Genomic DNA, 144,179 nt, shown 5'->3' on the forward strand with positions numbered 1-144,179 from the left:
TCACAAGTAAGGCCAAATTTAAATGCATATCTGGGTAAATGTGTTGCCATTGAAGGATGTAGGACATTCCACTAAACAAGCACTTTTATTTCATGTATCCAGGATGTGTGAATAATTGTTCTGACATAATAAACTCTGTCTTTCCCAAAATGTCAGCCCCAAGCTTTTTGTCAGTGTCTCTTCTTGCTTATATGTGCTGTATTTTATATTTACTGTCACCAGTTTCATTCTGACTTTCATTAGGGATACATCTCTTCTTTTTCTGTCTGGAGTCTACTGTGTATGTCCCTTACAAGCTCTAGTCTCAGCCCCTTTCTTGAGATACGCTCTTTATTCCAGAGACTGTCTCAGTGGGTATTAGACATCCAATAATCCACCACCTGAATGGTATCCAACACCATCAGCCTTCCAAATATCCAATTTATCCATCCATTTCCTCTGTACTGGCGCTGCCGCTCGTGCATCCCCAGTTCTGTGGCGAATGGCCCTCCCAAACCTATCATTCTTACAACCTCGCCACTCTCCAGTAACTCCATTATTCCAGGATCCGCTTCCAGGACTCTCCTCCCAGCAGCTGTCACTTGCACAAGTCCAAGCACTCATTCCAAACACAGAGCCTCTTGGTACAGTGTAATCCCCAAACTATCAGCCTTATCCAGAATATGCGCCAGATATCCATATCATGCTGGCCTCCCACCACTGAACTCTGTTGCGGTTTATTAAAAATCCCCTCTGCTCAAAAAGTTTTGTTATTAAACTGAATGTTGTCCAGCATTACCAGCCTGGTCTTGACAAAAAGCTGTTGCACTGGATGTTTCAATTAATGTCACCTCATACCACACAGATTTCATTTAACGATGCCTTATCGTATTTTGCATTCATCAATATGTCTCGCAATCTCATGCATTTCTCACATACATTTATATGTACAGTTTTTTTTTTTTTTTTTTTTGGTAAATGAACATATTGCTGGCTGAGTTGTCCACTTGATGTATTACATAAAAAGGGCCTGCCAAAGATATAATCAGTCTCTACAGCAGTGGGTCTATCTTTTACATCCAAGGAGCTTGATTTCCAATTTCAAGTAATACCAAATATGTCTTGTTAAACCCCAAGAGATACTGATTTGAAATGATAAACAAAAAACAGTTATTAATATTTTTTTCAGTGATGTGCATATAAAAAAGTGGCATCTTGAATTTGAATGATTCCACGCATAAGAGGCACGACATGACTCTAATCATGAGAAAACAGATGTGCAGTCATACAGTGAGAAGATATTTTTTTCCCTTCTTGGAAGCCACTTTAGGGGAAATCTAAACCTAAACTCAAGACAGTCTTTGTAAAATATTTTCAAATGTGACAGACTGTTTCTGTATCAGAAAATCAGAAATGACTATTGGATGTCACTTCCAAGTCCTGATAGAGAACTTGAGAATAACCTGAAACTGGCTTACAGACGAGTAAGCGTACATCCCAGTTGAGGCTTCTCGAAGCTGCCCTGAGGCTGTTCAATATGTAAGCTCATTAAGTTTATTAGAGTGATAAAGATGTGGGTGTTGTTCACTATAAAATCTATTAAGATATGAGGATTGAACTCTGTGCTGCTGTGGAAATGTGTATCACATGCACATGTACAGCAGCTACAAGAAGCAGGAAGTGGGGATAAATCATAGCCAGATTGTATTAGTTCCTCTTTGGAAGTTAATGCCTCAAGTAGAGAACTTTTAATTTGATTCAGTGTTTCTCCCCCCCCCTAAGATGGAAAAGTGTGAGACAGGAAATGATGTGCAGAGAAGGGAGAAGAGACATATATGAGAAATTACCCGTGTGCCAGGTAGAACTGGGACAGAGGGGCTTTAAGCTACAGAGGAAATTACAAGGTAGTGTATACTAATAGTTTGATATTGTTGACACATCTTGACGACATTAAGGAACGTAGAGTTAAAATCTTCCAGGCTTTGTTTGCAGGTTATCTTAAAATACTCAGTATGATGCAAAAGTCTTGAGTCACCACTCATTTCTTTATATAGACTTTCTTATCATTTTTAAAGTAGTCTTGAGCAACACTTTTCAAGGCTTTCAGAGCAAGTTTTTGTCTTTAAATATTGGTTATGTTATTGATTTTCAGTCCAGCCCATCTACATGACCAGTTGAGGCTTAGCTTAATACCCTGTGCAAACTATCTACAGCAGAAGAACAGTATCACGAAATAGGAAATAAGACACAGTCCAACAAAGACCTGACACAAGACCTAAGAGATGCATCTGGCCCTTTAAGTTCATTCATTTACTGTTCACTGAAACCTCATCAGAAATAGCCTCAGTGAAAGGGTGGGGTCAAGAAGCCACTGTGGCAGGGAAACAGGCAGAAAAGGCTGAGTTATGCTAACAGGTCTGGAGTAATGGAGTAATTAATCCAAATGTGACATTTATGGTAAGTAATTGTAAGTATATATGGATGAAGTCAGGAGAGAAGTAGAGCAGTGTCTGTGGCCATCTGTAAAACAAGGTGGAAGCTTTCATGGTTTAGGGCTGCAGTGTCTGATTGCCAGTGGCTTTATTTTTGAGCATAACAATGCAATAAAAGCATGCCTGGATAGTAATAACACCATGGAAAACCACCAATCATGGGTCGGTCTACCCAGAGTTCAAAACACAAAAAAGCAAAGCAGTGTGGGGTCATCTTGACAACAAACAGAGCAAAAGTAGGCCTCCAGATTTATTTCTGAAGACTAGTTGAAGAAACTGTAAGAAAGTTTGGCTAAGAGAGTTTAGGCTGCTTACCTTAAGCTTCTCAGATGAGAGGTGAAACATCTTCAAGAAACTTAAAGAAGTCCAGTCGCTTTTCTTTCTAACTCACTCGGTGTAGGTTCTCTGACTTTATATACTATGTTTACATGTTTAGAAGTTTCAATAAATTGTTACAAACATCTGTCATTTTCCAAAAAAGTTATGACGAAATGAGGGATGTCCCAAGACTTTTTAGCCAGGTCCTATCATTCACAAATCCCAACAAGGTATTGTGGAAAGTAACAAGTGATATCTCCAGTAAGATAAGTTAGACCCTGATCAAATATGTGGGTTTCTCACACCCTTACCATTTCATTGAACAGAGCATTGTGGGCATCACTGTAAAATCTAATACGCGGTCAGTACTGTTTACTTAAGATAGCTAAGTTAGGACAATTTGTTCTTTGTGAGTGGACAGTAATTAGCATATTTTTTCCAAGTCAGCAATGGTTTAGGATGGCATATATATCAGGTAAATTAATGCACTTATTTTAATTCATAGATTTTACAGTGATCTCTGTTTTTCTTTGAGAAATTGTGACTTTATACTGTGAGCACATTATAACACTGGAAAAAAATTTAGTGGAAAAACTGAATGAGAGCATCCAGGCAGATTCAAGGTCAGACGGAACAAATAATAATTAGTCAGTGGACAAATGAGCCACTTTAATGAGCTCACTAATTGTTTCCTTTCTTTAGCTCATCACCAGTGTTTCTGTCTGTCCTCGCCGTTTTCATCTTTTCTGTGTCAGTCTGTGCTGGATATTATGTTTAATTTGCAATGTGAGCTCATGCACAGCGGACATCTTTCTGTTAAAATTGCCCTCTCACAGAGAAAGTCATACTCGAGACTCCCTTTACACCACTGTACTGTAATACGTGTATTCCAGTTGATGACTTCAGATGCTGAGAAAGAGGCACTGAGAGATTTCTCTCCAGATGTTTTGACGCAGAGCGTGACTCTGGCAGAATTCCTCATCTCTTTTTGCAGGGGTGACTAAACTTCTCGATTAATCTCTCAAAGTGAGCTGTTGAACGTGAAGGACTCTGCATAGTCCTGTTTAGCATTTATCAGATCTGCCCTTTGGTGCTTAGCAAGCTAATTAGTGTGCCATTATTCACATCTCTGCCTTTTGTTTTTCCTCACTTTCACAGAAGTATGCCACAGCCCCACAGATGGAAGGAACATATGTAAACTCAGAGCAGCTGCCCTGATGGAGAAAAATAATCTGGTTTGATTTATGCAGAAAAAAATGCGTGTGGCACGGCCAACTGATCAGTTGGAGGTTCAAAAGCAGTGCACGGTATTGCTGTGCTAATGCAAGTTTAATAGGAACTTTCATTACAAGTTCTCAGACAGCATTTGAAGAATGTTGGACAAAATGTCAGAATAGACACTGAGATACTGTCAGCACTAAGAAAGGACTTTTTGTGTGAAGAGTTCTTGTGCCCAGCAGCTTTGAAATAGAAATAATTAGAATATTCATAAAGTTTGTGAAAAAGTAGGTCTTTAGATGTCCCAGATATGTCTTAAAGGTAATTTTATCAAGCAGGGAAATCTGCCATGTTCACACTTAGAACTTTATGTTAGTTGTAATTTGTGTAATTTGTGTTTATTTTTTATTTTTACTTTAGATTAGTAATGAACTTCTCTAAATCAGCTTCCCAGAAACAGAATAAAAGAACAATCCAGGAGGAAATCATAAGCAAATACAAACAATAAAATATAATGTGATTCCAACTGTAATTATTAACTTAAAATTAACCTAAGAATTTAGAAGTTAAGGCACAAAAAATATGCACTGGTTTTTTGTTTTTGTTTTTTCAGCCTTTTACATTGCTTTGGAAGTATTTCGGTCCACTTGTTTTTGCAGAATAGTTTTACATTGGAGAATAACGGGCCTGCTAAAGCATCTCAATCTGAGACCTTGTGTAGGCCAGTCAAAAACCTTTGCTTAGCTTCGTGTTTTAAGTCATTCGTAGGCAGAGATGGGCAGTAACGCGTTACTTGTAACGCGTTACTGTAATCTGATTACTTTTTTCAAGTAACGAGTAAAGTAAGGGATTACTATTGCAAAATCGGTAATTAGATTACCGTTACTTTCCCGTAGGAACGCTGCGTTACTGCGTTACTAAAACCGTGATTTTTTTTGCGAGAATGTCTCATGACAGTGACATAAGCAAGTGCGACGTTGGTGACAGCAGCTGTGTGCAGATCAACAATGGATAATATATCGAGTGCGGGAGAGAGTATGAGCGTGCAGCGTTTAAAGTGTGGAAGTACTGACCTTACTTTGAGTTTGATTCCATAAAAAGTGACAAAAACATTAGCGTCCATCGTGCGTGGGAAGAAAACTTCTTTTTACAGCGAAAAAAACCCCTAAACTTCCGAGCAAGCACCGAGTAGCTACGACGTGATGGGAAACTCACAGAGACACTCGCGCGGATTCTTCAACTGACCGCAGCACACCTGCACCAGGGTAACCCTCCGCCTACCCTGCTCCTGCTTTACAGGTGAAAATAGAGCAAAAGGACCGCTGAGTCTTTGACTTTATTTATTTTCTGCTGTGTTTTACTTGCATCTGTTTGAAAGAGTGAGTGAAAACACAAAAAATATTTTATTTTATGTGCTGGAATGTGTAGAAAATAGGTTTAAATGTTAAACTAATTTATTCAAGTCAGAGAATGTTGCATATAATTAAATGTTTTGCTTGATGCATAAAGTTAAAAGATTAAAACTGATAAAACAAGTTTTAAAAAGAGACTTTTCCATTTGATTACATTTTGTATGATGGATTATGTAGAAAAAGTAGAATTGGGCTGAAAGATCTATCACTTTATCACCTCTTCAGGTTGTAAATCGTGTTTTTAAAAAGTAACTAAGTAACTAAGTAACTAAGTAATTAATTACTTTTGAAAATAAGTAATCAGTAAAGTAACGGGATTACTTTTTTGGGGGAGTAATCAGTAATTAGTTACTGATTACTTTTTTCAAGTAACTTGACCAACACTGTTCGTAGGTGGACTTGCTGGTCCGTTTTGGATAATTGTCCTGCTCCATAACCCAACTCTGCTTGACCTTCAGGAGGCGAATCCATGTCCAAACAATCTCCTTCAGGATCTTATGGTAGAGAGCAGAATTCATGCTTCCATCAACTATGGCTGCTCGTGCAATCGTCCTTCCACTGAATATTTTCCCAGTAGTCTCTGGGATCATCAGGATGTTTTTGTGTCAAATACGAGACAAGTCTTTGTGATCTCTCTTTCTTATTGCTGAATCATGAGCCCTGACCTTAAATGAGACAAGCGAGGCCTGCAGTCCTTTAGATGTTGTTCTAGTTTCTTTTTTCCCCTCCTGGATGAGTCATCAATAGGCTCTTGGAGTAGTAGTAGGAGTAATCAGGCTAGTCAAACTAAATTCAGCTTTCCAACACATTTGATTAATCACAGTTAATACATGATTGAATACTAAATACTTTATTTTGGCTAGATAGGTTTGGATAGCTTTTTTCCCCTTAATGAATTAAATCATCATTTAAAAACTGAATTTTTACTTTTTACGTCGATTATCTTTGTTTGATATTAAAATCTACTGAAGATCTGAAACATTTGATAGTAACATAAAAAAACAAATAGCTCAATATATGCGGGCTTTACTGTGTTCAGTTAACTGTGTTTTTTAAAGTCATCGAATACAAAACTGTAAAAGGAAAAAGAGAAGAAGAAGCTAAAAGAATCAAACATAACACTGGTGCTGACAGTATATTAATGTGTTAGTGCCGACCATGTGAGTTGGCAAGTGTTTAAATGTGCATGTGATAAGGCGAACGCCATAGGAGGTCCTCCCCTAACCTTGATCTGTGCTTTTAACATCAGCATGACAAATGCATAACATCTGCACCGTTAACTAGGGGCAGGTTTTTTTCAAAGGCACATGTGTGCATGGCCGAGAGATTAAGTGAGAAGACCATTTCACGCACAGAAACACAGCACAGCGCTTGTCAGATACAGTCTGTGTAACAGAGACTCTGACTGGACGCTAAGTGGCCAGACTCAAGACACTTATCATAATATTTGGGAATAAAAGATAAAAACATTGGACCAAATTCATCTCTTTTACAATCACTTACTGTATGACAAAGTCCTCTATAATCATATGTCATGTCAGACAGCACACCTGTCTGCCATTTGTCACCCCCACTTTGGCTCTCCACTCTCATCAAGTTAATTTACTGCTGCGGCTCTGTCACGGGGACCGTAAAAGATACGCCTCATCTCAATTTTGCTCTCACCCACCTCTTTCTATTCTTCTCCTCCTCCACCTATGAGGACCTTGCAATATAGTCTTCATGCACCAATGAAAAACCTGCACCCCTCTAGCGGGCCATCCTGACACTTTAATTGGAGAGGCGTAAATCTGGCTCCATTGTCAAGGAGAGGGGTAATTATTTCCTCCTGTCTGAGCCACCAGTGATCCTCTCTTTCCTCCCCCTGTTTTACTTTTTCTTACCATCAGATGTATTCATCAGAGAACTGGCTCACACACCACCTTTTATTTTCTGTCTTTCCTGTGCTCTGATTTTTAGCAATCTGCTCAAATATTTCCATGAAACCCCTGTGCTAAAGTGGAAAATCCTTAACATCCTGCCTCATATACCTGCACTGAAGTGACATGTGACACCCAGCTAAGGGGGAAGAAAAAAAAACACCTTTTCACATGAATTTTACAAAAATCGAAACTGCATGGTATCTCTCTGCAGCTTAGTGTGGAAACAAGGTTAAATCAAAGGCTTGCTGTGAGTGGTACCTGATATTACATACTGTAGCGCTCGGGTTTAGGGCCAAGTCTTCCTGACGCCTTGAGTTGAAGCTGCAAAATCTGTACTGGAATAAATAATTACGTTGAAGCAGGTTTGGCAGGGTTTACTTACACAATATAGCTTTATAAGCTTCCCATGCTGGCCAAGCTTTCCTCACTGAGCTCATTTAAAGTAACTGTGTGTTAACAGTGATTTTTTTTCAATTTATCAGAATCGCTACACATTCAAGTTCAGGTTCAGGTTACTTTATTTGCACCCGCTGGTACATCTGGTCTGCAGTAAAATGAGTCATCCATCCTGACGTGCACTTTTTCAACACAAACACAGACAACAGACAAGCATACGCAACATAGTGAGGAATAAAAATTAATAAATAATAATGGAGAATCTGGAACAAAGCTGTTTTTAAACCTTGTTGTTCTGAACTTTGGGACTGAAAGGCTGGAAACTGGAGCTCAGTGTGAAAAGTGCGAGTGATCAAATATAATAGAGCCAGCCTACTGCTGTGACTGTCTGGTGCTCGGGGACGCTGGGCTCAGCTGTGGCCTCTTTTAACCATTTAACAAGTTGATTTAATCTGCTTTTGTTCTTTACAGATATGTATCCAAACCATGGAACCAAGGAAGAGAATAAAACAGACTCGAAATAAAATTATCAATGTGGATTTTGGAAAGTTTCCTCAAACTCAACAGACATTGGTGCCTTTTTTTATGCACAGCTGCACCGTTTGTTCAGTTCAGTTTGGAGTTAAGAGATTTCTAAATGTGAGAACATTCCCCTAACATCTTTCCATTAATGATTTAATCTTGTGTATGAGTATATTTTCTAAGAATCAGTGATCATATCTCTTGTCATATATGTTTAACTGAAGATCGTGATATTTAACACAGTAATCAATGACAGGCCGTGGCTGGTCTCATTATCCTGGAGCTGGACTAACAATAACAAGAGTCATCTGCACACTTTAGAGTGGTTCTGTTTTCATGCCTGTTGTGAATCATATTTGTGTACCGGATAAATAACAAGGGTAAGAGAAAAATATCACTTTTATACTGCTCTTTGTCTTTTCAAAGACTTTGATGGAAAAAAACAAAGTAATATTCTTTCTTTTTCATCCAAGATAGTCAGTTTGCTCAGAGGGTGGCAATGCTCTTCTGAAGCATGGCACTTATATTGGCTTATAGGTGTTCCCCTGATGTCCAGATTAGATGAAAACCCCTTAAATTTAGTAAAAACAAAGTGAAATCTTTATTGATGTTGAGATCTTTCTAAAAATCCCACAGTTTCTTTCGTTCATGGTCATAATTCTGTTCATGATCTGCAAACTCAATATGTTCCCATCACTTTCAGGCAAGTGCTAAAAGAGACCATCAATACTATTGCTATACTTATTGGGCAATGTGGGTCATATTTAACATAACAGCTGACTACACAGACATCACCTGACTTTAGTGATGTCATGCATAGTGGTGAGCATGACTGTAGTTCATATTTGAACCATCTTCAGAGAGAAAATGCTTCTTATCTGACGATTATTTGATTTGCAAAGTTTCAAGTACCCAGTAATTAAAATAGTTTGTTTCCCAGTGGAAAACAAAAAAGGCCCATAAAAGTGGAAAGGAGCAGAAAACATCTGATTTCGTTGGTATCACTGGAGGCAATCTAACTAGTGGATCACCCACAGATTAAAAGCAATGCAATCTGTTTGTGATGTGAGTGTGCCTGACCTTTTCGGGCTTCACCCTCTTACTGTGGTGAGGTAAACGTCCTCTGCCTCTCTGATGTTTTAAGCTGCGCATGTGATCTGTTTGCTGTCTAGTTAACGGAGAGAGGGAGGACGATCGTGGAAAGGAGGGGTGGGGAGGAGGAAGAGGAGGAGGAGGAGGGGGGACTTCAGTGAAGAGTGTGTAATAGGACACCCGCTCTCTCTGTCTTTTCGTTCTCCTCCCTCTCTCCTCTCCTCTCCTCTCTCCTGTGCTCTCTCAGTCAAGTCTGCTCTCTGAGCACTTAGATGGAATAGCAGCATTTTTCTTCTTTGGTGTTATTACAGGATACTAGAAACAGGCGAGAAATACGATCCTGCCTTCCGAAACTTGGACCAGCATCGGAGGAAGCTCCTGAGAGGTGAGTCACTGGCAAAGGTCTGATGTGTTCCTTTTTCTAAAGGTAGAAGGTTTACCTGCCTGTACTGCCTGTACCACACTGTACTTTTTATGCAGTGGAGTGGATCTCGCAGTGGATGCAGAGAGGAGGTGGTAGGCAGCAGGCTAACAGGTGCAGAGTCCCACCAGTGAGAATTAGTTTAAAAAAAAGCTGCAAGTAAACTCTATGACTTGGTGCTTCTCTGAGATCATGTGTGGTATTACATCAGACTTCTGTGTCATGCTTTATTTTCCACTCATGTGCTTGGTGAACAATTCCTTTTAAATACACTGTGGCTGGTTATTACGCTGCAGCCAGTAAAATGGAAAACATGACTTTATGAACATTTTTTAGTTCCTCGTTCATCTAAAAAGGCTTAAATCTTTGGTTTAAGTCTCCACCAGCATCTGTCTATAACTATATAGATTCTTTATTTAGAGCTTTAAAAAAAAGTTGTGGTCAGTCACAGGGTTTGAAATCAGAAGATTAATCTTAGTCAATGTGCTTGTGTGAAGTTTAAGAGTTGAAATATACACTTTTAGCTGTGCCTGCTGGTCATGTGTGCAGGGGAATGTGTGGCTGTAATAGAGCTGCTGACAACCGAATGACAGGGTGTGGTATGAACGCACACCGTCCTGCTAGGACAAAACTTCTTTATCATTGTGATTTTAATTTTTCCTGTATTGATCAAAATGCCACATTGATTCCAACCGGGAGGACTCGTCCCCACTCGTCTCACAGCTGATTTGGGTTCATGTGTTTAAAGCATTAATAGGAGCAGATGGGAGCGATAATCCATGCAGTTTTCCACTTTCATCAATATTAGTTTTTGAGCCTCCAAAATGGCAAAATGGAAAATTCATTAGGCTGCCAGCCAAGCAATGAGCACAATAAACACAATAATCGTTACACCTCACTGGAAATGTAACTATTCGCTCACTTCACTGACCTGCTTTGTGAGAAGACATTTAATTGGTGTTACAGAGATTTCCTGGCACACTGACGCCCTGGAATTTCTCGTCCGAAGAGCTCAGAGAAATTAATTGCAGAATTTATTATTTTTGTTCATGGCAACAAATAGGAAAACATCCTTTACTGTGAAACCCTTTCGTCGAGGGGAGCGTTACAGTGCTCCTTGAGTGTGAGGGAGAGTGAGCTCATTCATGTATTTAGTGTGGCATAGCAAAGTGTCGGAACACAACCGCTTGGGGATATCACAGTATGCACATGAGACTCCCTTGAGGATGAGTTTAGCAGCTGTGAGACCAACATTTCTATACCAGAGCCTCTCCGTGGGGAGATCACCAACTCTCTGAAGGGAGCAGGGAGTGGTAGGTGTGGAAGCTTGGCAGCTCAAAAGGTCAGTCCACCTAAAAATATGGGGAAATGTAGTTCTCACTTAAAAAATTAGGGTTGTCTCTAAATTTTATTTTCAAGGATCTTGCTTTCTAAAATATCAACTGTAGTATGCTTTTTTTATGAAAGATGGCACATGGACAAGGTTTGGTACAAAATGTTTTTGCACCATTTTTGCACCATCTGTATACTTATAAACATTCAAGTCATACCTAAAGGAAAACTTACCTAAAGCTGGAACGCTGTGAAAAATATTCAAGTTTGATATTTGACCTGATGAAGTCTAGAAGCTATAAATGAAAAAGACAGCATGCTGCAAAGTCTTGAGTCTTTAGACTTAAGTAATTTTACCAATGTTCTGCTTTTAGCACAAACTTAACTGTTTCATTTTATACTCGATATTCTAAGACTTGGAGGATTTGCAAAAACTGCTGTAATTGTATTATGACGAAGGTGGAAATCTCACTGTGCAATATTCCAGAATTGCAGCACATCGGACTTTATGTACAAACTGACCAGTTTTTTCAGGGACCAGATCTTTTGGGGACGGAAGCCAGAGCAGGGCAAGTTGTGTGAATGCCTGAGCTTGAAGGGGAGGGTGTGCGTGCATGTGTGAGGCTGTGTGGATGATGCAGCAGGAGAAGGGCTGCAGTTACAGCAGCTGGGGCCGTCTGGTAATGCCCCGTGCTGGTTTATTTCTCTCAAGTGCAGCCAAAGACATCTCATCCCCCAGCAGTCCTCCATATGTTATCCTTATGCACCTGAACACCAGAATTCCACTTAAGCTGTATATCAGTCATGCTGCACTCCACCTCACACGCATATTTTAACCTATTTGTACACCACACCCCCAAACTGAAATTTTCATAGCGAACTTGCAGCTTTCTTATCTCTTGGCCATCAATTTTTTATTGCACATCCATAAGGCATGACATCAGAGATTTAGTCTGTGAAATTTTTATTTTGTTTTTGCATGTGAAAGGGTCATTTTTGTTTTATGTCTAGTGCGATGTGGTTTTGCACAGCACAGGTGGTGGAGCGGCCAAATGAGTGGTTAAAAACAGCCCGGCCGTTCTCCAGCAGCGGAGTGTTTCATTGCAGGAGTTAGCGCCTCACAGGCAGTACAGTACCTGCCTCTATCAATAATTGAGCTGCTCTTGTCCCGTTATGGAAAAGGAATGAGAAGAGGCTGTGGCGAGAGTTTCTCCAGCAGCTCTTTTGTGCAGATTTCACTCATCCATATTTAAGAGCCGTACATTTGCGAGGATAAAGCAATGATGGGATTTAACTGACATGTTGTTGTTTTTTATCTCTTTCTTTACTCAGTGTTGTTTGTTCAGTGCTTCTCTCTGTAACTCAGCATTTCTAGATCAGTGAAACTGATGCATTAGCTGTTGAAACTAGCAGTGTGCTGTATGCTGTAGGGTGTTGTCATCATTTAAAAAAAAAAATCACATTTCAAATCTTGATCCCACTGGGTGGTACCAATTAACCAGTCTTCATATGTCATATATAGTCACTGTAATTGGGCTGCATTAAGCTGAAGATTAAGAGCCATTAAATTGACTACATTCAATTTAATGGCTTCACTGGTTGTCACAAAGTTTGATGCTGCACTGCTATGTAACCTATACATCAAATCAGTTCCATTTTGAAATTTACTGCTTGAAATAAGCCATCAACTAACTCTCTGTTGTGCATAAACCCATAATGCATACCGAATCTCAGATAGATAAAGCTATAAATCATTTCAAGGCCTCAGCTACTTGTATGTTTGCTGGTTAATGAGCCAAATGTCTCTGTCAGGAATTAATGAATGCCAAACCAGAGCTAAAACAAGACTATTAGATTTGTAATCTCTTGTAAACCTCCAGCAACATTTTGGTAACATTGCTAAACTCCCATTCACCAAAATCATACAAATAATCATGCAACACATTCATAAGTGCTTTCTAACATTCACAAACACACTTGTACTCCAATTAATGCATCAGGGGCAACTTAAGGTTCAGTATCTTGTCCAAGAATACTTCAGCACACCGACTGGAGGAATCAGTGATCAAGCCACTGACCAACTAGCTTTACCACTGGAGCAACAGTCATCCACAGCTACTGTATTGATGAACATGTCCACCAGTGGTTTCAGTCAATTTCTTAAGTAGTACTAACTTTCTAGTAACCTTCTAGCAACAATTTTTCCATGTGTTGCAAAAAAGCCAAATGATTTACATTTTCTATGGATAGCTATTAAGAATTTTCCTGGTCCTTGCATGGTGGTTTCCACTTCCACAAAGTTTGCCGAAAGTGCACATAGTTTTGTAAATCTTTATTGCATATGACCTTGTGGATAACTTGCTAACCTTTAACTTGCTACATCAAAGGTTAATTGCAATGTTCTTCAGAAGCCTCCCCCCAGTTACCACAATGAAAAGTGTTTTATTCCTAATGATTATATGTGAATATGCACTATGATTGACCTGGTAAATCCTACTTAAAATAGTATGTGAAGAAAATGCTAACTCTATATTGAACCAGGACATCATTTGAGACATATCTTAGGTATTTTTGTGGTACATAAGCCATTTTTGTTACAATACCTGTGGTGGCACATGAATGTCGTTAACCTGAAGAAGTATGAGGAAACGTGTTCTCAGAATTCACTATTTTCTCTCCAAAACCTCTCTCCAGCAGCAGTGGTGACTGGCTTTGGTTCCTGAGTGGTGCAGTTATGGGCAGGCCGGAGGGGTTGGCCAGGCCACCTCTGGTGTCAGCCATGGCGTTTTCCTTCCTGGCTCTCTCTTTCCTCTGCACCGGGGTCTCCAGCCTCCCGCAGCCTCTGCCAAGAGTCTTCCTTTCCTTTGAAGGTAAGAAAAAAATACTCATCAACTTAATTGTAATGATTATCTTCTGGTGTGATGAAGCTAAACTGATGCTAAGTCTGTACATTATAACAGAGTGGAATAGGACTCACCTGGGATCTTTAGCAACTATGCTAGAGGATTTATTTAGTTGTTTATTCTTGTTTGATGGATCAGAGTTTGAAACCTTTTCTTCTATATAATCCAATATGCCCCAGGCCTTAAATTTCCATCTGTGGACAGTCCTTGTCTATCCATTGTCTTCCTGTGTGTCTACCAAAGGGAGGAGGTGGCACCGCCTGTCAGAGCTACCCTGTATCTGTTCCTAGTTAAACTTTAATCATACCACTCTGTGCTGTGGGCATGTGGGCATTGTTGCTGCCTCTGGTTTTGATTCTCCTGTTTTATTCATTTATTTCTCTGGACACAGATTATTTTGGGGATTCTTGAATTCTCTTTTGGTTGGATGGGGAGGTTTGATTTTTGTGCATGTGTCTGTCTGCATGTTTGCGTGTATCCATGGAAGGGATAGTGGATCACTCATACCCCTGAGCTAGTGGTGCCGTAACCTTTTTGCAATAGAGGGATAGTGTGCAGGAGCCGAAGGATACGTTTGATCACCTTTCAGTACCTCTCGATGTGGATTAGGCAGCACAGAGCAGCTGAGGCTGTCCATCAGCAAGGTTTCTGCACTCAGATAGTGACTGCAGCCTCGCAGTGTAAGTCTAAAGCAGGTGTAGTTTTATTTTGTTCCCTTTTTCTAGATTTTTCCCAGTTTTGGCCCAGAAACACACTCTTCAAAGTTCAATTTCCTCCTCTTTCATTCTCATTTCTTCTTCTCTATTTCTTTCCCTTTTATGGTTTCATGTTTTTTCCTTTTGCTTATTGCTTCATTCCAAATAAATGAACCAGTCTGTGGTCCAGATCCAGACTGTCTCTGCTCTGCAACCTCTGAGTTGTTAAATGTGACTGCCATCTTTAAGAAAAAAAAGCCCAAACTAATGACAGCAAAAAAGCTGACATCGCTATCGTTCGTATCTTTGGTCACATTATTTATTCAACTCTTTTCTCGTTATTGTTTCCAAACAGCCACCTAAAAAGGTCTTAGGTGGCCATGCTGAAAATCAGTCTGCCTTGAATGATTGAGTCTCTTTCTACGTGTGGATTAGATTAGATTTGTTTTGCTTAGTGAAAGAGTTTTTCACTACAGGGAGGACCATAAATGGAGAGTTTCAAGCACGCTATCTGAAGCACATTAATTCCTAAACCAGCTCAGGACTTGATCTTTGATGAGTGCTTATCTGTATAATATTCACATGTGATGCAATTGGACACCTGTGTTCATGGCCTAATCGAGTCCTGAAGGGTCATTAAAGCTGGGCTCACATAGCATTTTTTTTTACCATTTTTCTGTGGGTGCTCCTCTAATATGCTGCCATATTTTGTCTGTAACAGCTTCCAAGCTATGTTTTCCCCTGCTATAACTGCCTTATATCCTTGTGTTACCTAGTTCCAAGCAAAAAAACTCTTTTTGCTTTTGCCATCCTTGCTCTGTAGTATTTTCTATTAGCAAGCAACCATCTGTTTCCTGCTTACACTGGCACAAGTATGCCCTGTGTGTCATTTATGTTAGCGTAAATGAACCAGAGTAGATCAGTCGCAGTCTCCCAACAATATGTGAAAAAGCTGTGCTAAAAAGTGTCCAGTGTCCTACTTTTACCTTTAGTCTCTGTGTATCGCTGCTCTTTACAAATATGCCTGGAATTGGGGGACATTCTCTGCAGTACTCAAGTGCTTGAGCAGTTGTGACACTGACTTTACAAAGAGCAGCCCTGTCTGAGACAATGCACTTAATATAGGTTCACTGGGAGTGCAGAGGACCAAGGTGTTTGCCAGTAATACATTAAAAATAAGATTTTGATCCAAAGAATAACAACATGGAAGGTTTTGGTCAAAAGCAGTCATCTCAGAGTGTCAGTAAGAGTAAGTCAAGTAACAGTAACCAGCTGTGTTTTTGACTCAGAAAGCATTTTGAACTCTTGGTTGCTGGAAGAAAGTTTGGCATGGCTGAACACCAGATGCAAGGAGGGTCTTACAGAGAGCAAGGTGGAGGCTCATTTTTTACAAAAACACGGGGGAGGAACAAGTCAGGCAGTATGTGCTCAGTCCAAAGCAGCCAGAAAGATAAATGAAGAGTCATGGAAGATGTATAGGAGACTGGTGTCCCAGCGGGGAGGACAGCACAGGTGTTTTGGCACCTGCTGGGTGTTTAAAAGGTCAGTCATTCAGTCTGGATTCTTCTGCTCCCAGATGTGAGGACCAGTTAATTACTGTGAGCTGGAGCAAACTAAACAAAAAAAATAAACCAGTGGCTAAACTGCACATAGATCATTTCACAACACTTGAATATCCCTTTCCCTTTTCCTCCTCGTGTCACTGCTGAAATCCAATCCGGGGGTAAGGCAGGTTTGTGGGACTCCCGGTGTAGCCTCACGTCCTGCAGAGAAGTTGCTGTCTCCAACATTCCTCTCTCCCGCTCTCCTTTTGCTCTTGCACTCTTCAAGCGAATGCAGCCAGACGGCAATTAAAAACGCATAATAAACAGTGAAAAATGCAGCTAACCCAAATAATAAACTCTCAAGTGGTGCTTTTCTATTCCGTGCCGCGGATAATAAACAGAGGCCTCCTTTGCTTATAGCAAAACTATTTAGGGATACCAAGTGTGATAAAAGATAATTGCTATACTCCCCTTCAGTTGCTTTAAGTATCTATTGTTCTCTCAACATTTATTTTGGCCTGCTTTATGCTATGTTTGATGCATGTGCTGTTTCAGAATCAGGCTGAAATGCTGAGAGACTACAGATTTCGAGGAGAAACTTACTTGCTCTCAGACAAAGAAATCCTCCAACTTTCAGATCAATGTCTGCAGTGTTGTTACTATAGATTTGGTCTCATCGGAACAAAGTTAAAATTGATTTTCGTTTCCAATCCATGACATTAAGTTCTAAGACCTTTTCAAGAAGCCAAGCCTCAGTGCCTTGAGGCCGCAGCTGCAGTAATGCTTGATACTGAGAGGTAAAAGTGCCCTTTCAACAAGCCACAAAGTTAAATATGCACCTTCACCACATTAACCCTGGACAGTGAGAAGTGAAAACTGCGTAGTTTATATAAAGTGCTTTTCTACTCTACCAGAGCGCTCAAACAACCTATTCTCAACCTTTTTTCAATCAAGCACTTTTTTATGCTTAAGTGCTTTCTGTCTAACATTCAGATACATTCATTAAAGAGCAATTTGGAATTGGAGTTAGTACCTTGTCCAAGGATATTAGGCACGAAGCCAGTGATCTACCTCCTGAGGTACTCCCACCCTATAATTAAAATCCATTCATTTACTAAAACTGAATGCTGAGCAAGATCAAACTTTAGCCATATCTTTAAGCTTTAATACATTTTTAATGCCCCATACATAAAGTGAGCATCGTGATCATTCAGCAGCACAGACACCAGACATGGTTTTATGGAGGAAATTGCCTATAAAGCTACAGAGATGTTCTGTACCAGCCTAAAACATGTTAATTTCTGCTGTAAATCTGGGCTCGTTAGCATGGATGTCTACTGGGAACGACACACTTTTGGAGTCAGCCTCAAGTGGCCGCAAGAGCAACTGTTTTTGTCCGCTTCAATTTTTCAACCCCTGAGGCTGCTGCGTGGTTGAGCCAAACCAAATCAACATAGGTTTGCTGTGGGTATCTCACAAAATACTACTACTACACTAAAATACTCCTGTGATTCAAAACGTGGTTTAAATATTGGGTGGTGCACTGTAAATAGGTTTCTGCATACTTGTGGGAGACATTATTATGCTGTATAAACTTTGAAACTGTAAGATGTGTTATTTAAAATAAGCTACTATTCAGTAATGTGCCACTTACTTGTTCTGCTACTGTATCAAAGGTTGGCCTAACTGGTGCCAAATGTCTTTCCGGCTCATTTATCTCCCTGGTAGGCAGATGGGGCAGCGGTCTGTGTTTACGATCGGGATCATTTACCCTCATCAACAGTCTCCCGCTGTTCTGGAAAACTTCCATATTCAATACAGTATTAACTTACAAGTCTATACGTTTGGAATGTCAAGCCATGAAGCAATGTTTATTTGAAAGTGAATGGGCCATATGCTTTTGTGTTAAATGTAGATTTTGGTGCACACATGTTTGAGAGCCTGGCTGAGACCAAGGGCAGATTGATTAAAATGATGTCTGCAGTTAAATCGCACTGGTATGAGCCACACGTGCCACGGCCTGAACCAGAACCAGGCACAGAGATCAGGAAGCAGGCGTCGACGTGCGGATACGCTCCCTTTCATGAGTCATTTCTGCATCCCCTCACCCCCCATTTGTTCATACAGATATAGTGCTGTTCATGCTGTCTGTTGAGGATGTTTACATGGTGTGAGTGAGCGTGTGCATGTCAGTAAACCTAACAGAGTGAGTGAGTGTGTGCTAATGTTAAGTGCCTGATTGTGCATTCTTTGACTTGATTGCATTTAAGTAGCAAACTTTTCAATGAGTCATTGTTAAAGCTATGTGCTTTTCCAGCTTTCTGAACCGCATGCAGCTATAAGACACAGTCTCCAAGCCTTTTAGCTATACCTCAAAACCAAGGCTTTTTCTTGCTTGACCCAGATGATATTACTGTACATTAACCTCTCATGTGATGTTTTAAATATGAACTTTTTTCGCCTGAGATTTAACCACTCTTGATAAACCTTTTATAAGATTTTTACCTGTTAAGTGAGCATCATGATCATTCAGCAGCACAGACACCAGACACGGACTGAATAATGGCGTGCATTTTCTCTTGGGGTCAACAAAAGATCAAAGGGTCAAAGGGCAACGCTGACAAGTAGCCAGAAGCAGAACAGGATGTATTTGACTGCGACATCGCGCCAACATGCCTCCGCTTTCCTGCCTCTGCTTCACATTTCACCTGCACGTTAGCGTCTTCATTTTTTGAGGAGTAAACATAATGAAGAAAAATCAGTGATGCTCTGTTGTTGCGAGGAATTCATGACAGGCCAAAGCATGAGCCTGTCAGCACACAGAGAGGTACGGTACAAATAGCTATAGGTCAGTGGTGCATATATGAATACCAGCATATGTGTGGCATATTTCTTAAGGGTGTATGTATGCATTCTCACACAAACCCACACGCGTGTCATTAGATCTCTATGAAATTGCCTGAGTGACATTTTCTTCAGGGGTATTCGGGAATGTGGTGAGCTCCAGCTTGAGGCTGACAGCCCGTGAGATGTTTGACAGCTCCTCTGTCAGCTGGCCTTTCTCTGCCTTCCTCCGCCTGTTTTTAGCCGTTTCCAAGTCTGACCTTGCACACCCTGTTGAATGTTTTATTATTGCCCCTCTGGAACATGTTGAAAGGTAATCAATGGCCATCAATACGAACAAAGACAGAGTCTCTTTAGGGAGAGCCAAGGTCTATGAAAAATTCTTTAGTCAAAGATTGGCATTAACACAAAGCAGTAATCCGATTTTATGAAAGGATTATGCTTGTTTGCTTCCATCACTTGTTCAGGTATGTAGTATAGTGTAAGCTCGCCTTATTGAATTGGACAATGGCTACATTCATATGCTGAAATAAGGTTTAAGATGCATTATTTTTACTTTACTGGAAACCCCTAAACAGTCATTTTTTTAAGTCAGCACAACAGAACCAACCCAGTTGCTTCATTCCCTCAATGATTTCTTCTGATAAGTGTTTATGCATCAAAACAAATCATTTAGTACTCATCCGGTTCTAAAATTATTTAAATGCACACAAATTTAAATGAGCAACAGCACAGGACATATTGCAGCATGTCATTATATATTTCACAAAAATTAAGCCAACATACAGAAGCAGGGTTTGCGAGCATTTGTTTATGCACATCTTTCTTAACATCCTGCCACAGCATTTCAATCAGACTGAGTTCTGGACTGACTGGGCCATTGCTACACGATTTTCTTTTTTGGCCATTCTGTTGTATATTGGAGATTATGTACCAGAATTTCAGGAGCAGGACCACGCCTCCAAACACGGTCCTACCGGCTGGAGCCATCGCCCGGGAGCCATCGCCAGTCCCCTTCGAGGCCTTCCCCAAACCACACCTCAATTCATGTCAAAGCATTCACTTTTACCTACTAAAACGCTGTCAAACCTAAAATGAGGACGTGGGCCCAGCTAGTGAATTTGCTGTTGTGCTTAGGTTCAATGTCCTGTTGCATGACCTGGTTTTGACTCAGTTTTAGCTGTTGGACTTATCACCTCACATTTGGCTCTAGAATACTTTGGTATTCTAACAAGCCCAAATAATTACTCCTTCACCACCGTACTTGATGGCTGGTCTGAGATGTTTGCTGCTGATCCTGTGTTTACTTTTTGCCTTATGTGATTCTGTCTATTCTTGCCAAATATCTCCTTTTTGGACTCATCTGTTAAAGTACGTTGTTCCAGAAATCTTGTGGTTTGTTCAGATACAGCTTTGCAAACCTAAGATGTGCTGCTATGTTATTTTTAGACAGAAGATGCTTTCACTTGGCAACCGTTCCAAAAAGATCATCATTGTTCAGTCATCTTCTAATTGTACTTTCATGAACGTTAACTTTTAACATACTAACTGTTGAGTCTGAGATGTAGCTCTTGGGTTTCTTGCAGTTTCTCTGAGCATTATACAAACTCAGGTTAGGATGACCTCAGTGGGACTTCCTCTTCTCGGAAGACTGTAAACCATTTTGAATGTTTTCTACTTGTGAAGAATGATTGGCTGCAAACTGCTTAGAGATGGACTAGTAAACTTTTCTACCTGGACAGGCATAAGCAATTGCTTCTGCGGATCTTCTTCTTCCTTGGTTGTATTTAAATTATTTTAGAACTTGCTAAGGACCAGATGACTTTTTATGCCCTGGTGTATAATATAATTTCAATCTTGAATGTGGCTGAAGATGGTTTTCCTATATGCCTTGTAAAAACAACAGCTCTAAAAATCCTCTGACCCATATCTCCTGCAGGCCTCCCCTCCCTCTGAGACTCTCTACAAGATCCTTCCTGACAGTAAAAGCTCAGAGATTTACTGTCCACTAGAAGTAACTAGGGACTCCTGATGTGGGCAGGTGAGAGGTCACAGGCTAAAAGTCATGGCGACTGCATGAGTTGATTCTGTGTGAAGGATCGACTGTTGGTGACATCTGAGGACGCTGCATAAATGCTAATTGAGGCACTGGGATTGCAAGCTAGCTGGCTTGCAGGGCGGATGATGGACAGTTTATCAGCTCAAGTTTCGTCTCTTCGAAATACTAGCTGTCACCTTAACAGGTCAACCACGCACCAGCAGTTGACATCACTCTACACAAACACACGCAGAAAGCCAAGGGAGAAAAATACGCTGCGATCTCGCATGTCATGTTTAGATATGGTGTCTGCTTTTGGACGCCAGCGTGAGAGAAGGCATATATTTCAACTCACGCACTCTGTTCAGCCATGTGATTCACATTAAAAATGTCTGGATGTAGATAACTGATGACAGACAACAATCAGGAAATTAATGACACACAGCAGATATAATTCCAATAGGGCTTTTGTCCATGACCAGCAGTTGCAGTACAGTAAGGCTGAGAGTGCTGTTCACATGCTGAGTGCAGCTTTCCTGGGAATTTGGAGTATGTCAGTTACACAGACAATCGGACGACTCTGTCAGCCAGCACACGATGTCCTGGGTGGTCTTCTTGTACTAGATCGACACTTTAACTTCCCTTCTGCCATATGTATATGCCACCAGCCATTACTGTATATCAGCGGGTAAATCCCCAAGGAAAATGGATGGCTGAATGTTCCAGCACCAGCCATTTTTTATTTCTAAACAGGCTTGGCAGTTGCCGGGATAAAGTCTTTTGCAGACCCAGTATGTGTGAGTTGGTCAGCACAGTGTTAGGTGAGTGCAGCCATCCAGAAGTGAGCCCAAGAGCTCTTTGCATTGTTCCGACTAAGAGCAATGGCATTTGGCACCAGGTTTGAAGTCAGGCCTCTATGATGAAACCCACTCCTTCTTCTTGTGAGGAGAGATGAATGAAAAGGGGGCGGTATAAGCCCCTGCTTCAATATTTATCAAGATGAGTGATTGGGGTCCTCCCACCAGCTACCCCTGACAACCACAGAACGGGTTCTGCTTTAACTAAATGGAAAGCAAGCCTCATTAGCATGGAGTTAATATATTCATACTGGCCTTTCAGGTAAAAAGCCAATTGATGAGGGCTGATTTGCATAAGAGAAACTAAGGTTGGTTTGTAATTGGCCCACCATTCAACCCGTTCAACCTTGAAGTGTGTTTAATTAGGTGGATGGATGTTTTGGCTCATGTTCAGACATTAGCATTAATCAAAAAATTCAACTCTCTAAACACCTAGTCAGTTTGATTAAAGCTGATCTACAAAGACTAAGCTAACATCCTGACAGAATAATCCGATATTGTTCTCCCATGCTGATTTTACCACCTTGTCGTGTGAACATAAAAGTACCTGCCGATGGATTTTTACGACGTAACTCCCTTATCTGATGACTCAAACAAGTTACAGCCTTCCTTTTAAAATGAATCGTGACACCACGCTGTTTCTATTTCCTATCAAACTGGATGAAGATCCCTAAGGCTGCATGAAGCGACACCAGCTGAGTGAGTTGGCACCAGCTCCTAAAATCTGAAACCAGGCGGTCCAACATTACAAATGCCTCTCTCATAAACATCTCACATATTTTCCAGCCACTGTGAAGTTCTAATTTTTATGATGCCACATTACAACAGACCACTTCTTGTATTATTATCCGCAACCAGAACCATGGAAGCATTGTTTTCTTCTGGAGTCACTGCTTTAAAACTCGCATATCTGATATCTCACGCACTTTTGGGGGGCAATTGTATCGGAAAGTCTTGTGGATTTAAAACCTGAGAGAAGATTCATGGTGGGTGTTACATTTCCTCTCCTGGATATGTAATGACAACAGAAGAAAAAAAATGAATTGTGCAGCACAACTTCCTCTTCTGGGTTTTGATTGCTGCTATACAACCAACAGGGACACAATGGCAGGTCACTTCATTTTACACACACTTTCTTTCTATTTCTTCTACGTTTTTCACCAGTCACAGAAAAAGGGATGTTCATTTCGTTACCCTGTGGGATACCTATCTTGGTTATTGCACTGGACCCTGTGCCCATGAACAATCACAGCTTAGAAGAGGCTGAATTAACTGCCACACTGATCACAGCTTGTAGTTGTTTCAGATATCCTTCAAAGAAAAGGGGTGGGGGAGTCTTCTGGCAAGAAACAAAGTTCTCCTTTTTTTTTTTTGAACCTCCAAAAATATGAGCCATATTCTTTATGGAGTTTCAAAATAAAATGGAGACCTTTGTTTTAGTCCACTAACTCTCTAAAGGTGATGCAAAATCAAATTCTCTTTTAAACAGATAAAGTTAAGCAGTAAAATTAAGTTAATGTAGGTTTTTTTTCTTTTAATTGTAATGCATTAAACCTCATCTATCAATACATGAAGAGTATTTTCTGCTTATATGATGACCAGGAAGTAATCTGTTGTTTAATATTGGAGGACTACTGGGGTTTCTCAACTGAACAAAAGCCTTTTGTTGGGTCTTCTTCTGCTAGGCCACTTCATGAAAAAAAGAGATGTCACAGAGATAGTCTCAGCTTTCCCGGCACTAGTTTTCCTTTTCCGCTAACCCCACTGTCCATCCGACCGATCAGGATGAATTCTATTAAAATTGGTCTTCCATCTAGGCCATAGGGCACTATGAGTCAAAGCTCAAAGTCATAGCCAGGACACAGGGGGCTGGTGTTACATCCATGGGGAAGTGCATAACCCACCTGCCTACATACATAATAGAAAACCCACCAGCTGTCAGTATTTCCAGACCCAGTTCCTCTGTCTTTGTTTGCTGGTGTCATCATTGCAGATTAAGAGGAAAAGAAAAAAAACAAGAACAAAAAAAAAGATAAAGCCATTTCATCATCCCCATTAATTCAGCTTTTTTTAATTTCTTATCATTAAAAGCGTGGTTCACGCCCTTAGCCCTTTTCAAGAAATATTTAAAAATGCAGCTCCCCAATCCTTCCAATGTATTCTGTCTTTCGTGCATAAACCAGTTAGAAAATGTAAACCTTGAACCTCCAACAAGTGTCTCGGTCATGCTTCAGTAACTGTGTAAACAACCAGTCTTGACACTCTTGCCTCTCAGCATTTGTGTGATCTCAACAATTAAGAACGCCCATAAAACCACAACAAAAGAACCACATGTGATCCAGGGGATTTCGTCATCTTGGACATAGAAAACAATGCAGTTGTCCTCCAACTTCTGTTTTCTGTTTTGATTAAAACAAGAAGAGTCGTGTTGTCAAAAAAAAAAAAAGAACTTGATATAATGCCTCAGTGGACTGAAGGGGTCCTTGGGAGGTCTACGGATGCCTCGTACACAGGTTATGAGCTGGTGCTAATTCTGTAAACACTGGGTCCCAATGAATGTACTAAATGACTCTGGAAATCCTTGACTGTTCAGAGCAGCCCTCTCTCCCTGACAGAGCAGGTGCACCATCTGGCAATTTGAACTTTAAATGCTGGTCCACAACGCTGCAGCACTGCAGGCGTGACTCGTGTGTTTATATGAGATTGAAAGCAGAGCACAGAGAAGATACTGGATCCAAAGGTATGCAGGCTCCAGAGGGTTTCAGTTTGTCTCTAGCTGAATAGGCCGGATCCATGTGACACACCCCTGCTGCGTCCCGTCTCAGCACCAGGCTTAACTGGTCTTCCACCTTCACGAGAGAACATGAAAGTCTCCCGTTTCCCCCCACTGACAAAACACTACAAAGTTCACCATAATATTAAACAGTTGTTTTACCGAGACCCCGCCCGTCCGAACAATTCGTTCTCTTTGTGGAATGTTCTGGAAAGGTTCTGTCAGAAAGAACAGGAGTTCTTCATCTTATTAGTGTCAGTGAGACTGAAGCAGTGTCAAAAATTGGTCAAACCTGGTTTTCACAGGAGACATTAATAAATAATTTTCGATTAGATGGGGAAGGCACTCAAAAAATCAACTGGAAAATATGAGAACTAGATGAGGTCCGGTTAGGTTTTCAGTTAATTTGCCTTTATTTTACGAATAATCTTTGTTTTGATGTCAATTGTATCAAGATTTGTAACATTTCAAATTGTTAAGTTAAAGATATTCTCCAGACTTTATAAAAAAAAAATACACTATTAAATCTTTCAATGTAAACTCCGACTGTTCAGCAGTATTAGAAATTTTTAACTTCTGATTTTTTTTAAAGAAAAAGTGTGGGATACAGTTAAATGTTCCCAAAATCCTAGTAAGCATAGACTAGTTTGTTATTGGTGGTTTTGTTAAATAAGACCATATTTGTACATGTTGGCTAACATTAGCTTACTTAAGCAAAAATGTGAATGCTGATATAAATGGTGGCATGGTGGTGCAGTAGTTAGGATTCTTGTTTTTATACCATGGAGTTTGTGGGTTTGAACCTCCTGGTGGGTTGTGGATTCTGTGTGTGTGTTTGCTGCCATGTTTTCTCTGTGCTTCCATGTAGTCCGGCTAGCTCCCACGGTCCAAAGACATGGTTAGGTTTATTGTGGAGTCTAAATTGGTAAATTGGTAGTCTAACACATTTGTTAGCATACCAGACATGCCACACATAAGAAAATTACCTTTTGTCCTGAATAAATCAGCTTCTATAGCAGTTAAATCTTGTCTTTGTTAGTTATGGCTAGTTTAAATATAATAACCCTGGATTGTCCAAACTTCATATACTTGTCTTTCTTCTTCTCCTCGCCACCTCTACTCTTTTTAAAGGCCACAACTAACATAACTGATCCTTTAGTTTCCACCCACTGAGGTTTAACTCAACCACTGAGATTATTCTTGCCTGGATAGGCTATAATGTATGACTGTAAAACCTAAACCCCTACTTAGTCCCTCCATTGTGAAGAGCTGCATGTTTTAAATACAGCTGCCACTTTTATGCTCCACAAAACTAAGATCTTGAAGAATATTTAGGTCTTTCTAGAATATCATCCAAGAAACTATTTCAGGAGATTAATATAATGTTGTTGTTTTGTTTTTGTTTTTAAATAATCTGGAATCCTGCCTGTTTTTAATTAGCTGTTAATTAGTCTTTCACCCTTGGTGGCTTGCACTGTGCCAGAGCAGAGCGTGTAACATCATTAGCCTTTTCAGCATTAGAAGAATATTACCTCCGCACAGAGCTCGCTCTGTGATGCTATCTACGATGCTATCCTTATGGTTGCTTTGAAGCGTGATCCTAAAAGTTTTTCTTTCATTAAACACAAATCTTCTTGACAGGACACCTTCCCTCCTAATTTGGTTTCTCATAAGTCAGGTAAAAACACTGTCGTGTTCATGTGCCTGTTCTTCATTAGGCACCAGACGATGCTCTCACTCGGATGATACAATGTTTAAAAATACCCAGCTCTCCCACTTCAAGACATTAACCATGTAAGGCAATTTACCTAAACATAGTTGGAATAGAGAGCGAAGAGTCGTGGGAAACTCGCCTGTGACTGAAGTGGTTAACTCGTCTTTATTTAAAGTTAAATACTCCAGGCTTTTTTACGTGGCCAACGCACCAAACAACAGCCTGGGATGAGAGCGAGGGGTGCCACAGAACAGCCACTCTCCTTTGAGATGAAAGGCTCCAGCCTCAAAAGCATATGTCACACAATAATGAAAATGTGACTTTAGCCGAAGGCAATGGAGCAAAGTATAGACAACCTGTTTGTTGATTAGAGGAGGGAATGCAAAGAGAGCTCAGAAAGGGTCAATAGAAGGAAGGAAATGGAGGGTGTAGATCTACAGTGCCCCCCACTCCCACCCCCATACCCCCTGCTCTCAGTGAAGATTGAAAAAGTGATAAATATGCATGAGTTTGGCTTCGACAGTGAAGGCCTTTGATGGTATGGTTGAGAATTCTTTATCTCTGGAGCAAATAGGCTGAAAATAACTGTCTGAGAAGGTTTACTTTGTGCGCATCTGAACAATGTTCACTTTTAATGAGTAGAAAAGAGTCTGTAGGAAGACTTTTCCATACTCTATGCATTTAAACATACCCGCATGCGGCATCTGCCTTGAACATGTGCACTGTGCTCACAGCTTTCCTTTAACTGTGTTGATTAAAGTTAAGTTAAAAATCATAGATCTTTACTGATACATTATAGTGAGATTCATTTCAGTGGTCATTTGTTCTCCAGTCCTCGATGTTCAGACTAGGGGGGGAAAGTGATTTCAAGTTTGCACCATTTTATGAGCCATAAAATCTAAAACTGTTTTAGAGGAGTGAAAGTGCCAAGTTGTGACCACAGAGTGTACATAAAAGATAGACATAGAGCTACCCTGGTTCTCTGTAGTACTAATGGCCTTCTCCATTTTAAGTGACAGTTGATGATCCAGCAAACTGGGATTGAACTTGTAAACAGTAGATTTACAGCGAAACCAAGCAAAGACTGCATACAAAAAATAGGAGCCAATATGGAAATGTCCAACAGGAGGCAATTCATTTAATTGCAAAAACATTCCTCTTGTACAATGATGATTCTACTCCTCATGGGATTTATGACCTCAATAAACACTTTCATGATGACTTCATTCATTCATTCTATTACTTTATTCAAGTTGTTTAATACAGCATCCAGCCAATTAGAGAAAGCCTTATTTTGGCTGGTGATTCACAAATCCCTAATATTAAAGCTTGCCATATCCTGGATTTGTCAATCAGATCCAGTGCTTGGTTATTATTATTGGTTTCAAAACCCAATGTGCCAAATTGCTAAACTATGGGTTTCAGAATCGGTGTACATAAACCTCAGGGGTAGGCAACTCCAGGCCTCAAGTGCCGCTGTCCTGCAGGTTTTAGATCTCACCCTGGGTCAACACACCTGAATCAAATGATAAGTTTATTACTAGGCCTCTGGAGAACTTCAAGACAGGTTGAGGAGGTAATTTAGCCATTTAAATCAGCTGTGTTCAAGGACATCTAAAACCTGCAGGACACCGGCACTCGAGGCCTGCAGTTGCCTACCCCTGACATAAACCAACAGGTGGCATTATGGTGGCTCTGTCTACTTTGTATATGTCGTCTGTGGTTGAGGAAGTTAAGGGTTTTGTTTTTTTTATTCTGATATTATGTAAAGTGAAATCATTGTAGTGACCTTTAAAAGGAGCTGCTACTCCAGATGTCAAAGGCTGTCTGTGGGGAAGGCAGCGTGTGAAAGCAGGGCTCAGGGAAAAAGGAATAAACTCTGAAAACAGCTTTAATGCTGTTAACATCATAAGGGTTAACTTGCAAGAGTACAAAAAGTTCAAAGCATCTGCAGAGCAGGAAATCTGGATCTAGCAGGAAATAAGGATCTCAGGAACAGAAGCTAAGAACCGAGGACATGGAATAACAACACTAGAAGGAACTTGTATGAAGCATCAGGAAGAGATGTAAAAGAAATAACTGTGGATAGAAAGCTAAATTCCAACAATGCAGAATCCTAATCAAACCAAAAATACATAAAAAAGAAGCCAAAAACTCAAAACCCAAAGCACGACAACTGTGGTATCCCTGAGCTTAGCTTCAACCTCAGGCAGGACTGCTGAAGTAACGTCTTTATTTACACCCAACCACACGGACGTTTGACATTGCTCAACACTTTTAGAGCACATACAGTTCATAAAATTAACAAATGACTAATCCTTAGTAATGCACAGGCCTGGTGTTCCCTCAGCATGGTTGGTATGTGTGGCAGCCCAAGTCCTAGCAGCCAGCATTCGACTGGATAGATTAGCACAGCACAACAACTCAGCTCATACTGGCCCTGCTCCTTAAACACTCCTTTCCCCAGCTCCCCCTTTGCAGCTGTACAAAACCGCACACTGCTCCCACATACCCTTTCAATGAATATGAACCTCTCCCCCTCTAAGTTAAATCAGTTGATATAGTCACAAAACAGCATTTGAGACTTCTAAATCCAAAGATCTGAGTGATTTCAGACGTCGGGTTTTGCTTCTTCGGCCTCAAGTCTGTTTGGGTCTCCACTGTAAACGTCTGGCATGTGATCTTATCTAGGCGTTACCTTGCGTGGACTTTACTGCAGCCCTCTCTATATCAAGAATTGCCCCTACTGCACATGTTTCTAATACAAAGAAGAGAGATTATGAATGTTAATGTTAAGCAGTTTGATGCTTCTAGCAACCTTCTGTGCTACTTAGAAGTGCATTTGAAGCAAATATTTTTGCAGCAGCTGTGGTTATCTTTTATAAGGTGTGTTTAAGAAACTGATTCCAAATGTTAAAAAGTTTTCTTTTTGGATCCTTGAGGCGCCGGTGTGGACACAAGAGATCAGTGTGGGCTTGTATGTATCTGTCTCTCTCTGTGTTTAATTTAGTAGAATTGGGAAAAGCTTCTCCTATGACAGTGTTTAAACAAGCTTATTTGTATGTTATACTTAGTCAGCTTTCTCTGTGTGCCTTTTAGACCTGCAGGCCTCTGAGTCATTTGAACATTATAGTATATCAGACAAAGCCATGGACTACAGGCTGCTGCAGATGGATGAGGACCAGGACAGGATGTATGTGGGCTGCAAGGACCATGTTCTCTCCATGGACATCAACAACATCACCCATGGCACACTTAAGGTCAGCAGATGCTTATTGTTGCAGTTAAACAGAAACGCTTTATGCCATTGCAGCGTTGGTATCATGGTGCGCTATTTTTTTTTCTCACAGGCACAAAGAAGAAAACATGAATGTTATGTAAAAACACTGTGTAAGAGACAACACAACACCACTGCTGAGGATATTATTGTAATGTGTGTGCAAATTACCATGCATTTGCTATCCTCCGTACACTTTAAGGGTTTTTCAAAATAGCCATAAAAACGCTCATGCTCACTTATAACTAATTCCGCATGCAGCGAAGGAATCATCTTCTGTGTAATTGACAGGCATGAAGTGCATAAACAGATGGGAAAGCATTTAGGTTCCCCCAGAGAGTGCTGCACCGCATCCATTTTTGTCAAGTAAATTGCTTGATATATTCATTGAGAGCGACCTTTAAGCACCTCTCCCGGGTTTGAAAACACACATTTCCACAGATGATAGCAAGCTGTAATCACTGACACCGAGACTTGTGTGGAAACTAAAAAATGTCCGAGCATTCATTGTACTCATTTTGCACAGTGTTTTTTTGCCCATGTACTTAGGATATAATGAAACCTCATGAGCATATTGATGTTACGCCTCTTTCAATCTGTTAGTCGCTAATTTAACTGATGTGCCTTTTTTTTTTTCTAACCATCAGCTGTTTTGGCCTGCTTCAACAACCAAAATAGAAGAATGCCAAATGGCAGGCAAGGACCCTACAGTAAGGAGATTAAACCTCTTTGATTTCTTGATTTATTTTAGACTCCCACTACTGTAATAACACATTACAGCATAGATTGCATGTTGTTCATTTACATGTTTTTAGCATTCAGCTAAATACAAAGACTCTATATAAAAGATAGTTTTGGTCACCATAACATCACCCTGTGTTTTGAAGCTTTGAGTTTAGTGTTGTGCGTATCACCGTGTTGGGTTTTTTGGCACCAGCAGTGACCAAATTTTAACAACAATACGAAGCGTTAATTTATCAGTTAGCAACATTAAGTTTGGTTAGCAAGATGTAGCTATACAGGGAGTGCAGAATTATTAGGCAAGTTGTATTTTTGAGGAATAATTTCATTATTGAACAACAACCGTGTTCTCAATGAACCCAAAAAACTCATTAATGTCAAAGCTGAATGTTTTTGGAAGTAGTTTTTAGTTTTAGCTATTTTAGGGGGATATCTGTGTGTGCAGGTGACTATTACTGTGCATAATTATTAGGCAACTTAACAAAAAACAAATACAGTGGGGCAAAACAGTATTTAGTCAGCCACCGATTGTGCAAGTTCCCCCACTTAAAATGATGACAGAGGTCAGTAATTTGCACCAGAGGTACACTTCAACTGTGAGAGACAGAATGTGAAAAAAAAAAATCCATGAATCCACATGGTAGGATTTGTAAAGAATTTATTCGTAAATCAGGGTGGAAAATAAGTATTTGGTCAATAACAAAAATACAACTCAATACTTTGTAACATAACCTTTGTTGGCAATAACAGAGGTCAAACGTTTACTATAGGTCTTTACCAGGTTTGCACACACAGTAGCTGGTATTTTGGCCCATTCCTCCATGCAGATCTTCTCGAGAGCAGTGATGTTTTGGGGCTGTCGCCGAGCAACACGGACTTTCAACTCCCGCAACAGATTTTCTATGGGGTTGAGGTCTGGAGACTGGCTAGGCCACTCCAGGACTTTCAAATGCTTCTTACGGAGCCACTCCTTTGTTGCCCGGGCGGTGTGTTTTGGATCATTGTCATGTTGGAAGACCCAGCCTCGTTTCATCTTCAAAGTTCTCACTGATGGAAGGAGGTTTTGGCTCAAAATCTCACGATACATGGCCCCATTCATTCTGTCCTTAACACGGATCAGTCGTCCTGTCCCCTTGGCAGAAAAACAGCCCCATAGCATGATGTTTCCACCCCCATGCTTCACAGTAGGTATGGTGTTCTTGGGATGCAACTCAGTATTCTTCTTCCTCCAAACACGACGAGTTGAGTTTATACCAAAAAGTTCTACTTTGGTTTCATCTGACCACATGACATTCTCCCAATCCTCTGCTGTATCATCCATGTGCTCTCTGGCAAACTTCAGACGGGCCTGGACATGCACTGGCTTCAGCAGCGGAACACGTCTGGCACTGCGGGATTTGATTCCCTGCCGTTGTAGTGTGTTACTGATGGTGACCTTTGTTACTTTGGTCCCAGCTCTCTGCAGGTCATTCACCAGGTCCCCCCGTGTGGTTCTGGGATCTTTGCTCACCGTTCTCATGATCATTTTGACCCCACGGGATGAGATCTTGCGTGGAGCCCCAGATCGAGGGAGATTATCAGTGGTCTTGTATGTCTTCCATTTTCTGATGATTGCTCCCACAGTTGATTTTTTCACACCAAGCTGCTTGCCTATTGTAGATTCACTCTTCCCAGTCTGGTGCAGGTCTACAATACTTTTCCTGGTGTCCTTCGAAAGCTCTTTGGTCTTGGCCATGGCGGAGTTTGGAGTCTGACTGTTTGAGGCTGTGGACAGGTGTCTTTTATACAGATGATGAGTTCAAACAGGTGCCATTCATACAGGTAACGAGTGGGGGACAGAAAAGCTTCTTACAGAAGATGTTGCAGGTCTGTGAGAGCCAGAGATTTTCCTTGTTTGAGGTGACCAAATACTTATTTTCCACCCTAATTTACGTATAAATTCTTTACAAATCCTACCATGTGAATTCATGGATTTTTTTTTTTCACATTCTGTCTCTCACAGTTGAAGTGTACCTCTGGTGCAAATTACTGACCTCTGTCATCATTTTAAGTGGGGGAACTTGCACAATCGGCGGCTGACTAAATACTTTTTTGCCCCACTGTATATACCCATTTCAATTATTTATTTTTACCAGTGAAACCAATATAACATCTCCACATTCACAAATATACATTTCTGACATTCAAAAACAAAACAACAACAAATCAGCGACCAATATAGCCACCTTTCTTTGCAAGGACACTCAAAAGCCTGCCATCCATGGATTCTGTCAGTGTTTTGATCTGTTCACCATCAACATTGCGTGCAGCAGCAACCACAGCCTCCCAGACACTGTTCAGAGAGGTGTACTGTTTTCCCTCCTTGTAAATCTCACATTTGATGATGGACCACAGGTTCTCAATGGGGTTCAGATCAGGTGAACAAGGAGGCCATGTCATTAGTTTTTCTTCTTTTATACCCTTTCTTGCCAGCCACGCTGTGGAGTACTTGGACGCGTGTGATGGAGCATTGTCCTGCATGAAAATCATGTTTTTCTTGAAGGATGCAGACTTCTTCCTGTACCACTGCTTGAAGAAGGTGTCTTCCAGAAACTGGCAGTAGGACTGGGAGTTGAGCTTGACTCCATCCTCAACCCGAAAAGGCCCCACAAGCTCATCTTTGATGATACCAGCCCAAACCAGTACTCCACCTCCACCTTGCTGGCGTCTGAGTCGGACTGGAGCTCTCTGCCCTTTACCAATCCAGCCACGGGCCCATCCATCTGGCCCATCAAGAGTCACTCTCATTTCATCAGTCCATAAAACCTTAGAAAAATCAGTCTTGAGACATTTCTTGGCCCAGTCTTGACGTTTCAGCTTGTGTGTCTTGTTCAGTGGTGGTCGTCTTTCAGCCTTTCTTACCTTGGCCATGTCTCTGAGTATTGCACACCTTGTGCTTTTGGGCACTCCAGTGATGTTGCAGCTCTGAAATATGGCCAAACTGGTGGCAAGTGGCATCTTGGCAGCTGCACGCTTGACTTTTCTCAGTTCATGGGCAGTTATTTTGCGCCTTGGTTTTTCCACACGCTTCTTGCGACCCTGTTGACTATTTTGAATGAAACGCTTGATTGTTCGATGATCACGCTTCAGAAGCTTTGCAATTTTGAGACTGCTGCATCCCTCTGCAAGATATCTCACTATTTTTGACTTTTCTGAGCCTGTCAAGTCCTTCTTTTGACCCATTTTGCCAAAGGAAAGGACGTTGCCTAATAATTATGCACACCTGATATAGGGTGTTGATGTCATTAGACCACACCCCTTCTCATTACAGAGATGCACATCACCTAATATGCTTAATTGGTAGTAGGCTTTCGAGCCTATACAGCTTGGAGTAAGACAACATGCATGAAGAGGATGATGTGGACAAAATACTCATTTGCCTAATAATTCTGCACTCCCTGTAGATCAAAGATGGGTCACACACATCACTGATCTGTTAATCAGTCTGACAGTATGTAAATGAAATTAACGTTACAGCACACCATATTATTTGCCATATTAAGAACCAACACTACAAAAACATTTAAGTGAAATTGGTGACCTACAAGAAGCCTAACATTGCTAGCAGACAGCTAGTTAGTACAAGGTAGCCACACCGCTAATAATTCATAACTAAATCCCCAATGCTAACTAAAAAAGGTAGCGTATTTAGAAGTTATTTAGCTTCTTTAGCACCCTTTAGCTCAAATTTAGTTATATCACTATCTAGCTAAACAATAAATGTAATATTTAGTTTTGTTTATCACAATCCCATAACGGTCATTTTTAAACATTTTTGGATCATTCAGCATTAAATCTGTCACTGTCCCACAATAAGAACAGTTAAAGTATGATTAGAAAAACATACTTTTTACCTTGTAATCGGAAGGTTGCCGGTTCGAGCCCCGGCTTGGACAGTCTCGGTCGTTGTGTCCTTGGGCAAGACACTTCACCCGTTGCCTACTGGTGGTGGTCAGAGGGCCCGGTGGCGCCAGTGTCCGGCAGCCTCGCCTCTGTCAGTGCGCCCCAGGGCGGCTGTGGCTACAATGTAGCTTGCCATCACCAGTGTGTGAATGTGTGTGTGAATGGGTGGATGACTGGATGTGTAAAGCGCTTTGGGGTCCTTAGGGACTAGTAAAGCGCTATATAAATACAGGCCATTTACCATTTACCATTTACTTTTGCTAATATTTTTCATTGAAAGCTTTATTTCTTTATTTGTCAAATTGAATGTAAATGCACAAATAAAGTGTTACGTAAGGCCGAAAATGGCCTCCGTACAAGAAAGTGGTAGCTCTAATATTGACCAGTAACGAACCACCACACGCACACTGTAATGGGTTACACAAGATTTATTTGTTCTTTCTCCGGGTAAAACTACTGGCTGAAGACACAACTCTGGCCAGGAATCCAAGGCCCAAGGCCACCGCGGTCAGGGTTGTTAGCCTGGTTACAAACAGGGGAAAGGTGGTCACTTGGAAGAACAAGCAGCAAAAACGTATCAATCCTGCAGCTTCCTCAAAAAGGCTTGCCACCCACCTTTTCAGGCCTGACTTCGTTCGAGGCTGGGTCTCCACATCACATCCTGGGAGCTGGAACTTCCCCAAAACTGGTCCAGTTTCCTTGTCAGGGGCACAGAGAGTCTCCAGTCCAGTGTTTGTTTTCCTGCCTTCCAGCACATCCACTCACATCCCAATAAGAATGAGTCCTCCCTCCAACATCCTCAGTTTATTTTAAAAGCAAAACCAGGCCAGGTTAAAAATCTTTTCCATTAAAATGTGCACACTTCATCCTGGATCTTCGAGGCTTCCCTGCTTCACCAGTGTCCTACTAAAAAAACAACGACAACCCCTACTTCCTGTTTCCTCTCCCCTTTATAGAGAAGGGCTCCAATCCTCCCCAATCAGCTGCTCCCTGTATTCAACTCCAAATAGCTGGCAGCTGGACTAGAGTAGAATCTCCACTCCCACATGGGTGTGGCCCACACCTCACATCAAACACAAAAAAACCACCAAAGCATGCAATTAATACAAAACAAAATCTAAAGAAATGCCAACCCAAAAGCTTAGTGGGGGATTCTCTCCATCCTTTTCCACCATGCTATACTCTGTAACAAAAGAAAGAAGAAAGTTGTTTCCCTTTGACAAGAATTAAGGCAAAAAAAAAGCTCCTTATTATTATATTTGGTGGACAAGAATCAATCTAGACCTCCCGAACCCCCCGTTGTCCTATTACCGCTTTGAAAAAAAAGGGGTTTTTTCTTGTTTTGTTTTTTCACTACCTGCTGTACAATTTCCTTGGTTTCCTTTGCAGCACTTCTACGTATTTTCTTTGTCTGAGTTATGATAATTACAGGACAAAATACAGATAATGAGCTATCCTATTTAACAAAGTTGGGCCCAAAGAGTCAACATGACAGGGTTTCTTTGATTTACTACAGTGTCATTAAAACTGGGACAAATTACTCTTCTTTTTCTTAAGACGTGTTGTTAAACTCCTTCACACTAAAAGAACATGAAGAATTTTATAGGTTACTGAGCAATAGTTTTGCTGGCACAGGCTACTTAAGACCAGACTGAGCTGTATGCGGCCCACAACCTAAAATGAGTTTGACACCCCTAATCTTGACTAAAGGTTTAGTCAGCTGTTCCAAGATCCGCTCCTCCAAGTGGGTCTGCAGCGGAAGTTGCCTCCTGGGATTTCCCTCTCGCATCTGTGAGTTTGCGTCAGATCCAACTGTATTTCTATCAAGCAGCAGATGTCTGCAGGGTCACCGCCTGGCCTGGAGTCCTTGTGGCATCGTCACAGTTAGTCAGTGCAAGATCGAGGTGTGGAGGCGATTGAAATGCCACGGATCAGTGTAAAAATAAAAAATAAAAAAAAACAGACTCAAAGCTTACTGACGCAGATATTTCATAAGCCACCCTGGTTCTGAGAAGCACTTGTTAGCTACAACAAGGTTTAATGAAGACATACAGCGAGAGTCAATTTATTCCTCCTCCGCATCTGTTTTCCTCTAATTGGGTTGTTCTGAAACAAGTGCACGCACAGTTGTCTATATATACAGCAGGGCTGAGGACATGCGAATGGAAAGAGAAAAACTAACTTTTTACACAAAAGAAAGGCCTAATTTTTAATGTAACTAAAAAAAGAGTCAATCTGCTGCCAGTCCTCCATGGTTTCACACATTCTCCACCATCTCTGCATCATCTGACAGGCCCTGGGCTAACAGAGCCAGGGTTTTATTCAACATGCTGTTGCAGATACAGAAAAAAAAGCTGTTTCCAGTCATGGAGTGATTTGTGCTGCGCTGACTCATAGCAAGCCTGCTGCAGACAGGCTACCACAAATATTTGGGTGAGCCATCTCTGTGTGGAGCCACTTGATGGCCTCTTCTCCCTTCTGTCATGCCTTTTCTTATTGAATCCCTGCGAGTTTTCCTTTAAAGATTTTACTTTCTGTTTCCATCTTACCATTTTTCCTTGGTCACTTTTTCCAACTCCTTTAACATCTCTCCCTTTCTTTTCTTCTTACACCACACTGCAGTTTTTTTTTTCTCTCGTACACAGTCTCCCCTCTCACAAGCTTTTTTTCTTCTTTTATCAGAGCCCTTGTACATATGTTATTGTTATAAATATAAGGTTTCCCTTCTACAGTACGATCTGTGGTCACGCATGTAACATCATGGGGGATATTAAGTCTGTTTGCTGCTTTGTCAAATGTATCAACTTTAAAAGAAGGCTGTATTTATGTCAGGAAACATAAAATCAAACATGATAGCTCATATATATTTGAGTTTGAAAGGCCTCAGAAGGATTTGATGAGACAGACAGAGAGTTAGATTTAAAAAAAAAAACAACAACAAAAAAAACAGTGCGAAACATGATAGATGTGGGTGCGTGTCAGTAAAAACGTTTTGTTACTTTGCATTGATCGCTCTCAGTGGAGCCTTGTGCAGTGACCATGCGTCGCAGCAGCTGTCATTCCAGCAGCCTTGGCCAAGTTCCTGACAGCTCCCTAGACATGTGTTCTTCTCCCCACTTCTTTCTCCTCACTTCTCCACTCATTTTCTGCAAACTCGGGCTTAATTAGCCACAAAGTCCAGCACACCTACAGCTGTGGGGTTTGGAAAGTGGAAGCAGAGATGAAGAGATGAAGTGAGAGTAGTAGTCAGTCTTACCTAGATATGTCACATATACCGCTGACACGTTTTTTCCACTGCCCTTAATACCAGACCTGTGAGCTCCGGGATCCTTTTATTGTGCAGCATGTGATTTTATAACCGTCACAACAACAGTGAGATAAGTTTGAATTACTCCCGCATATGGGAAAGAAATACTTCCAGAGCGACAAATAGGTTCTTTATTTGTGTGTCTCCTTGGCTATATAACACGAATTAGGTCTCTCCTCAGTGGCTGGTCTGGTCCAATCTGTGGGATTAAAGAAAAAAGGCAGCAGTGATTATCTTTGTTATTGCTGTAATAACTGTAAAGATTAAATATAACTTCAAATATGAATACCTGTGGGACTAAGTGCACCATGGCTATAAATGAAAATCAGTTAAAACATTCAACTTTTGTTATGGCACAACCAATCCTGAGCCAGTGCTGTAGGACCTAAAAACTGCAGTTCCTGTCACGGCCACTTGAGGCTGCCTTTGATTAAAGATAGTACCGTATTAAAATCTCTTTAGTCTACATACCTTTCCTCTGTTTATTGATATAATTAATATTAAAATTAAGTAAAGAACAGTCTAAAGCATGAATGTCAAACTTATTTTACATCAGGGACCACATACAGCACACTTTGATCTCAAGTTTATCTCCACATTAAAATCACTGTGATTTCTTAATATAAGGAAAAGTGTGATTTCAACAGCACATCTCAGTTTTTGTACATGATAAAGAAATAATGCTCTATTTAATGAAATAAATTAGTCAGCATGGCTCTTTGGGCTTAAATTGGAAGAAAAATGTTTTGAAGTTACAGAAAAAGTTTTGATAGCTCATTTCGCAGACTGCCCTGTAATTATAAAACAACATTTTTGTTAAATATTTTTCTGTTTGTTCTTTATTTCACTGTGGACGCATTGTAAAGGCAGTAGGCAGAATTAAAGTCTTTGCTAGGCTAATTTTGGCCCTCAGGCCACATGTTTGACACCACTGGTCTAAAGAGTCAGTTCAGTTGTTTCATTTAGTTTAGTTTATTTGAGGTCTCTCTAAGTAGAGTCATAAAGTCAGTTAGTTCACATTAGCTTACATTTAATACCAGAAAGCCCCTTCTTACTGGATCAGCAAAGGATACAGATGCTAAATCCCTGATTTCATTAAATTAAGCAAGAGCTTATGAATTCAAAATTGAATTTTTTAGAGAAAAAGTGTCTCATTTGTTCTCTTAAATCTACATCACTTACATTAGCATGTGCCTCTCATTGTTTATCCTTATTTTCTAGCACGGCTGTGGGAACTTCATCCGGGTGGTGCAGCCTTATAACAGAACTCATCTGTTCATGTGTGGCAGTGGAGCGTATAGTCCCGTCTGTGTGTATGTCAACAGGGGCCGCAGACCAGAGGTGGGTATAAATGAAGGAAGCACTTCATTAGAAAAGCAAACTCATGAAGGAATAAATGTTTTGGGGGAGCACCGAGTAGGTGATCATTGCAACTGGCACTGTAACAGCTGTTACAGATTAAAATTCTCATTGTGCAGAGTGATTATACACAGACATGATCTCAAGAGTGGAAAAATAAAATAAAGTCTAGCACTCTCGTACATCTGTAAATATATTGTAAATGACTGGGTTGTAATGGTGCACAAGTGAGGCTAAGGACACTTTGTAAAGTTTATGGAAGTTTTGGTTTCTCTGTTATTTCCAAAACAAGCTTGTGTCAACTATGTTGAGCAAATATCATTAAAATGATGTAATTTATTTAGCTCCTGAAAACTTTAGTCGACTGTTAATACAATGCGCGATGAGTGAAATTAGTGTGAGTACTAGCACACAGAGAAAATAAGCGAATCTTATTCACTGTGTGACAGTAATCATAAAAAATGCCTCAAGAGGTCTGTTTACCCCTTTTTTGCAACAAATCAAATTATGTACAATTATTTAGAGGTTTGAACCCAACATGACATGTTTTTGATTGATTGCTATAATAACATGAAAATTGAATTTTCCTTGTATTACTGACTGTTGGAATGAGAACAGCAAAATTCAGAATCGCTAAGTGCGGAAAATACATTAAGCTGATGTCAATTGGTGCATGAGAAAAAATGGCTATAATCATACCACAACATTGTTTTCGCAGATCTCCTAGGAGTTGGATGTGTCAACATATGGTTAAAAAAAAACATACATCTCGTAACTTTTTTTGAGCACAGTTTTCATGTAGCCTTTGGAGATCCCTAAAAAAGACATCCACCTTGGTCCCTAATGGACATAAATGTCCATTCCCCAAAAAGTGCAATAAAAATATTATATATTAATATTTTTTTCCACTTTAAATTGGTCAGTCTTTTAAAACTACTTCTCCCTGAAATATTCATATAAAGTTTTAATTATATTTTCGTTGTTTTAACCCTTTAAATCCCAGTTTTACTTCATGAGCGCCCTGTTTTTTTAGCCCCCAAAAACAAAAAAAACTCAATATTTAAAAAAAATAACATTTGAAGTAATATTTGATTGTTATTATAATTAGGCCTTTAGATGGACTAAAGATTGGCACCAAGAGTCATTTCGATCGCCTTTTATTTTTTTTCCAGGAGCGCATTTCATAAAATGCACACTATCGACCACGCCCAAAAAGTGCAATAAAAATATTAAATATTAATTTTTTTTCACTTTAAATTGGTCAGTCTTTTAAAACTACTTCTCCCTGAAATATTCATGTCAAGTTTTAATTACATTTCGCGGATTTTAACCCTTTATATCCCGGTTTCGTCACATGAGCGCACTGCTTTTTTTGCCCCAAAAACATAAAACATAAAACATAAAATATTTTCCAAAAAAAACATTTGAAGTAATATTTTATTGTTATTATAATTAGGCCTTTAGATGGACAAAAGATTGGCACGAACATTAATTTCGATCCGGTTTTAATTTTTTTTCCAGAAGCCAAAAATGTCCCCAGGCGGCGCTGCTGCTCCTGCTCCCCCGGGGAGGAGTGCCTCTGCCGCGGGTGTGTTTCGCGCAGCGCCGGAGCATATGGTTCGGTTCCCGTGTCTGCAGCACACACTTCCGCTACCACGTGAAAACAAATACGTCATTTCCTGTTGATTAAAAAAAAAAAAAAAAATCAAACGAACCTAAGGGTAGAAAATGGTCCGGAACGAGCAGCGGGCCAAGCTGCTGCTGTACGCGGGAAATTAGTCTGCCTTTTCCGGGTATCTGTCTCGAGCAGGCCGCTGGAGAACATACACAAACATGTGTATGTTCCAGCAGGCGTCACATGTGGAGCAAGGGCGCCACCCGGTGGACAAATAAAAAAATTACAACTCTAAGGCCTGTAGTCCAAAACGAAACCTAAGCTAGAAACCTGACGATCGATTTGACCGTAATTTTTCTGGCGTGAAAAATAGCGTTTATAATGGGTTTCAATGTGGACATTTTTGTCCAAAGGGACTAATGTGGATGGATTGCTGTAACTTAGCCATTTTAGGCTGATTTAATGAATTGACACCACAATTAAAAAAAAATAAGTAAAAAAAACATTCTTTGACAAATTTGGCTATATTCCACTCAACACAGTGAAGATGGTTTAAAACTAAAAATGAAAAAGACAATAAATGTCCTTAGGAACCTCCAAGGGGTAGTCAATTTGATGCCACATGAGAGCAGAGATGCTAAGGCTGAGAGAGAGAAAATTGAGGTCTAGTGTCAAGGATGGATGGCTGTATTCTGAGCTCTAATCTCCAGCCACACAGCCCTGAAAGTAAGAGCGGGGAAGCCCTCCAGGAGAAAAGTGCTCACCGAGCGAGCAGCGTTCAGCCACAGACCGTCAGCTGCTGCCAAACACTAATAAGCAGAGCGAGAGAGCTGCAAACCAGGCTCCTTCCTCACCGCGGGGCCTTTTGTCATTTGGGGTTTTTGTTTGACAGGCAGACTGCTATGTTTGCAACTTCTGAACTCAAACATGTCAGTGTCTCAAAGAAAGTGATCTGTTAAGTGTAACAAGCTGTTGTAGTGGGAAGCTGACAGTGAGCTCTCATCATGGACCTTTGCTCTAGGTTGTGAACGTGCTGCAGCCTGTTGAATGGATCTAACGAGATTTTTTTGCACGTGTTAGTGTTTTTCGGCCTTAGTTTTTCAAGTACTCCTAAAACACATAGTGAATTACATACTGCGATAAATGTCAGTCTTAGTCGGGGAAATAATCTTTTATTTAGTCTTTAAATCTTTATATGGTGTCGTAAGTCTGCTTTTTCACGAGTGCACATAGCATATTTTGAGGTATAAGCATTTTTTATTTGTTGAAAAAAAAATTACTTTATAGATCTCCTTCTAATAAAAGGAAAAAAACAATCTGAACTTAATATCAAATAATCTGTGGATGATGAACTGCACGTTTATCCCTTCATCTCTGTGCAAATTTTTTGGAACAACGCTGCTTAACAAAGGTCAATGAGCCAAATGAATTACAAATAAATAAGACATTTTTTCAGATGAGAGGGGCTTTAAAATTAATAAGATGGCTATTTTTTGCAGTGTAGAGGTTAATGACAGGACCTGCCAGATGGAGTCTATCCACTTCCAGAACCTCTTGGCGAACAGGCATATTTTCCTGGAATAACAGTGCTTAGCTGACGTCATCCCCATTCAAGGAAGCTGCACCATCGCCATGGGCATGATCTAAATAAGATGGGACAGGAAGTGCTATAATTTACCTAGGTTGCTGCGGTGCTTGGACTGTCCAGTCTGCCGCAAGGAGGCTGTTGAAACTTGGCAGCATTTCCGCCTGAGAAGAGGAGTTGGCTGTCCAACAAATAAGCAGGGAAATTCCTCCTCTTCTCCTCCCAAACGGAATGTTCTTTTACTATCCCACATGGAGCAGTTAAGGTAGACCAGGGCAGGACAGCCTCTGTGTCTCCTTAAAGGAGGCTCTGAGCAGGGCTACTCTGTGGGACGCAAAATACACTGTTGCACTCAAATATTCAGTTTTATAGCGGTAGAGAGCACAAGACAGAAGAACGTATCATATAAAACTGTCTCCAAAATGTCTGACTTCCTCTTTTTCTCTGTGGCAGGAACAAGTATTTCACATTGACTCCAGGACAGAGTCAGGAAAAGGGAGGTGCTCCTTCAATCCACAAGTGAATACAGTCTCTGTCATGCTCAGTAGGTGCCTCAATCGCTATCTACTATTTTCTTGTTTTTTTATAAAACCCCTGAAAACAACATTATTTTTCACCACAAAATTACATTTCCTTTGTTTTGGAGTGAACTTTTTGAAGCAAAAACAAGAGTATGCATAAGCCACTAGATTTAAAAGATGGCCACTCTGACCTTTTGCCTGGGAAATCTTTTTCTATACCTTTGTTGTGACGTGACGACCAAAGACAGGCTCATTTCGTATGCAGCCGTATGACTATGGTTTACACCCTAAGTTATAATCTGCATTGTTATTTATTTGGCTGTAAATGAAGTTCAAGAGTCCTTGATAAACATTTTACTTAGGCAATAAATCAAATGAGCCTTGAACAAATGAACAAATAGAAGTTATACGATGGAAGGTACTTTGAAACTGGCGTCACTTTTTCAAACTGGAGGCTAGCTCATAGAGGCTAGCAAGTATTGAACAAATAATATCAACAATAGATAATTAGTCTCCAAAAGCTAATCAAGATTAGCTCATTTGTCTCCAAAGGTTGATTCTGTTCATCTGGACGTAGCGTTTTAAGTGGGGGAAATATTTTGATCAGTAGTTGTTGATCAATGGTCATGAGAATTTGCATAATTATGATGAAGAAACTGACCTCCCAGCCCATTGTTACTTCAGTGGTGCTAGTTTCAGTCATTATCCAAATGTACTGTTTATAAGCTTGGTGTGCATACCCAACCTTTCTTTAAAGTTTGTATATACATGGCTATGTGCCATGTCACTTGCACACTGCTAAAGTTAGCAGCGTGTCTTCTGACCTCAAACGTCAGTTTGCCATGGGCAGTGTTGGGGACGTTACTCAAATAAAGTAATGTATTTCACATTACTCATCATTTTTCTTTCAAAGTAATTCGGCTGGAGGAATTAATTGTTACACTACTTGTTACATTACTTTTTTGTTATTTCATAAAATGACCCAAAATGTATTATACATAATTACCAGTTAACCAATTGGGCTACACTCAAACACACCAAAACAAATGACTGCCCTAAAGAGGACACGCAGTTTCTTTAGTTTTTTCCTATAAAACAAAGCGGCCATCAAAAGCAAGATGAAAACCAGCCCAAAGAGACTTTAAAATGAACACCACAGTGATTCTACTTTAGAAACATGAACAGGCAAAAACAGATTGTTACCTGTTAAAGACGTGATGCGCCTGTATGAGGATGCTCTCTGTGCAGGTGCTTTCAAAGAGCTGATATAATGTGGTTGTTTATATCCAGAATGCAGTTTGCACAATATGAAATGCAATAAAAATAAAATTTTCCTTTTATGAAAAATGGGTTTACGAATTCAAACAAACATTGTAGCCTACACCTTCTCACTAGAAAAGTGAAGTGAATTAAAATTGTAGTTTAATTTTAATACACAAGAAATCCCCAGGTTAATACTTCAGTCAAGTCAGGCTAAACCCATCCCTTTCTCCACTTCTCCTTCCTTTGATCTCTGATTGGCCAAGGGGTGTTTGGTTGCTGTTGACATGTCTAAAGGCGAAACACTCCACCCTCAGCTCTGCTTTCTGACACCTGAGTATTGCCATGTCAGCAGCAGCTTTGCCAGCCAGTGAGCGATGTCAGAGATCACCGGGAGGGAGCCAGAGGGAAGGGTGCAGAATAATCCAAAGCCAGGGTCAAAGGCAGTGCTGTGAAAGCAGTGATGCAGCACGCGGAGCCCCTAAAGATCTGAGGCAGTGTCTGGGCTCAATAAAAAGCTGTGTTTCATTTCCAAATCCTCATGTTTTGGACCCTGTGTCGCTGTCTGAGTACTGTCAACACTCACCCCTTAGCTAGCTGGCTTGGATACGGGCCACATACCCTTAATCCTCCCCTAACTTGCCCCACATCCTCCAAAACATATGGTCCGAAACTGATAGACGATTAAGTGAGAGAAAAGGAATGCTAAAAAGCATGAAGCAGCTGTGAGGAACATGCTTATTAACAGCAGGACACACGCAGAGTGTAAGTGCCGTTAGTGCTATAGGCGTTTGGGTTTGAGTTCATTCTCAAAAAATAATAATGGTATAAATATATTACTAAAGCATCTGAATGTACCAAAGTCATGCAAGGCTCTATGTGTATTGTGGTAATGTTTTCAGGATTGTTGTGTGGGAATGTTGTTGATTGGGCTTGTGTGCATTCTTCTAGATCAGGAGCTGTTCTCAGGCATGTACATTGACTTCATGGGGACAGATGCTGCCATCTTCAGGAGCCTAACCAAGAGAAATGCAGTGCGGACAGATCAGCACAACTCTAAGTGGCTTAGTGGTGAGCACATGTCAGAGCTTCTATGTAAAGTATGAATTCACACAAATAAGATCTAGAAGGCCTCTTACCTTTTTCACTGTTTCACTCAGAGCCCATTTTCATCGACGCCCACCTCATACCAGATGGAACAGACCCCAATGACTCCAAATTGTATTTTTTCTTCCGCGAGAGGCTAACAGATAACAGTGGAAATACTAAGAATATCCACACCATGGTGGCCAGAGTGTGTCCGGTAAGTCCCTTTTGCTTTCGCCAAAATAAACCAGCACAGTTTCTTTTGTGTTTTTGCGTTGCTATGTGCGGCTTTTGTCGGCAGAATGATATTGGCGGACAGCGCAGCCTGGTCAATAAATGGACCACCTTTCTTAAAGCCAGGATGGTTTGTTCAGTTGTGGAGGAGGATGGCACGGAAACCCATTTTGATGAACTTGGTGAGTTAAACAGAAGAACATACTTGCAGCAATGCACCCTGTTATTATCAATGTATTACTTTTGACACATCATTTTCATGCTCGGGGTCTTCATGGTCTGCGGACCAAGTTTAAACAAATTTTACTGTTTGAAAAATATAATGCCGAGAACCAAAGAGATTGCTAATTTCCAAAAGCTTGCTATTTATGTTCCAAGGTTTCAAACAGATTGCTTTCTCCATAAACAATCCCGGGAACGTCCCATGTTTGGTCTGGATAAGAATTTCAGCCGTTTGTCCAGTTTCAAAACAATTGTTCTGTTGCTTTTGGTTACCTGGTATTCAACTATAAGCACATCCAGTACTTTCTTCGCCTTAGCCTCAAATTTCAAACATCAGCATGTAGCATTTGAGACCCAGACTCCATCTGTCAACATGTACATTTATCAGGCATTCATCTCTCTTTGGCCTTTTTATCTGTAGGATGATGTGAAATGAGATTTGGGGAATTTGCTGAAGGTATTAAACTGGAAGGTGTGTGCTTTTCTCTTTGTGTGTTTTCCCTTATAGAAAGTGTGTTTTTGCTGGAAACGGATCTGCCCAAGGGCCTGTTGGTGTTTGGCGTGTTCACTTCCACAAGGTAAGGCCGATGAAGCCAACTGTAACATTCCTGTAGGCCTCGGAGGTATGGTAATCATTCAGGGGATATCAGCAGATGGGGATGTGCTTGTCAAAGGGCCACTTACATATAAATATCATGTGTCACGTGGCAGAACAGCTTATTCAGATGATGAACTATCAATTACAGTGTCCTGGTGGTTTGGCCATATGGTATTCCTTGATTTTCTTTCCTCAAGATCCTCTGCAGCATTGTGCCATGTTGCAGACCAAGTGCGAGGGATACATTTATAGCACATGTGAATGTTAGAATTCATATGACATGATGTTGTTGGATGTCTTCCATAAGCATACTCTGTAGGATTGTTGAGTGCACAAAGAATTTAGTTACTGCATTTTTTAAATAGCTGAAACCCAGCCATGGTTTTTAGCAACTAGATAAACACACATTATAAAAAAAATCTGAGAAAAATATTGGAAGACAATAGCCTGATATCACAGAGTATTTTTATAATATCAGAAATTTAAGAAATAACAACATAAAAATCTTTAGATACTTATTTAATTTTTGAAATCCTGGAAATAATTTTTTTCATTTCATTTCATAGCCACAGTATGGTATATATGTCTAGCATTTCAGCATTCAGGGTAGCACAGTGGTGCACTATTGCCTCACAGCAAGAAGATCTTGAGTTCATTTGTCCAATGTGGAGGTTATATGTATGTTTTACACTGTCAGCACCTCTGTGACCTTAAAATAGATGAGCAGAAGAGGATGGATGGACGGACGGATGGATGGATTAAAAAAGCATTAAAATTCATTTAATTATACAAAGTTAAAGACAGTTTCAGATATGTACAAGGAGTTTAGTAGTGAAAGATCATTAGGTTTGTGTTTAAGTTGTTAAAATGGGCCCAAAAAGAACTAAAAAAAGAACAAAAAGAAATCAAATACACTGCAGGAAGGAAGAAAGTTGACCAACAAAAGTCAATGAAGGCAAAAACTGTGAAAATAAATTATAGAAACCAAAACAGTGAACACATACATGGCCCAGGGGACCTCAGTAAGTGAAAAAGAGGAAAAGACATGGATGACATAATAGGAAAGAAAATACTAAAAAACACAAAGAAAGAGGATTAAGGAAAAAATCCATGAGCTTCTGTGGTAACTGAAAAAAATGTTCTCAACAAACTGATTACTGAAACTGCTCTCCTCCAGCAGAAAGCACAGCCAGCAGGGCAACAAGGCAAATTTGGAAGTTTGAAAAAGTGATCACTCGATACTTCTGGTCAGATCTTTAATTGGGTCTGTTTGTTTAACCAAGTGTGACACTCTCACAACCCTCGATCCACTTGTTACCTCAGGATTGTAGAGCCTGCAGTAGTGTCTCCTGGCTCAAAAAAAAAACAGCCAAACTAAACACTGAGGTCCTCGAGGTCTCTGAGCTCTGTGTTATTCCTGCTTTCTTCCTCCCTCTCTCCACTTTGCACAATACGCTTCTGTTCGCCTTTTCAACAAAGCCTCTTTTATGTGTTAAGCAGTGTGGTTTTAAATGGCTGAGCCAAACCACATCAGACCATCGAGGAGGAAATAGGTGAGCTGTTGTCAGCGGAGCGTGACAGCAAGTTCACCCAGGCTCAACTCAGAAAAGGAGACCTTAATAAACAACCTCAGAATATTTCATCTGGGTGGGTCTTGAGATGGTGAATACTGGTTCCTGTTGCAGTGTCTCACCCAGGTTGTGCATGTCGTTTCAGCTCCGTGTTTAAAGGCTCAGCAGTGTGCGTGTACAACATGGCGGACATTCTCACAGTCTTCAACGGGCCCTTCGCTCATAGAGAAGGGCCCAACTTTCAGTGGATTGCATTCCAGGGGCGCATCCCCTACCCAAGGCCTGGAACTGTAAGTTACATTTAGGCTAGACAGTCATTTTTTATTGCTTTTTCATGATATGATAAGATAACCGATAATTACTAACATATGAGCGTATGATCATATTGTTTTATATTCTAAATAACATTTCCAAACAATTTAAAGCCATTAAACAATAAGTAAGGTATTTTCTCTGCAGCAGGACTTGCAATACTATTTTCTGTTTATTTAAATTTTCATTAATTGATAAAAAGAAAAAGAACTTGTGGAAATGAATGAATGAGATTTTGTTTTTGCACTGTTCAAACCCGCCCTATGTTTCTGCAGTGTCCTGGTGGAGCCTTCACACCTGACATTCAGACAACAAAGGAGTTCCCAGATGATGTGGTGACCTTTGTCCGCAACCATCCTGTAATGTTTAACGCCATCTATCCGGTGGGGAGGAGACCCCTGGTGGTTCGTACGAATGCTGATTATAAATACACGGCAGTGGCTGTGGACCAGGTCATGGCCGCTGACGGCAACTACCAGGTGCTCTTCCTTGGCACAGGTACGCGTTCTGCAGTTCAGATACAGAAACACTTTAAATATGGTTTTTGTACACATGTGACAAAAACAATATGACTGCATTCTACAGGCCTCAGCTTTCTGGTATTAGTTCTGGTATTTAAAAAATACCTTAGGCAGGTGTCTCATGCAGAATATTTCCGATAGATGTAATTTTGTGTTGAAATACGATAGAATAGTCCTTTATTGTCATTGTTCGTGCAACAAAGAACAAATATTTCGTAGCTCTTCAGCTGTTTTGACAGCAAAAGACAAAAAGAGACTATACTATAAAGATAACAGAGCTAAAGGTCAACAGAGCTTTAGGGAGCGAAGAGGGGCTTACTGGTTACTGCCAATGGGGAGAAACTGGTTTTTTTTTTTATCTGTTAGTTTTGGACCTGATTGAGCTTAATCTTTTCCTCAGAGGCTGATGTCTGGGGTGGGTGTGGTCCATTATAATACAACTAGCTTTCTTTTACAGTCAGCTGTTGTAAACACAACCAAAGGAAGGTCTTATTTATATTAGACGATAATACACTCTGCTGCCCTCACCACTTGTTTCAGATCTTTCCTGTTTCCTGCTGTGCAACAGCAGGTCAGAAGGTTCTCTACTGCTGACCAGTAGAGGGTCAGCTCAGCAGGTGATGAGGGAGGTGAGTGTGCTTTAACTTCCTTAAGAAGTTAAGCCCCTCTCTGGCTTTTTCCACCTGATGAGAAGATGCACGAGGTCCAAGTGAGGTCAACAAAGCCCTGGTAGTAGAGGCATAATAGTCCAGGTATTACAGGATGGGTGTTTTGCCTCTTAAAGAGCAGTGGGATGCATTTTTCTTTGTTTCTTCACACAAAAAAATATAAAAACGAACCAGCCAGACTACCAGCATCTCAATATTTTAATTTTACTAGCTCATTTAAATATATTTAATTGAAGTGAGATCAATGTTTGCGGTGCAAAGACGCTGTGTATAAAATAAATACAAACTGGATTCCATATAAGACCTACATCGTGGCATCAGCACATTCAAATATAGCCATCGTCTTTTCCGAAGACTGTGGCACCACCATATTCCTGTTCTAGGAAGGTGAGCTTTAAGTGCTACTATAAATTCATTTACAATGACATGCAGTACACAGAGGCTGATAGTGACATTTTCTTTCTGAACAGGTTATTGCTTGGAAACTCAATGACACAGCTGGTTATCAGATACACAGATAAGCTGGAGTACTTGTGTTGTTGCCACTCAGCTCAAACAGGTCAACATGGCGCTGCATGCAGTATAAATCAGTGCACAGATAGATCAGAGCAAAAGATAAAGTCCATTAAAAGTAGATTTTTTTCCATTACATAAGGAAGGAGGATCTATAATGGATTGCCACTTTTTTAGAAAGTCGCTACCTCCTGAGTATAAGGTTAAATGAGGGACACCATTGTAAAACATCACTTAAATGTCAAGTCATTGAAAATGCTAGAATGGCTTGCACTTGCAGAAATAATTTTTATGAACAAATTATGCTATAAAAAAAAGGCCTGACAGAAAAAAATGTAATGCTAAAAGTTGCATGTGATCATTGAGATAAAGCAGAGTAACATGTGATTATTTTCTCATCAGCCTAAATGTATGATCAACACTTTTCTCATTTTCAACCCATTGACCCACGTGATAACAGTATTATCATGGTGGTGCTACCGTTTTATGGCGCTGCGTGAGTACAAAAGGCTGAGGAAGTGGTGGGCTGATATTTACAGACAACAACATGAATGCCATAAGCAGATATACCAAAATACTGGCTGACAAGATGACACCCAGTCTCCAGAAACCTGTCATGTATCACAAATATTCCAATGATCCAAACCTCACTGACAAAGTAAAAAAAGTGAAAAATGCCAGACCCATTAAATCGTTACATCTATGCTGTCGGTGCATCATAAGTGCAAAACCTTCTGAAACCCTACACTGCAGCCTATACCATAATCTAACACTAATATGTGAAACATAAAGTTTGGTAACAATATCAGTCACTTACATTAGCTGCATAGGCTCTACATAGTTTTGCTGCAGAAGTATAACTTAAGCATTCGAAGTGATGCAGTTCCAAAAAGGTTCTACAGTTCTGATTTAGTTGACATGCAATATTGTGCAACAGCTTGCTGTGTAGTGAATATTTGTCGAATATATGCCAGTGTGTTTCTGTGCTTAAAAACACCAGATTTAGATAATAGAAAAATGTGTGTTTGTTAGCAGAAGTGCGTGTGCATTCATGCTTGTAATTGTCCACGTGTGAACATTGGCATTCAGCAAACTGCTCTGGGAGTCTCTCGCCCAGCTGCCGGTGTTTATCGAGCAGCCTCTCCTTTCTGTTCCTCCTGCCTTGATTTTTGAAGAGTAGCCAGTGCCGCGTACCCATATCTGCTCCTGAAATGGCGCTTTGTCTCAAGGATGGGGGAGACGGTCTTATCAGGCATTTCCAGGAGCTGTTACTGTACCCCCCTCCTCCTCCTCCTCCTCCCTGCTCTGCTGCTCAAATTCCCAGGCCAAAAGAGCCATACTGATGAGGATAGAGCTGCATTTTGCCCTTTTTGTGGTCGTTGACCTGCCTTAAGAGCTTCCATTCCCACTCCTGTCACAGCTGATTTTGTTTTTGGAAACTGGTCATGGCTATCATGCCTAATTCAAAAGCAAACATGGGCAAAGACAAACAGACTGCTGGTGGAGCTGGTGGGGTTTTTTCCACCAGCAGTCGTGTTCTGCTTTTACTGATGCCTCACAACTCTAGAGGTTCATTGCTGCGTAGCCGTATCTGTTTCACACGGTAGTTAAATGCATGTGTGTGGTTGGAACTCATGAGACGTGTGCTTTTTTGCCCTTCAGACAAAGGTACAATACAGAAGGTGATTGTGCTACCCAGCAACCATTCCCTGCATGACGATCTGATCCTGGAGGAGCTGGAAGTGTTTAAGGTCTGCTCTGTATTTCTTCCTTCTCTCTTTTTTTTTCTCTTTCACTTTAATCCCCTTTCTCCCCTTAAATCAAAGGCAGGGACTGGGAGGAGGATGTGTTTGGCCACTACACAAAGACCAAGGGCAGACAGACAAAAGGCAGGGTGGCATTTGCGAGATGGATGTTCTGTAGTGCAGAGCAGTGTAGAGTGATGAGAAACATGCTAGCATACTCCAAGTCTGGAAGTCACCCTCAAGTGAACCTTTGCATATGTTGCTTTATCTTAGGTGATAGACCTGTGATCAGAAGAAAAAGTCTCCTTTGATCTTTCTACCAAATGGTGCCACACATAGACTTCAATCTAAAGAGATTTGTCTCTTTAGAAGACATAATTTATTTCTCAGGCTACTAAAGACATCTGTCCAGAGTTATTCTAGACCAGGGGTAGGCAACTCCGGGCCTCGAGTGCCAGTGTCCTGCAGGTTTTTAGATGTGTCCTTGATCCAACACAGCTGATTCAGATGGCTAAATTACCTCAACACCTCCTCAACATAACTTGAAATTCTCCAGAGGCCTGCTAATGAACTAATCATTTGATTCAGGTGTGTTGACCCAGGGTGATATCTAAAACCTGCAGGACCCCGGCACTCGAGGCCTGGAGTTGCCTACCCCTGTTCTAGACTGATTTGTGCTTTTTTGCACCAGCATTGCAGTCCTTGTGATTATGTTTGCTTTGCAAGCTCTTTTTCAAGATCAAGAGGTGTCTTGAAGTCTATAAAGTTAATATCATAAATATCAACATCTGTAAAGTAAATATCAGGTTATTAGGTCTTATGAAGGGATGAATCCCAATTTTCGTTTTTTTTGGTTCACCCCATCATAAATATGTAGGGAAGACGTCAGGCAAGAGGTACAACAGTTAGTCTACTGCCATTGGCAAATGAGGGTGGAGGCTCTTTCATGACTGATTGTTGGCTTCTTATCTTATCATAATTGATGGAAATATAAATGCAGAGAGTATGCATTAATAATACCATCTGGGAAGCAGATGGCAACAGCTTTATCTTCCAGCATGAACACAATCACAAACATACTGCCATTACAGCAAAAGGATACCTGGATAGAAAAACATACAATAGAAAACTATCAGTCATGGACTGGCCTCCCCAAAGCCCTGACTTCCTTCAGCATTATTGAAGCAGTGTGGGATCATCATAACACAGAATAGAAACAAAAGCAGCCAACATCCAACGAAGAGCTTTGAGGTTCCTTCAAGACGCCTGGAGAACTATTCCTGTAGAACACTCTATAGGCAATAGCTTCATAGGGCCTGATTTATTTTGGACTGTATTTCATGAAACAAGAACTCTGAGAGCGCCCATTCTTTGCTATATAATTACCATAAAGTCTGGTATTTGTTTTCTCATCTAAGTGTTGTGAATTAAAATGTATATTTTCCAGAAAGTTCTACGTTTATTTCATCAACACACAAACTCTGAACTTTGTTTTTGTCTTTGCTGTTTTTCAGAATAAGGCTCCTGTTACAAACTTAAGAATATCCTCTAAAAAAGTAAGCATTCTGAATATGTTATGTATGCATCTGCTTATCTTAAGTGCACTTATATTGTTTAAAAACATTCACTGTCCAAGGCCACTACGTAATGCATTCAACAGTAATCTCCTGTGCGTGATAAGCCTCCCAAAGGCACGGAAATAATAAGCCGTTTTTTTTTTTTTTTCTTGCGCCCTGCCTCATTTTCCTGTCAGCCGGCCACTTATTAAGACAAACAGGGCTGCTGACATTTGAACTGTTTATTTTGCAGCAACAGCTGTACGCCAGCTCGGAGTTCGGGGTCTCGCAGGTCTCCCTGCACCGTTGTCAGGCTTACGGCTCAGCTTGCGCTGACTGCTGCCTCGCCAGAGACCCCTACTGTGCCTGGGATGGACTGAGCTGCTCCCGCTTCTACCCCACTGGCAAAAGGTAGACAAACATTTCCAGTTTGAGGGTTTATAGCTACAGTTTCCTGCTAGTATTAAATTTAATTGTACCCAGTGAGGATTGCTTTCTTGTATTGCATGAAAAAACATTCTGCAAGCCCCCAAACAAATTATTCAGTGGTAATAAGCACTGATAGGTGTTGACAGGAAACCCATTCATGGAGGCAAAACTTTCACGAGTCTTAAATAAACATTAGCGACTTTTACATTTTTCAATATTAAACACTATTTTTGTTCACTTTGATTATACTTAACATTTTGCAATTTGCAGGATTATTACAGTGAGGTTTACAGTAGCCAGTGAAGTTACAGCAAATATCAAACCAATCGACTTTCCAAAGCATGGGAAGCAACTGATGTGCTATACGTTAAACTGGAATAGAACGTTTTGCTCAAAACTTGTGAAGGCCAAAAGATCACATGACTGCAATCCTTCAGTGCACACTTCTGTGTTAGCCAGATTCCACTTTTGTAGTTTCCCTTCCGGCGCCTAGACATAACACAGACGAGGAGGTATGAGCGACACCTCGCCTCTGCTCCGGTGTCTCTCTGGTTCCTTTAAGGACCAGCTGCCTGTCTCCTGACAGTTCAGTCAGACGCAGGCCAAATTTAGTTTGGTCGTAGAACAAAAGGCGCGTCTCTGTTTTTCCGCAGAGAATGTCTCTGAAATGTGTCAGCTGTTTACTTGCTTTTTTCCTCAAGCTGTTATATATGAGTGTTCTACACCGAGTGGAAGAACATGGTCAGATTTTCCTCATATTGTTTTGGCAGCGACTGCTTCTTCCACCATTTCAATATGACAGACGGACGGTTGTTATGATTGTGTATTTTATTTTGTAAGCCATCGACCAAGTTTTTTTCCCTCCTTCTTTCAGGAGAAGCAGAAGGCAGGATATTATGCATGGAAATCCACTCACTCAGTGTAGAGGATTCAATTTAAAAGGTAATTAAAGCTCCGGAAATATCCTTTTAAAGGTAACAATGGCTCAAGGCATCCTGATTAATGTGAAAGATTCAAAACAGAGCTAAAAGAGGTTTAGTTATTAGACTAATATTTGTATAGGTGGCCAGAAACATGACTCTTCATGAATGCTAATGCTGTTTTGATAAACTGGATTTGTAAGTTTTCTTCCCTAATGTAAGTTCATTTGAGGTTTACACACAGCCTGTGCCTGCACATATTTCTGTGTGTGTTCTGCTAGCATTTAGGCCTATTTTTGAGTTCGTACTCCAGACTTCATTCTTCATGAATATATATCCAGTCCACTAGCAGGTGCGGTTTAATGAGAGGAGAGAATCGGCTCCCCAGAGTGTTCAATTTCCATGAACAGTTTACTTTACTAAATTAACACGAGCGTGGGGAACCAGCCATATGGCCATTACCGCTAATTAGTCGCAACCCTGTCATACACCCGACTGAGTGATGAACCGTTTAGATAGGAGAAAAATGACACAGTTAATAAGTGAATTGGTTTGATACGTCAAAGTGTATATTGTTAGTGGAAAATGAAGTCTGGGGTGGGGTTCGGTTGTGCCGCAGGTGTCAGACTAAGCTTTGAGTCAACATCTCGCTCTCACTGTTGAGGCTTGAGACAGATTTGAGTCCATCTGTGCTCTTTGTGTCTGTCAGCAAATGACGTATGAATTGCCTTTCTTGACCCTGTGCATGTGTCTGCCTGTGTCTGCGTGTGTGTCTTTGTGTCTGTTAGCCTACAGGAACGCAGTGGAGATGACACAGTACGGCGTAAAAAACAACACCACTTTTCTGGAGTGTCTTCCCAAGTCTCCTCAGGCGTCTATTCGCTGGCTGATTCAGCGAGACAATGACAGAAGAAAAGAGGTCTGTTTGACATTTAAAGCACTTTAATGCATTCATAATTCCATTAACATTGACCTCCAAGAGGTCAATGTTACGGCCCACTTTAGCTGCAGAATTTAACAAGATAAACCCTTCACGATGCAAGCGATTTGATTAGATGTCCTGTTGTCAGCCCGTAGGGGGTTGCTCCAGTGTTTGGTTAAATATTACAGCAAAGATTAAACATGTCGTAACAATCCAGTGAGCTCATATGAGTTATCAGGATGTGCACTGCCTGAGGAATGACACTCTTAATGCTTATTGGCAGGGGAGTATCGTAATAAGTGTTGATACAGATCAAACATGATATGGGCCTTTACTAATGGCTCGACACACTCAATGCTCAGTGGGGAAACATTTTGCAAATGTTTGACGGCACTTAAATAGAGGGAGCATTTTAAAAGGCAGCGAAAGTTTAAACAAAGCTGGGCATGATGAAAACACATCTTTTATGCATTTAGCTCTCACCTCTGTCGAGCAGGGTTGCATGGGGGAGGGGGGGGGGATCTTAAAATAAATCACTTCAGTTTTATGATGTGTAATCACTGGAGCCTTTTCCAAATTGAGGCCAGACTGATTTGGAAGTAGTATGCTGTATGCAGTGGTAAGCTGTAAGGACGAGTCTCATGAAGCTTCAAGCGCTTCAAGCACATATATCTAAAATACCTGTCATTGCAGTGACTCCCTGGCAACCTCTAGTCCCTAGGGAAAAATGTGTGTTCCCTAATTGGTTGGCAAGTGGTTGGTGTAGGTTGCTGCCTGTCACTTGGTGAAATCGATTGCAAGGAGAGCACTGCCCCCAAAACTCCCTTATTAGTGCATTGATCGCACAGATTGCCACAGTGGCTTGTAGTTTGCATGGAAGGCCTTGTCTGCAAACACTTGCTAACTAACCTCTGAGTTATAGTTAAACTTCTAACAGTGCGAACCACATCTGAATCAGAGAATTTCCGCCTTCAAATTAAAGGTTGTTCCTTACTGCTGTAACAACACCTTTTTAAATGTAGCAGCTTTTGCTATGAAGACAAATAGTCTTTGTTTCCACTTTAAGTCACACTCTTCACAGTTTTGTTACTGCTTAGCAAGTAGTTGGCAGGGGTTTACAGACAAGTAAGAAGCATTCTATATAAAGTACAGGCAATGACATCAATATCCTGGTGACCAAAGCATTTGCAATGAAGTTTAAGTCTTTAACTTTAACTTTCAGGTGGCCAAACCAACACTTAAACTTCCCACAGCTCTTAGGTTTAAATTAACATTTCAGGCGTACTTTTAGTCATTATTGACTATAATTTTGAGCAGTAAACACATATAAAATTTGGGGTACTTCAATTTTTTTTAGAAAAAAAATATACATTCACAGTTTGCTGTCTTCCGATCTTCTAATCAGTAATCATGAATAACTGAGACTTGAATGTCCTAGTCAAGTCTCGCCACTCGCCATCCCTCTTGATAGCACCAAGATATTTATTACAGGCATTTATTTAGCCAGTGGATAAAAGCACATGCATAAATGAATAAACATGTTTCCTAATTTGACTTTTGAGGGTGTGACAAGTCATACAACGGTCATCCTTGCCATTGCACAATTTTCTGACAGGCTTCTTATCAGGATTTCTTAAGAGTCTCTCTCCTATAATGTCTCCAGTCATGCAATAAATCTGTGCCCTACGTTATTGAGTGACAAATTAAAGTAAAAAATAACCATACTAGAGGAATAAACAACGGTCTTACAAGCAATAGTCCCTTTATTAATGTTAAAAATGTTAGTCTTCTCATAGGTGTTCATTAGCTGATTGCAAAGAGTCCTTATCCTGGCGGTGCACCATAATTTTGCTGTACATTCTTGAATAACGACAATAAAGAATCTTATCTTATTAATCATTAAGTGATCCCTTAAATCTGCATTTTTTAGCCAGGATTTTTGTTGCATATTTTTGCAGGTTAAGCTGAGTGACCGCGTCCTCTCCACCGAGCACGGCCTCCTCATCCGCTCTGTGCAGCTGTCCGACCAGGGTCTTTACTACTGCCTGACCTCCGAGAATGGCTTTAAACGCACTGTCGCCAAAATCCGTTTGCATGTGCTGAGTGAAGCCATGGTGAGCATGCTGACAGACAAGCAGCAGTCGCCTTGGGCATGGACCAGCTCTTTGCACCCCAAGGTCCTTTTGGCAGCCTTCAGTCCCGCAGAGAACCTGGCAGTGCAACAATACTGCAAAGAGAGAAAGGAGCTCAAGAACCTCCAACAGAGGCAGCAGCAGCAGCCATCGGAGCCGCCCGGACCTCTCAGAGGGGATTTGGCCAAACTGAAACCATTGCTGGACCGGAGGAAGAGCCGCAATAGACGCAATCACCCAGAGGACTGACAGAAGGAGCTTGCAGCTGCAAAAACAGACATGCACAACTTCCTATAGTCCCCACAAAACAGTTACAGATCCCCATATTCCAACTTTCATCTCAACCTCAGAGCTCCGTAGTTGATAGACATTAGAGGGAGAAGCATGGGGAAATGTTATATAGCAATATGTCCTTTTTTTTGCATGAGGTACTGTGACCAGAAGGCTGTGACATGAGCCATTCTTTTTTTTTCACAGTCACAACACAAATCAAAGCAGCCCTATTATGACTGCCACTAAGAATCTGTTGTCTCTGCTGACATTGCTAACCATAATACATGTCAGGTCGCCGCTATATTTTAAAGCGGGAGTAGAATTTGAACTAGTTGGACAACAGCTCACAGTCAATTTGTGCTTCTTGAAAGAAGAGGAAAGTCATTTAAAAAGCTCGTGTTAAATGGAGCTGTTTGAAAAGGGACAAACAATAGGCAGATGCATGTTTATTAGATGCTACTCCTTTTTGAATATTTTATTTTTTAACTAACCAAACGATTAAATTATGGGACACTCTACAGGACTTTGAGAATATATGTAGTTAGCATACTGTTTACAAAAACAATGGTCATGCTAAGAGCCCACGGCAATAAAAAGTGTGGTGTTGAAGGGACGAAAGTTAAAACTCTATTAGTTCAAAGGCCAAGCTTTACGTCCAGTGCTGATGCTACCCAAATGGCAATTCTTGTTGCATACATGTCGTCTATATTTATTCCTACTACTCAGATGTACATGTGCTGTATGAATATGTGCCTCATGTTTAATCTGCATATTGTATCATAATTCTCTCATTTCCAACACAGACGCATGTTCATAGAAGGTGTCTTAAATCCTCGCCTCGGTTAGATTTTAGCAACCAAGCTAGCAGATACGCACATTTTAATTAGTGTAAAACTACGCAGCTGCTGAAACACGACAGTATCCGTTATTGGATCCACATTTTCTGAGCTATCTCCAGCAACTTGGACATACTTTTAATTCAGAAGTAGTAATTGTCAGTGAGGTAGTCTGTGATTTAGAGCCTTCAACATATGTGAAAAGCCAATTTTTTCCTCCTAAGCATAGTTAATGTAGATAGCGATTATTTGTTGCTTGTGTACAGAGCTTTTTGTTGTTGTTTCTCTGTTTGTTTGGATGTTTCATTCTTTTAATTTAATGTCGTGCCAGGTATTGTGTTTTAAATGTGTATATAATTTCAACATATTTCGCCAACTAACTGCGACTGTCTGCAAATTGTAGAGGCATACAGTATTATTTTGATTTTGAGAAAAAGACTTTCTAGCGTTCTCTCGTACAGATCTCTCCAGCATCATGTCAACAGTGTAATTTTAGTCCTATGAAAAATATGTATTTCTATTTATTAATGTCATGGTAGCCTGAATAAATTTGTTCAGATCACTCCCAGTTTTACCAACAAATCTTAGTGTTTACTGTACAACCACAGCACAAGACAAACTTCTAATGGTCCTGTACATTTTTAATACTACAGTACTGTACAAAAGTTGGCAACGGGTCTGAATTTTACATTTTTGGTTCAAAGTGTATCAGTATGTACAGAAAAAGGTACAACAATGAGTGTGAGCAGCCATCCATTAAACATGGTGGAGGCTCTGTCATTGTTTGGGGGTCTGGATTTCAGCTTGTGGTACTGGAGGTCTTGTGAAAATTAATGGAATTATGAATGCATTAAAGTGCCATCACATTTTGATTCACTATGCAATAGTATACCTGGATAGAAAAACACAATAAAATGCCAACAGTCATGGATTAGCAAGAAAACTTTCAAGTAGGACTCCATGCTTTCTTTTTCAAAAGTTTCCACTCCTGTACCAGTTTGAAGGCTTTGTCTGAGTGGACAAAATTGCTCGCCTGAGGATTTAGTAGGGAGATTGAAATTAAATTTTTGTTGAGCCTCTGGTGTGTAACCCTGTGGACTCCACTGAAAACTGCAATTTAGTCTCTGGGTAGTAGCTGGATACCAAATATCATCACCAGTATTCACTGATGCTTATTTCAAAGATTTGGACAGCCTGACACAGACGTTAAGTTTCACTTTCAATTTAAAGTTCACGGTGAAATCACATGAAACACTCATGCAAGTGGATATAAGAGTAGATCCAAGAGTGATGTAAGCGTAGCAAAAGCACTAACAGCACTGTACTTCACAAACAGACAACATTAAAAGTTGCCAAATATTTAGATCATACCTGGACATGGAAACTTAAGAGGATTCAGACTTTCAAACAGGCCTTGTACACCAAATCTCAAATATAAGTGCAAAGAGACTTGCCTTTTTTTAATCTCAATAAAACGCTTTACAGTATAAGATAAGATAAGATAAGATAAGATAGAACTTTATTAATCCCTCAGGTGGGTTCCTCTGGGAAATTCGACTTCCAAAAAAAGCACAGCAACGACCGAAGTTACAGTTACAGAACTGTTATATATATATATACACACACACACACACACACATATATAAATACAGAGACAAATATAAATAAAATATACAAAGGGGATAAATAGAATAAATAGGAATAAAAAATAAAAATACAAGTGAATTGCACATTTCAAGTATTGAGTCTATTGCACTGTTGACTATTTACAAAAAGTATTGCACAAGGTATTGTACAGTGAGGTGCAGAGGCACTGCAGCTTAGTTGTTCCCCCCTCCTTTGTCCTCCTGTTTCCCCTCCCTCTCCCCTCCAGAGAGGAGTTAAACAGTCTGATGGCGTGTGGGACAAAGGAGTTTTTAAGTCTGTTAGTTCTTGTCTTGGGGAGAAGCAACCTGTCACTGAACAGACTCTTCTGATTGTTTATGGCCGTGTGCAGAGGATGTCTGGCATTGTCCATAATGTCCATCAGTTTCTTTAGTGTCCTTTTCTCTGCCACTGTCACCAGAGTGTCCAGCTTCATGCCGACCACAGAGCTAGCCCTCCTGATCAGTTTCTCCAGCCTGGATGAGTCCCTCTTTGCTGTGCTGCTCCCCCAGCACACCACAGCATAGAAAAGTACTCCAGCAACCACTGACTGGTAAAACATCCTCAGGAGCTTCCTGCAGATGTTAAAAGACCTCAGCCTCCTGAGGAAGTACAGTCGGCTTTGGGCTTTTTTATACAGGTGCTCTGTGTTGCATGACCAGTCCAGTTTATTGTCCACCCACAGCCCGAGGTACTTGTACTTGTTGACCACCTCCACCTCCTCCCCCTCTATCTGAACTGGCAGTGGACCTGCTCTAGACCTCCCGAAGTCCACAACCAGTTCCTTAGTCTTTGAGGTGTTGAGTTGCAGGTGGTTTGTGTGACTCCATGCGACAAAGTTCCTCACCAGACTTCTGTACTCCTCTTCCTGATCATCCCAGATACACCCCATGATGGCTGTGTCGTCTGCAAACTTCTGAATGTGGCATAATTCAGAGTTGTAGCAGAAGTCAGAGGTATACAGGGTGAAGAGAAGAGGGGACAGCACAGTTCCCTGTGGTGCTCCTGTGCTGCTGACCACTGTGTCAGACGTGATGTCCTTCAGCCTGACGTACTGTGGTCTGTCGGTGAGGTAGTCGGAGATCCAAGCCACCAGGCAGGGGTCCACCTCCATCCTGTTCAGTTTTTCCTGAAGCATACAGGGCCGGATGGTATTAAAGGCACTGGAAAAGTCAAGAAACAGGATCCTGACCGTGCCTTTTCCCCCATCCAGGTGTGAGTGGGCTCTGTGTAGGAGGTACAGGATGGCATCCTCCACTCCGACACCCACCTTGTATGCAAACTGTAGTGGGTCCTGGGCATGTTGTACCTGTGGTCGGAGGAGGTTGAGGAAGAGCCGCTCTAGAGTCTTCATAAGATGTGACGTCAGTGCCACCGGTCGGAAGTCATTCAGCTCATTGGGCCGGTTCTTTTTGGGGACCGGGACGATGCAGGATGTCTTCCATAGGGCGGGCACTCTCCCCAGTCGCAGACTGAGGTTGAAGACTCGTTGTAGCGGCTCCCCAAGTTCAGCAGCACGCGCCTTAAGCATCCTAGGACACACCTTGTCTGGGCCTGCTGCCTTTCTGGGGCGAAGCTTCCTCAGTTGCCTCCTGACCTGATCCACTGTGACACTGGGAGATGTTTGGGAGGAGGGGAGGGGGGGAGATGTCTTGCTGCTGAGAGAGGGATTGGAGGAGGGGGGTGTCATGGTGTCAGGAAGGGGGGGAAGCGAGGGAGGTAGGAGAGTGGGGAGAGGACTCTGTAGTGAAGGTGAGGGTGAGGGTGGGGGGGTTGTGGGCTGGTCAAACCTGTTGAAGAAGTTGTTGAGTTCGTTTGCCTTCTCCACAGTCCCCCCCACTGTGCTTTTCTTGGTGTTGTGGCCTGTGATGGTTTTCACACCATTCCAGACCTCCCTCATATTGTTCCTCTCCAACTTCTGCTCCACCTTCCTCCTGTAGGTGTCCTTTGCTTCCCTCAGGCAGCGTTTCACCTCCCGCTGTGCTGCTTTCATCTCCTCCTTCACTTTGCTCCTGAAAGCCGCCTTCTTCATGTTGAGGACAGCTTTGACTTCCTGTGTTACCCACGGTTTGTTATTAGGATAACACCGTACCGTCTTAGCAGGGGCGACTGTGTCCACACAAAAGTTGAGGTAGTCTGTAAGACAGTGTGTCGCCCCCTCTATGTCCTCACCATGTGGGCTCAGGAGCACATCCCAGTCTGTGGTGTCATAGCAGTCTCTCAGTATAAGTGACAAGCAAGATTCGTGTGGAACAGCAGACTCAAAGACACCCATAGGACCCTGCAGAGGGTCATTTAAAACTACTAAAGAGTGGCAGAAATACTGTTTTCCTACCAAGCAATCACAAGTTCCATTCACAACCAGAGTATAGTGATCCCACCAGCTTTATTTTATCACTCTGTCTGATTTATAGGCCACTCAAGGTAAAGCAAGTGATGCAGAGATTTGTTTTAGCCATGGGGGCCATGCAAGCTGTATCCTGACCAAAAGGGATATACGGCAGATCTGCTTTCATATCCTGGTAATTATAAAGAACAATGCAGGAATAGGGTATTGGATAACAGTCTCTCTTTTCCAGTATTTATTTATTTTAAATACACTAGTTCAGCAAAGCATACATTCACATAATATTTAAATTCATGTACATTTCTTTCATATGATGGCAAACTATTCCATGTCTCTCTTCTCAGAGGTCTGATGCATTACCTGACAGTTAAGAGTAGTTTCCATGTGCTCTCCCTCTAGAAATCCCTGATACAGTTAATATTACAGTGTTTGCAATTAAAATTATACTTGGCAAATGAGTTCTTTACAGCTTTACAAAATCACAGTATCCCTCCCAGTTATCACAGGAGGTATAATAATTCAAAATAACGCAAAAATTTCCAAAAAAGTGCGAGTCTATATCAAAACGTTTGATGTAGCAGCTTCAATGCACTGTGCTCATACAACAAACAGTAAAATGAATGATTCATTCATCCAAGGTTTGCTTTGCTTTTCCTCCTCACACAGAAGAAGGCAATTAAACACACACAAAAGATGATCACACCTGCAATCAGCAAGACTTGCTGTACTATCTCCAACATATCAATGCGGGAGAGAAGTTCCCTCTTAAACATGTCAGCAGTTTTATCATCCAGCGTTGCCGTCTGGTTACACAAAGGACACAGAATATGAAAAAACGATTTATTAAAAAAAAAAGTGAACAAACAGGCTTCGCACATAATTTTTTACTTTTACGTACCTCATTCATCCAAGCAAGAGGTAATAACGTGTGATCTTTCACTTTGTTAAGCACCCTGCAGGACAAAGAGTTAATTAATTCATATTCACTGCTCTTAAAATGTATTTCTTCAGCTAGTTTTAAAGATTAGGAAATTTGCTTAGTCACTTTCTTATATAAATATAAGAATATAAATAGCTCTTTCATGTAATTTCTCTAAAGCTACCATTAGCCATAGTTAGCTTATGGCAAGAGATGCATTGAGACAGATAAAAAGCACCTAAATAACTATATTCAATTATCGCTTGGTTGAAACAGTAGTAAAATGCCTCTAACTGTCTAAAAACATTTAATTTTGCTATTTTTGTAACACCATAAGTCAAATTAACTCCAAGATGGTTAATGCTATGTATTAGCAAACTGATGTTGTTAGCTACGGCACGTGTAAAGACAATAGCCGATAGTTTTCTAAATTATTCACATTCCAGTGCAAGACAAGCTATCCAAATGCTTGAGCTTAACTTAAATAATAGCCTAACACTTGCCAGGATCCCACAGTTATCCCATTTTTCCTTAGCCCAAGTCATTTTCTCCTGATTCAGTAGCTCTATTTTTATTTATTTTTTTGTTTAGTTAGACTGCTTAGTCCTGGGTTCTTTACACTGTTGGTAACTCAAGCCACCACACTGTAGCCTTTTGGACATTTTTCATAATTCTTTAACTGGCATACAAGATTGCAAAAAGGCACCTTCATACTGAAAAAAGTCATGTAAGAGTTACAAATTGCTTTGGAAGGGCATAATTGTGTTCTGTCTGTCTGCATCCTTCCACGGAATATTTGTTGAATCTACACAAACAGCAAATTTTCACCTCTTAATTCCTTTAAAAAGGTGAACGATAACTTACGTAATGTCTTTTGCTGGTCCATACATCATATTGACTTGAATTCTCTTGGCAAAATTAAGGGTAAAACCAGTAATCTAGTGGAAATATACAATAAATAAAAGTTAGCATCTACAAACTCCTGTTGTTCCTAAAATGTAAAAAAACATCAAATAAAATAGCATTGGTTCATACAGGTTCCACATCCAGGAAAGTTTTATGGTGCTCTTCATCTGGGTGTAGGCCCAACACAACCTCCCGTAGATATTCACTGCCTTGAAGGAAGTGGGGCAAAGAGATGAAGATTGGTCTACCTGTTAAGATGACAAACAGAGAATTAAAAGCTGCTGGGCAGACTGATAAATCCTTATAACTTTAGGATGCATGAATTTCCAATTGAATCATGATATGCTGTATGCTGACTGACCGTCTGAACAGGAACTCATGTCCAGTGCTCCAGCCAAGGTGCAGTTTTTGGTGGTTTCATAATTTCTGCAGAAACATTTATTGTCTGGGTTGTCCACAGGAGAGGCTAGAGTGGATGGTAGGAGGCTGTAGCGGTAGACCTCAATACCTTTAAGATTCATAGTTGCCTCATAGCTAGCTGACACAGACCTGAAGACAAACAGATAAGAAGTCAATTCAGGTTCATCTTTGGCTCCACATAGCAACTTTATTCACACAGGAGTATATAACAAAGTTCTGACCCCTAGTGGTTACTGATAGGATAAAGTCCAAAGGTTACAGTAAAGCTCCAACACTTGCCTTTCCAGGAAATACCAAGAGATCTTGATATCAGGCACGATCAAATTAAATTTTACCTACAAATGAAATTATTTATCACCTGCAGATGTCTGATGAGAAGAAATAGAGGGGTACATCCTTATCCACAAACGGAGCAAAGGAAGAACCATCTAAGGAAAAAAATCAGGGAAAAATCAGTTCATAAGGGTAATTCATCTGCATCAGGAGCTGTAGAAATACGTTACATGTACATGAACACATGTTACTTTATCCTACGTACCTGTCCCGTTGATCATGTCACAATATGTATCATTCCAAAAGCTTAATTTCCTGTGGGACAAGATTGAATTTGTCAGAAACACTGACAATTGACAATTGGATTTAACAACAAAAATAAATAAATGGTTGTAGTTAAAATGTAACATGTAATTATCCATTAAACTAATTTTGATCAAAGTTACAGACTTCAAATGCGGTATTTTTAGTCATAATTGTACTCACGTCTCTCCTCGCCATCTGTCAATTACAGACACTTTTGAAATGTCATCCTTTCCAGTGAAGACATTGTAGGGGCCATCAGTGGTACCATTATACTGTGGAAAACATATTTCATTCAAATTTGTTAAATAATTGATTTTTATGCTGCATTTGGCATTTGGTACAAGTGTTTACTTACAGGTGAAAATAGGCCGATGGTGTCTTTCAATATTGGGTCATGGTAACCCCACAACAGCTCCTTAACTGTACGGTGTTGGAATAGGGAAGAATTTGTGCTATTTATGACCATGTCTAGCAAGATATGTGATGCTGGAGGAAGCAATGAATAGGCCCCCTGAAAGAAAATCCAAAACACAAACCCTTACATTTGGAAAATGCTATCATCAATGAAGGTATCACACAAAAAAAAGCAATATGGTTCCATATGTATTATGTACATATATTAAATGTGCAAACAAGAGCAGCTGTTGTCTCAGGATATAAGGCAGAAAATAATCCTCTTTTATGAGAGTGATTCTTCTTAATTACTTGCAAGCACTACAAGCAAACTCACACTCATTGTTAAAGCTTTATCAAAGTTTTGAGAGAACACTCATAAACTGCTCATAAAGAAAAATTGCCATTGACTTGCCACTTGTCTGTATGTTCCACCCTCAAACACAGTAAGAGATGTGTGTGTGTGTGTGTGTGTGTGTGTGTGTGTGTGTGTGTGTGTGTGTGTGTGTGTGTGTGTGTGTGTGTGTGTGTGTGTGTGTGTGTAAGTATAAAGGTGAATATCAAACTGAGTTTAGACAATAAATTAAGATGAGCTTAAGCAGCATTATAAAGTAAAGTGGATCAAAAATCTCCCAACACAGCGTGACAGACTGATAAAGTCATACAGAGAACAATTAGTTAAAGATAGTGATGATAAAGGTGATACTAGATAACACTGAGGTGTCTATAATTTTTCATAAAAGAGAATTCTTGAGAACTTTTTTTTTTACGCCTCTATAAAAGGAAGTACCACTAAAGCTATTCTAAGCATTTCAAAACCTTTTCTTAGAGTGTGAGTGAATATGCAAACATGTTGTATATTTTGCAAACTTCCAGGGCAACGTGGCAATTAAGCCGCCTATTCATTTAAAGCGTTAAAGTTGTCAGAGTAAGTTGTTGGAGCTGTCAGAGATATTAGCTTCCCATATTAGCTTTTTTGGCTATACCATATACTATCTGCTGGTAAACATCTTACTAACCAACCCAAGTATATTGGGTTATATATGTATAATGTTAAAATTAAGATTAGTGTAGATTTGCTATTTTAGTGCAGCTAAATGCATTTCAAATTCAGGTCAACTTCTTTGCTAATCAAAGCCCCATTCATCTAGCAAGTAATATTCTATTTTTCATCCATTCTCTTCCATTTATCCAAGAGGCAAGGAACACCTTAGAGAGGTTGCCAACCTATCACGGGGCTAACAGAGAGACAACAACCACCATGCTAACCACTACACCACCATGCTGCCCTCAATATTCAGTTACCAATTTGTGCACTTGTTCCAGACAGACCTGGAGGTCAGCACCCTGTTCCAGCAGGTGTGTTTAATGAACTCTCAGTCTAACCCTTAACTCTGAGTTGATTAACTCTGATTTAGGAAACTCAGCTTTTTGGGTTCCAGAATAGCTAGTTAGTTAATTTCAGCACAGTCTGAACAGTCTCTATTTTTGTCCTGTGGACTGAAGAAAGTAAATGTGGATCTGTACAGCAGGGGGAAAAGAGGAATTGTAACTTTCAGCATCATCAACTCAGTCATTTCTAACCCAACTTAAATTTCCCCTAAGAGATTAAAGGCTTAAATCCTGTCAAATTTTACCTTCCAGTTTTAAATGTAATGAATAGGCCATATGAAACCACCCATTGTGAGGGAAAAATGTGTATTCCCTGACTGGTTGGCAGATGGTTGCTAGCGGTTGCTGGCATTTGCTGTGAAACTAAAGATCTCGTCAAACAGGCCTACAGATCGATCAGTGATCCCGTAGTAACAGCTGTTCTCTAGATCCCCTTTTCCATTAGTACCTACTCTGATCACTCGCCACAGTTTTCAGAGTTTTCAATTTGATCATAGTACCTGGGATAAGGTACTAAAATGAGTACAGGTGATTTCTAGAGGTTGGTGAGAGTCGTACACATGAAATTGATCCCAAATATCTATACGGTACTGGACCAAAAATCACCCAGAAACTGGTTTGGTCCTAGGAAAAGTGAAGGTGAATGGGTGCAGTGGTCACCTGTAATTTTCATGGAAGACACTGACTTGGCTGCAAACATTCCCAAACTACTCAGAATGACACAAAGAACCACCAGTCAGGAAATATACATTTTTCCCCAGCGATTCAAGGTTTCCAGAGGCGGTCGCTGACAATCTATGTAACTGAAGCCTTTCTTAACTACTAATTTCATTTTTCATACATCTGTCGTACATTTTAAAATGTTGCTCAGCATTACTTATTGACTATATGTGTTAACATTTTCAACTTAAAATGCTAACAGACCATGTGTAGCCTAGACTCAATAACTCCCTTTAAACTACAGTGTGTCCCGTTTTATTATTTTAAAGTTATTAGTATATTGCAGGGATTATTAGAGTAATGTACAGTAAATGTTTCAGTCTAGTGTATAGCTGATGTGCTGTCCATAAAGTCACTGTGGTAACAAAACCCTGTCTAAATATAACAAGTAACCACCTAACATCTAACTTATTATGTTCACAGCAGACCAGAGTTTAAGATCTCACTCTGGAATAGAAAGCTCAGGATTTCCATTATGTCAACGTTAACAAGCTCAGAGTTTGCAATAAATCCGCTTCCTTGAACAGGCCCCAGGTTCCTCAGTGGTATCACAAAAAAAAATTTAAATAAATTAATTAATTAGTTCATGAAATAGAAACAGAAAATACACAATTTCTGCAATACATTGATGAGCCCTTTCTTTTATCCTTGCTTTCATTTGTGATTTAAATGAACCATCCTGGAAGGTAGAGTGTAACCCTTCTTTCGTTATAAACAAAATGATACGGAGGGTCATAAGACAAAAAAGGTTTGGAATCTAAAATTAATGTTTGAAAAGCAAGCCAGCACAGCTTGCCTTGGCATGTGCTCGTACTGGCATTAGAAAAGAAAAAAAGAGGGTACAGAAACTGTTAAAAGCAGAGCTGACACAAGTTGGGAATCACTATGCACAGCCCCTGACACTTACGGCCACTGCCAGGTTGAGTGAGGTGACTGTGTCTTCCTCTGGTCCCACTGACATGGATGGTTCGAAGATGGCACCCAAGGGCAGCACGAAGGAGGCAGTATTATTGGGGTTGAATGTGACGTTCGCTTTGGGAAGATATCTTGTCCTTAATGAGGAGAGGGTCATGAATGCATGTGGTGTGCCATGAGATAAATGTGATAAAGGACTAAAACAATATCACTATACCGAATGACTTTGAAATTAAAATGATATGCAGGAGGAAAACAAATCCAACTTACTTATATGTGTACGGTCCTTTTTCCTGTACCTCTGGAAATGCACCTTCCTGCACGACCTGCTGTGGGTTTTTCACGTCAAAGAACCAGAACTGCCTGTAAATTGCGATCTCTGAAGCTGCCCAGTTGTCATAAGCTGTCGTTCCAGGCTCAATGACAGCTTCCTAAAACCCCACAGACACACACACACACACAATCTATTTTTAACATGCCTCAAGACTGCCAGCAGGCCAGCAGCTCCCCTGATACATGAAAAAGGAGGATGCTCTGTTATTTTAAAAGATCGTTCAGATTTAGACCGTCTCTACAATGTCTAAAAAGAAATCACACATGCTTTTGACAGACGAAAACAAGACGGCACGCCTGGCTTTCTGCACGGCTTCTTGTTTAGTGCTTGGAGCAGCTTTCCACAACATACGCCTCTTCCCTCTCATTTCACCTGATTCACCTTGATCTCCACATACACACACACATACACACACTCACACTCTCTATCACTCCCTATCCTGATTCCAAGGGTGAAACATGAGCACCATACCTTCTTGACTGTCCTCTCAATGATCATGTCCCCCACTGGGATAAGGATGCCTCCCAGGATGGCTATCACCGCCCCAAACACAGATCCGGCTAAAAGCCCGCACTTAATGCTAAAGCAGCCCATGGTGGTGTGTGTTGCCTTCCTTCCAACCGTACGTCCGTCTGGCTGCCTGGCTGCTTGTTCTCCTTCTGTCTCTGTGTTTGTGGTGTGTGCTAGTATGTGCAGCTTGCCCGTGTATCAGGAACAGCAGCAGCAGCACAGGCAGGCGGTACTATCAGAGGAGTTGACAGAACAGCAAAGGCCAGGTAAAGGCACACACATATCTTGCAGGTGCCAGATAAATTAAGTTATATAATGACAAGACAGGATTATGGTTCAGCTGATAGGAGTTTTAACCTGGTATGAGTAAGCACTTTCTGGCAAGGTGATAACAGTTTGGCTGAGGAGAAAGGTTGAAACAGGACATGGGGTGCGAGTATAACGTGAGCAGGTTGTTATTGTACATGATTTTGTTAGATTTTAGTTTATTCTTATTGCAAATTTTATAATAAAACCACTGACAAAGATGTATAAGAGTATATAATAGCAGTCCTTTCTTATTCTGATCCATATTTTATCCATATGTATATCTAGTCATCTCTAGCCTTTTTTACTACTTCTACTCATTTACAGTCCTGGGGAAGACCACACAAGCTCAAAAAGAAGAAACACATAAATCATTAAGAATATTCCCATTATCACAGTGCATTTATAATGCCTTATCTGTATTTGTGTCTGTGTGGCTGGAAATGAATTGCACGTTATCTCGCAAAGATATTTCCCCCCATGCTTATCATGAGTCTATGTTGAAATTATTTTTTATTGTCATTATTTGTTTGGAGCTTGCTCAGCAGCAATATAATATTGATTACAATCATACAAGGATGGAAAAATCATTTAAAGGTTGTTGTTATCTTTTGTGTTTCTTTAATTACATAGTCTGGCATGGTGAACAGCACTAAAATCGTTCACACTTGTTTTAGTTAATAGATTAATAGATGGGTCTTTCTGGCTATACAGGACTACGTGCTAAAAAAGACTGCATGCCTGGTGTGCCATTTCAATATTATAAGCGGTGAGAAAGAAAATTAGCGTGGATTTGTTTTGAAATTCATTCCTTATAGGCCTTATTCAGAATCACTGAATACTACACTTCCCATAATGCAACTGCCTTTAGACCCTCCCTGGGAAGCACACAGATTCTAAAAATGCTTTCTGCTATGAAGGTGACGCTTCAAGCCGAAACCATAACAGCCCCTATGACATCACCCTGACATGATGAGGTGTAATTTTGTCCGATTACAGAAAGCTCTTCCAGTGTAACAATAGTCATTAAAGTACTGCTTTCTAAAGGGGGTATTTTACCCAATCTGACAAGCAAATTACTCCTTAGGTGTAAATCTATTGGAGTGCCTCTTTTAAACGTTCTGAATTCGTGCAGCTTGGTGCTGTGCAAAAAAATATCCACTCAGGATTTCCACCACATGCACTCTGAAGTTACGTGTTATTGCCACTAGAGGGCAGCACCACCTTTGCCTCGTTACTCGCCGCACGTTCAGCACAGTGGGCCTGCTTACACAATAATTCCATTACATATCTTTGCCAAAGGCCAGTCTCTGTCTGCTTAAACAAATACAGTTGTCAAACAGGATGAATCTCACCTGACTGACTTCATTGTTTATTGCAAGTGTGACTCCAGGATTTCACTTTGCATGGGCACACACTACACCTACAGGCTTTTTCTTTTCTTTACTTTAATGTCTTTAGTTATTTCTAATTTGAAACATGTAATTTTAATCATAAAATGTCTAAAACTAGGGGAAGAAAAAACTTACTAGCAAACTGTTTGGATGCACACAAAATTGGTCTGTATTTCTTAAAAATGTACACCTTTATAAGGGCTTTATTGATTTAAAAGCCATGTAGTGCTCCCACGGGGGTTTGAGTCTTGTGAAGAGCAGCACAACAAAACAGTAAGCAATGTTTAAAAAGAAGGGCATTAAATATATTCCGTAAGATTGGCTTACTTCATCTCTCTGAAGAGTCTAGGATGTTTTTCTGTCACCTTCTTCAATTAAACAGAAGCGACTTTCAAAACAGAATGTAACTTTTCTAGCACTATGGTACTGCTGTTAAATATGTTAAATATTAATTCTGTTCTAGCTCCTTGACTTATGTTTGGTCACCTTACACCTACAAGCAAATTTGTTTGTTTGTTTGTTTTTTTAATCTGGAACAGTCAAACATTTTAAAAGTCCATCCATTTATCCATCATCTTCTTCAGGGCAGTTCAGGACTGGGTGTGTCTGTTGGGACGGGTTCCCTAGTCTCATAAGGTGACATGAGGTGGGGTACACCGGTGTTAATTAACAATGCTTTTTTTTCATTTGGCTGGTTAGACACACATTACATTGACTTGTTGCACCATCCCGTGGTACAAACTGGTAATGCTTTACAGTAAATGTGTTCAAAGTTGTACTTTCTTCATATTTTGATGATAATTTCAAGTAGTTTTGGAACATTTTCAGCTATTTTAAGCACAGAAAGTTACAGGATTTGTTAAACGAAGAGAAAAAAAATAGATACAGTGCTTATGGCTGCAAGTAAAACCCGGGAAAGTATTTTATAACTTCTTCTTTTTTAAAAACTGAGGTATATATCTTCACTATGTCTAGTCATCATGTTTTCGAAGAATATGAATGCACCACAGCCATACAGTATTTTATAGGTTACTTTTTTTTTTTAAGTCTTTTTCTTTCAAATTCTCCCTTTAGGGGTCACAAAAGTGGATCATCTGCCTCCATCTCACCCTATCCCCAGCACCCCCTCTGTCACACCAGTCTTCTGTCCTCTTTCATTACATCCATATAACTTTGTTTTCTTGTATAAAATTATATCAGCTTTTAGTAGTACTAGTGGTAGTACTGCTTAGGGTGTACAACCTAAAATCTACTAGCAAACTGTATGCAGGAGATGAGCTGCATAACCAATCTCCACATTAAACAGGACTAAAATAGAAAGGTCAGTGTTGTATATTTGCATGTACTCGTAAAAAGTCACATTTGTAAATAAAAGTTGTACAGAAAGGCAACGAAATGACGTTTGCTCCGCAGGAATGTGTGCACAAAAGTGCATTGCTTACTTTGAATGCTCAGACTTTGTCTGCCAGGCTAAATTATTTAAGCCACAAACAATGGTTGTGACCGGCTGTGAATGGGTGGGGGATGGGACTGCTATGGTAAGAGGTGTAGTTCCCATGGGAGCAATACATGCTTGTTATGTAGCCTAACCAGTTGCAATAAGTCTAAGCAGATGTGGTGAAATATTGAACTAAAGTGAAACACTGCATAGTACTGTAAACATGTCATGGTTATTTAAAAAAATTTATATTTTTCACATATGGTGAAATAAAAATGTTGTATACTGTTAATCAAAATAATAGTTTTAAGTTAGAAAAAAAATAAAATTATTTGGGCAAGCAGTTGTAAGCTATGGGTGTGCTATGGGAATGCTTTTCAATTGATCACATTTCCAGTTGACGGTGATTGCCTTCAAAATAAAAGTTTCATACGAATCGCTTGACATTTATTCTTGCTAAAAGAAAATAATAATGAAATGATTAAAAGAAAGAAAATCTTGTAAAAATATATAATGATTGATTTTCGATGCACGGAATATGTAAAAGTATAGCATAAAGCTTATTTTAAGGGATTTTGTATGCAGTTTAAAGGTGTTTCTTTTATTGTGGAAAATTAAGCCGGAAGTATTGATTCCGTTGCTGCTTTCGGAACACAGTACAGCGCGCACCACCCGCAACTGCACACACAGTACTAAGCGCTGCAACGAATGGAGGCGAACGGGTGGGAGAGACATCAGCAAGGAATTGTTTCGCTGTCGAAATAGCTTTCCCTCGGATTTCAACCTGAGGACATTTCAGTCGGGTGAAGAAAAACTGAGTTGTTGCTGTTTGTTTTTTTTTAAGAAAAGTCGAATCGCTTTCCCTTTCCCCCTGAAGAGCTCGATTGCCAGTCATTTAAAAAAAGGGCGTGTGTACGGGGTGAAGGCAGCATTAACCAATTAATGTGGGTATATATGATATTTTAGACATTCTTTGACACCAGCTGGGTCTAAAGGACACAGTCGAGGATGGGATGCACACTGAGTACCGAGGACAAGGCTGCGGTGGAGCGCAGTAAAATGATCGACAGAAATCTGCGGGACGACGGGGAGAAGGCAGCCAGGGAGGTCAAGCTTCTGCTGCTCGGTAAGGAAGATTGGGGTGGAGGGGGGCGGTGAACGAACTTCGCTGTGTGTTCGCCCGCAGAACTGCTAGTTCAAAGGATACGGTTGGGAACACACCCTGCTGTGAAACCCACGTTAACCACCCTGGTTAATGGTCAGTGTTGGGGTTGTGTTAGATTACATTAGTTGTGAAGTGTTGCTGAGTTTCCGCATCGCTAGCTTACACCCCTCCTCCTTGCTAGCTACAGTTAAGCGTCCAATCTTCTCACTTGTAACACAACCTGTCCTTTTAAAAGGAAAAACGACACCAGTGTGGCCGAAATACCAGTGATATGTCATTTTGCGTTTATTTGGCTTTTTAAGGGGTTAGTTTTGTAGTTTGGTTACACATGCATGGCAGATTTTTCTTTCTTTGTTTTGCCAGCTGTTGGCGTTAATTCTTTCAGCCCGTCTCCGTGGAGAATTTATTGACTAAATCCTTTCAACAATGGCACATTTCCTCTCGTCTGGTCCGGTTCAGTGCAGTGAAAATAGGCCTTTGGCTCATTAGGGGCCCAGGCCTGAGTCAGAGTGACTGAAAACTGTTTTTTTTTTTTTTTGTTTTTGTTTTTGTTTTTTACTTAATTCGTTTCAGGACGTTATAGGTTAAATTCCTATTGTTTCCTATTTTATAACACTGTTTCCTTGTTCTCATCTGAAGACGTAAGCAGGCGTGTTGCAAGCAATAGGCACACAGCTTGTGCAACAAATGCAGAAAATTACAGTAATCAAGAGGCCAGAATAAAGGCTGATTCAGTTAGGAGAAGCCACATAAACATTAGCAGAACTCATTTAAACAAAGCTGTAACCGATCAACTTACAACCGAAGTTGTATGAAGTTAGATGCTGATGTAGATATAGTGGCCTCATGCCACTTCTTTGCAGTGATCATTTTTGATTGATCTTCATTTGTGTACCCGAATCCACCTAGTATATGCTGTTGCTGTGTTAAATTGCCACTGACCTCAGAGATGTAATTTAAATGGCACAGCACACCCACTGATAACTATTACACTTCATAATTATGATTTGTTGCGTTTATTTCATGTGTTTTGTCATTTCCTAGCTCCATCTGACAACCCTGCGTGTACCATTATGTGAACGGTTTCCATTTAGTAGCTAGACGTGTGTGTAGATTAAAAGTGTTGCTGAGATGTGGGGAAGCACTGTTTTGCTTGTAAACAAAGACCACAGGTGAAAAACTTTTCCATCAACCCTTTTTAGGTGGCTCACTTTGGGAAGTGTTGACATGCACACATGTGGTATGTGGGTTAGCAGGACACAAAGTCTGAGGGAAATGCCAGTAGCAGGCAAATACCTAACAGAAGGCACACACAATTCAGAAGCAGATTTTCTACCATTACTTTTAATTTTTGAATGAAGATAACTGTGTGTGTGTGTGTGTGTGTGTGTGTGTGTGTGTGTGTGTGTGTGTGTGTGTGTGTGTGTGTGTGTGTGTGTAAAACTTGATGGGACACAATTGGCTTTTACTAGGGTATGGTTTTGTTTGTACAAGTAGGTGCATATTTTCCCATTACAGATCAGTTGCATTCCTTCGGTGTTTGGAGGCCAGATGGGGCTTGCTGAGTAAAAGCAAGCAAGTAAGGTCAAGTTTCTGCTATGTCGCTGTAGGGAAGAATATTAGTTTTAGTTTAGTTTTTTTTTTTTTTTTTTTTTAAACATGTATCATACACAAAAACATGTGGCACTACTTTTGCACTTCTCAGTTTCTGATAGAATAGGTCGCGTGGCGCCACTCGTGGCTGCTTTGGCTCCATCGCCTGTCATCTGTGTTTGATCCATTCAGTGTGGTAGCCAGGTAACCCGCTCGGCCTCTTCAGGTTCCTGCCTGAAGTGACACACACACACACACAGAGTTTGAGATGCCAGGAGAAAAGAAAAAGAGGACCTGTAAGACGAGAACAGTGCTAATGACGAGAGCATTAAAAATGAAAAAAGCTGCGGTGCGGTGAAGCACGGGGACCCGAGTCGGGCTTTTGAATTGTTTACTTTGCAGAAAAACAGTCACTGAGTAGACTTGAGGCTGGTGATTTGCAAGCCACTCATGAGTATACTTTTCTCTAAACACACCCTGTCAACAGTGTATTCAGGGATGCTGTTGTATACCTCTGGATGCACTCAAAGAACATTAAATCTTTTGTGCAGCTTGTGGTGGTGACCTCAACCCGGTGTCGAGATATTTGTATACAACAGGTGGCCACAGTTTGGCCACAATTTGGTGTGATGACCACCTGGTTTTCAAGCGCTGTCCTAAATGTTAATTACAGGCTCATGGTCTCTCCCTGTCAGCAGCAAAGAATAATTGCCTTGACGTAAAAAAGCAAAACTCAATTTGCATGAAAAAAATGATTTGAATCTTTGTAGGGCGTCAAGTCCAAACCAGCTGGCAGGCTCAGGTGTCTCTCGCAGAGTGAGGAAATGTGGTCTTTTCTGCGAAACATATTTTTCATTTAGCTCTAGTCTTAATATGGCTCTCATTTTATTTCCATCATCTCCAGGACCCAATTATCCTACTATTCATATCTACATGCTAAAATAGATTACAATCTCCTCAGCCTAATTACTCGTTCTATAGCTGTCGCGCAACTGTGGGAAGATTTTATTAATAAACCTCGGGCTTTTTCTGACTCGTGTCATCGGTCTCTCTTTCATTTTTTCCCCCCGTATTTTTGTTCTTTTACTAATTATAAAACCAGTTTTGCAAGATGGCTTGAAGATGGCCCCCATCTCACAGTAAACAGAGATGACAAAGTAGTTAAATAACTCTTTTATTGCTGTAAGCACATTAGACATCGAATGGGTCAGTCTGTGCCAGCGTGCGTGTGGTAAGCAATCTTTTAGTTGTCGATTTTTCTTTTTTGGCAGATCGATCTCTGTGATTTAGCGTGGTCGTTTCCCGCGGCGGGTAGCACCTCTCCGAGGCTCCTGGAATCCTTCACAAGTGACTCATACTTAAATCCCCGAAAGGGGGAGAAGGAGGGGAGGGGGGCGGAAAAGAGGAATTGGATAGTGAGTGAGAGGAACATTAAATCATAAAGAGAAAATGACTATAGGAGACTGGGAGAATGTAAAAGAGGAAGAAGCATGCGTGCAGCTGAATAAGAGTGGAAAACTAAAAGAGGGAAGGGTTCCGTGGTGTTGGGCTCCTGCTGCTAATGTGGCATCACTAATGTGTTTAGCACATTGTGCCAAACTTCATAAGCTCTCCTTGAGCCCCTGAACTGCTTAAACCCCATGACCCACACAAATTTATCTTCATGCCATCGATCCGAGCCCAAAGCCAGCACGAATGAAGAGAATTTTTACTAACTGCAATTTTGGTTTGCATGTATCGCATTACTCATTCTCCACAACATTTATCAGCAACATATGGTTAATCTATAAATGAGACAGCCCGGCCACGGCAGCCGTTTTAATCACATTCTTCTAAAATATCCTCCCCATCTCCCTACTTGAGGAAAGGACCAACTAGGGTCCAGGAGGGAAGATGTGTTTGCGGTCAGTAGATAGAAACGGCTCTGTTCTCAGTGGAAGAAGTAGAGAGGGGGGGAAGAAAACCACAATTTTCACTGCAAGGGTTTGCTCGAATTTTCCTAAAATAGTTTGAACCACTAGAAACAGAAACCAGCTGCTCCAGTGGTTCTGACTCTAGCTGTTTTAGGGTGGGTGTATCAAAGCTGTGGGCGTGTAACATGACTCTGCATGAAGAGCGATAGGTCAGGCCCGTGGTTCTAAAGTAACCCTTAAAGGTCTGTGTGTGTGAGTGAAGGAGAGAGCGAGTCGGTTCGACTTTCTCTCTATGTTCCTCAAATAGTGAGACTTTGACGAAAGCCACACCCTGATTATGTCGCTGTTGAGACACCAGGGTCAATTCACTTGTATAAACACGTGGCTTATGTTTCATAGATGTCTTTTTTAAACTTTCTTTGGTGTAATAATAAAGAAAGTTCTTCTCGTGATTTGCACTGAATTTAAGCAACAGTTCGCTCAAGAGTCACTGATAATTTGTCGTCTTGAATATGAAGGAATCCCTCTAAAAGGGTACCGAAATATGGTCATTCTTAATCCCGAATGATCAGTAATTGCTGATTTTAATTAACTGATTCTTCTCAGCTCTGAACTATTTCATGCTTAGTGCAACCTTTCTGTAGGAAAGTACTCCCAGCGACATTGTCAAAATGGGTCTTGGGCAGGCCGAGGGGTGCAACTGTGCCAGCTCACCAGCAAGCCATGCTCAGGCAACAGCGGTTGCACCGTCTGTGCGCAAGTCCTGCAGGGCTTCACACAGCCGAGTGTTTTGGCCTCGGAGCACGGGGAGCTGCCACTGCACCGTCAACCCCCTCAGGGGCGCTCCAGCACCCGAGTGGTGACACGTAATTAAAATAATGTGTCCTCAGGTGAATTTCGTCCAATTATACTGAAGGTGAAGTGCCAGTGCTCTGCCAGCATGCAGCTGTTACTGAAGGAAAGTTCGCAGGAATGCAGTCACAAGCTGTGTATACTGCAGTAAGTGTGTGTGTGTGTGTATATATGTGTATATATATGTATATATATGTATATGTGTATATACAGGCAGGCTGGACAAGAAGTGGCACTAAAAAATGCAATATGTCCCTTTTTTCTTCTTCTTCTGCTTCTTCTTCTTCGTCGTTTTGTTTTTGCAATCACAAAGAAAGTGGAACTAGATTAAGTGGGTGATTTATTATGCAAGAGCACACCATGTTGTCCCTGCTGACTCCATCACGAGGTAAAAGATAGTGGTAGATTTCATGATATGATTCCACTTCCTCTTATTCTGTTTCTAGGGCTGACAGAGAGGAGCTGTGGGTGTTTACTTGGGGGAATGGCCACGCTTTAGTGGTTAGGAACACCTTCCCTACTGGCAGAGGAGTGTTACGTCAACAAGAAGTGGCCAATTGCTTCACTATATATATGTAATATGAGGACATTGATTGTGCATTAGCAGTTCTGATGTAGTTTATGGTAATACCCATTAGAGCACGCAAGTCTAATGAATGTGGTTTGTAAAGATATCGCATATGGGCTTTTATCAGTGAAAGAGAAATATCAGTAAAAGGGCGCACCCACTGGACTGGTGTGGTAGAGGAAAGGGAGCAGAAGGATGTGTTATAGGTAGTGGACTTGCAGTCAAAACCCACATGTGACCCACACAGAGCCACATGGTCTCTTCAGGTGACTGTGGCTCAGAAATAACGAGAGGAGTCATCATGACACTGTGAGGTTTTCGAGATCCACAAAAGCCATGCCGACGGTTGCATTCTCTTCATGAGCACCCGCTACTCCACCACTAGTATTGTCTCATCAATCAAGGAAACTGACGTCAATCTGATTAGTGGTCAGCGCCTAGTGTCTTGCCATCCTGAAAAGGCACCTCACTGCTGCTGTCAATAATTCCTTATCATTAGTTATGCGCCCACGGCCTTCATACCAAGTGAACAAAATGCTGATAGAAATCCCAGGCGAGCATTCAGCTTACAGAGCAACAGATTCAGTCCCATTTTTGGGGATTTAAGAATCAGGGTATTAGAGGCTGTAACTGCCCGGAGCTGAGAGAGAATCTTTAACCTAAACGCTAAAGTCATGCACAGACCTCAAAGCGCACTCATACAATCACAGTGTAGTTTAGGAGTTGTCCTTTGGTTGACGTGATCGTGTATCAGATTGCGTTTTCACGGTTTCCCGTCATGCTGTTTGGTCGCACTGAATCCTCGTGTAAAGGCATAGACTTTCGTGGGCTGGTTAATATAAGGGTTGGTTTCAGATATATTCAAGTAAAGTCCACTTTTGTATTTATTTATTTATGTTTGTCTTTTCCAGGTGCTGGCGAATCAGGGAAAAGCACAATTGTCAAGCAGATGAAGTGAGTACATTTCTCTCCTGTACTGAACGAGCAAAATGAACTCCATTCTCGCTTCTATTTTTTCTTCTTCCACTGGCTTCTCTGATGAGATGCACAACTGACACCACACTAGATTACACACTGGAAGAGTATTCATTTTCCTCAGCTAAACAGTGTCAAACACCCATCATAGTCTCTATGGGTGGTAATACGCCCTGCAAGTTGCAGTACAAACAGGTGTCATGCATAATGGTCATGGAAACAACACAGCAGCATACATCAGTGCGTGCGTGCGTGCGAATGTCCTGCATATGAAATGCATTTTTGATAAATGTTTATGGCTGCATCGTCAATCACCAGCCATCCACATCTCAGAAGCACAATATATTTGTACAGTTTTTTTGGGTTTTTTGTTTGTTTGTTTTTGTTTTTTTTTACAGCACCTGTCCTACTGTAATATTACTTTATTTGTTATTGACAAGCAAGAGATCATCATTCAGTCCCCAGACAGATTTAAACAGTGATTTAAGGAAAGTGTTTACATTATGTTTAGTGTAGTGTTAATAGAGCTGAATTGTGTGTTTGTAGCTGGTCTAAAGAAATTCAGTTAAAAGACAAAATGAATAATTACATCATCTTATCATCATCTGATAAGTAAAGCTGGAACAGTTCAAATAACTGGCTGAAGGCTCTTTAGTCATTTGATTAGTTAAATTAAAGCCTTCTAGGAGCAAGTCTTGCCACTGAAGCATTCTTTGTAATGCAACCAGGCAGTTATTTTGAAGCCAGCGTCAGTTTCAGTCAGTCCCAATGTGATCGGCGTCTCTGTCTCCCCCGACCTGCACTCTTTAACAAAGATCATGCTAACGATACAGTCAGAATATAATATCTAAACTATAATGAGTAGATGTGACCACCATCACGCAGTTAAGGATGTTATGAACCTTTTCTGTGCTTAGACGTCAATGCTGTAATACCATTGGTTTGTATTTTTCATGGTTCAGCAACCACCATTCTTCTCTGGGTTTTGTTCGAGGTTCAGCTCCAATTTGTGAGGGTTTGGTGGGTTAATCTGCAAAACCAAAAAAATGCTTTAGGAAATGACGATTATCATTTTTAACGATTTTCTATTATTTTATAGACAAAATGATGATAATAATAAAATGATATTTAAGAAAATAAAAGGCAGATTAATCTTTCTGCTTGTGGCTTACATCTGCACTGCCATGTTTTTAAGCACTTCAAAAACAGACCAAAACACTGGAGCCACATGATTCCAGTGGGTGACGTGTTTCAGTGAAAATGGGCACTTTAAGTTAACCACCATTAAAAGAGCTCCCATCTTCAGGAGCAAAAGATGGACTCAGGGCTGAAAGCCAGCGATGGTGTAAGGAAGATGGAATTTGCCGAAAGACTGACTGATGCATTGTTGGTTTGGGGCTTTTAGGTGGCTTTGCAGACTGCCAGAAGTATGGCATAAAGCCTTTCCTTCTGAGCAGCAAAACCAAAGCTCTATTCAGAATTTTTGTGCGAAATAAACTGAAAGAACTTCAAGATATTATTTTTACGTAGCATGAATTCAGCTGATGCTTTTGTCTAGTAACCAACACTGAGTGCAACTATAAGAGGGTGAATAAAAGCTTCTTTTCCCTGGATAATAATTCCTGCAGCCAGAAATGAGGAGCAAAGAGTTCAGGGCCACTGTGGCCAGGCAGTATTTGTGCAGATGGGGATTTTTTTTTTTTTAAGCGATACTAAATTTGAGCTAAAGAGGAAGAAGGATTTCTAAAAATGATTAAAAAAAATTGTACATCATTCAGCAGGAAGAATTGGTTAGGCCCACTGCTAACCAGTACCCCCCCCCCCCCCCCCCCCCTTCTCTACAGGATCATCCATGAGGCAGGCTACTCAGAAGAGGAATGCAAGCAGTACAAGGCTGTGGTCTACAGCAACACTATCCAGTCCATAATCGCCATCATCAGAGCCATGGGGCGCCTCAAGATCGACTTCGGTGACCCAGCAAGAGCTGTGAGTAGAGAGAAGATTGTAATTTGGTCTGTTTAGAGTAGAAACCCAAAGTAAATTTGTGGTGTTGGGGAAACAAGCAGGTAGTTACATTAAGTGATCACTGTCAATAGGAACAATAGTCTGCTTACACGCCCTTCAACATAACATTATAAAAATAGTAGGGTCATTTATTTGGGTCTTTTAATTTGTAGCTTTCCCTGCGATGTATTTAAAATGTGACTGGTGTTTTAGCTTGATAGCTCATGTGAATCACAATGGTGGTGTAATGACTGAGATGGCTGATTTATGATATTGACACCACCCCGACTCCTCTCTCAGGATGATGCACGGCAACTGTTTGTGCTGGCGGGCTCAGCAGAGGAAGGCTTCATGACAGCTGAGCTGGCCGGTGTCATCAAGCGACTCTGGAAGGACGGAGGTGTTCAAGCCTGCTTCAGCCGCTCCCGCGAATATCAGCTCAACGACTCGGCAGCATAGTGAGTCACGCAGTCCAACACATAAGCAACCACGTTAATAATCGCCGGGTTCACCACAGCCGTGAGTCATCGGCAGAAAAGACGGGCGATGACAAAGTCTTTCACGTCCGATGACCAGGAGCCCAAAATGAGCGCGTTTCCACTGTAAACACAGAAGCCAGACACACGCTGCCCCAACCTTCAACCATACTCAGAGAGCTACTTGTATGGCTGATGTGTCTGGACTTTTAATCTGTCAATATTTACTTTCCTCTACCGTGCCTGAAGAGCGATGGCTGCAAAGACTATTTAATCTTTGACCTTCTCCTTCAGCACAGGAACATTTAGCACATGCTTAAAGATTTTAAAAACTCAGTAAAAAAAAAAAAGAAATTTCTGTAGCTGAACATGTCTTTACTAGTTGGAACCTAGCATATATTGCCCCTGGCACTTCAACAAATTCTATCACAAGGCAGCTTTTTTTTTTTTTCCTTTTATTATTTTTCAGGGTTGGAAAGCCATCTACCTTGTTTTGCTTCTATAGAGCAAACATCAGCAGTTATATTGCAGCAGTTGTCCATTTTCTAATTAGTTCCGCTTATCCTGCTGTCCAGGGGCTTTTCTGAATTATTTTTTTTTCACTCCACATAATATCCTGCAGGACAAACAGCAGGCTTGTCTGCATGAAATTGAGATTACTTTGCTTCTGCTAACAACTACAGGTTACTAATCCCCCCTCCTTCCTTTTAAATTATCACCAGTAACCTTGAGGTATCAACTTAAAACGTAATGCATCCAAAGTGTGTTTAGTTTGTCTAATATACTTAACGGTATTGCATATTTTAAAAGATTAAAAATATTTCTACTCTGTTTGCAAAATGTTCTATCTTCATACATGTGTTGCAGCACTACAGTCGGCAGAGAATGTTGTTTTTGTTTGCACTGATGTCCAAGAATTTTGTCGAGAAAGCAAAAACCTACTCGAAGTGATAAAGAATAAATAGAATTCCACCCTTCTATTTTCAGTACACAGCTATTCCCATACAAGGTAATGAGAGTCTATCCCAGCAGGTACTTTATTTGACAAAATGTGGGACAGCACCCTGGACAGATGGCTGGTTTATTACAGGGCTAATGCACAGAGACAATCGCACTCACACGTAGGGAGTTTCCAATTCAGCTGCAAGTTGTTAGGACTGTAGGAGGGATCAAAGCACATAGAAGGGAACCCCGCAACCAGCGAAAACAATGTACACTCCCCACTAATAAAGAGCAGGACTTAGATTAAAACCAAGGTCCTGTTTGCTGTGAGGCAACAGCTCTAACCACAAAACCACTGTTAAATTTAGACACAATGGCAAATGCTCTATACTGTCACTAGCTTCCTCTTTTTTTGTTGTTGTTGTTTTGTCTCTACTGAAAAACTGAATTCAAATGTGTAAAACAGGGCTGTATTGAAATGTGTACATAAAATGACTAGTTTTACGACCAGAATATAGAATCTAACCTGGTTTTCACCTCCCTGCACTGGGAGCAGAGACAGGTGACCTTGATCCATTTTCTCCAACCCTCCCCTCCTCATGTCCTTTTCTTTATGTCCTTCTCTCAGCTACTTGAACGATTTGGACAGGATATCCCAGGCCACCTACATCCCAACTCAGCAGGATGTCCTGAGGACCCGAGTGAAAACCACGGGCATTGTTGAGACGCACTTCACATTTAAGGACCTGCACTTCAAGTGAGAATTTTGTTGTAACAACTGGCTCAGAGTGTTTTACAAGATGTCTTAATTAGTTTTCCTTCCTGTTACTGACTCATTCACTCCAAAAGAAATTCCCTTTATGCATTCACAGCTGTAAGTTGTGACACAGTCTGCGAAGGTGTTGCGCACATCAGCGATGACTCAGTTGTCACCCTCTTTTAATGTACACAGACAGGAAGTGAGCGCAGGAGGTTTGGTGATGTCATGATACCAGGAATGTTTTTAGCCAATTCAGCGTCACATCGCTGTAATTAGCTCCATAAAAGCACACTTCACTTACCAAAGCCAAAGTAGATATTGCTTTATGTAATGCGGGAGTTTACAGGTTTTCTCAAGAACAAAGTATTTATTTAGTTTAGGTACTCATCTGGTTGAATTTGCTTCCAATTTAATCTGAACACCAAGTATGGTTTAATTTCCTTTCAAAAGCCCGCCTCCTGTTCCATCTTTAAAACTAAAGTATTTCCAGATGGGACTTGTGCAGTTTTATACACCAGTAGGAGCTATTACAGAAGCTAAATGAGGCCTTGAATGGTTCCCTTGATATTTCTTATTGCACTACAGCTGTGTGTTTTTGTACATCGGTGCACAAAGGTGTCTCACGTAATGTATGCTCAGATTGATTTTCTTAAAAATGTGGAAAAAACTGTAGATATAAAGTGATATCTGTGATGAGCCTTAATTGAAAATCATAGTCCTGTTCACGAATTGAAGTACCTACATTGCCCTCTCAAGTAAAACCAGAAAAGTGCTTTTCTGATAGCCTGTATATGAAAGATGGAAGTAGCCACCATCACATCTGGCTCAAGCTTGGCATTTTGGCTTTAGCTGTCTTTTTGTTTTTTTATTTTTGTTTTGTTTTGTCAGCCAGATGTTACCATAAGGGTATGTCTGTGGAGTTAAATAACACTAGTCTCATGAAGCTAGCTTAGTTAGCAAGTTGAATGTGTAATTCACTGTAATATTGCATGAAAAGGAAACTAGTACGAGTTGCCTGGCTTGGTTATTCTCAATCTCTCTTTGTGTTTATACTTGTTGTATGCCTCAGTGTTTTCTGTAGTAATGTTTTTAAAGTTCATCTTTCATTTATAACCACAAAGTCATTTGTTTTCTGTACTTTTATCACTACTCGCCATAGTAGTCTTTTTTTTTTTTGTAAACCTCTGGATTTCACAAGCACTATCTCTAATGTAAGCTGTCATGCTGAGGAACATGCTCACACGATCCCACTCCTGTCTTCAACCCAGAATGTTTGATGTAGGAGGTCAGCGGTCTGAGAGGAAGAAGTGGATCCACTGCTTTGAGGGTGTGACGGCCATCATCTTCTGCGTGGCTCTCAGTGATTATGACTTGGTGCTGGCTGAGGATGAAGAGATGGTGAGTGGTTCAGCTGTGTGACTCATGGAACATGACATAATAGCAGGCACTCTATGTTCACACACAGCAGGAACTTTGTCTTTGCGTATTATAATCACAATGGTCATAGAAGTAGAAGCGAAGGATCGGTTCCACTCGTGACATCTTCGTGGATCACTGAGCGAAGCACAAAGACCCATCGTCACTTTCCTTTTTCTCCTCAGAACCGAATGCACGAGAGCATGAAGCTGTTTGACAGCATCTGCAACAACAAGTGGTTCACAGACACCTCCATTATCCTCTTCCTCAATAAGAAGGACCTGTTTGAAGAGAAAATCAAGAAGAGCCCTCTTACCATCTGCTACCCAGAATACGCTGGTGAGTCTGGCAGTAAAAAGCCTTTTTCATCGATTCACATTGTGCTCAGGATACCCTCAGTTGGTGTTGTTATAAAACAAAGTCTTACGGCAGATTTTAAAACTGTTTACTTTCCTGCTAAATACAAAGTTATAGCTAAGAGATAATCTGCCCACCACTCGATCTTTGAATCTCAGTAATCAGTCTTAACCCAAATGTTGTTTTTGTGTAGCATCTATGTGCCAGACTACTTGTTGGCCACCACCAGTAACCTTCTCAAATTATTGCTTCAACCCAGCATGTTCGTCTACATAAACCTGCCGAATTTTCTTTTCAATCTCTGCTTTTTATACACAATAATTCAAATGCATCCTAATTAGTGGATTATCAAAGCATTATAGCCATTAGGGATGTCCTGATCATGATGTAGGGCCATACCAGCATTTGGCATAACAATTTAGCCATTTATTTCTTCTTCTTTTTTTCATACAAAGGAAGCACACTTAGCAGGATAAAGCCCAGCCATGCTATTCATTTCCTAGCGCCGTACAAAAATTACGCTTTCCCTGTCCCTTCCTTACATGGTAACTTCCCGGGCTACTTCACTTCCACCTCCTCGTCTTTCTCAGGCTCCAACACGTACGAGGAAGCAGCTGCCTACATCCAGTGTCAGTTTGAGGACCTGAACAAGAGGAAGGACACAAAGGAGATTTACACCCACTTCACCTGCGCCACAGATACCAAGAACGTGCAGTTTGTCTTTGACGCTGTTACTGACGTCATTATCAAGAACAACCTGAAAGACTGTGGACTCTTCTGAAGATGACAACCTTTTTTTATTATTATTATTGGTAAGTAAGCCCTCACATGTGGCGCACACGTGTGTCATGGATGAGGGCACATATAAGGAATACAACTGCTTATGTGCTCACCAGGATGGAGTGGGAGTTGAGTAAACCACTGGAGCCTTATTTGAATATCTACATCTTTCCATGATGATTAAAAACTTACTTTTATATATGTGTGTGTGTGTGTGTGTGTGTGTGTGTGTGTGTGTGTGTGTGTGTGTGTGTGTGTGTGTGTTTTTGTTTCCAGAATATAAGTATTCAAAGCATAAAGAAGGAAAATAATCCATCATTTAATCAATGATGTGTGCAAATTTGTGCCGTCTTATTTTCAAAGGCTTGAATTCATTTTCTGCTTAATTTAGATGCATGTGAAACGATAGCGGCAAGGTCGAGGTCTGCAAAGCCTCTCCTTAAACCACCACCCCTCCTCCATCTACTCGTCTTTCATGTTTCTTTATTTCTCCCCTTGTGTCCTCAGGCAGTGGAGCCAGCTTATTGTGCATCTTTAGTGGGGAAGATGAGAAGAATGGGGAAAATCAGTCACGGACCAGTGCTGTACTATATGCCACTTTTAACAGCTTTATTTATGTTTTTCGTCTTGGAACCTTTGGAACTAGCGTTACATTTGTGTAGGATGTTTGTATCATTGTAAAGGCGTCACTGCAAAATTCTTTTCATCTTTTTTGTTTTTCTGTTTTTGAGAAAGATCTTTTTTTTTTTTTTTTGCTGTTCCTTCTGCCACTGTCTCTGGAAAATGAAACTTCACTGTTGATGGAAATGCTTCTTTTCTCCCTTCCCCGCAACCAAAAGGGAAGAAAAGGGGTGCAACCTTTGAGTCCAGTTTGTTGGTACTTGTGCCTTCGCATGCCTTTTACTGCGGTCGTAGTACAAATGCTTGTTCTTTTGCCTGCTGAATTGTTCTAGTCATTAAGAGGTAAACTGTTTTCATATGTTAGTGTCTCTGCTATCTTCTGTGTGCACACCACTGAGCTTTCAGGAGGATTTACCTCTAGTTTATAAGGTACATGGGTCTCCATTGTGACCAACATGTAGCCTCCACGGTCCCCTAATTCCCACCCACCCTGACAATGGAAGGCCTCGTCAGCCAATCACACAGTACAATACTGCGATCTATATTGTTACATTTACCCCACAAATATGGGGTCCTGGTTTTTAAACTATCTGTAAAATATCCATTCTTCCCAAACATTCAAAAAATGGTTAGCTGAGGCACTGAGCTTATAATATGCTTAAGTGTTTTAAGTACTAAGACCAGAGTAGGCACATTTTACTGTATATTTTAATGTATTTTTTTGGGGGGGGGGCTATGGAGAATTTGGTGTTGAGAAGAGAAACTAAATCTCAGAATAGATTATGAAGGTGAGGATGAGGTCTGAAATGTTTTAAAATTCAGGCGCTGTTCTTGGATCCTGGCTAATGATGATTTTTGAGAGTAGAGACACTGCTTGAGGATCCTGGAAACTGTGATGGTCAAGGAAGCCTGGTCTGTTATCATAGATCAGCAATACTTTGGCAAGAGAGTGATGTAAAATGTCATCCTGGATCTGTTCATATAAAGAAACTGCCACAACTGTCAGTGTATGTATGTTCTCCGTGGAAGGAGAATCTTTGTAGACTCATCTCCCTTATTTTGCTAATAAAAACCATTTACAAACAATGTGGCTGCTGTATCGTATATAATGACTTTCTTTGACATCTGGGGGCTTCTTTTTTTTTTCCCTGATGACTAAAGTTTACAGGGTTACTAAAATGATTTAAAAACATCTTTTTTTCTAGTCTACCAAAGGTTACATACATTCATGGGCACGAACGTCATGGTAAGTTGGGGCTTTTTACATGATCAAACAGCATACATCTTTAATTACTGTAAAAAAAACAATCAAATGTATACATATAGGCTCAAATTTAGTCCCTTAGCAATTTGCAACTCAACCACACACTTGGCCGGATGTTGACCACTCTTGGCAGAATTGGTGGAGTTAATTTAAATTGATTTGTTTCTTGCCACAGAGCTTTCTTTCAGTAGGGTTGTTGGGTCTTCAGGAAGGTCATTTCAGATGCTTCCCATTCCAGAAAGAGTTTGGATCTGTTTGGGATGATACTACCACCACCATGCTTGACAGGTGGTACTTGGGTTTGAAAGCCTCAGGTTTACTCCTGAAGGCATTTGGCTTGACCCATATGTGCAGCGGCAAATTTCATTGAAGCTTTAGGGTGTCTGTTTTGGAACAGGGACTTTTTCCTTAGTCAGCAAACTCAGTCCATAAAGATCGAAAACTTTATTGTGGACAGTGATGTATTCCTGGTGTTCCAGGAATGAATTGCAGGTTTGAACCTTGGTGGTTCCTGGGTTACTCCTGAACATCCTAATTTCTTCTAATCTTAGGGGAACCATTTGGGTTTTATTTCAGACCTTGGCAAAGTGGTCTGGAATAAAAGTGGTCTGTAGCCAAATAACTCGTATTATTGTGCAGTTGTTGGAAATGATCATCTTGGAACTTGCTGTTTAGAAATGGCTTTAAGACAGTGGTCCCCAACCCCCGGGCCTCGGACCAGTACCGGTCCATGAGTCGTTTGGTACCGGGCCACGAGAGTTGAGGCTCAGGTGTGAAATGTATGGTTTTTATCGGTTTTCAGCGTTATTTTGTTATCGTTTTTATCTTTAACTCTGTTTTCCTGGGTCTTTTCACGTGTGTTATGAATAAATCTTCTTTTTTTCGGTACCGGTACTAGTTTTATTTTGTTGTATTTTTCCGCGACACCTTAAAGGCCGGTCCGTGAAAATATTGTTGGGCATAAACTGGTCCGTGGCGCAAAAAAGATTGCTTTAAGAGACCTTCCACCATGTGGGAAGAACCTGACGTTTCTTGAACTTTCTTGTTTGTATTGATCAGTTGTCATACAAACCCTGTTTATACTGAAAAAGAGAATCCACCAGTTGTAGTCAATTATGATCATTTATGAGAAAATTATAGGCCTTTGTCTTGTGAAGTTATATAACACTGTAGAACCACCAGCACCACTTACTAGAAGATAAAGAGTTCAAAGAAATTGTTTCAAAAAATAAATACCAAAACAGTCATGCCCACGATCACTGTATGCAATCTTCTGACCCCAACCTTAGACATCACACTCAAGGACAAAAACCTAAAATGATTTTTTTGTGTTTTCTGACCAGATAAACCTTATATGTAAAAGTGCTTTTATTCATAATGTATCTAAATTGCAGCAACTCCTTGCTTAGATGATTTTCTCAGTATTTGCTCAGGCATTCATTCTTGGTATTTCACTATTTCTGTAGTCTGACTGGCAGTTGGAATTTTTATGAATGGTAAGCTCGGGACACAAACTATGTGCACATATATATTCTGTGCTTTCCTTATAATGCCTGATACAAACAGCCTCCGTCTAGCACATTTGTTTTGCTCTTTGGCATTGAATGCTGCGCTACTGCAGTAGAATCTAAAGGTAAGGCTTCTTTGAATAAAAATTGATCATGCCCAGATGTTACTACGTGAAACAGGTTGGCGTGTATTTGCTATTATATACATGGTCACTTTGATCTCATTTGCCTATTGACTTTGGTGTTGACTGGAATGTAAAGCAGCTGTAGGACTGTCTCGACACATTCGTGGCTGTATGCAATTTTCTCTTGCCTAATTTGTATCTAATTTACATTATGGCTTTTTTTTTAGCCACCATGGCAGGCTGTGAAGCATAGACTGTGTATTAAACATGAAGGTAGCTTCTAGGTCTAAAATGTGAGGCCTTAAACCGTCAAAGTTCTTTGGAATGACTCTTCTGAATACAAACATAAGTATGGCTACTTATGTATTTATGATCTGAATGGCTGAATTACATGACTGACAAGTCTCTACTGTGTTAGCAGGAAGTGATCTTGGTTTCCCAGTCAGATCCAGCTCTTTGTCAAGACATTTAAAAGACAAAGATGGCACTGACCAAAACTTGAGGCTTTAAATTTATAGTCAGCAAACCACAGTGGCTATGGTAGATTTGACTGTGAAACCGTTCACTAGCTAAGGACTTCAGTAGTTAGTCAATGACCATACCCTGGATAATGCTTGTTTCTAAGTATAATTTAAGATGACTGTAATTTACAAAATTGCCTTAATGTTCTGTTAAATGTGACCCCTTGGCTTTCAGGTTAGGAAGGTTTGCTGATATAGAAGGAGGTAGTAACCTGGCACCCTGATTTCCTAATCCCATAATATACACCACTCATCTCCTTTTGAAGAATTATCAACTAAAGAAGAAGCCAGAGGGCCTCTAAGCAGAAAACTTAACGGCAGCAGACTTAACATAACTTGAGTTATGTCCAATAGCTACTGTGTTTTTTTTTTTGTTTGTTTGTTGTCCAGTCGCCTTGACTTGTACATGCTGCCTCTGTCTCTATCGCTAGCAATGGGTTTCATGAATTGCTGCTGTCAATTGCACTCTTTTGGAGTGGCATGAGGCAGATGGGGCCACAGCCTGGTGACTCAGGCAGGAGGAAATAGGCCACATGGATGTCCAAAGTTGCCAGCATTTATGGAACGTCCATCTTTGTCTTTTCCGATGTTGCTGCAGGGCTCGGATCATATTCAACGATCCTCAGCATGGCCAAGGGCAAAGGGAGGTGAACCGTGTGTGCTGGGGTTTTATAAGGGACCACAGTGGTCTTTCTTAATCTCTCCATGAGAGAAAATATCTAAGGGCGGGGCACTTATGCAACAGAACTGACTCATCAGCTGCTAAAGATTAAAGATAAATGATTCTAGGCTGGTAGGCCATGTTTAAAAACTATGTCCTACAGGTTATATGCTTTTAGTTAGCCCCAAGTGTTTCTAAATAGTACTCAAAATAGGTATTGGTATTAGCATTAAGTTTATTGTAGTTTTGATTATGTCATAGTTTTATGTTCGTCACATGAATGTGTCTTAAGCTAGCTTAGCTTACTGGATAGAGCAAGTGACCCATATGTTTAATGCAAAGGACCAGGTTCAAATCCTGCCCCACTTTGTCATCCCATAATCTTTTGTCCTGTTTTCACTCTATTGTCATTTTGCAATGAAGGCTAAAAAAAATGCATCTTTAATAAAACAAAATAAAATGAACTAAGAACCTATCACTGTTACAAACAACATGCTAATGGCCATAAGGCTGTAGCAGCAGACCTACAGTAAAACCTAATGAACTGAGCAATGAGGTGTGTCAGTGCTACAGTAATGAATCCAGTATATGTAAGATGTGCAAGTTGAACAGTCTGGCTTCGCAAGAGTTTTTAAAAAACAGTGCAGTGCTTCAAACATCCCTTTGCTTCTCTTGAAGTAAGGGATTCCCTTTTCAAATATGCATTTTAAGAGATCTGGGTGCCCCAAATATTTTTGCATGTGTGGTTTGTTTGCACACTGATAAACACTGCTGATTTGCGTGCGTGCTGTCTCGCTCTTTAGCTGCAGTGTGGCATCCCGATGTTTAAACTTCTATTGGAAGTTGGCAGAAAGGTGGAACAAATCTGAGAGAGATAAATGAGACAAAACAGTGTGAGGCTAGGCTTTGTGTTTGTGGTAGGGTGGCTCCCATGGGTGCTGCCAGTTGGAGGAGTTAGAGTGTGTTTACGTGGGTGCGGGTGCATATGCTGTATTTATAGCACCTTTCAAAGATGAGACGGTGAAGAAGCCAGAGTGAACAAGGGGGCAGCCATGATGAAGCAAAAAGAAAGCAACACTGTTGAGTTTTTTTTCGCAGCAATAAACAGAGGGTGGGGAATGTTTGAAGTGTGTGTGAGGGAGAGGAGGGGGGTGTAAATAGACTGAACAATAGAGGCATTATTTCAGAGTTGTTCCACTGCTGTCTGCTCTCCTCCCGGTCACTTTGTCTGGGGGTAGGAGTTGGCAACAAAGATAAGACAAGCTTATCTGCTCTGCAGCCATGTCATGGACAGTGTGTAATGCCAAACTGGACACACACTCAGTCTCAGTCTGGACACATTCTTTTACACACTGGAGTTTCCACAATACAGCAGATGTCTCGCTTGTTTGTGGTCGAGTCTTTTATCGCATAACTCTTTATCTTTCAAGCGATTTCTATTTTCTGCTGCTTTAGCCTTGTGCTCTTAAGTGACCTCTCAGTAGCAGAGAATAGGCCCACCCGTTTACAGTGGGCTGGTTGGGGATTTATAAGGTGAGTTCACTAAAATTAACATATTTTCCTACGCAAGCTTGGATAGTTGAAAAAACAAAAACAAGATACATTACAACTGGGACCAGTGTTACCTTCACCTTCCACATCCTCTGGAGTTCTTCTCGATACAGTGGGTAAAATAAACATTGAACATGTCACCAGTTTTCAAAGTAAATACAGTGGCTTGCAAAAGTATTCGGCCCCCTTGAACTTTTCCACATTTTGTCACATTACAGCCACAAACATGAATCAATTTTATTGGAATTCCACGTGAAAGACCAGTACAAAGTGGTGTACACGTGAGAAGTGGAACCAAAATCATACATGATTTTGGTTCCACTTCTCCAAGTGGGGTGTGCGTAATTATTCAGCCCCCTGAGTCAATACTTTGTAGAACCACCTTTTGCTGCAATTACAGCTGCCAGTCTTTTAGGGTATGTCTCTACCAGCTTTGCACATCTAGAGACTGAAATTCTTGCCCATTCTTCTTTGCAAAACAGCTCCAGCTCAGTCAGATGGGCAGCGTTTGTGAACAGCAGTTTTCAGATCTTGCCACAGATTCTCGATTGGATTTAGATCTGGACTTTGACTGGGCCATTCTAACACATGGATATGTTTTGTTTTAAACCATTCCATTGTTGCCCTGGCTTTATGTTTAGGGTCGTTGTCCTGCTGGAAGGTGAACCTCCGCCCCAGTCTCAAGTCTTTTGCAGACTCCAAGAGGTTTTCTTCCAAGACTGCCCTGTATTTGGCTCCATCCATCTTCCCATCAACTCTGACCAGCTTCCTTGTCACTGTTGAAGAGAAGCACCCCCAGAGCATGATGCTGCCACCACCATATTTGACAGTGGGGATGGTGTGTTCAGAGTGATGTGCAGTGTTGGTTTTCTGCCACACATAGCATTTTGCATTTTGGCCAAAAAGTTCCATTTTGGTCTCATCTGACCAGAGCACCTTCTTCCACATGTTTGCTGTGTCCCCCACATGGCTTGTGGCAAACTGCAAACGGGACTTCTTATGATTTTCTATTAACAATGGCTTTCTTCTTGCCGCTCTTCCATAAAGGCCAACTTTGTGCAGTGCACGACTAATAGTTGTCCTATGGACAGATTCCCCCACCTGAGCTGTAGATCTCTGCAGCTCGTCCAGAGTCACCATGGGCCTCTTGGCTGCATTTCTGATCAGCGCTCTCCTTGTTGAGCCTGTGAGTTTAGGTGGACGGCCTTGTCTTGGTAGGTTTACAGTTGTGCCATACTCCTTCCATTTCTGAATGATTGCTTGAACAGTGCTCTGTGTGATGTTCAAGGCTTGGGAAATCTTTTTGTAGCCTAAGCCTGCTTTAAATTTCTCAATAACTTTATCCCTGACCTGTCTGGTGTCTAAATCCAATCGCGAATCTGTGGTAAGATCTGACAACTGCTGTTCACAAACACCGTCCATCTAATCTGACTGAGCTGGAGCTGTTTTGCAAAGAAGAATGGGCAAGGATTTCAGTCTCTAGATGTGCAAAGCTGGTAGAGACAGACCCTAAAAGACTGGCAGCTGTAATTGCAACAAAAGGTAGTTCTACAAAGTATTGACTCAGGGGGCTAAATAATTACGCACACCCCACTTTTCAGTTATTTATTTGTAAAAAATGTTTGGAATCATGTATGATTTTGGTTCCACTTCTAACGTGTACACCACTTTGTACTGGTCTTTCACGTGGAATTCCAATAAAATTGATTCATGTTTGTGGCTGTAATGTGACAAAATGTGGAAAAGTTCAAGGGGGCCGAATACTTTTGCAAGCCACTGTATATTTCTAAAGGCAATGGCATGAAATTCTCACCAGACGTTAGTAGCAACCCATCCAATCCTCACATGCAAAGAAATCAAACCATAGATGTCTATTAATAAAGTTATGTGTGCTAAAGAGAAAATGACACGGGGAAAAAGTATTGAACACTTGAGGAAAGAATGTCAGCACACTGGCTGAAACCTGGTTCAGTCCCAACTGATAGCCTATAAAAAGGTGTCTCATTACCAAGGTGTCACATGTGAAATATCTCATGATAGGTAAATCCAGTACTCACTCTCAAGACCATCACAGCTTTATTGTTGCAAAAAATACTGATGGCATTTTTTACAGAAGAATTTCTAAACTACTAAAGAGTCTAGTTAGCAGTGTTGGGGCACTAATCTGGAAGTGGAAAGAAAATAATTTTCCCGTTAACCAGCCACAAGCAAGGGCTCCCTGCAAGATCTGTTCATCTAAATTAAAGAATGTTTAAGGCCATCCATGCCTTAACATCCTCCAAACAATCTAGTAAAACCTTCAGAGAACTCAGATTAACATTTCAGTGGCAGGTAAATCTGTGAGTTGTCTGCATAACAATGAAATGAGATGCCATTAAAAAAAAACAAAAAAAAAACAGTAAGTAGTGCACTCAACCATGCAATGCTTGACTCCATTGCTAAAGAAAAACCACGTTCAAGCATGTTTAAAGTTTGCTGAACAACATTTAGACAAGCCCGTGAAATAGGGAGGATATAGTTTGGTCAAATTAGATCAAAACTAAACTCTTTGGATGCCATAATGCACACTACGTTTGGAGGTCAAAAGGCACTGCATATCACACCATACCAAAAGTTAAGTTTGGAGGTGTGAACATCATGGTGTTGGGCTGTTTTTCAGCATAATTCACATAATTGAAGGAAGTACGAATGGAAAAATGTACCAATACATTCTTGATAAAAATCAGCTGACGTTTACCAGGATCATGAAGATGAAGTGAGGGCGGATGTTTAAGCAAGACAATGATTTCAAACAAACAGTCAAGGAAACTCTCAGTTGGTTTCTGAGAAAGAAAAGAAATCTGCTAGAATGGCCCAGGCAATCACCTGATCTGAATCCAACAAAAATGTATGAAAAGATCTAAAACTCAGAGTTCATAGAAGGGACCCACTGAACCTTTAAGACTTGAAGAATGGGCCAAAATCACACCAGAGCAAGTTTCTCCATACACGAGGCACCTTAAAGCTTTCATCACCAACAAAGGCTTTTGTATTGTGTTAGATGTATTTGGTATATCAGTAACCGTATTCAATATTTTTTTTCCTATGCCATTTCTCTTTATTATACAAACCATCATTTATGGACATCTATGGCCTTTGCATATGTGGTTTGGGTGGATCGTTACCTACATTTAGTGAGAATTTAATTAAACTGCCCGTTTAGAAATATATTTACATGTTCAATACTTATTTTACCCACTGTATTATCACATCCCAGACATGAGAGTATTTCAAATACAATAACACATATACTAACTGGACACTTTACTGGGTGCACCTTGTACTCAGTTAACCGCCCCCACCCTATCACATTTAAACCGGCCTTAAATCTTCATTCAACAAGGTGCTGTAAACATCATCACAATGATCCTACAGATTCATCACCTGCATATCTATGATACAAATCTGCTGTTCCAACATCCCAAAGGTGCTCTACTATGTTGAGTTCTGGTAACTGTGGAGGGCATTTCAGCATAGTGAACTCACTGTCATTTTCAAGAAACCAGGTAGAAAGCGCTTGAGCTTTGTGACATAGAGAGTTAACCTGCTACAAGCAGGGCAAACTACGGTAATGCCAAAAGTGTGCCAAGAAATCAACCCCCTCAACATTACACTACCACCACCAGTCTGGCCAGTTAATACAAGGCAGGGTGAATCCATGATTTTATGTTGTTTACACTAAATTCTGACTTCAGGACTCATCAGATCAGGCAACATTAAGTCACCTTCATTCCTGATGCTCAGTTTATTCTCAGGCATGTCTACACGCGTAAAAGCAAATGTTTTTGTTTGTTTGTTTGTTTATTTGTGCTGATTTTACCTGATTAGATATTTGACTTAACAAGCAATTGAGTAGTCGTCCCTAATAAAATGATCATGATGCTATGCACTATTTAAAAACATGCATAAGCATACATAAATCCAAAAAACAATTACAATGGAATAATTTAAACAGGTAATCACATAAACTGGAATTCGGGATCAGCAGAGGCTGGCTTCGAAGTAATTAAGTTAACAACGTAGTAAAATGCCCAACTTTACAGCAAAATGCATATCCTGTTACAAGCTGGTAAAACTTTATTAAGAAAGCAGACTAATACAGTTAGAACAGTAACGGTGCCACATTCTGTTTGCTGCAATGATTTTTGCCCTTCCCAAACATCCAAATTCACGCACAAGCTTAGATGTAAAATGTAAGTAAATCCAAAATTCATTTTTTTATGTTTTGCCGTTTCCTATAAGTTCAATAAAACAATGAGTGAATGATTATATTCGATGTCATTAATCTGAGATAGTCTAAATTCAGGTCTTTGATATAAATGTGCAGCCCGGTCTGACTTCTATTTGAAGTTGCATATAGCTAACATAACAGTGCAGGCATTTTGAAAAGCATGAGCAGTTATCATCATTAACCCAATTAGTTTTTCTTGTCCATTTGTTTGACTGTGTGTCACAGGGTGCGTGACAGATTGGTTGGTTGTGCGTGTGTGGGTTGGCGAGTGGGTGGGTGAAGGGCCGTATGAGTTTGGGGTGTGTGTGTGTGTGTGTGTGTGTGTGTGTGTGTGTGTGTGTGTGTGTGTGTGTGTGTGTGTGTGTGTGTGTGTGTGTATTTGTGTGCATGCTCCAGCTGGATGCCTGCTGTCTGTGCTTCTGCTCGTCACCTGATATTCGCTAGCTGTGTTCATTCAGTTTGCAGATTCCAGCTTTCATCTCCGCACACAAACACACGCGCAAGCATGCACACACTTGTGATGTCATTGATTCACAGCGCCATGGCAACAGTGAGCGAGGAAGCGAGAGAGGAGAGAGGAGAAAAACAGAGAGATATTCCTTCATATGAGGGGGTGAAGATGTTATAAATAGCTCCTGATGTTTCTACGTGGCTGGCGACGGGGGTGGGAGGGTCTCGGGCAACGAGGGGGACCGGGGGAAGGGGGGGTTTCAACTGGAACATTGTGTCACTGTCAAGTGGCAATTTCAGAGCCCTCAGAGTGACGACAGTCATACGTGGCCTTTAAGAGAAACTTTTTGTCAGAAATGGGCCTGTTATCTCAGGGCTTTATCGGTGTGGTAGGTAGACCAGAAAGCGCTGTGAGCTTTATGGGCTAAAACTAGCTTACAGGTCTTATGGATACCATTGTTCACTCATTTAATGTAATAACCTCTTTATTGTTCTCATATATTCCCTTTTCTGCAGCCATGTGGTTACTTTTAATTACCTCCAACTCTCCCATCCCTGGTTTCTGTATGCACCCATCATTAATTTCAATAATGGATCACTCAGTCTTGAACAAGAATATGATTGGTACATCCAGCTCAACTTCAGAGCAGACTTGTAAACCATATAAAACCATCAGATTTGACTGATAAAACTACTTCAGATATGAAGTAGTTTTACATATAAAACTACTTCAGAGTTTTATATGTTTATAAAACATATAAACATATAAAACTCTGAAGTAGAAAAGAAGCGGCCATGTAAACATGATGAAACCTTTGCAGCTCAGACAGTGATGTCCTAGCCTAAGTAAGCAAATCCTCTTCATCTAACATTTGTTTTCTATCAACATAACTAAATATCACCATGCAAATCTGCTGTATAGAGGTGGCTGTAGTGCCAAGCAAAAATAGCTTTGCTTTGTATTTACCTAAAGGGCTTTTTATAACAGTACTAAAGGAGGAGATCCACCATAAAGTTAGTAAACTGGTCCAGTAAATGCCCCATGTTCCGCAAAGTCTCTAAAGCCCGCATATGAACGTGAGCCAGCTGGTACCAAACCAAGAAAGCTACACGTGAAACTAGTCTTTAGAAGTGCCTTCCCATTTACCTGTGCTTGGCGTGTCCTGTAAGAGTGACTCCATAATGCAGTGGTTTACATATTTGCCCAACAAGCCAAAGGTCTACAGTTCAACCCTGGGAGGAGACACAGAAAGAGCGTCGAGAGATATCTGCTGTGGCGCCGCCTTGTGAATAAGTAAAAAGCTGAAAAGCTTCCAAAATGGTGCACCAGAGTACTAACAGAGAGTAGAAATAGATCATGTTTCTCCCATACTCCTTGGTGTCATTCACTGACTTCCTGTAAGATCAAGAGCTGAATTTAAAATGCTTCTCCAAACACATAAAATCGTGAATGATCAGACGCCACCAAACCTTAAAGATCTGATAGTACCCTGTTGATGCTTAGAGTGCAGGGTTACTTTTTGTTCCCAGAATTTTTCTTTTATATGAAACCAGCTCTCTTTTTTTTCTTGGTAGGCGGAAACCTTCACAGCTTTTAAGATTATGCTGTACACTTTCTTTGATATCTCTTAGTTATGCTGCTGTAGAGTGTCTGTCACTAACTTTGTATTTTCTCTATCCAGTAGTTTGTGCTATGTCATGTTTGTTGGTTTTGTCTTCTTCTTCTTTTCCTCTCTTCTCTTTCCCCTCACCACAAATTACTGTGGCAGATGGCCACTCTCTCTTAGCATATATATCCTAGAGGTTTCTTTCAGTTAAAAGGGGACTTCCCCGCCCCTCTGTCACTACATGCTCGCCTTTATGGGATTCAACATGTTACATTTACAAAATTAGCTTCATGACTTTAATCATCCAAGGTCAAGAGTATCAAATTCTTGCCTAATTTTGATTTTACATTTATATTTCACAAAATCACACAAAAACTGTCGATCCTGGCTCATTTGACCCAGCGTTTTGAGTTTTAATATATTTTTGTGCTGTCAGCGTTAATCTCGTTAAAATGACGTTAACGCTGGATGGCGCTAACGCATTAACAAGCTAAACGAGCTAACCACGCTGTGCAGCCCCAGTGTAACAGAGTCATAAATCACATTGTTATAATTACACAAAATGTGTTCTAAACCCCCAAACTGCTCCTTTTATACCTGACTTTTAGGACCTCCAAGCCTGTAGTTGTGTTCATTATCAGTTAGAGCCCCTCCTCATTCTTTTCTTCTTCTTCTTTGGTGCAATACTATAAATACAGTGTACCCCTTTTGCCTCTCCCCTTTTTCTACAATTCCCCTGTGGGAGAGGTGGGTGTCATTTCTTTCCAACACCTTAAAAACACACATAATTCATATTTAGCCACCCTGATGTTTATGATTGCGATGTTAGTTCAGTTATTGTCATTATTAAGCCTGTTTTTGTAAGATGTGATAAGTGTGTAGTATGTGTGTATCATAAATGTGTTTTAGGCGCCATAAATGCTAGCATGAATATATACTCCTTGCTAGCTTGGGAGCTGTGGTGGGTTGAGCTAACCCTCTTCCCCACTGTTTGTATTTGGTCTAGGAGCTGGAGTGGGCAAATTATTTACTTGGAGGTCTTATCTGAGTTCATTTCTATTCTTGCCTATGTTGCTCTGTTATAGTTCGTTGTTTATTAGATTCCTCTTGCGTCTTCACCCCTGTGTTTAAGTCTCCCTTGACCTTCATGTGTTTCACGTCTGCGTGTCTTACGTTGTCAAGCTCGTGTTGTCATGTCTGCGTCTCATGATGTTTCCTGTTTTATTTTGAAGAGGCCTGGTGTCCCATGTTCATTGTGTTTAGTTTCACTTCCCCTGTGGCATCATTATGTTCATTCTAATCAGCTGTTTCCACTTCCCCTCATCACCTCCTGTGATTACAGTTAAAACCTCATTCCGTTGTGAGGTTCTCTGGTGAGTTCTCGTCATGTTTCCAGGTTTTTCCATGTTCAGGGTTTATCACATTCGAGGTTTTATTCGTTGTCTATTGTGTTTAGCATTTAGTTTTTCCTAGTTTAGTTCATAGTTGGTTTCACCTCAGTGTGCATCTTCCTTTTGTTTTGTACCTTTTCCCAGCCACAAATAAACAGTTCACCTTTTGTTAAGTTATAGTTTCGTTCCAAGTGTCTGCATTTTGGGTCCTCTTCCTCCCTCCACGCAGTCTGCCAGTGCAAATCATGACAAAAACCATCCAGTCGGAGTAGGAAAGTTTGTATTAGTTTAGTTTTTTAATGTGAAACCTCAAACATGTTTTAAAAAATAATTTCCAAAGGCTGAAATGCAAATATAAACTGTAAAATCCAAAAAGGTACGTTGAAACTTTGCAAAACAACAATAGTTATATACAACTATTTACAACTATTTACATTAACGTAGAGGAAATGTCTCAGGTGTTTTTGTACTCTATTCAGGATGTATCACAACTACTGTTGTCTAACTGGAGAAATACGGCACTGAACATGACAGCAATATTGAAGAAAAAGCATTAAAGCAGTATTAATTTACTTGGTCTTTCAACACAATTTGAAATCTACACTTTCGGCACAAGTTGAAACAGAGACTTCACGATGCTGCAGTCTGCTGCTACGTCATCTTAAATTGGTCACGGTGCATTTCCTGACAGCGGGTGGGAGCGATTGGGCTCATAAACTCACCAGGAGAGTATTTAGCATAAGAAGGTCCAGGGGGCTGTTTTCCTGGTGGCCATTAGAAAGGATGCAGTTTTAACACATTTAAACCTGAAGCTGTGTATATGTTTTATATGTAGTCATGGGTCAAAAAGATTGAGGACTGCTTAGAAAATGGCTGTGATCATACTTTTCTGAAAGCTTGTTGAGTTTCAGAGCAGTGCTACTTTGTTTTCAGTCTCAGTGGCCTGAACAATAGTCCAGTAAGCAGCCCTGCATCTATGGATGAGGATGTTTGGGATTAAACAGTGCGTTTCCTCCCTCTTAACATTCCTGCATGCCCACTGCTGAGGAACATTACAGCCCCAGTGCCAATCACATGAGCTTTTCAGCCAAAACTGTGGACGACGTGTTCCAACAAAATTAATAAATAAATAAGAAATGACAATAGCATTACACAGAAAGTTTCCAGACTCAAATTCCAGTATCACATTGCCAGTCCTAAAATAACTTGTTACAGCTTTAATGCTGAGGACTTATCAGGCTCAGTGATAATGTGTGATAATGTTTCAAGCAGTGTAAATACAAACACTGGCACGGTGATGTTCTTGCACTTACTTTACTGCAAGCTGCAGTAGCATGACTGGTAATGTTTTCACCTTTTGAGTTTGCCTGTCAGTGTTTTCGAGTGTGTTTGTCATGGGAAAATGTGCCTTGAAGGCAGTTACACCTTTGGTGGTTGAAGCATCACAAGCCTGTTGGCCACGACTCAGTCAGCTTTCTCATTGTAACATTAAGCTTCTAAATCTGTTGAAATGTAGGCTGATTCTCAAAAGGCACCAGGCCAGAACTGACTCTACACAGGCACCGTGTTAGAGAAACCATGTAGTCATGTGGCGGGAAATATAGCAAGTGCAGTCTGATGAAGTTTTCCTACAGCCCGTCTTCCTCTTCATAGACTTTTTAATGAACTCGCATGAGTTACTTTTAGCTGGCATCTACTTTCCATGATCGAGAACTCACTGGTGTTGCAGCTGGCGTGATTCTGTCACGTGATTGTCTAGTTAATTATTTTTGTCAAATAGATGATGACAAGGACAAGGGGTAGCAATATTCAGATTTCCTAGATTTATGATTCATTTCTAGGTAATAAAAAAGTTCATGTACTCTTGTCATACTGCCGGGCAATCTGGTTTCTGCTAATTGGACCTCCTCCCCTGCTAACTTAGACTGCATGTGGGAAGGAGCTCCTCCTGTGAGTAAATCACACCTTATTGGTAAGATCATGCCATGCACTTATTTTTTTTGGCTGCTTTTGTCAAATAAAACAAAGTTGCATTCATTAGTATGGCCTTCTATAGTGGAACGGAAGAGGTTTTTTCAGTTTCATCCTCTCAAAAGCACAAATGCCTCTACATATGGTTAATATGCTAATGGGCTGCTTTCGGCCAAATGTATGTTTTCATCTGTATTCATCAGCTGATGTAAAGACAGGTAGTTGTTAATGGAGCAGGGAGTGGGGTTTACTACGTTTGAAGCAGAACTCATCTATATTTAATCCTGTAAATGATCATTTAGAGGCACTTTCAGAGGAATCCGATGCCTAATTCCAAAGAGAAACTTTCACAGAGACAAAGCACATAATCAATCTGAGACGTAATTATCAGCCACTCTCCATCTGTGTTCTTTTTAAGCCATGTCTCCTTCCGCATGTTCCATGCTATAAAGCTGGCTTTAATTATTTATCATTTTCTGTTTGTACACCCGCACGTCCACACGCCCAACACCCCACCCTCGTGTTTGTATCCGGAAATTGCGGTCAGGGTGGTTAAGGTGAAGCAGGCTGTGATCTAATGGGGAGAAAGGGAGGAGAAGGAGCCGACTATCAGCAGTAAAGAGTCAGAGTGGATGCATCTACTTAATGGCTTTTTGTGGTCCTGCTGTAATATTATCCAATTTAACCAGTCATCCAATCAGATCCTGGAATTTTTTTTCTTAGCTTTTCCAGTGCAGTTTTTCTCCTTTATACAATACTTTCATTCTACAACTTGGAAAAACATAAAATGTCTTTCTCTTCATACAAATAATCTTTTTCTACATCGTTCTGACGTAGATCCTGCCCTTTTTCATTAAATTCAACTGAAACGTGATTGATTCAAAGGCATTTTATTAAAAATCTGCGTTACATTTTTTTAATGACAAACCTTTCCTACACTGAGCACCAACCTCCTGAGCATCTTTACTCATAGCACCCTCTAGAGATTTTTCAACACCACTGCAACTGTGTGTAAACTAATAGGTCACAGCGTGGTTTAGAGTTAAAGCGAATTTCCTGAGCTGTAATATCATGACTGCGCTCGTATTACAGAGGCGTTTGGCTCCTATTGGATTAGACCGTTGTCACTTCCTACATTTCCACTTGCTTGAAGACGCAGCTGATGTTGCCACATCTCTGTGCTGACACTGCTCTGACTGAAGCTTCCCACATGAGTCAGTCTCCACCTACAACTCACTGATAATTACATCTATGACTAAGCAGTGCGTGTTGCCACATCTGTCTGATGCAGAAAATAATATATGATGTACATGACAGTATTTTAATACAGGCTAATGTCTGTACTGTTCTAAAAATGTAATGTTCTGGACAACAACATTTTATTAGACATTTCTATAACAAATTCAAAGACAGTCCAAACTGAAAATTTAGTCGATTTAGTTACATTTCATTGTATATGCTTAAAACGGAGTTGTTCTTTATTTTGTTATCACTTTTCCGTGTCACATGGCAAGCTTATCTTCATCATGGCAATATTTGTTTTTCCCTAACAAAAGGCATGTAGTGTTGAGACCCTCGCAGTTTTCCCCAAAACAGAGCTACCTCAGTTTGTATCCATTTGAGATCAGATTTCAAATTTGTACAATGAGTGTTTATTCAGTAATTCAAAACTATTCCTGGGGCAATAATCCATTACTAAATTGCCAATTATGGCCACATAAATACCAAAATAAATGAAGTTAATGGTGTGCAACTTTATATTTTCACTGAATAGACACTAGCTACGTAGTGTCTATTTGATTGTTTGACTAATTTAGGATTCAAAGTAAGACATGTCAGCAAAAACCATCGAAACACATTTTTACAGTAAATCAAAAACTAAAAGGTAAAAATTCTGGGATAATAAAGAGCGACGAAGGCTGCTACATGGATCACATTTGCATCTTGTACGAGACACAAACCTTTTAAAGATAAAAGGCTTGAGGACATCAACAAGCTCTTTAAGAGCAAGGGACTACTCACTAGGAGACACTCTTTTAATAAACCCCTCCCGCTTTCAGCGGCTTTGAAACGGGCACCAGCTGTGTTTACTCCACTTTTACACAACCAGCAGCTAGATTGGTCAGGTTTAGGGCAAAAGAAAAACTTTCTCCACCTGATTACAAAGAGACATCAGCACACACAGTTACATAACCTTTATTTATATTAGCAACCCTCTTGGGAGAAGTATGTTGAGGAAAGAGAGTGCTTCTTTGTGTGAAAATGAAAGGAATCTGCCAGAATACCCAGCAAACATTTGGAAATTGAGTAACAGCTGGCTGAGCGTTCATTCAGTGCTGGTTGAAAACTGTGAAATTTCTGTGATGTCATCCCGTCGTCACTTAAATGTTGTCTGGATGTTTTATGTTGTTTGGGAATTTATAGCAAGAGGTTGCATTACTATGTTCCTCTGATTTAAAATGTTCTGGTATAATTTACAAATCTGTTGCCCTATCAGTGATGGGCAGGTCATGTTGTCCCAGATGCTGTAAAACAGACCCGATCCACGATACTACCACCACCATGTTTCACACCTGAAATAAGAATCTGATGCTAAAATAAAGCATTTTTCCAAATCTCTCATTCTACCCGAAGCAAAAGTTCTATTTTGGTCTCATCTGTCCACAAACTATTGTTCCAACAGCTTCTGGCTTCTCCAAATGATCTTTAGCAAATTGCTGACAGACGGGGGAGTTCTCTTTTGAAAATGAAGTGAATGTCGCCTTGCAATTGTGCCAAGAATACCATTGTTTAGTGTTTACCCGATCACTGGCTCATGGGCGTTAATTGCTAAGAATTGTTCCTAGGCTCTTACACATCTCATTCCTCAAGAGATTTTCATTGGTTGACTGTTCTTGAATTTCCTTGATTTGTAAACAGTCTGACTAACTGTTCATAAGATGATTGCAAACTAATTTTCCCGAGGTCATCCAGAAATTCCATTGTGTAAAATGTGAATAAGAGAATGCAACAATTGGCATAAACCTATGCTTGAGCAGAGATCCATCAATCTGCAAAAAAAAAACTGCATCTACAAACTGTAGGGAAAAAATCCAAATAGAGTTCCTCAACTTTAAATTGGGAAGACTTTCAACAGTATAATGTGAAGAAATCTCTATGAGCAAGAGACAAGGCTGACAATCAATATTAGGTGCATGTAGTGTTCAGGCCCTCAGGCTGCACTGCACTAAAAAAAAAACATGATTGCATCATAGAAATCACTGCAAGCGGTCATGAACACAGTAAACCATGCCATCCACAAATACAAGTTAAAGCTCTACGATGCATAAAAAGAAGCCACGTGTGACCCTGAGACACTGTTGTCTTGTATGAATTGTATGAACTATTTTCATCTAGTTCTAGAAAATCTCAAAGTGAACGAAAACGTTTTCACATGGCAATAACTGTTCTTATTAGACTGCTTTTTAAATCCATATGTCTCCTGGACGCATAAGCTCCACGTGTGCAGTAGATCAACATGAGATGTATTATTCTTTTCCTAGAGTCTGACTGCCTTCATGATCTGTAGCACATGTGTTTAAAATGAATTAGGACAGCAGTGTGCCGCTTCACACAGCATCTCTTCTGTTGTTCAGTTTGTTTTGTTTTTTTTACCTTTTTCACCTTCATTTCACATTTTTTAACCATTTACTTTGCTGTTTCTCTTCTGCTATTTTTGAAAATTGTTCTATAAATAAGCGCTATTGTTATCGTAGAGGTGAAAACACTGGCGGTTTGAGAGTTTTCAGACGTCGGCCTAATCATGTGTTGTTGTGAACTGCTGATGGCTATTTAAAGAACTCCTGCTCCGGCGTAACCCGGCTCTCTGTCTGATGACGATAAAGGCTCCATGTTGCTGTGGAAACAGCTCATCAACCAAGGCCACGTGTGGTTGGCATCCATCAGACGATGCATCTTTGCGTCAAGCCCACAAACATAATTTAATCATTGCAACAAAGAAAAAAAACACATACCCGGGCCAGTCAGGCTTCTCCGTGTTTTTCAGCAGAGAGAGGCAGAGAAAATGAACAGATGTCTCCTGCAACCACTACATTGTTTGTGATGTTCCACCATTCGGCTCCTGTTTGTTAGGCGACCCCCACTGAGCTGACTGTTTGGATAAAGTTTAATGGAGGATTCCCTGTGTCTAAAACAAGCAGTTTCACTCCTGCCCTACAGTGTGATGCAATGAAAAGCAGTGTTATCCGATTATGGCAGATCGGTAAGTCGGCGTTCAGAAATCAATATGTCACCCGTGCCTCTCATCTCAGTATGCAGCAGGGTGTCCCCTACTGTGTCTTACTCCTCTGAGAAGGGAAATGGATTTGTGTGAGAGACAGTGAAGCGACTGATTGAATAAATGAAAGTGTAAAATAGGGTTTGTCCTCAACTTCCTGCAGTCCGTCTCCCTTCCTGTCGGTGTGAAGCACGAGCCATCAGTGTGTGGCATGGGGTGTGTTTGCTCCATTCCACCCTAAACTCCCCACTGATGTGATCGTGCCTCAAAACAATACCCTGTTGTTTGCCCACACAGGGGGTCGTGCCTGCCGTTGCACATCATTCCAAACTGATAGGCCAGAAAGTCACTGGAAGTCTCATCACGAGAATGCCCACAGGCAGCTGCTGGGAAAAGGAGTGGTGTTGGCGACGGTAAGGGGGCGGTTATTACTCATTTTAATGTGCTAGCCACATCTGAGAGAATATGAATTAAATGATCCTGTGTTATTTTCTGACACACTCCAGTAATTAGAGGAGTAAAAGTGGATTCAGCTGTAGACTGCTCAGGGAGATATGGCTGTGAAATTTATCTTCAATACATTGCCTGTTAGGTCGATCATTGCCGCCGCTTCTGTGCGAGGACAGGGATCAATAGCAGAAACTAAGGCATGGATGACTGGCAGAGGTGAAGAGAAGCTTTTGAATCGATAGGACAGTCACTCAGCTTCAAACCATCCCTGCTGTGTGACTGACAAATTCAGTGTACACTGTAGTGTGTGTACTTGCACTTCTGTTGATACAGCAAATGTTGACTCATAACAGTCTTTTTCCACTGAGAGGCTCAAAGGCATCTCAAAGGGAGTTATCACAGAGTTACTCAGATGTGGTCCACCTACCCATATTTTCTGACATTAGATTAGTGGATTCACTCCTGCAGTCATCACATCGCTGAGGGTAAAACCACATGTCTTTAACTTGAGTTCATGTACGTGTATCCTGTATTTTTATTCCTCATCAGCAGATTAGAATACATGTCAACTTTTTAACTGGCCTTTCCCACCAGCAGATGGCAGCATGACCACTTCACTGCACCCAACACTCAGAGGTATTTTTCTGCCGTGCTAACAGTCACCTTAAATGTCCTCTTATTGAGGCGTTGGAGTTTTATTATTATTTATTTATTTATCTGGTTAAAAAGAAAAAAAGGTGTTGCTTCTAATATATTAGACGTTAGTGTTGCTGTTGCCCATGCCCAAACTTTCACACACAGCAAATGTGACTTTATCTTTATCACACCTTTCAAAACACGAGTCGCAAACTGCTTTACAAGCAGAGAAAACGACACATTTATAAGGCTTTATCACAATCGAAAGCAAAGAAGAACTCAAGTAGTCCTGCAAGTAGACATTTTTATGTTAGTGACATAATTGTATTCTCATGTGGGAAGTGCTCTGATTCTTTGTGTTATCATGAATTCTTTGCCATACCGTTGCGTATCTGCAGTGTTTTAAAATAGTTTCCTATTTATCTCTGACTTTCTTGTCACTACAAGCCTGTCAGCATCCAGCTTGTAGTCACCCTGGGTAGTTTAAATGAACCGGCCCTTTAAATAGCCCAGAAAAGGAGATAGTAGTGTTTATTTCAGAGGAAATGACTCTCCTCTTGTAATATTTAGTGAGGGCACAGTAATGAGACCATAATCACTCCTGCAAATACTGACTTTGAATTTAAAGGGGTGGGAACCTAAAAACGACTATTGCTGGCAAGTAGTGATGGCCCGCTTGAAGCTGACGCTCCGGAGCGTGTGTCGAAAAAAAACAACACACTGGTTCAGAAGCACTGTGTCGAGGCTTGCTTCGTTTGGCAAAAGTCACGTGACCAGTGACGTCCGAAGCTTCATTACGCACGTAACTGCTTCGGTACCTGATTCAAACGGATATAAGGAAGTGAATCATCCACGGGATTCGTGGAGTGTGTTGATGGTGACAGATAGCGACGAGGTGATCATTCCACTGACAGATATGGAGCCAGCGAGGAAGAGAGGACGTTCTGGCGTGTGGGAATATTTTGAGTTGATTTTGCTCAGTTCATTTTATCTGCCGAAGTGAAAAACTTAAAATGTCCAAAATCATGTTTTCATAATGGAAATATCATTACAGCATATGACTTTAGGAACACTTCCATGTGAATTAAAGCTAATGAAGACTACAAAAATGTATTTGACACTATACGTACATTACATTGCTACACAGTTTAGAAAATCATTTTGTTTATTGTTTTTAGGTGATAGTCTGCAGGACCCAGGGATACCTGCATATCTACCAGCTTGCAGTGTAGTTCCTGCACTCCACAGCCTCTTCTGTTCCATGCAAGTGGATTTTCTCCAGGGCAGGAGAAACTATTTCTAAGAAAAGAAACAGACTCAGCCAGCGCACAGTAACACTAATCCTCTTTTTAAATGTAAATAACAAAAGGGCTACCTTACATTGATCATGTTTTTACTTTGCAAGTTCTTGATTAGGGGTGGGTTTTGATTATCGCTTTTCTGATTACAATCCATGCTAAATTGAATAAAGTGATATTGATTCATTAAAATCCCGTGTCGATTTGTAAATTAACGTTATTATGCCTGAAACGCCAGCATCTCAGGTTAAACCTCACAACATGTCGTCAAACACCAAACAGCTAAAACAGTAACTGGGAGCAGGTTTACGGATTCTGCATACAAACGTAAACACAGAGCGCGGACCCGACGCGTCAGAATCAGATTTTGGTGTGTCGGCGCGTCCGCGCTGTGTTTGCCTCTTTTTTTTCGCTGGCTTCTGCAGCTGCAGGTTTCATAACTCTCTGTTTACATCTCTAATTAAGTCTCACATGTGTCAGCTTTCTTTTAATAGATACGAAATTATGGATATATACTGATACATGACCAGAATTGTAATATTTCTGACTGAGGCAAAACTTTCCAGATTCCAATCAAATTGAATCGGATCCTGTATCGAATCAAAATGATTCTACAAATCAGTGACGATGCAGCCGTACTCAGCTCCCTAAGCATTTTCCCTTTCCAGTTCACAATCAATCCCACCCCTAGGTCAAAAATATGTATAGGACAATTGGCCTAATCTAATATTTTGTATGAACCTGTCCAGCTGTCCAGTGATTAAACGACAAGTAGATGGAGGCAGGACTTCACAGCAGGGGCATACTCCATAATGTGCTGTGCATTATCATATGTATATTATATATATTGCTCACTTATTGTATTTACCAACATCAAGGAGTTATGAGCAAAGAAAGGCCACCATAGTGCATGTTTAAATAGGGAAAGTTTATTGATCAAAATGTATTACGCAAATACGCATTACATTTTTTTCAGCCCCCCAATCGAGAAAACAAAACCAATTACATGTTCAAAGCAACGGAACGGTGGCCCAATATCAGAGAGAACTCCACTCTTGAGTGAGCACTGATAATTGAGCAGTCCGTTTTATTTTGCAGATTCAAGCTGCTCTTCAAAATTTTCACCACCAGATGTCACCGGAGAGGACTGTGTTGAAAAGCTTCGAGTAATGAACCGTTTTTCAATACAAGCTTCAGTGCTTCGGAAAGCTTCATTTGGCCATCACTACTGGCAAGTAATATAGTTTTGACCTGATCACATCACACCTGTGATGTAACTTCAGTAACGAACAATCAAGAGAACCATCGTGTAACAAGTGATTTCACTGCAAAACCTGGCTGTCTGATGTGGCCTTGACAGATCCTGTTTGTGTCACAACTAATTGGTAGCTTTGAATAAGTTACAGCTGTTGTGCCAAATACGAACACCATAAGCAACTTGTTACCTGTATTTTTTTTAAAGTACTGAAGATATTAAATGTGTTATGAGTCATTCTCAGTGGCAGGTGGCTTGCACTGTATAATAAGCTACCCCATGGTTTTACTGGAGATTTTTTTTAATTTGTACAATACAATGCAAGAGATTAGAAGACTGATTGGAACAGTGCACTGCCAATATTGTTTGCAGCTTGAAGAATAATAAGTAGATATGCATTTCCTTGAAGCACAATTTTATATGTCCTGGCCAGTAACAGCAAATTGCACTAAACTGACTGTCAGCCAGGCACCTCCTTACTGCACCCACACCCCATCCCACTGTTTTATCTACTGTTATGGGATTCTTTCCAAAAAAAGAAGAGGATATCTATCTATCTATCGATCGATACTGTTAGGGTGCCTGGGTCGTTGACCCGGAGTTTTGATTTTTGATTTTGCCATTATTTGTTTCTAGTCTTTTGGTTTCTTTGTTAATGTTCTGCTCTCTGGTTTCTGTCTGTGTTCTTTAGTTGCTCTGTCTCCCCTGTCTGCTTTATCCCCTTGTTAAGTCCGCGTCTCTGTGCCTTTTGTTTCCTGTTTTACTTTGAAGTCCATGTCTCAGGTTATTGTATCAGGTTTTGCTTCCTTTGTCTCGTCAGCCCTGATTTGCCCCAGCTGTGTTTCCCTCCTGTTTCCCGTTCCCTGATTGCTGCTGACGGCTCTGGTGAGTCCGGTCATCCACCACCTGCGGCTTCCACGCCCTCGACTGGTCCTGCCCCGCGGCCGGCCTCCGGACCTCCTTCGCCTGCAGCGCCGCGGTTGCTTTTCACACTGTCGGCCTCCTGAGCTGAAATGTTTTGGACTGTTGTGCAGTCATCCTCCGGGCCGGCACCCTGAATTTTTTTAATTTTTTTTTGGAACTGTTTTCCTGGCCGCCTCCGCCTTTTGTTTCCTGTTTTACTTTGAAGTCCATGTCCTGGTGACCAGTGATGGACATTAGACCAACTGTAAAAATTGGTCTTTGTCCCTCCTTCAAGGCCAACTGGGTCCACTGGAGACTGTTGACTGACGCTCAACCGGGCGTGGTGACACTTTCTCTCAGCTGAACACAGGATACACACACACACACACACACGCGCGCGCACACGCACGAAGCACGTACACTGATACGCCCTCACTATCACCCTCCCTACCCCGGATCCAACGCCTCCTCACATGCTTACCTCCCATCCGATGTGGACACCGGATCAGCTGGAGGCGCAATCGAAGATTGCAGCGGTCCCAGATCAGCTGTACACACTGGAATACTCTCCCATGTTGCTTGTCTGTGTTTTATTGTGTTGATATTGTGTTGCATTCCTGTATTATCCTTTGTGTTACACATTTCGATGTTGTTGTTTTTTCCCCTTGCTACCTAGCCTGACCTGTCTCCCCAGTGTGATGTTTGTGTATTGTATGTACGGTCGGCGAGGTCTGTCATCTCGGTTTGTGGGCAACTGCAACTGACAAATAAAGGCTATCTCATCATCTCTCATCATCATCATGTCTCAGTTTACTGTATCATGTTTTGCTTCCTTTGTCTCGTCAGCCCTGATTTGCCCCAGCTGTTTCCCTCCTGTTTCCCATTCCCTGATTGCTCCCTCTGTGTATTTAAGCCCTGTGTTTTTGTTTGTCTATGTTGCGATCTCCATCATGCTGTGTAGCTCTTCCTGCATCTCCCTGTGTGTGTGTGTGTTTTGTTAGATTTTGCCCAGTTTAGTGTTACGACCCGGCTCAAAAGCCGCAACATAAAAAAGGAGACAAATACCAGAGTGTAGGTGAAAAGAGGTTTTATCTTAAAATGGACTATCAGGTTGGCTAAAATGGCTGGTGATACCAAGGCAAAGACTAGTGAGCTCCCTGGGAAGCTTGCCTCAGGTATGCTTTTATCCACACCTGATTAGGTGTGGCCAATTAGCACCAGCTGAACACACTGAGCAGATTAGAGGCTGCAGAGGGACGTAACATTAGGTTTTGTATGGTTTTTCTGTTCAGTAATAAACCTGTTTTTGAGTTTTGTCTCCGGAGTCTGCACTGTGGGACCTCCATACCTGCACACAGCCTACACATGACAAATACTGCAGTACGCGTGCAAAGTATAGTGTTCGTTTATGTGACCACTTATGAAGGGTCGTTCCTTTTCTCAAAAATAAAATGAGTTGGAAATTGTGCTGATGATGGCTCTTTGACCAAAACATTATCTTATACAGCGGTTTTTCACAGTGCTGTTAAAAAGTATTTACTCCGTTCCTCCTCCTTTTTTTTCTTTTTTTTTTTTTTATTTACATATTTTTCACTCTTCTGTGCAGAATAGTTTTAATTCAGCAACAATGGAGGGTTTTTCGAGCATTGAACGCTTCTTTAAGGTCTTGTCAAAGCATCTCAGTGGGATCTAAGTCCAGACTTCATTTTTCTTGCTTTATCATTTTTCAGGTGGAGAGCAGAATTCATGGCTCCATCAATTACAGCAAGTTGTGCTGAAGCGCCAAAGCAGCTCCAGACCATCACAGACCAGGTCCTCTTGGAGTAATTTAGGTTCTCTGGCCACTCCTGGGAAGGTTCACCACTGTCCCAAGCTTTCTCCATTTGTGGATAATGGCTCTCACTTCGCTGGAGTCCTAAAGTCTCAGAAACGGCTTTATAATGCTTTCCATGACTCTGTTAACATCTGCTGTTGAGTTTCTTTAGATTGCAGCATGATAAGTTGCTTCTTTTAGCCTACTTCACTTTGTCAGACAGGTTCTATTTTGTGATTTCATTATTCAGCAGGTCTGGCAGTAGTCAAACCTGGATGTGTCTATTGAAACAGAAATCAGCTTTCCAATAAATTACTTTTTCCACACAGGGTCAGGTAGGTTTGAAAAGCTGTTTTCCCTTAAGAAATGGAAGAGTCATTTAACATCTGGGGTTACTACTACAAGGGTTATCTTTGTTAATATTAGAATTTAAGCAACAACCTAATAAATTAGGAAGGTGGTAATTGCTTTTTCACAGCACTGTATATTTGAGCTTTTTGACCCTGTGCATCATGATTTATGCCATCTACAATCACGGTAAAGCAGTCTGTCGATTAAAGTGTTGATGTCATCATCAGGATGAAACATCAGACATGTAACATATTGCTTTGGCAGGATCCCAACACGAGCATGGCATTGCGTGAGTATCATCATATTGTCGTTGGTAATGTCACAACCAAAGACAAAAAGCTGATGAATTAATTTTTTCTCCATCCCTCTGAGGTCACATCTCAAGGGAAAAAGGGAGTTTAAAGTCTTTGTCTGGCCAACAGCGTGTGTTGATTTGGCTGCCAGCCTGCTTGTCGACTATGTTTTTCATGCTTCAGCGGAGCGTGAGAGGAACACGCATTCTCCTCATTGGAGGAGCTCACTCACAAACTCGCCCTCTATCTCCCACACAGACATCTAGACACACACACAGAAGTCGGCGCTGCCCTGTCAAATTCACACCGCTGCGCAGTGAGACCACTGATTCTTATACTCCACACACACTTTGTTGCTTGGGCAGTGCTTGATTTTTATAATCCACCCCAGGCTGTAATGACTTCGTGATAAGCAGGACTAACTTGTGTAAGCAGTATGGATTGCCCTGTGGAAGCAATTTAGACACCGCAGTGCCTCAATGCCCCATCCCTGCCAACTAATGTGGTGGATGCCAGTTTGAGTGCCAAGACTGAATGATTGGCAATGAATAATCACCTTTGCCTGCAGGTAGTATCATCTAAAATTATCTCAATAAGTGTCCCACTGAAGACTGCTGAGGTCTTTTTAAACTCTGAGAAATGGTATCCTGGGCAGGAGCACAGAAAAGTTAAAGAAGCAGGTGACAGGTGATGTTCTGTAACAGTTCAAAGTTACTTATCACTATTTAATATCCAATCCAGGCTGCAAAACCACTTCTTGTGGCTATTGTTGGTACTCAGTGGCAACAGTTTATTAAAACACTTGTTAACTTGGTGAGAAGTTGTGTGTTTGTAGATAGTTGGGCTGCTTGACAACCCTTAAATGTTGAGTTGCTTCAATTTGCATCAGAATTTGTCGTGTTCAAATCTGATCACACAGACATGATGCATGATTTTTTTTTTCATTCAGTTATGCTTAAATTTCATCTTGTTCATCTCCAATATCAATTGCGAGCCCTGCTTATAAGTAATTCACAATGCACTCTTTAATCCATGAACAAAAAGGGATAATTCCATGTTATTTTAATCTTTTGCTTTTTGCAAACATGCAACGGGTAAAAGATTCAGTGAGTTCACTGATAAACAGCAAAAACATAAAGGATGGCAGATGGATCCTCTACGGCCTTCCCGTTGTGGGATTCTGAAACACTTCCGGCGTTCCTGCTATTTTGATTGCTTGCTGGAAATCCTGCTGGGACTGACCACTGGGACTACTGCACCTGCACTGCTCTCTGGGTCAAATACAATTTGATATTGGAAATGAGGACAAAATATCAGGGAGCCAAATCTGGCGAGCAGGGCAGGCAGTGAGTGATGAATGTACTGGTGTGGATGAAGAAAACTGAGTTTACCATGAGCTGTGTACCTCTGCACAGTGGGATCCACCACAAGGCAGTTTGTTTCCAGTGAGAATTGAGGCCCTGGTGCTGGTGGACAAATTCATGTTTATTTGGTTGGTGGCCAGAGACACAACTCTTTTCACAAGTTACGATTCTCAGAATATTGATTTGATATGTTTTATGCAGCAGCCGATGTTTGGTGTTTGCACAAAATTGAATAGGTAAAATTGCAGGTTACAGTGGAACCACATGCCCAGTGGTTCCTTATGTGATTGAATGTAAATCAGATGGTTTTTACTCTTCAGTGTCACAAATCTGTTTCATCACACCTCATCCAACTAATCTAAAGCAATTCCAAAACTGAGAGTGTTTTTATTAGATAAGTAAAAAGAAAGAGACTAGGGATCATCTAGGGATTGCACTAAACCTGAAGCGTATTTCTTTACCTTATGCACCCTACACCAGCACCAGCCTGTCACAGAAGCTATTAGAAGAACAGCTTCTGTGATTTTCCAGAGGAAGAATGAGTTCACTGTGAACTATGGTCACCATCAGCAAGACTGATGGGTAATCAGCAATCGGCTCCATGCCAGGACAAAGATTCTTCTTTCTTTTTTTTAAGTGAACAATATAGAAGAAGGAATCAATAAGTTAGTCGTGCTTGTCATCAAAGTTAGTAACAAAATGAGGAAGAAAGGTGATTTAAGGGAGTTTGGATGTGATATGGTTGCTGGTGCCAGACGGGCTGGTCTGAGTATTTCATTTCAGCTGCTGATCTATTGGAATCTTGCCACACAACCATCTGTGGGGTTTTGGTACCAACAAACTACCGGAGTATTACTGACCATATCCATCTATTTATGACCAACGGTCCACGTTTCTTGAACCTGATAATGATTTCACCATACATAAATGGCCTCCACAGTCACCACATCTCAATCCAACACTGCACCCTTGGGATGTGGTGGATTTGCATCACAGATGTGCAGCTGACAAATCAGCAGCAACTGTGTGATGATTTCATGTCAACATGGACTAAAAGCTCTAAGGAATGTTTCAACACTTTCTTCAATACCATGAAGAAGTAAGGCTGTTCTGAAGGCAAAAGAGGGATCCAATCAACTAGTATCAAGGTATATCTGATAGGATGGATGGATTTTTTATTTAATACTGTCAGTGCACATTAAGCGACACACTGTTCTATAAGCTTGATTCCAGATAGTTAGTCTGCTCTTTGCTTTGTATGATGTCAGAAAGAGTGGATTGAAGTGGTTTTAACAGCTCCACATGTAAAACTATGTCTGCAAAACAAACACAAAACGACTACTGCTCTGATGTCGACCCAGCTGCGTTGCATGTCAGTGTATAACCTGATCATTATGACCTCACCGGAGTTTTCCATCTTCCAGAGTGAGTCACACTTTTAATGTCCTCTCTTCTGCGAGCTAAATCCCAAATCAGTCTGAAAACAGATTTCCCAATACACGACAAAGTGAGCTTTTATTTAAATTTGACTGCATTGGCAGCAATATTTATTCAAGTTAATGAAAGAAGAAAATTGTGCCTGGAGCGTCTGGCAGGAATACAAGGACTTATGTCAACTCAGTCATCGCTATGTGTAAAATGACTCCGATTCAACAAAGAGATGAGCAGTAGGTGGGAAGTGAAAGGTGTGGGGGTGCAATCCCAATCACCATGGAACATCAAACAGTGTCACAAGACCGGGGAAAACAAGACTAGCCCGGAGCAATAATTCTCCCATTACAGCCTTTTATGACAAACTCTATGATAATGACAAAAATTTAATTTGAAGTGATCTTCAGGTCTGTCCTTCAACTTACAGCCAGAGGCCCGAAACTTACAGAGAGAACTTAGATCCTGAAGTGACTTTAGTAGATGGAGGGAATCTTCCACTTTGCCCTTTGAGAATCATTTTAAACTTCAAAACATTATCTCATGCATATTTAAAGAAGCCCATTCGTGCTTAATCTCACCGTTAAACTGCTTTCTAAGATGTTCTCATATCTCCAGTTAATTAAGAATTCCAGTTCTCTAACTTCAATTTCTTGCCAGTTTTATTAACTTTGGCACTTCCAACAAGGTGACGATTATTTAAAATATAGTGAAGATTTTGAGTTTTACATGATCGCAAGCCTGTAGTAGAACCTCTGTGACTGTGGTTTAGGTTTTTCCCAGTTAAATTCTCATATTCCCAAATTGTTTTGCTTTTTTTTGTGGAAAGACAATGAAGCAGAAACTGTGTAGTTAAAGAAAGCACATTTCCCATGAAAGCCAGCACAGTGGTATGAAAGCTGAAATGTAGTGTAGCAGCCCACAGAGGCTGCCAGTCCTCTCCCTAATGGTCTAGTTTTGTCAAGTTAATTATAATGTGGAGGCAGAAGTGCTGTTAAGATGGAAGCTCACGTGGAGACACCAGACGCTACCAAACAACTTTTATCAAACAACTTTCTCCCAAATGCTCGGCTTTTAGCTTTGATCTTTATCTCCAAGACCATTAGTGTCTAAAATTCAAAAGCTTTTCTTAGTGCATTTATCATATTTGTCTTAATTAAAGCTTTCCCTGTTAGGCACAGATTTAGGTTTTTGTTGTTGTTTTTTTATATTCTCAGAATATTCAACTTCAGTTGCAGCATCCAAGTGAACAGTAATGGACCTTTTTCAAAGCATCTTAGCTTGCCAGGGCTGGTAAATCAAAGGCACAATCAATCAGAGTAATGATGGCACAGTTCCATTATGTGTCCCAATAAGCAATGCCACAGAGCCAACTGGAACGAAGCCATTGTTAACACGTGCTTTTCCTGCTTTGACAAACGTCTACTGTGGCAACAGCTTGTACGGTCATTCTTCCTCTTAAAGAAATTCAATTATTTTGGTGTTTGGTATTATATGTTCTCCATATTCACCTCCAAAATGATCATAACCTGCATAATCCTGTATTCTGAAGCTTGGATGAAGACATTCAGAAAATGGTCTTACTCATTTATTTGATATGGACCTAAGTCTGGGGGTCATAGTCCCATAGACTTCAATAGGACCAAAAGTCTGGTGGCTTTTTACTTTCTTGTTAAATTTAGCATTCTTCAGCCTTTTTTCTTTGTTTCCTTTCCTTAAGAATGGCTTTTTGACAGCCACCCTTCCACTGAGACCAGTTCTGATAAAGCTTCAGTGAACAGTAGATGGATCAACTTAAGATGGATCTCTCTGGTCATGTCTCAGGTCTTTGATCGATTTTTTTTTTCTGTTTTTAAGGACCTACCTTTCAGATACTGTTCACCTGCTTCAGAATTTTTTTTAGGCCTGACACTTATTCTTTATTCTTTCCACTTGTCCAGTTTCCTAAAAAAAATAAAAATGGTCACAAAGCACACTAAGCCAAGATATGCCAAGTTTTTGGCAAATAGCTCTTTGAGATTTGCTTTGCTGGAGCAAAAATACCATGTTATGTCTCTCAAACTGTGTCAGAACTTTATATTTTTCATTGAGTCAACTCATGAAATGGGAAATGTGTTTTTAAGATAGGCTGCTAGTATCAAAGTGCTTAAACATATAGTTTGGTTCTTTGTTATGTGTAGACAGAACACTGGTCCATACCTTGAGTTTGGTGGTGGTGGTGGTGGGGGTGGTGGGGTGGGGTGGGGGGGGGGGGGGGGGGGGGGGGTCTGCAAATGACTAAAATAACAGCCAGTGTCCGAATGAAAAGTTTGAAAGGCCTTTAGAAAGAACTGATGTTCAAGACTACTTGAATCTGGCTCCTTGTATAAAGAAGTGAAGGGTAGCTCAAGACTTATTTGGAGTTGTGTTTCTAGCTGAGTCACTTCGTCCATGTTTCACTTGTACTGGTGTGTAGTCGTCTCCTTGGTTTAGTCATTGAAACCAAGGTTGACAAAAGTGAGAGTTAACCAAAACAGTTTTCATAAAATTAAAACAGTGAGCTGAGAGATGATTCAGTGTTAAATAAAACTGACAGCAACTCTAGCACTGATTGATGATTTTCTGTTAGTTGAGCAGCTCTCTTAACGTTCAACATCAGTCATCCAGGCTGCTCATATAAAATTATTGAGCTTCAAATACCAGTGAGGTGCTGATGTAAAGCCACTTCTTAACATCCACACACGTACTTGTATAGTGTAAAGCTTCCTTTCTTTCCGTAGTTTCTTCAAAAACTATGAATCATGTGCTATTTTTTGCTTTTTTATTCTGAGCTATTTCTATTTTATTGCAGGTTTGTGTTTTCGGGAAGAAGCTGACTTCATGGTTTCTACATTGCAACCTAACCGAGTATCTGCAGGGCATCAGAACGCCACATCCTAGAGGCCACAGCTGTTTGACTGTTATGAACACTTGAGGTAGACGATAAATGCATCAATAGGTAATTAATTAGCAAGCTCCCGCGTTATCGGCCCACACAGAGACCGGAAACACTGACAGTCAAGGGGAAAGAAATCTGTCATCGTCTCCTCTCCTTATGCTTCAGGGAGAATCATAATGCTCTGCGTGCACACAGACAGAGGACAGTCGCGTGCATGTTTGTGCATGTGTGTACACAAACCCAGTCATTCTGCTGTTCTTTTGTGATAGCCATATTGCATCTCCACTTCACCCTTCTCTGTACTTTCACTTAGAGTTCCCTCTGAAGATCAAACTTCATCAGAAACGCTGAACCAAGGTTTTGCCCCTTCTCTCTGTGCATATTATTCATTCACCTCCTACATCGTTCCCTCGCTCACCTGGAGACCGCTGGAAGCACTGTGAGAATCATGTTCTTTGATTTCTCCAGTGCCTTCAACACTATTCTTCCCTCGGTTCTGAAGGACAAGCTGGAGAACTCAGGAGTGGACCATCACCTCACTACCTGGATTTTGGACTACCTCACCGACCGACCACAGTATGTGAGGACTCAGGGCTGTGTGTCGGACAGGGTCGTCTGCAGTACGGGGGCCCCACAGGGAACGGTTCTGGCTCCGTTCCTCTTCACCATCTACACTGCAGACTTCTCCCACAATTCCACCCAGTGCTTCCTGCAGAAGTTCTCTGATGACTCTGCAATAGTCGGCCTCATCACTGATGGGGACGACAAGGAGTACAGAGGACTGACTCAAGACTTTGTGGACTGGTGCCAGCTGAACTACCTCCAGATCAACGCCAGTAAAACCAAGGAGCTGGTGGTAGACTTCCGCAGGCACAAGCATTCTCCACTGCAACCACTGAACATCCAGGGTATGGACATTGAGGCTGTGGACAGCTACAGGTACCTTGGTGTTCATCTGAACAACAGACTGGACTGGACTCATAACTCAGACGCCCTCTACAGGAAAGGGCAGAGCAGGCTGTACCTGCTGCGGAGACTCAGGTCGTTTGGGGTGGAGGGCCCACTCCTGAAGACCTTCTATGACTCTGTGGTGGCTTCTGCTATCTTTTATGGCGTGGTCTGCTGGGGCGGCAGCATCTCTGCTGGGGACAGGAAGAGACTGAACAGGGTGATCCGAAGGGCCAGCTCTGTTCTAGGATGCCCTCTGGACCCAGTGGAGGTGGTGAGTGACAGGAGAATGGCGGCTAAGCTGTCATCCCTGTTGGACAACGTCTCCCACCCCATGCAGCAGACTGTGACAGCACTGAGCAGCTCCTTCAGTGGGAGACTGCGGCACCCACGGTGTGGGACGGAGAGATTTCGCAGGTCTTTCCTCCCCACTGCTGTCAGACTCCACAACAAAGACTTTAACTGAACAAACACACACATCCACACATGTGCAATAACACTAAGTGCAATAATCTTTTCTGGCATCGTTGTATTTTTACTCAGTTGTATATAGCATTCGTATTCTATTTTTATCTTATTGTATATTTTTATTCTATTTTATTCTACTGTATATAGTATATTATTTTATTCTATTCTGTACAGCTGTGTACTGTATTTATTCTTATTGTATTCTAATTTTTGCGTCATAACTTTTGCACTGTCCACTTCCTGCTGTGACAAAACAAATTTCCCACGTGTGGGACTAATAAAGGTTATCTTATCTTATCTTATCTTATATTACAAACAAAACCTTGATCTTTTGTGAACCCTCTGGACAACCTATTCAATTGTGAAGTGTTGGGAAGATGTGACCTTCTTTTTTTTGTTATTTTATCTCCTCAGTATTGAGGGAAAGGAGCAGAAAAACGGGAGCAATCATTCATATGCAGTTTCACATTATTTCATGACTCATCTTTTATGCACGCTACGCTCATGTAGCTGCATCACTCTCTATATTTTCGAAAAGAGCGAGATGGCACTCAGAAAATATTGGAAAGTTGTTGCTCATTTGTTTTGGCATTCTGCAGAAGACTGAAGTGGAAACTAGCGGTGGCACCCGGGCTGTGAGCAGGCGTCTCCTGACATGTCCATGTAGAATCAGCAGTGTGGTTGACCTCTTGCAGGCCAGTGATGGGGTTTGCAGAATCCTTATGATTTCCAAATGCAGTGCTGGATTTCTTGCCAAGCCTTTTACAGCAGTGGATTAACTGAAGCTACAGACATGAGGAGCTACCAGAAATTCCACAGGTAAAAACGGGTGGATGCATGCAATATACTGTATATTCATTCACACTGTTGTGTGTTAATGCTGATCAAATATAAGATCAAAAATATGTCATGTCTTAAACACAAGTGTTCCCATACGTACACAGCGGGCAAGTACTAAGCTATTCTAAATGTAGGTATGTCTAAATATATTAACACCAAATAAAATAGAATACAAGGAAGACTCACATTTACAAATTCCTATAAATAATTTAGTGATACTCTATGTAAGTGCATATATCAGTAGCACTTTTTTTCTGTGGTCCCCCAGCTCATTGCAAGAGACGTTAGTCAGCTGATTGGGCTTTCCTCAGTTTTTTGCCACCACAACCAGGCAACCTGCTAATGTCATGTATTATAAAAAGAACAAAATGAATTCATAGTACAAGCTAGGATGGCAGACAGTCCCTTTCTGCATCCTCAGCCAACTTCTGCAAACTCTCAATGTAAAATGATTTTCCAATAATGTAACCTAACAAATAATTTTATTTATATAGCACCAAATCACAACAACAGTTGCCTTAACCTCCTTGAACCTGGCATCCACATATGTGGACATCACATTTTGGGTTATTTAGACCAAAATACTCAATTTTGCTCTACAAGGGCCTGATACCCACTTACGAGGACATTATACTGCTACTGTTCTATCACATTTTTAAACGAATATCCTCATACGTGGCTCTTATTTTTCTTAAAAACAAATATAATGTTCATCGGGCCCCAATATGCCCAAATATCAAAGAGAAATTAAAAATGCATGCCGTGGAAGAGTTCGGGTCTTAGGAGGTTAAGGTGGGTCATATTCTAAGGTAAAGACCCTACAAAAATGCAAATAGAACAGAGAAAACCCCAACAATTAAATGACCCCCCCATGAGCAAGCACTTTGGTGACGGTGGGAAGGAAAATCTCAAGAATGGGGCGCAGGGGGGCTGCTGTCTGCCGCCATCAGTCGGGGGTGATTGCAGGAAAGCAGGGCAAAGACATGCTGTGGAAGAGAGACAGAGATTAATAATAACAAATGGATGCAGAGCGGTGTATAAACACATACAATAGTGAGTGATAAAAGTGACTGAAGACGAAGCACTAAGTGCATCATGGGAATGCCCCAACAGCCTAGAAGTATTGCAGTATTACTAAGGGAGGATTCAGGGTCACCTGATCTAACCCTAACTATATGCTTTAACAAAACAGAAAGTTTTAAGCCTAACCTTAAAAGTAAACAGGGTGTCTGTCTCCCGAATTCACCTCATATTCTACTATTTTTAAATACTCTAGGAACCACAAGTAAGCCCACAGTCTGAGAGCCAAGTGCTCTAATAGGGTGATACGGTGTTATGCGGATAAAATGGAGACTGATTGTTCAAGATATTGTATGTGAGGAGCAGGATTTTCAAATTTGATTCTGGATTTAACAGGGAGCCAATGAAGAGAAGTCAGTATAGAAGAAATATGCTCTCTCTTTCTAGTACCTGTCAGTACTCTACAGCACTTTGGATCACCTGAAGGCTTTTCAGAAAGTTTTTAGGATATCTTGATCATAACTTATTGCCTTCGTCCACCCTAGAAGTAATAAGTGCATAAAATAGTTTTTCAGGGTAATGCCATCCAGAGTAAGCATCTGGCTAGAAACCCCATTTCTGCGATTTTCAGGGCCGAGTACAATAACCTCAGTTTTATCTGAATTTAGAAGCAGAAAGGCCATCCAGGTCTTAATGTCTTTAAGACATTCCTGCAGTGTAACTAATTGGTGTGTGTTATCTGGCTTCATGAATACCGTAAATGAAGTTGGGTGTCATCTGCATAGCAGTGAAAATGTATGCTATGCCTTCTAATGATACTGCCTAAGGCAAGCATGTATATATATATGTAAACACAATTGAGTCCTAGCACTGAACCCTGAGGAACGTGCATCCTCTAATCGCTGTAATAAAATGTTATGATCAGCAGGAACAAATGTTGGACTGAGGTCTAGCAGGACAAGTACAGAGATGTTTCCACTGTCAGAGGCCATAAGATGATCATTTTTAACCTTGACAAAAGCCGTTTCTAGGCTGTGATGAGCTCTAAAACATGACTGAAATTCTTCAAATAAACTATTCCCATCTTGGTGTTTAAAGAGTTTAAAGACCATAAAGAGCGTTTCACCTCTCATTCGAGAAGCTTCTTCAGTTCTCTGAAGAAGTTTTGAAATGAAACTTACATGGAGTAAGATGGACGGCATCGTGTCAGTCAACTTTGCCTGTCTTGTCTTGGCTGATGCTACCTCTTTTCCTTTTTATAATGTCCACAGATGTCCTAGGACTAAGGAACTTGGAAAGAAAAGTGTCTGGACTTCTTACTTTCTGAGTCGCCTGTTCCAGCCTACCTGTGCCACCACCCTCACACCTCACCATGGAAGAACCGCCCAAGGAAACAGGGAAGGCGAGCTGGTACACCCGTCAGAGTCAGGGCTTATCTTCTTGCTTCTCGTGGAACTACAGGACCAGCAGAGTACACCCCTTGATGGATCCTGCCTGTTGTCCCTAGAGCTCCTACGACATTTGATCTGCTGGTCCCAAAACTCTACTTCCCTAAGTGGCCTCAGACCCGTGGATGTGGCGTGGATTACAGTAACCTTCACACGTTTACCCAAGCTGGTACCTCAGACATTAAGATCTCCACCTAGCTTTTTTGAGCTAGTTCCTCCGGATTTTCTCTGTGAATTGGCAATAGTACCCAGGCAGCCTCAGGAACTGCCTCACCTCCTTTTTGGTCTTGGGACATGGGTAGGATGCAATGGCGGCCGTCTTCTTCGCTCTTGGACGCACCTGCCCCCCTCCCAAGTGGTACCCCAAATACTCTTACTTGTACCTCAGTTAAACCTCGCGCTGCTGCTGAGCAGTTTTCAGCAGTTTTTAACCAGAACTGTAAAATCCCTGAGTTTTTATGCAGCCAGACCGACACAACCTGAGCTGGCAGATGTGAGTGCCGTCGAGCTCAGCGGAAAAGTGGAAAAAGTTAAAACTACAAGTGTCACTCCATATGCTAAAGGACTGTTGGCGTCAATATAAAAAAAAATGTAAAAGATGCCAAAAGAAAAAAACTTATTTGACATTATTCTATCAAACTGTCACAACCCGCATGTTTGGAAATGAAATATAAATAAACTTGACCTTGACCTTTTATTTAGAGCACAGAAATGTTCCTTTGTGGTTTTTCCTGGCAGTCAGCTTTGCAGCGTACTCCACACTCATCCCAAGTCCCCAGCGTCACTAAAAGGAAGGAGACCTCGTTAACACAATCATCTCCACCTGCCCCATTAGCCTTCCTGGCATAGCCCCTTGAACCCAGTGCAACACCCTTCCACACATTTCCACAGCCTGACTGAGGCTGCTGTCACATCCGGACGAACCGATCTCCCTGTGGTCTGAGCAGAGGGTGAATGAGCAACCCATGATGTAATAGCGTAGTGAATCAACCACCCGTGGGATCGCCAGACACGCCTTCTCCATGGTACTGTACCGCGTTTCTCAGTCGGTCAGCTTGTGGCTGATGTACTCTCAGGCGCTCGACCGCTCTTACCTGCTAGGACAAACAGCAGCACTCTCTTTGAGTCATCCTTCTGCAGAATCAAAGGGAGGGAAAAGTTAGGTCTGTGTAATATCGGCTCCCTATAGAGAGCTTTTTTTACCTGCACAAACATCACCTGGCACCGCTCCATCCACTGGATCAGATCTGAGGCACCCTTTCAAGCTTTTAATAAATAATTATCCGAATAATACACCCAAAGTTTTAATCTTATGTAAAATGTATAGAAGTCCATCACTGTATATAGTAACTATTAAGTCTAATATACCCTAGTAAGCTATAGTACTTTTTCCTTTGGGAAGGTACGATCTGTGCAGTCTGCAATTCTGTTGAAGAAAGATGTTGAATCTATTTAATTATTCTTGGAAAATAATTTATTTCTGTGCATTTTGTTTCAAACTGCATCAAATTAAAGTTGATTACGTCAATTAAGCATCATGAGGTGGAGGGTGGTTCCCTTTTTTTTTCTTTTTTTTTTTGCTGGGAGTTTTCGAGCCCTAATAGTTGTTTACTCTTTAAAATACCAGAATAGGGAGGATGGAGCAGGTTTAAGTTTATTAGATTGATCAGTATTGCTGAACTATGAAATATTTTGGGTGCAGTGTATTTTTTGCATACAGGTATAACAGAATAGCTTTAGTGTTTTGTTTTGTTTTTAACTAGAGTTTGAACTTATACAAAATGCAGCAAGATATTAAAAAAACTGTTGTATTGATTAAAAACACACTATATCGGATTCATATCGGTATCGGCAGATATCCAAATTTATGATATCGTATCGGACATAAAAAAGTGGTATTGTGCCATCTCTAGTGTTTTTCAATCAAACACAGGACTGAAATGCTCTACAAAATAATTCACACAGTGTCAACATTTTTAGAATTGGATAGTTTGATGCAAGCAGAATTGTGAGGAAAATTTATAATCCACTAACTTCCTTTTTTTTTTTTCTGTCAAACAGAAAGAAAGTTGGTTACTGTATCACATTTGTATGGTAAAATGTGAATTTTGTGTGTGTGTGTGTGTGTGTGTGTGTGTGTGTGTGTGTGTGTGTGTGTGTGTGTGTGTGTGTGTGTGTGTGTGTGTGTGTGTGTGTCAGAGATGAGTTTATCTGAGCCAGGGGTAAAGCAGCCTCCCATTTGACAGATGTGATCACGGTGGATGATCACATCAAGGTAGTCTGCAGATTATGCAGCATGAGGACGCAGCACCTAATGTATGAGGCGATCTGTTAGCTGTTTGACAAGTACTCTTTCAAGCATTTTTGATAGGAAAGGAAAGAGATATATAATTAACCAAGGCAGCTGGCTCTAGAGATGGCTATTTAAGTAAAGGTTTAACTACTGCCAGCTTGAAGGCTTGCAATAAATAGCCGATTATTAGAGATAGGTTGATTACATTTAAGAGTAAAGCATTAATTAATGGCAGGACATCTTTATAGAAAGTTTTTGTAGGAATGGGATCTAAAGAGTTATCTGCTTTAAAGTGAAAATGTTAGAATTATACTAGGGAGTCAAGTACTTCTGATTTGAGGCTTTCTTTTTCAGAGGCGCTACAGTATCCAGAGTTGTAAGCAGTGAAGAAGTAAAAATATTTACATCATAGTCACCATCAGGTAGCTGCTCTGCACTGTGCTGGCACAAGGCATTGAGGACGATATCAGTGGATGAATTATATTCTTAAACTTAGTTACAGCACTTTCAGAAACACATTTTCTGTGATCGAATCTATTTCCCACTTCTATGAAATCAATTATTGTAAATTTAAATGTTATTACAAAAAATCAGACAAGCGAGGTCCAAGTAGACAATAGATAACAAATAAAACAGTTTTTTGAGTTTTCCCAGCTAGGCTAAGGTGGACAAGTGTCAGGCTTTCAAATGTCTGTGATTGATTAACAAGCTGGAGTGGAAGATTGCTGATACACCCTCACTTCTGACAATAACTCAGGAGTGTTGATCCATTTAAACTAACATAATCATCCTGCCCCCACCTAAGGGGATGGGCTTTTGAGAGAATAACAGGAGGAGAGAAGCTGAAGGCTACAACTCTGCTTCCTGGTCCCGACTCTGGATAGTCACATTTTGGGGGGGTCTAATAAATTTGGCCAGATTTCTAGAAATGAGAGCTGCGTCATCCAAACTTGGATGGATGTCGTCTCTCCTAACAAGACCAGGTTCCCTCCTGAAAGTTACCCAATTATCTATAAAGTCCACGTCATTTTTTTGGACACCACTCAGACAGCAATTTAAGGAAAACATGCGGCTAAACATGTCACACCTGGTTCAGTTTTGGCAAAGTTACACACCGATTCAATATTGACCAACTCACGTAACCTGGTGTCATTACTGCCGACATGACTTATAGTTTTACTGAATTTATGTTTAACCTTAGCCAGCAGTTTTAAATTTCCCTTAGTGTCACCTGCTCCGGCTACTGGAAGATAATTGGTTATGGTTGCTGGTGTCTCTTGCTTCACATGTCTCAGAACAGAATCGCCAATTAACAGAGTTTGATTCCCGGTGGGTGTGTCCCCGAAAAGGGGAAAATGGGTTGACACATGAACAGGCTAGTGATGTACAGGAGCTTCTGTTTAAGACTATGCTTCCTCCTCACCGTACCCGGCCATCCTGTTTCCTTGGCTTTTTGGAACAATCTGCCTAGCTTTTGGTTTTTCAAGGGTGTGAAGCCAGGTCTCCAATTCAGCGATCCTGGATCATTTGGCTTGAAATAAACATACAGTATGTTTCAAAGGAACCAGTGATCACTGTTATATATACCTTAAAGCTCAGCACTTTATCTCATTTTTTAAAACTTTGCATAACATTCAGCCCTTTACAGATTATCTTACACCTCATCTTTAAGGTGTAATATATATATATATGAATGATACATTAAGTAGCTCAAATGTAAAATTAATGCAGGTTTTAAATATGAGGTGTAAAGATCTGTATTTGTCCTTGAGGCAAACAGAGCTGAAACACAGAGAAATAGTTTCTGCAAGTGCTCTGAAACTGGAGTCAGTTTAATTTTTTTATCTACTTTGGATTCTTGTTTTTTGTATTTTGAGTTTTGCATTCTTTTACCTTCAGCAGATATTTCCTATGTGGTTTCTTTATGTTTATATTCTCAGGCGGTTTTCATTTTAGTTCAGCTATCTGATTTTTGCTCATGTTTTCAATTTTAATTTTTGCATTTTTTGTTTCAGTTTTTCTTGCCTTCCCTGTGTTCTTTCATGGTAAATTTTTAGATGTGTATATTTCTCCAGATGTGACTCATTGCCCCTTAGCCCTCAATGTGTGTATATTTTATATTAACCCATCTTGCATTTGGCTCCATATTCCTCACACCATGACATACAGAGGACAGTCTGGATGCATAAATTATCCACATCCATTAACCAGTCATTTGGATCACCTCTGCGTCAGCTGATGGAGGAATCCAAACAGCGTGTCAATTCAGACTGATTTTCCTTGATGAGTAAAATGAAAGCATGAAAACAGCTAGCATTTCAATATCCAGGCCACAGAAATGTTCCTTCACAGTAGCATTATCAGTTTTACACCTCTATTCGGTCACAATCAGTGCAATCCCTCCACATTTCTTCTTATTGCTCAGATTAACATCAGTGTCCAACCAAAAAGTCCTTAAATCACAGTTATCAACACATGAACTCTTTAAAAATTAAATAATGTGAGCTGCTGTAATAGGCTGTCACATACACAGCGCCAGGGGAAAAAATAATAGATGGGATGCTTCTTCTTCCAGGAGTAAACAGGCTTAAAATAATGTATTTCCAAAGAAAATGACCATCTGACTCCTTTTGATACAACCAACAGTTAAACAAGACCAAACAGCACCCAGTCACTCAGAGTCGGCACACATCAAACACTGTCTACACATCTTAATACAAAATAAAAGGGTGACTTGTGCAGAAATTCACTTCTGGTTGAACAAAGTATTTTGCTGGACAGTTTAATATGGTGGTCTATGGTGTTGACTTACTTTTAGAGCCAGCCTAAAGTGGCCAGTGGCCACACATTAGCTTCTCCCAGCTGCACCTCTAAAAAGTACTGTTACTGTTTACAGCACTTAAGTTCTAAAATATTCCATTCATGTCCTATCTTATATCTTATCACACTGATAAGCACATCGCCGGGAGAAGAAAAGAGCATGAAAGAAGAATATGAAGAAGCAAGAGAAAACAAGCACTGTAGGAGGGAGACAGAGAGCGTGCAAAGGGGTCAAGCAAGGAATAAAAGGAAGTTCGAGCAGCACACATTCTGGACAAAGCAATATGGCTCCATTCAAGTGAGAAGCAGGTGAAAGGACAAAGCCCTTCAACATTTCCTTGATAATGAATTGATGCTCGCACACTCTCAAAGCTTTTATTTCTCTTGCTCTTTGCGGCCAGAGTGACACACACACACTCACTGGCCTGGAAAACACCTAGTTCCTGATGCTTGACTAGAGAAAGCAGTAAAGTGCATTTCACTGCTTCCAAAAAGGTATTAGCGACAGGCGAGGCAAATAATGTGCATGAGGAAATGGGGAAACGGTAGGGTACGCAATCAGGAACAAGTGCACTGAAGCACGTTCGACCTCATTGGGTCTTTGTACTGTCAAGACCCTGCCCTATATGGGGTAATAGGATGCAGTACCTTTGCAACTCTGAATCTGAATTGAAATGTTTTACACTGGTTCTTAAACAACAGTTGCCTTAACCTCCTAGGACCTGGCGTCCACATATGTGGACATCACATTTTGGGTTATTTAGACCAAAATACTCAATTTTGCTCTACAAGGGCCTGATATCCACTTACGAGGACATTATACTGCTGCTGTTCTATCGAAATTTTAAACAAATATCCTCATATGTGGCTCTTATTTTTCTTAGAAACAAAAATCAGGTAAAAAAAATTCTTTGTATTTACGTTCATCGGGTCCCAATATGCCCAAATATCAAAGAGAAATTAAAAATGCATGCCGTGGAAGAGTTCGGGTGTTAGGAGGTTAAATACCATAGAGTATATAACAGGTTATGGGAAATGTCACCAACATCTATCAAGTAAACTCAAAAACTGGCTCGTGAAAAAGATACATGGAGTCAAGTATTTATTGAATGGCTTAATGATTATAACATTTAAAAAATAGGACAGGACATTCAGTATGTCACATTTAAAAAGTCTTTGTACTAGTTGATCCAGAGATTTGTTACAGTCGCATTTAGTTTATTGTTTGAAGATGGTTGGGATTTTGGCTTCAGCAACTTGTTTTTTTGTTTTGTTTTGTTTTGTTTTGTTTTCAGCATGGGACAGGGAGTTATCTACTAATGCTTGGACCGACTAGCTAGCTTTGTTACCAAGGTGCATTCTAATTAAGGTACCTGTTTATTAGGTACACCTATTCGATTGCTTATTAATGCAAATATCTGACCAACCGTGGCAGCAGTTTCGTGCATTTAGGTATGAGACGTGCACTTAGGTATGACACATTTCAACGTGGCATGTTATTTTGTGCCAGGCAGGCTGATGTGAGTAGTTCAGAAATTGCTGATCTACTGAAGAAGAGCATCTCTGGATGTACAATAAATTGAACCCCAAAGCAGATGGGCTACAGACCACACTGGGTGGCACTCCAGTCACCCAAGAACAGGAAACTGAGTCAAAATGACACTGGCATGAGCTCACCAAGATTAGAAAAAACAAATACAAGACTGGAAAACTTTGCTTGGTCTGATGAGATGATTTCTGTGTGATAACTGGACATCGAGTATCATGCCTCGTATTAATGATTCAGACTGCTGCTGGTGGTGTAATGGTGTGGAGAATATTTTCTTGGCACAGTTGATCCCTTTTGCAGCAACTGAGCATTATTTAAACACCACAGCCTACTTGAGCATTGTTATGCCTGAGTATTCACTTACCATGTCCATCCCATTATGATCAAGGTGTACCCATTTTCTGATTGCTGCACCAGCAGGATAACACGCTATGTCACTGTACCCAAACAGACTCCATAGTCACCAGATCTCAATCCAATAGAGCACCTTTGAGATGTAGTTTGTATCATAAATCTTCAGCAACAGTGTGAAACTGTCATATCAATATGAAAAATTAATGCAGTTCTCAATACAAAACAGGGGTCCAATCCACTGCTGTTAAGGTGTGTCCAGTGAATGTATATTTGTGGACAGGCAAACCTTTTTCATCAGATCAATTCAGAATTTTGATTAAGATATGTAAACAATACAGAAAGGTATGAAATAGCTTAAATGGAGTCACTTTTGCATCACCTTCACAAATGCAGAAAAAAAGAAAGTGAGGCACTGATGTGATTTAGCTGTCAATTATTGGAGCCTTGAAAGATCCTGATCAAACTTCAATCCATGCTCAGAAGTAATGCCTGTTTACAATAATGACACATTGCCAAGAAGCGCTTTTAGTCTCAAGTGCAACTTCACAGTACATCATAATCATCTCTTTGATCTTTGCCTACAGTAATATACCCACTTAACCCCCATCTACAGTCAGAGTGAGAAATGCGAAGAGGCAGTCCTCCGCTGCAGACTCTCTCTCTCAGCCCCAATACTTAATTTCAACTTCTTATTACTGCACTAAGCAGGGACATCAGAGCCCATCTATAAAGGAGGCTTTGAGAGCTTGTTTTGGCGGCGGTCCTAGTTATGAATGTCTCATTGGTATTCCTGCAGTTTGAAGTAAAAGTAAAAGCCATTCCCACAGAGAGCCAGACTCTGTTCCTTAGCACTGCCGACAAACGGCGAGGGAGCTCACCTCTATTAGCTACAGCCACAATTCCTTCATTTAAATTTTATTCTATTTTAAATCATCACCAGGTCAGGCAGGAAACTTGTCCCCTAGGGTGAGATTGTCGGACTCCACGGTTTCCTGCCTATGCATTTTCTGCTGATTTGTGTTTGTAAAGCTCTTAATGTTGTCACAGTGTGTTTTTAATCATGAGTCGTGTTTGTCCAGACCCAGTTCAATTATTCATGTTTGCTCAAGGAGCTCCTCTGCTGCAGTGGCGCAGTGGATGTGAATTACACTCCAACAAACTAAGAAATAAAAACTAGTTGTCATCATCAATCTCAGTTAGATATTCTGTGGAGAGATGTGTATTGTGTGTTGTAATATTTTATATCACTCAGAGTTCCATCTGTCAATGACAGGACCAGCACTCAAATTAATTAGATCAATAAAACAGATTTTAGAAGCTAGGGTTCATCCTCAGGGAGAAATCAGAGGGGAAAGCAGACCAACAGAAAGAATACATGCATGAATGTGATGGTAATTTGGGGGTTTTAACAATTTCTTTGAACTTTACTTTTTCCGGGGTGGAATGATTGTACAGTATGCATCTTTAAATACGTTCTAAATGAATAACTGGGTGCATAAGTTTGAATTTATTTTGGATTTTCTCAGTTCCAGACAGGTTCTGTCATGATCCGGGTGAGGAGCTGGAAATTTCAACCAGGTCCCCCAAGTTTCTCTGGTCTCGGCCCCTGGGCAGGATTGCAACCTCTCCAGGAGCTCTGTGCACCTGGAGCAATCAGGCTGAGCGATTTAAACTCCACGTTTGCTGTCCAATTCAGGGGCTGCATTATTCAGAAGACCCGACCTTCATGGTCTACGTGGGCCGGTGCCTCCGAAGGATGCAGCCCCTGATTGGCACACAGCTGTTGACTCTCCTTTACCGCCAGTTCCTCAGCTACTTCAAGTTGGGAATCAGCTCCTATGGTTCAAGGTTCAAGGTTCTTTATTTGTCACATGCATAGTTATACAAGTATAACATACAGTGAAATGTAGCCTGACACGCTCCTCGACATGTGCAAAAATTGGGGGGGGTGTAGAGGAAGAACATTATATATATATATATATATATATATATATATATATATATATATATATATATATATATATATATATATATATTATATACACTGGGTGAATGTGCAGTAGTAGCAGCAAGCAGGTGAATTCTGTACATTAATATGAATGGACATCTGACTATTTTACAGGATAGACAATATAAACATATTTAAAATTAAAGGAATTGAAATGTACATTGTGCCTTGGTTTAGTGTCTGGAAGAGAGTCCTGTCTCAGTCAATTATAGATGATGTGAGAGGGCGGGTGTGTGTGTTTAGGGCACGGATGGCTTGGGGATAGAAGCTCCTCTTGAGTCTTCCTGTCCTTGCCCGGATGATGCGGAACCTTCTACCAGATTGCAGAAGTTGGAACAGTTTGTTGCCAGGATGGGACGGGTCCTTCAGTATCTGCGCTGCTCTAGTCCGGCATCTCCTGGTGTAGGTGTCCTAAAGCGGGGGGAGAGCAATCCTGCAGCAGCGTTCTGCTGTACGGATCACTCTCTGGAGAGCTTTTTGGTCCTTCACACAGCTGTTCCCAAACCACGATGTCATGTTCTGTGTGAGGATGCTCGCCACAGCCCCTGTATAGAAAATCCTGAGGATCTTTGGAGAGACCCTGAACTTCCTCAGTTGTCGTAGGTGATACAGGCGCTGCCTAGCCTTTTTGGTCTGGACCTGAATGTGGGCAGCCCATGTCAGGTCTGAGGAGATGTGGACACCAAGATACTTGAAGGACTGCACCCTCTCCACTGAAGCTCCATTGATGATAATGGGCTTGTAGTCTCTGTGCTGACCCCTTCTGAAGTCCACCACCAGCTCCTTGGTCTTGCTGACATTCAGCTGGAGGTGGTTGTCCTGGCACCATGATGCCAGATTCTTCACTTCATCCATGTAGGCCGCCTCATCGTTGTTGGAGATGGCACCCAACACCACTGTGTCGTCAGCAAACTTCACAATGGTATTGGAGCCATGGGTGGCCACACAGTCTGAAGTGTAGAGGGAGTAGAGCAGTGGCGAGAGGACACATCCCTGAGGTGCTCCTGTGTTGATGGTGATGCTGTTGGAGAAGCACCTGCCCACCCTCACCACCTGAGTTCTGCCAGTGAGGAAGTCCAACACCCATGCACACAGACGGCTGTTAAGTCCCAGATCCCTGAGCTTTGTGAACAGTCTGCAGGGCACTATGGTGTTAAACGCTGAACTGTAATCAACAAACAGCATTCGCACATAGTTACCCTGTTTGTCCACATGGCTGAGAGTGGTGTGTAGGACGTGGGCGATGGCATCCTCTGTGGATCTGTTGGATCTGTAGGCGAACTGCAGCGGATCTGTAGTGTCTGGGATGGAGGAGGAGATGATGTTCTTCAGCAGCCTCAAACACCTTCATTACTACCGAGGTCAGTGCAACTGGCCAGTAATCGTTCAGGGATGAGGGTTTGCTGTTCTTGGGCACAGGGATGATGGTGGATCTTTTGAAGCATGTGGGGACCACAGACTATGCTCCATGTTCTTGCTACTAAGTGCGTTACTTATCTTGTTTTCCTGTGCCTTAGCTCTCCTGGACTCCTACGACAAAGCTTTGGCTTCAGCTTCTTGTCTTGAATAATAATCTCATTCTGGAAATCGCTCTGAGCCTCACCTGCCTGCCCTCCAGCCATCACACACTGTCAGATCCTGCGGAACTCAGGTTAGCCATGTCGCACCATTTAACTCACCCAGACACTCACTGCCTCTCCCTCAAAGCCTGTTTCACTCCAGCTACAAGAAAGCTAAACATCCAGATATACTCACCTCCTTCAAGTGCTCCTCTCTACTCCACCGTTCTAACACCGTTCTCCTCTCTCCTCAGTACAACCTTTAGACGTACCTGTTACGCTCCAGTCGCTCCTCCAATTCCCATTACCCTCTCTCGGCCCACAACCACGGCGCCACACCATAGTTACGTTCCATGTCGCTCTGTGCCCAGTACGGTTAAGTCCAGTTTCTGCATTGGAGTCCAGTTCTGGTACTGGCCTTCGGCTATTGTGACCATTCACAAGAATTCAAAAAGGCCTAAACGTACATACGCTCATTTAAATCTCTTAATGATTGTTGCACAATGGGAAAGTCCAGGAATCTCAGTGAAGATCAAAGAGTTGCAGGTTTAAAAAAGTTGGAAAAGTTTCTTGTACTATTTCTAAAGAATTCTGGATTCCAAGATCATCTGTTTAAACAATTGTCTAAAAGTTATTCAGATACGTCACCACTTTGCAAGGTCTGGAAGAAGACCCAAACTGTCATCCTTTTATAAGAGTTAGGATGTTCATAAACAATCTAGGAACCACCAAGGTTTAAGCAAGCAAAGAACTGGAAACTGCTAGAACATCAGTGTCACTGTTCACAGTTTAGCAAGTGTAGCATCATAGACTGAGAGGATACAGACCAAGAAAGAAGCCCCTGGTCCAAAAATCATCATCCTCATGTTGTTTATGCATTTTTCCATGTCCTGACGGCTTTTTCTCTTCACTGAGAGAAGTGCAGTTTTACCCAACCCAATATCACACTAAAACATACAGGTAAGAAGTCAGTAGTGAATAAAAACGTATGAAGTACATTCATTGTCAGAAACGATTAAGCTAAGCGGTTAATATGTATATACATGTAAATGTGTTAATAATGTCTGTTTAAACATTTTACCGTGATTATTTTCAAGTTGGCTTGAAATTAAAATCTCCCTCTGCTGTTATTGTAGCTTAAAGCAGCTTTTGAACGCATGTCTATTTCACACTTTGGAGAGTCAAACCGTGAAATAGACACAGTGGATGTGTGTTTCCATTATTATTGAAAAGATCATAAAAGGACACAATCGTGTACATATTTAAATATACATGTTCTTCTTTGCTTAGTCTATTTTCAGTTTGATGTATTGCAATACAATACAATACTTACAGAGAATAAGAAAGGCTGATGCTAAAAACCACAAGTTGCAACTTGTGGTTTTTAGCATCAGCCTTTCTTATTCTCTGTAAGTCAAAAATGAAGTAATTCTGACTGCTTTTGATAGAAGGGTTTTGCACAGCAGATATTCAGACAAAGACATTTTCGTAATAAAATATTCAGCCAACTAATAACGCCCACCAGGGCAGGAGGTAGTGGGGTGCTAATGCTCATAATCCCTTCAAAAATCCCTCTCATCTGCCTCCTGCATTGAGTGCCATGGGGGAGAACTTGGCACTAAATTACTTTCTGTACTTATTTGTAGCTACACAATTATGTTGAGGGCCCAGTTAGGTGTAATTATACATTTGTAAAATGAATTCTTCTTCAGTGGACACTGTAGCTTTCTCTATGGCGGTAATGTAGTGTAATGTATGTGTGTATGTTCAGAAGAATAAATAGTCTTAATAATGATTTTTACTTTAAATATCACCCACTCCACTAGACATCTTTCTTTGAAATAACTGTTCAACCATTATGATGTTCTGATGGTATCATGTTTAAAAGAGGCCTAAAATACTTTCCTGCTTTTTTTTTTTTTTTTGTCTTATATTTAAACTGTCAGAGTTTAAAAATAAGGAGCTGGTCTTAAAGCTGAGGCTCCAGACTGTTCCAAATAATGATTTTCTAACCTTTTTCTACTATTGCGTTAGCTGACATCAGCTAGACACTGATTTCCTTATACAGCATGTGGTGTAGCTTGCACTTACAAGCACTGATTTCTGTTCACAGAAGCCAAGCAAATAGCAGCCAAACAAAAAAAGGTGAGATTTTAAAGTGAGAGAAGCTAAAATAGGTAGCTTTACTGTTTATCGTGCAAAGCTAGTCTAGTAGTATCAGAGAAAATCCATAAACATGATAGGTATTAATGCTACAGTCACATTACAGAAAAGAGTGGCTGCACAACCAAAGTTTTTAACTTGCAAACTTGTTGTTTTTTGGGGGGGGTTTTGTTGCTTCAAAGATTAGAACCAGGTTTGTGTCCACTTGCAGTCGGTCACCATCCTCAAAGTGACTGTGGTGCATCAAGGCCACGATAAAACAGTAAAAAGATGGAATCAGCCTGTGATTGAATGGGTTAAATCTGGCAATTTCATGAGGTCTGTTTATCATACTGCAATTAACTCTGGTAAATGAGCAAAAACCTCAGGTTTTTTGCCATCTGTTGCAAATCTGTTGCTGTCAACATACAGAGAACTGTTGCAAAGAGACATGTTGCCATCCATCAGATTACTTGTGCATTCAACTATTGATCAAAAGTGGTTGTCCAAAGGTTGAGGGTTTTGCATGATCAACCTCTGAGCAGTTGGTTGCTGGTTGGTTGAAACCACCAGTTATTCCTTGTCAGAAGGAGGTTACCATCCTATTTTCACTCTGTTGTGGCTGAGCTATAAGGGTTATGCTTAAGGTTATCTTTAAACTAAATACTATGAAATACTCTGCTGACATTTTCCTTCATGTGTTTTCAGTCTGTTTGTTTTGTTGTTTGTTTTTTGCCGTCTGTCTGAGTGGGTGCTGTCACCTCATGCTGCACACCTGCCTCCCATCTAAAGCAGCTCTTCATCCATTTTTCATCAGATTGTTGTTTCAGCTGCAGTGGTCCTAACACTTCAAGGCCAACTAAAGATTTGTTTCTAAGGATTCTGCTCCAGTGTATCTTGTTACTAACCTAACAAGAGAAGCCTCCTGTGTCTCGCACTCATTAGCTGCCTGTTCCTCTCATTGCCAGCAAGCAAACAACCTCCCAATCAGCAGCCTACCTCAGACTGACACGCTTTTCCTTCACTCCCTACTACGGAAGCTTTATCCTCCATTACCCCCCTCTTGTCCACTGTCCCTGGAATTCCCATTCCGTGTGCACAACCTCTCTCCAGTCTTTTAATGGCAAAATCACTCTGTTTGTAGCCTGCATTTTAGTTATGCCTGTGAGGGTTTTTGCCACAATCCTACATCATGTCTTCTCATTTTTTCTCACGTCTTTAATATCCACCTTTAAAATAAAAAAAATAAAAAAATTAAAAAAAAACTAGAAGGAAAAACAGATGATCAGAATCATCAGGTTTTCAGATGATAAAATACAGGCCACAACAGCTACTCTGCTTGGTATCAATATAAACATGATATATTGATTTGCTTAAAGATGCTATTTATTGTAAACAAAAGAAAATGTAACATCAAATATCTTAGATATTTAATCATGCCAGAAAGTTTATTCTGTTTATCGGGAAGCTAGTTTTTGAAAAAATAGTCGGATGAGGAAAATTAACTTTCTGTCAACTTTCAGGGTGGCTGTAGCTCGGGAGATAGCACAGGGCACCTCCTAATGGGAAGGTTGGTGGTTTAATTCCAGTCTGCATGCTAAATAACCTTTGGAACGATACTAACCCCAAGTTGCTGAATCCTCCCCTAGTTATGCTCCAATAGGCCTAGGCTGCTGGGAGCTTTCCATGACGCGCTGAGTGGTTATCACTTTGCATTTAATCATTAGTCATTATTAATCTTTTGCCCCATGTTCCTCCCTTCACTCACATACTTTTGTGGTAGATGACTGCCCCTCCCTGAGCTGGGCGTTTTTCCTTCCCACGGTTGCCAAGTGTTTGCTCATTAGGGTTTCATCTAAATGTTGGAGTTTTCTCTGTACTATTGTAGGATCTTTACCTTTCAATATGAAGCATCTTGAGGCAACTGTTGTTGTGATTTGGCGCTATATAAATCAAACTCAATTGAATTAAATAGAGAATCTGAAATCCCTTATCTGTGTTTGGTTCCTGCCAGACCTGCAAAGAGCCTGCTCTAAGACACTCATCTAGGTCTTACTGAGTTAACTTGTTTTCTTATTTTGAGATTTTTGCTCATTAAACCTTTCAAACATTTTCACTGCCACTGCACTTGACTGCTCAGTGTAAACTATGACAACAGAATATGTTGATCACTTCAACTTCAAGTGTTTACATTGTGCTCTTTGTTCCATTTATCTTCCCAAGTCTTACTTGGTTATGCTTAGCTATCTAACTTCTGTAGGAACTTTGCTGTGAGATGCATGACTCTGACATCCAAACAGATGCTCACCTTTCATGGTGTGATGAGGAGCGCGTTCATCACATTGGATACACTGCTGCAGCTGTCATGCGTGATGCTCAGTGGGCACTGACATCACTGCTTGTTTCTGTGCATTTCCCCGCTTCGCTTTGACTGCCCATCACGCTGACAGGCATCAGTTGCAGTTCAGCTGTCAGACTATGAGGCTTTTCATGTCTTTTCGGAGGCGGTTTTAGCAGGGGGGGGGTTAGTGCCTGCAAAAGTGTGTGACGTCTGATAGAATTAGTGATGGAGCAATGAGAGACCATCACTGCTGGGGAAAGCAAATCTGTCAGCATGGCATTAGGAGAGAATATTTCCCTCATAACTGAGACTGCAATACAATCTGTTTTCTTTTATGGAGACTGACTCACTGCAAATAGGAGGGAGGAAAGTATAAAACAAAGCTTTATGCAAATTTCAACAAAGCAATGTCTGGATCAATATAAAGAAATTCTACATGTGTTTGCAAAGAATTAATCTAAGCAGAAAACACAACATCTGTTTTTGTTCCCAGTGCCCTGCCTCCCTCTGATAACAACCACCGTTGTTCTCTGGATGCTCACCATTTAGTCTACATTCTTCTTTTCCTTATTTTCCAGAACAATTCTGTTTTGTGTCACTAAATGGTTGGACCTCATTTTGAGATAAAACACAAAGACCCCCTAAGGTGTCGTATCTGTGCTCCTGGAATTAGACTGGGTGGTTATGAGCTGGATCAGAGCTTAATCAGTGCTGTGGCACCCAGTGGAGTCGAGGATATTAGCTGCTGGCTGTCAGGCCAGCTCAGGTGTTTTGAACATGAATATGAAATTACGCTAGTCATCTGTTTCAACGTTCTTGCTGTAAATCGCTGATATTCAATTAACAATATAAATATTTGCTTTTTAGGTGCTAGGAAAGGACTTCAAATCGATTCCTAATCTATATTTTCGGTATTATCCCTACATCCAAAGACTCTAGTTTTAGAGGGATGGGACAAAGACTGCAGGTTTGCCAAGTAAACACAGTATAATTTGTATGTCCAAATCCCTTAAACATGAATTAATTTGCCATTTTGAGTCATTAGAAACAAGTTGCAAATGCCACACTGACACATAATTGGATTTCAATGTGACATGGCAAACAAGTACGCAGCTGCCTCCGCTCATCCAGCAGAACAGCATTCCCATTAATTACAAGCCACAACAATACGATTCATCAAGACCCCCAATTCCCAGAGCTGTGCCTCATTTCCCACATTCATAGTTGTTAATATATCTGTATTTCCCCATATGAGGTAGCTTTATCCTATGTACAAACAATTGCCCCAACAATCAAATTGCTGCTGCAGGTGATATGATCCATTTAACAAAGTGTTCTCTTGAGTTTCTGGCCATCTGATGCATGTAATTGCAATATTCACCCTTTGTTTTGTTTAGTTTTGCTCTGTGGAAACATCTGAGAAGCATGCCTGACCTTTAAGTTGCTCTCTGCTCCTCTTTGCCACCTATTCACTAAATCTGCGAGCTGCCTGCTGTGGCTAAAAATGACACTGATGAATGGCGTGCCAGTCCATTAAACCAGTAATGTAGCAGGCCAGAAACCAAAACAATGAGCTTAAAGGTGCCAAAAACATTGAGGAGGTACCTTAACAATTTCTCAGTCCTCACTTATCAGATGCCGACACTTGATCACCAATCCTTGTCATTACCTTTTCCGTCATTTTTTTTTAGTATGAGGGGCAATACTTCAAAAAGCCATTTTCCTAACTGAGGAAGTGTAACAGCTGAAAAAAAAGTATATGAGGTGTTTCCATCTCTTCTGGTACCCCACCTTTATCTTTGGTGGAGATGAAAATCAAAAATCCTCCCTCTCTCTGATTTATAATGCTGCAAAATAGTCCACAGCATAAACAAAAGTCCAGTCAGACACTAAAACTACCTGAGGGAGTGAGGATCTGTGTCTTTCCAGTTGCCATTAAGCCATTGTGCATCACCGTAGCTAAGTAAAAGAGACATGAATCGGATTCAGAGCGTCATATTTTACAAACTCACAACAAAAATCCCCAAAACGTTCCCACTGAGTGTCAAACACTGACATCTGAATTCCCCACGGACTGCAGTTTCATACTTGTTGAACTGCAGCTATGCACCAAGGCTGCCGTCTGTGAAGTCTCACAGTTAGAAAGCTTTGCTATGAAAGTGATGGGGCATTAGAGGAGAGCAGCCCCACTCCTGTGTAAAAAGATTAATTCTGACCTGATCGTCATTCGCTGCATCATTCACAAGTTACAACCTGTGGTACATTACAAAGCTGAGTAATTTTCCCCTATTTATTGACTCTTAAACTCTGAAAGTCTGCTGCTGATCTCGATAAATGGAACAGTGAGTGCCTCAGATCCTCTACAGAGATTTGCAGATGTGGGTTAAAAGAGGCGGTCCACAGGAAAGCAGAAAAGGTCCACTACCAAAGCAAACTGTTTTCTATGCCTGATACGTAGGAATCCATTTCTGCTGAATATACTGAGAGCTGTTTTCACTGTTGGAAATTTGAGATAATTTCATATTAAATATTGAGGTTAAAGTGGCACAGCTGGCCAAATGGTGCTACATGAAAGGGGGATTTCATTCTCCACGTTAAACTGTTTCTAGTTTAACTGGATCTCCTGCAGAGGAAGCCTGAGCACTTATTTTGCACATGTTAATTTAATTAAAAAGAATACATTAAAATATTCTTTTAAAGCCAGTGCTTAAATGTTTAAGGTCTGAACTTGTTTGGTCATAATTACTGTGCAAGTGTTACATTCAGGATTCTCTTGTAGAGAGCAGAATTCATAGTTCCATCAATTATTTTAAGTCTTCCAGGTCCTGATGCAGCAAAGCAGTCCCAGACCATCATACTACCACCACCATGCTTAGCGACTGGTCCGTTGTTCTTTCTATAAAAAGCTGTGACTCAAACTTCCAAAAAGTTCACCTTTGGCCTCATCAGTCCACAGAATATTTTACCACAGGTCTTGGAACTCGTCAAAATGCCTCTTTCACCCCATTCAAGAGCTTTCTATCTAACATTTACACACTTTCATTTCTGATGAATGCATCAAAGAGCAACTTGGGGTTCAGTATCTTACACAAAGATACTAAGCCATGCAGACTGGAGACTAGAGTAGCCAAAGACTGAACCACCAGCCTTTCAATGACCTCCACTAAAGCCACCTCAAACATAAGAGTAGCCTGTGGGTTTTTTTTGGTCAGCAGTGGTTTTCTGCTTGTAACTCTCTCGAGTACGTGATGTGCTCTTGGAGTAATTTTCGTAAGCTGACTCCTCGGATGGTTCACTAATGTTCCAAAATCTTCTCTATTTGCGGATAACGGCTCTCACCACGGTCCTCTGGAGTCTCAAACCCTTAGAAATGGCCGTGCAACCCTGTCCAGACTGATAGCTGTCAATGACTTTGTTTTTCAGCTTTTCTTGAGTTCCTTTGGATTGTGACATGATGCACCACTTTTTCAAATCTTTTAGTTAATGACATTTCATTATTTACTCAGATTATATTTTCTAATGTGTTTGACAATCTGAAACACGTAAGTACGACAAATGTACAAAAAACTGAGAAATCAGAAACTGGGAATAATAGTCTTTCTTGGCATTGAGCATGTTCTCGTACTTGCAAAAATACTTCTCACTATTTTCCTGACAAAAATGAGACACATTACAGGCTAACCTGTACAATCAAATGTGATGCCTGAAAAAGAGAAGAAGTTGGGTGAGAATTGATCATTCTTGCTGGGTTCTTTGCTACAAGGGCCCTTAAAAGCTCTTCCAGTCAGTTTGAAAAGGAAAATAACTATTGCTGGTAGTCTAGCTTTACCAGAGATAGTAAAATAGATAGTATTGCTACATCTACTGCTATCTTCAAGGTAAAGTACTTAGAGATACAGAGTGTGTCCTCGATAGTGTTTCCTTTCCTTGTTTTCCTGCGCCTGTGATTGCCTGCTCTGGCCTAACTGTTTCCGCCTGCATCCTGTCACCCAATCAAGCTGTTTGTGTGAGAGTTTGTGACCGTGTCCTTTCGTTTGTTCACCATCCTGTGCTCCTGCCTAACTCCCTATTTGTCCCCTGGTGTTCCTGTGTTTTACCCTCAATTGTTTTCCTATTTTCCACTCATCTGTTTGTTTTTTCCTCTGGCAGATTATCTCTTGTTTGAACTGATGTTGGCTCGCTCTACAGGAACCTGCCTGCTTCCCTTAGAGGCATTTCATTTTATCTTAGGTAAGTTTTATTAACATTCTCATTTATTTGCCTTACAAGCGCACCCCTGTGTTCTCCACTGGGAGACTTTTTATATATATATATATATATATATATATATATATATATATATATATATATATATCTGAACTAAAGTTGCCAAGTTTCACCTTTCTTTGATTGAGATATGGGAACATTAGATCTACACTGGATAGCATAAAAATGCAGAAGTTGTGCCAAGGCCACTCTTGAAGTCAAGTCACATTAAAAAGCTGGTCAGGTACAAATAGTGCAGTCAGTGGCTGTAACACCGCCCCAATTTTCCTCCTCAATTCATGGACAGGCTTGCACTGCACATCACCCGTCTGTCGACCTGGATGGCGCCATCTCCTCAACAAGCTCATTGGTAAACATAAAGTGTAAGACGATAGCCAGATGGAAAGCACAGGAGGCTATCTGCTCTTCCCCTCACTCACATATCAGCTTGACTAGATAACAGTCGGCACAGAAGCACATTTTAGGGGCAGGGATAGCTCAGTAGGTAAAGTGGTCGCCCCAAGGTCGGCGGTTCGAATCCACTTAACGGCTACCCTGAGGTACCCTTGAGCAAGGTACCGTCCC

At 40.8% G+C, this 144,179-nt stretch overlaps 3 protein-coding genes, 1 long non-coding RNA gene and 1 pseudogene across 7 annotated transcripts; 3 read left to right on the forward strand and 2 right to left on the reverse strand.

Moving 5' to 3' along the window:
• Positions 1-9,547: 9,547 nt before the first annotated feature.
• On the forward strand, positions 9,548-59,992 carry sema3c (sema domain, immunoglobulin domain (Ig), short basic domain, secreted, (semaphorin) 3C). Of its 3 annotated transcripts, XM_085387915.1 has the most exons (18): positions 9,550-9,736; positions 13,799-13,974; positions 29,572-29,732; positions 30,397-30,459; positions 38,961-39,080; positions 42,752-42,842; positions 45,031-45,150; positions 45,240-45,382; positions 45,467-45,581; positions 46,130-46,199; positions 47,936-48,080; positions 48,378-48,600; positions 51,467-51,555; positions 53,064-53,105; positions 53,359-53,516; positions 54,409-54,476; positions 55,243-55,373; positions 57,335-59,987. In XM_085387915.1, exons 2-18 carry the CDS (start codon positions 13,839-13,841, stop codon positions 57,755-57,757), a joined length of 2,298 nt encoding a protein of 765 aa, XP_085244041.1. In that variant the 5' UTR covers positions 9,550-9,736; positions 13,799-13,838; the 3' UTR covers positions 57,758-59,987. The 3 variants fall into 3 exon arrangements, with proteins under 3 accessions (XP_085244039.1, XP_085244040.1, XP_085244041.1); XM_085387913.1 differs by having other exon boundaries at positions 9,548-9,736; positions 45,240-45,581; positions 57,335-59,992; XM_085387914.1 differs by having other exon boundaries at positions 9,548-9,736; positions 13,802-13,974; positions 45,240-45,581; positions 57,335-59,992.
• Positions 59,993-62,955: 2,963 nt separating this feature from the next.
• Positions 62,956-69,780, reverse strand: cd36 (CD36 molecule (CD36 blood group)). The gene is made up of 12 exons (XM_085386111.1): positions 69,658-69,780; positions 69,123-69,283; positions 68,845-68,989; positions 65,788-65,943; positions 65,613-65,704; positions 65,392-65,441; positions 65,212-65,281; positions 64,795-64,982; positions 64,563-64,681; positions 64,392-64,465; positions 63,507-63,561; positions 62,956-63,411 (listed from the first exon to the last, which is right to left on the reverse strand). Exons 1-12 carry the CDS (start codon positions 69,778-69,780, stop codon positions 63,238-63,240), a joined length of 1,407 nt encoding a protein of 468 aa, XP_085242237.1. The 3' UTR covers positions 62,956-63,237.
• Positions 69,781-73,503: 3,723 nt separating this feature from the next.
• Positions 73,504-87,747, forward strand: gnai1 (guanine nucleotide binding protein (G protein), alpha inhibiting activity polypeptide 1). Its single transcript, XM_085387697.1, has 9 exons — positions 73,504-73,960; positions 79,837-79,879; positions 81,745-81,886; positions 82,205-82,362; positions 83,951-84,079; positions 85,351-85,480; positions 85,684-85,837; positions 86,446-86,667; positions 87,143-87,747. Exons 1-8 carry the CDS (start codon positions 73,843-73,845, stop codon positions 86,634-86,636), a joined length of 1,065 nt encoding a protein of 354 aa, XP_085243823.1. The 5' UTR covers positions 73,504-73,842; the 3' UTR covers positions 86,637-86,667; positions 87,143-87,747.
• A 19,390-nt stretch (positions 87,748-107,137) lies between these two features.
• On the forward strand, positions 107,138-112,069 carry LOC146649831 (uncharacterized). Of its 2 annotated transcripts, none has more exons than XR_014908244.1 (3): positions 107,138-107,264; positions 107,899-107,937; positions 111,311-112,069. It is a non-coding gene; the product is annotated as an uncharacterized LOC146649831 (long non-coding RNA). The 2 variants fall into 2 exon arrangements; XR_014908245.1 differs by lacking the exon at positions 111,311-112,069 and adding an exon at positions 109,116-109,225.
• A 14,926-nt stretch (positions 112,070-126,995) lies between these two features.
• LOC146649832 (uncharacterized) lies at positions 126,996-128,113 on the reverse strand (annotated as a pseudogene).
• Positions 128,114-144,179: the final 16,066 nt, after the last annotated feature.

Source organism: Rhamphochromis longiceps, linkage group LG17, assembly GCF_057381845.1.
Source record: "Rhamphochromis longiceps isolate RC_006_pf linkage group LG17, R_longiceps_female_GT1.1, whole genome shotgun sequence".
In the NCBI taxonomy this organism is placed as follows: Eukaryota; Metazoa; Chordata; class Actinopteri; order Cichliformes; family Cichlidae; genus Rhamphochromis; species Rhamphochromis longiceps.

Coding starts and splice junctions, on each gene's coding strand:
- cd36 (XM_085386111.1), bottom strand. CDS start 69,780: ATGGGCTGCTTTAGCATTAAGTGCGGGCTTTTAGCCGGATCTGTGTTT. Junction 65,442..65,612: donor GACAGATGGCGAGGAGAGAC/GTGAGTACAATT, acceptor CTTGTCCCACAG/GAAATTAAGCTTTTGGAATG. Junction 64,983..65,211: donor TTCTCATCAGACATCTGCAG/GTGATAAATAAT, acceptor GTTTGTCTTCAG/GTCTGTGTCAGCTAGCTATG.
- gnai1 (XM_085387697.1), top strand. CDS start 73,843: ATGGGATGCACACTGAGTACCGAGGACAAGGCTGCGGTGGAGCGCAGT. Junction 73,961..79,836: donor GGTCAAGCTTCTGCTGCTCG/GTAAGGAAGATT, acceptor TGTCTTTTCCAG/GTGCTGGCGAATCAGGGAAA. Junction 85,838..86,445: donor CTGCTACCCAGAATACGCTG/GTGAGTCTGGCA, acceptor CGTCTTTCTCAG/GCTCCAACACGTACGAGGAA.
- sema3c (XM_085387913.1), top strand. CDS start 13,839: ATGGGCAGGCCGGAGGGGTTGGCCAGGCCACCTCTGGTGTCAGCCATG. Junction 30,460..38,960: donor TGGCAGGCAAGGACCCTACA/GTAAGGAGATTA, acceptor CTTATTTTCTAG/CACGGCTGTGGGAACTTCAT. Junction 48,601..51,466: donor GGTGCTCTTCCTTGGCACAG/GTACGCGTTCTG, acceptor TTTGCCCTTCAG/ACAAAGGTACAATACAGAAG.